Genomic DNA, 108,721 nt, shown 5'->3' on the forward strand with positions numbered 1-108,721 from the left:
TAGGAAGTAGAGTCAGGGAATTGGGGAGCATTTTGAGTGAAGATAAATAAAAACTGAAATAAATGATACTGTCATTTGAGAATAATACAGACCACTTAGACAGAAAGAAGAAAATAAATGAGTAGTTCAGAAAATAGATTATAAGTCTGGCATGAAGACACTAGTATAGTATAAATGGGAAACTTCAATTATCCAGACACCTGCTGTAGCTCTCTCAGCCAAAAGTAAAGAAGCTAATAATTTCTGATGTGCCTTAATGATGTCATTCTCTAAAAATTGGAAGAAGCGGCAAGAGAATATCGTATTCTGCAACTGAATCTCACTACCAAGGAATTTAAACCACTGGGCCTAGATAAATACCCTAGGATACAATAATAGATGGCAAATACAATTGCTAATCCACTGTCATTTACCTTTGAAAAAATTGTGTCAATGTGGTGGAAAAAAAGCTGGAAAAATATAAAGTAGATGATAAGATAGTTTGGTACATTTAGACCTTGGTCATTGTCCCAAACAGTAATGTTTCATGATACCATATTATCTTAAAAGGAAGTTCCAAGTTCAGAATCCCAGGGATCTATTGGTGATCTTGTGCTGTTTTTATTCCACTGTACTGTTCCCTGGTCAGACTATTTCTGGAGTTTTGTGTTAAGTTTTTGGGTCATGTTTTAGGCAAGAAGATAAACAAAGAGTATCCAAGGGAGAGCAATCAGGGTGGTGAAGGACCTCTAGATAATGTCAGATGAGGAACTATTGAAGGAACCAGGGATGCTTATCCTGAAGCAGAAAATGCATCGGTTGAGGCATTACAATTCTTTTCAGGTATTTGAAGGACTATGTGGTAAAAGATGAATTACATTTACTCTGCTTGATTCTGATTGGTAGCAATGGGCAGAAGATGCAAAGAGGCAAATTGAAAGTGACCCTAACTAAAACCTCCTAATAATTAGAGCTATCCAAAAGTGGAATGTATGCAGCTAGGTGGTGCAGTAGGTAGAGTACCTGACCTGGAGTCGGGAAGACCTGAGTTCAAATCCACCCTCAGACTCTTACTAGCTGTGTGATCCTGTATAAGTCACTTAATTCATGTTTGCCTCAGTTGCTCATCTGGAAAATGGGGACACACTGGAAAAGGAAAGAGCAAACCACAATAACATCTTTGCCAAGAAAACCCTTGGACAGGTCCATTGGGTTATGAAGAGTTGGACATGACTGAACAATACTTACTAGATGACCATTTGTTAGGTGGCATCAAGGTGGGGAAATGCCAATAGTGCTGGACTTGGAAACAGGAAGACCTACATTCAAATCTTACTGGAACTATTTCTCAGATTTAGGAGGAAGTCACTGGTATTTCTTTATAACTTGCAGCACCCCCCCCCCCAAGTCCTCCTCTGCCCTTGGAACCCTGGGATTCTTTTTATTAATTGTTTGGATATAGAGAAGTTACTAAGACCAGAGGGTGTAATTTGTAGAGATGCTTTGCCAGGGGAAAAATAGCCCCAAAACCAAAACAGAAACAAAAACAAGAGGCCAGAGAAAGCTTTTTCAACACTTGAAGATAAACATTTAGAATTAGGGGAGGAGGAAATTAATCAATTTTTCAAATGAACGCTTGAAATGAAATGCCAAAGAACTTTAAAAAAAGAGTTTGTTAGTTGAAAAATCACTTGTGAAGGCTTTGTATTTAATTGCTTTTTGAATTGCTGTCAGCAAGAAACTATTTTGACAATATTAAAATGGAGGCAAAGAAATCATGTCACATCTCTAACTCCAAGGATGGAAAAATTAGTGAGTGAGAAAGAACAATTACAGTTTATCTTCAGTTTTGCAATTTTTAATTATTAGACATATTTTATATAACATTTATGAATATCTCTTCGGATATGATTTCTTAATATGGATTTATTTCTAATGAAAGAAATGAATGGAAAATATATTTTAAAATATTTTCATTTTTATTGAAGAATTATATATACAGAAATCACATGATCATTGGATTAGAGCTGGGGGGATTTTATAGATAATATGGTTCAGGGATTTTTAATCTAGGGTTTGTGAACTTGCTAATATTTTTATCACTTTTTTGCTTTTAATATAATTGGTTTCCTATGTAATCCAATGTATTTTAATTTTTTGCATTTAGAAATAGTAGTTTACATTGTAGGGTTCTGGCTACACATTGTTGTTTTCTTAAATAACAAGCTCAACAATTCAAGTTCAATATTTAGAATTCTACTTTGTTGTAGCGGGTAAGAAGGACAGAAAGGGGGGGATGTCAAGGTTTGTTTAGTAACTGATGAGTATAGAAACAATCCATCTATAACTCTAAATGGTAGGGAGTTGTCTGAGACCCAGAGTGTTTAAGTGATTTACCCATGGTCATTTATACTGCCAGAGAGAGCATTCAAACCCAAGTCATCTTGACCTCAGATCCAACAATAAGTATTTTTCCCACTGTGACATGATGCAAAGGGTAGGAGCTTAGGAACTGTTTGTTGCATCTTGTTGGATCACTGCAAATAGAAAACCATTTCAACACACTAATTCTGAAAACGTTAGCATTTAAAATGGATCATCGTATTTCCAAATGGCAACCTGCACTGCTAGACACCAGTCTTTCAACATCTCCAGGGGTGTTGGGATGGTGGGGGCGGTTATGGTTTCCCCCATTGGGGGAGGGGGTATGTTGGCCCAAACACATACTCTAAGAAACTTTCAATAATAATGCAATTATTCTCTGTAAAGGCCAAATTTAGTATGGGGAGAGTTAATTGGGCAGCTCGCCATAATATTGGGGTAATAAAGGAGATTAACAGCCTCTTTTCAAAAAAACAAAACAGGTTTTATTAATGGGAACAAACTTAAAACCCAAGTGAGGTTAATAGAGCTAGGGACAATGAGAAAGGGAATAGGGGAAGGAAAAAAATATGACCTGCTTCCCAGATGATTAGAATCTAAATCTCTGGGGCAAAAAAGCCCCAGGCACCCCGAACCTGCCTCCAGCCCAGCTATCTCCAAAGAGCTAGCCTCACCTCAGCAACACAAACTCACCACCACCCAGAATCCATAGTTCCAAGGAGACCCAGCTGCACAGCATTCCCTGGCCAGGTCCAAAGGTCCACCACACCAGCATCTCTCTCCCTCTCTTGAGCATGCAAGAGTGAGAGTTTCCTCCTGAAAACCTCTGAGAAACCAGAAAACAGGGCTGACCACACACACACAGCTCCAAGCTAATTGGCTGGCAATTTTGATTGACAAAACTAACAGGCGGCTCTACAGCTGCAAGCCGGCCAGCTTCCAGATGCTAAAGTCACCTGGCTGCCCCCATTATAATTTGACCAGGCCCATGTAGGCGTGCGGGTGTCCGGCACGTGCTGGGGTTTCTCATTTTAGTGAAAGATGGGGTCATAGAAACCCCAAATCACAATTAATTCCTTACATCTCATACTCAATAGATGAGTTGGAAAACTTTCTTTACAAATGGAAGCTACCCCCACTTACCCACACCCACACAGACATGCAGGGAGAGATTTTGTGGTTTTAAGGCCAAATTATTTGGAATTTTCAGGATGTATTTGTTTTCCTTTCCTGGATGTACTACAGGCTAACATTAACTAGAGTAAATTATACTTCATTAGAAGATGGGCAAGAAACCTCATTTGTTGGATTGTTTGTTTCAGGTATATGTCTTTTACTGATAAGATTTTGTGTTCCCAAAGCAGGCTAATTGTTCATTATTCTTCCTTGGGGAAAGCATGGATATATACAGTTGGGTTGCTTGATAACTTCAATATTAGGTTCGAAAATCATGGACCACTTTGATGGATACATAATCTCATTGATGTGGGTAATCTGTCCCATGATACAGATTGAAACTTCTCTGAACCTTCCCATCCAGTGGAACTCTTGTCCACATATTCTTTATGGCCTCCAGTGGGGTCCACCCATTGTGACCTCAGTTGTCTCGATATTGTGTTCCTAGCAAGGTGCATCTGTTAGCCCTTGCTCTCTCTATATGAAGGGTTAATGTCCTTTTCCAATTATATGTCTATCTCTCAGATGACATCCTTGACACTGTTCTTCCTGAGCAGTTTGTTACTGGTAACACTGCTGCCCTTGGGCTGACCCACAATTTTGATTTTTCAATGAGTGTCTATTGTATGACTTGCAACCATAAGGTGCCACTGGACAGATACCTGTTAAAAAAAATGGGTTTTCATTACAGGCAGGAGCATGAAGACAGGTATAAGGAAATGGAGAATGGTCTCCTCTCAATAAGAATATTGTAGTCACCATTCAAATTACACTCCTCCAGACCTGTTTGAGGAAAAAGGTCTCCTTCTCCTCCCCCCTCCCCCAAACAAAATCACATGGTTCAGGGAAGCCCTGAGATAGTCTCAATTAAGTCCATTCCTGAGATACATCCATATAAGGGAGGACTGAAGAATTGTCCCGGAATTACTTCCCCCACTGGCTAAGAACCCAAAGAATAATTATGGAAATTAGGGTTAGGAATACAGCATCCTGGTCAGCTAGTTTTTGCATGTAGATTGTAACTCTTGAGTAATTGGACCAGTGATGAAAAAGGGGAGGATCCATTTGCATTAGGGACTAGGGTTTAAAACGGGGCCTGCAAGTCCCCATTCTTTGCATCCACCAGCTGCACACTGGGTTGCCCGTTCCTGTGAGAATGACAATGAATGAGCTTTTGACACATCACCACAGCTGAGTTCCAAGAGAATTATTGAGCAGGAGTCATTTTCCTCACAATTGGCAATCTAGCCTGCTCACCTCCAATTCAGATCTGATTCTGATTCATTATCCAACTGCAGAGTCAGTTCAATATATTTCCTTATAGACCAGCCTTTTGGGCTGTCCTTTCAACTAACTGCATGTTAGGATTGTGTAGACAAGAAACAGTGAGCTTGGTAAAGTGGATCAAATGACAGCCTTAGAGCTGAGAAGGCTTTAGGCAAACCCTGTCTCAGCCATTTACTACATTTGTAACCATGGGCAAGCAACTTAAAACCACCACCACCACCTTTTCCAGCCTCAGTTTCCTTATCTGTAAAATGGAGATAATAGCAACTATCTCACAGGTCTGTTATAAGGATCAAATGAATATTATATATGTGTGTGTATACATATATATATATATATATATAGTTTCTATACATTACAAGTATATATACACAATGTTATGTTACTACATATATTACAGTACATATATGTATATATTACAAGCCTTAAAGCTCTACATGTATCAGTTCTTATTATTACCCATTAGTAAAATTCATTTAACTACCCTTAGTTAACTCATTTAACTTCCGTAAATCCCAATATCCTTATGTGTGCAATGGATTCGCTATCTTCCAAGGTGACTTCTGGCTCTAAAGCCTATGAAATAATGAAGTTAATATAAAACTGGCTATATATCAGCGTTCTAGATTGGTATCTGTGACACTTGGTATCTTGACAGATGAACAGATATCATTTAAATGTCGCTTGTACTAATTTATTGTTGAAAACACAATTTAATTCATTCTCCTGTATTACTGATTTAAAAAGAGTGCAGTCTGCCAGACCCAAGGGCTTAAGTATCTCCCTTCCCACACTGGCCTTGTTACTTAAAAGTGTAAATAAACTTGAAGAATGCTAACTCCTATTTTAGTACCTTAGGGACTTAACACCCTTCCTCTGGCTACTAGGCTCCAGGCAAGTCATTTATCTTAGTTGCCCCCAGACACTGCTCTAAGACTGAATTTCCTATAACCATGGCATTGCAAGTCCAGTAAAAAAAATTAAAAGGGTGTGTGTGTGGTGGGGGAGCTTTCAGTTGAGCTCTTTCCATTTCACTAAACATTTCCAATAGTATTTATTTATTTTTGTTTGTTTGTTTGTTTGTTTGGCCAGGCAAGGGGGGGGTGTTTAAGTGACTTGCCCAGGGTCACACAGCTAGTAAGTATCAAGTGTCTGAGGTCGGATTTGAACTCAGGTTTTCCTGAATCCAGGGCCAGTGCTCTATCCACTGAGCTCCAATAGCATTTGAACAAAAATGTGACCAAAATATTTCAAAGTCCTGTGTCTCTATAACCAATAAGACCTACCCACAATTTACAATCTTTAGAGAGTTGCCTGAGGCTTAGAAACATTAAGAAACTTGCTTCTGGTAACATAGCTTGCATTTGAGATAGAATTGGAACCCAGATCTTCTGGACTTCAGGTCAAGCACCCTCCCTGAAGGGCGCTGGTAATGCAGCAGATAGAACTTTTGAGTTTGGAGTCAGGAAGACCTGAATTCAGACACAACCTCAGACACTTCTATGTGACCCTGGACAAGTCACTTAACTTGTTTGACTTAGTTTCCTCAACTGTAAAATGGGGATAATAATAGCTATTATGAGGATCAAATGAGAAAATATTTGTAAAAAGGGCTTAGTATAGTGCCTGGCACATTGTAGGTACTATATAAATGCTTCTCCCTCCCTCCCTTCCTTCCTTCTTTCCTCCTCTCTTCCTCTCTTACTTCCCTCCTTCCTCCCTTTCTTCCCTCCTCCCTCCCTTCCTTACTTCCTTACTCCCTTTCTTTCTTCCCTCTCTTCTTCTGTCCCTCCCTCCTTTCCTCCCTCCCTCCCTCCCTTCCTTCCCTCCTTCCTCCTCTCTCCTTCCTTTCCTCCTTTTTTTCCTTCCTTCTTTCCCCATATTCTGCCAAGCTGCCTCTCTAGCAATGGGCATGCACAGATTAAAACATTCCTAAAGGCATAAATGAGTCCTTTGACTAAGAAATTAATGCATATGACACAGGAATGGGGAAAATAACTTTCTAGAGAGCCAATGTACTTTGTTAGTAACTAAAGCTAAACTGGATTTGTAATTAATTATTACATTAAATGAAAAGTGTAAATGAAATAGGCTTCAAGGAGAAGATTTATGAGCCGTAAAATGGTATGTCCATTTTAAACGAGGGTTGGCATCTGTTAGGGGAAATGTAAAATATGTTTATTTCTAGAAGGACAAGAAATATTTTATGTGTTCCTCCCTTGGATACTATAACAACAGACATTTACATTTGGGGCTCCCCCCATTCCTAAATATATCAACTCAACTTTTAGTGTATCAAATTAGAGAGGCAGATGGGGTCTTCCTTTTCCTGTTGTTATCAGGGCTTCTGGTAGAATAAGTTCAATGATTTTGATCTTAAGAAAAGGCAAATGGCACCAATTGTTGTGAATAAGTTGATTTCCTCCTCTAACTGCCAACTGTCTTACCCCCAAATGTGTGGTTTCTATCTGACAATCCATACTATGAGAAAAAAGCACAGCATAGCCAAAAAGTACAACAAAGACCTGGAGAAAATCTCTGAAGATCATCAGGTTGGGGAAGAGCTGCTGACATCAAATAGATCAAGGGAACCCAGACATCAGAAGCAAAGAGCTCTCCATTTTTTTAAAGGGACAGAGGAAGCTCCCATAAGACTCAAAGGATCCAGCCAACACTCTTAATAGGAGCAATATTCCCGGAAGTGTTAGGTTTGTCCACATGTGAAAGCGTGTGTGGGTGTCTATTCCTTGCTGTTTTACCCCCAAGAAGCTGGGCTTTGGTCTATTAATGGCTCTAGTCTTAGCTCAAAGAACTACAGATTCAGGTCTGGTAGGGAACTAAGATGCAGCCGGGTACAATGGGAAATCATACTAGTACTGAAATGAGGTTCAAATCCTGCTTCTCACACTTAATTACCTGTGACCCAACTGACTAAACCATTTATTCCTCTACAAGGAGGAACCCAGTAGGGTAAGAGGAAAGGAGGGTAGAGAGAAGCCAGATCACCGAGGTCCTTTATTATCAGGCTAAGGAGGTTGGATTTTATTCATTTAGCAATGGGGAGTCATTGGAAATTTCTCAGTGGAGAAATGAATAATATGACCAGAGAAGTACTTTATTTAGCAATGGAAAGCAGAATGGGTAGAGGAAAGAGTAACTGGACCTGGGCTCCTGTATCCATTGTGAGTAGTTAAAAGGGCCTGATGTTATGATGTTAATGGTGGCAGCAGAAATGGAAAGGAGAGGATAGGCATGGGACAAAAGACAAGAGGGTTAGATGTAGGTAGGTGGTGAGGGAATGGGAAGAGTTAAAACTGACTTCAGAGTTTCAAGCCTACATGGTAGGTATGATTAACAGAGAAATAAAGAGGAGAGTTCATCTGGGAAGAAAAGATGATGAATTGAGGTTTGGCTACCTGGAGTGTAGAAGTGTTCTATGACATCTAAGTGGAAATGTCCAGGAGGCAGTTGAAAATAGGGTGCTGTAACATGTAACAGATGTTAGGACTAGAGGTGATAATTGAACTTGTGAGAGCAGAATCAATTGACAAGAGAGATATCATAGAGGTCTGAGTGTAGAGTTTGAGGAAATGAGCTTGTTTGGGAGTTAAGAGTAAGGAGAGGAGTGAGTCGTTGAAAGGTAAAGAAATAGAAAACCCAAAGGAGTATAGTTTTAAGAAGAAAAGAATTGTCTACACTAGAAAATGTCATAGGGCTGTCCAGGATGATAAGAACTGATAGGTTCATTAGATTCAGAATCTTAATGTGGAATTTTAAAAATCTTGGACATGAGATCAAAAGGCTCCTTCAGTAGGTGACATTTGAGACAAAAAATCTATCTAATCACTTGTTAGTTTCCAATCCAATATAACCCAATCCAAAAAGCACATATTAAGTACCTACTGTGAGCAAGCCATTGTGCTACAGTAAGTGCTAGACAATATAAAGATGAAGGGGGAAATGGTCCTTACCTTCAAGCAGCTTACATTCTACTGTAATATAATAGGTGTATAAAGATAAATAAATACACAATAATTTAAATAGTGTGAGCACTAAAAACTGTGGGGACAGGCTTTCTTTCCTAAAGTAACTGAGTCTTAAAGGAAAACAATGATGCATGACAGGAAAGGTATGGAAATGGAAATAATTGGAAAACCTGGTTCAGTGAACAGGAAATAGACCAGTTTGGTGGGTGAATGAACGTAAGTAATGTAAAATAAAACTGTAAAGGGAGGTTGCATTTATGTTGTGAATGTCTTTGAGTGCTAAACTGAGGAATTTGTCTTAGAGCTATCTTCGAGACAAAAGAGACCCACAGAAGGTTGTAGAATAGAGAGTGACATAGTTAGACTTGTGCTTTGGGAAGATGATTTTGGCAGCTTTATGGAACATAGATTGGAGAGTGGAGAGACTGGAAGTTGGAAGTCCACTTAAGAAGTTATTGTAAAATGAACAGGTAGATTTCAGAGAAACCTGGAAGGACTTACATGAACTGATGCTTAGTGAGATGAGCAGAACGAGGAGAACATTGTACACAGTATCAACAACATTGTGTGTTGATCAACTGTGATAGACTTGACTCTTCTCAGCAATACAGTGGTCCAAGATAGTTCCAAAGGACTCATGATGGAAAATGCTCTCCAAATCCAGAAAAAAAGAACTGTGGAAACTAGATACAGATTGAACCATACTATTTCTACTTTTTTGTTTTTCTTTTTTGAGGCTTTTCCATTTTGCTCTGATTCTTCTTTCATAGCATGACTAATGCAGAAATATGTTTAATGTGATTATATATATATATATATATATATATATATATATATAACCTATATCAGATTGCTTGCTGTCTTGGGGAGGGGGGAGGGAAAGGAGGGAGAAAAATTTGAAACTAGAAATCTTATAAAAACAAATGTTGAAAACTATCTCTACATGTAACTAGAAAATAATAAAATACTTTTGTGATTAAAAAAAGATAACTTCTTGTAAGAGTTTGGGGAAGGGGCAATGAGGACTTGAACTACTTCTGTTGGTTTGTAGCTGAGGGAAGGGTAAGAAGAGGATGAATGTAAGAAATATTGTAGAGATTAACTCTCTAAAACTTGATAACTGATTGGATAAAGGAGGAATAGGGTCAAAGTAGAGAGAAGAGTCAAGGATGATAGCTAGTATGCGAACCTCAGTGACTGAAAGGAGGATATCTCCCTTAAAATAAATAGGGAAGTTTGGATAAGGAGTAGGTTTGGGGATAAATAATGAGTTGTATTTTGAGCAAGTCCTTGGGATATCCATGTGAAGATACCTAATAGACATGGACCATCAGGTGGAGAATCGAGCTAGTTATACAGATCCAAGTGACATCTTCATAAAGATAATTGAATCTATGGGAACGGCTGAAATCACTAAGAGGGAAGGTATAGAGAAAGAAGAAGGCTCTGAACAGAATCTTGGAGGGACATCCATAGTTAGGTATTTGGTATGTGTATATATACACAGCAAAAAAGACTATAATGGAGAGGGCAGTAAGGTTAAAAAAAAAAGAAGGAAAAAAAGAAAGAAGGAAGGAAGGAAGGAAAAAACCAAACAAACAAAAGGATAGAATAATGTCATGAAAGCTGAGTGAGAAAAGAGTATCCAGGAGGAAAGGATGATCAATAGTGTGAAAAGTCAAGAAGGATGAGGGCTGGAAAAAGTCTATAGGATTAAGCAATTAAGAGATGTTTAATTGAGTGGTAAGGTTAGAAACCAGATTGCAAAAGGTTAAGGAGGGAGTAGGAGGAGAGGAGGGAGAGGAAACAACTTTTTTCTAGGCATTTTGCTGGGAAAAGGAGGAATGTGATAGAATGATTTTGATTCTTATTTAAACCATTTTTGCTAACTAGGAGGCACTTCAGCAGGGCCAGGATGACAACTGTTGAGGGTTGAGGTCCAAACACTTTTCTCTATACACACTTACCTTTGGCTTCCTCCAGGCCCACATGCAGCTCTGATCAGGACTCTCATCTTTCCTTTTTTTCCCATGGTAGTAGATGAGGCATGGTCATAGGAAGACTGTGGCAAAGGGTCAGAAACATCCACTGAGGATCAAAGGTGGTAGGAATGGGACTGTGTGGCCTATCCAAGCCAGGCTAAGCAGATGTATGCCTCCTGTCACCCCCTCTTGAGGCAGTGTCAGAAAGGGTCTCATTGAAATAGACTAAAGAGGTGAGAATTTATGGAATTGGCATTTCCATGCCAATTGCATAATCTCTCCTGTCCAACCCCCATCCACTGGGTATAGGATAGGTCCTGGCTGGGCAAGTGATGAAGCTGCTCTATTGAGCCTACCACTTAATGGTAGACAACCCCATTTTCTCCATGCCTAGAGGTTTAAAGACCAGGGAGCACAGAACATTACTCTCTTTGAATCTCAATTTGGGTGGGAGGCATGCAGAGTTTTGAAAGAATAGTTTAGGAGGGAGAGAGAAAAGAAAAAGGAATTGCCTGGATTTGATTTTTCCAGACCCTAGTGGAGGGGCAACAGTGGTTCAACTGAGTTTGCTGGAGGACCCCTGAGTGTTGGAATGTCTATTCCCTCCCCCTCATCCTTTACTGTGGGATCCATATCCCAGGATGCCAAGTTAACAGCTTCTGAATTCAGTTCACTTGGGGTAAAATTCCACTGTCCCCATACTGATTATAGCTCTGATTAGATTTGGCTATTGGAATGTCATTGGTGATGTTAAAGAGAACAGTTTCAGCAGATGGGAGAAACCATATTTCTAATGGTTAGGGGGTAAATGGATGAAGGGGGAGAGAGAGGGAGACAGAGAGGCTTAGTAGTAAGAAAAAGGAGAAAAATAAGATGAAAATTTGAAGGAGCAGAGGATTTCTAGAGTGAAAGCTGGAAGAGATTTCCAAACCTATATACCAACCCATTTTTTAAAAAATGGGGCAGAATTGATATTTGAACCCAGGTCTTCTAAAGTGTAGAACAGTTTTCTAGACCAGCAGTTCTTGCCTCTCTTCTTTTGGTCATGGGACCCTTTAGCAGTCTAGAGAAGCATTATGAACCCATTCTTAGGAATAATGTTTTGTTTTGTTTTTGCAGGGCAATGAGGGTTAAGTGACTTGCTCAGGGTCACACAGCTAGTAAGATTTGAACTCAGGTCCTCCTGAATCCAGGGCCGGTGCTTTATCCACTGCGCCACCTAGCTGCCCCCGGAATAATGTTTTTAAATGCATAAAATAAAATACATAATATCACAAAGGAAAATTATATTTAAATAGTTATCAAAATATATCTTAAAAATTTTATTTAAGTATTCAAAATGTAGTCACAAGGACAACAATAAGGAAGCAATAAAAGATTAAGATTCAATAGAGGAGATAATTGATGGAACAAGATCCTAGAGTTGGAGAGATAGGATGTGGTCAATAGCATAGGTGAAAGTGTTGCCCTGGAAAGCAGGAGGAACACATGCAGAGCTAATCTGTGATGAAAAAAAATGTTCTAATGGTTCTGACATTTAACGACCTGCATAGGTGACGTTGATGAAACAGCCAGATGGGACATGAATGAAGGAGACTAGCATCGTGTCCCATCTGGCTTGTCAGTCAGTGGTATGATCTCAAAACAAATGCATGCTCTCTTAGGTTGGTGCTTCAAGAATCCATACATAGGCATGAAGCCATTTCTCGATTTCTGTCACCCCTTTCAGATGCTTCTGAATTGTGTCACTGAAAAGGTTTCCCAGATATCTGCAAATGCATTTTGTATTCCCAGGTATTTATGGCTTCTAGGTGCTTTGTTAAATCCACAAAAATGGTTCATAAAAGAAACTGAATAATGCTGGGCCTATTATGAAAGAATGAGTCACTCCCTCTTACTCTTCAGGAGGAGTGGGTCAGGCAGAGCATTCTTTCTTCTCTTGACTTGACTGGCCATTGCATCATTGTGGAGAAGAGAAAGCCAGGGCATTTCTACACACAATCACGCTGCTAGTATCTGCTAGAATCTAAGTCTACTGATGGTGGCAAATATTTCTCTGAGGTCAGTGAATATAGTGTAGAACTTTATAAAATTAGCAAAACACGATCTCGAGAAGAAAGGAGCAGCTATAAAATACCTTTCTTATTGGATTGCCTAATTTGCTTTGTCATTTCCTAGAAGTGTTCAGAAATTAAAGTATAAATTTTGGTGAATGTGGCATATGTAGGGAGATTAAGTGATGTATTCCACCTAGTAAGAAAAATGTAGATAAACTACTGGTGAAATTTGTTAGATGTAAAAATGTATAAAAGTAAAATTCCCACCTAACTCCATTTCTCTATTAGAATCCAAACTCTTTGAAAGCAAAGGTCTGCATCATAGCTTTATATGTATCTAAAGCAATTAGCAAAGTAATTTCAATTTGGGAGGGTAGGGTGGGAGGAGGGATTGGTTCAGGGCTGTGATTTCATTTATTGAACTTGGAATCACAAGACCTGATTTTTGAATCTTGGCTCTTCCACTTACTTACTATAACATATGACTTTGGGGAAATCACTAAACCTTTCTGGGCCTTGCTTTCCTCATCTGTGCAAATAAAAGGCTGGACTAGATTACCTCTTAATGTCTTTTACACTATCTTTTTTTTTTTTTTTGGTAGGGCAATTGGGGTTAAGTGACTTGTTCAGGGTCACACATCTAGTAAGTGTCAAGTGTCTGAGGCTGGATTTGAACTCAGGTCCTCCTGAATCCAGGGCTAGTGCTCTATCCACTTCACCACCTAGCTGCCCCTTCTTAATGTCTTTTAGACTGCTGGGTCAATGATCCTGTTATCCCAGTGTGGAAACTCTTTCTGCTGATGAAGATCAGCAGACTTTCTGTAAGGTGTTTTCTTAGAAAGTTGTCTGGGAAGTTTAAGTCACATGCAGTTAGTACATATCCTAAACACAGCTTGAACCCTGTCAGATATAGGTAAGTCTTCGCAAAAAAACCAAATGGCACTCAAAACGAACCAATTCTGTTGTCTTCAGAAGACGGGACAAATATAATTATTGTATGCTTAATAAAGAACATTGAAATCAGAAAGAAATTTTAAAAAATAAATAACTGAAGGATAAAAATGCTTCAAATTGAAAAGAGGATCAGTAGGTCCTCAATAACTTTTAAGAGTGTGAAAGAATCACCAAAAAGATAAAAATGTTTGAGAATAGCTCTTCTAGCCATTTTTCATAAACCTTCCTGAATCTGGATTCTGTTCAACCTATTATCTCTACTTCCAAGCTTTGTCTTTATTCAAGTCATCAATAAATATGTTGAACTGCACGGAGCCAAGTATGGGTCCCCAGTGGTATTTGACTAGGGAATCTTCCTCCAATCTGACAATTCATTAGGTTAATAAGCATTAATTAAGCACCACTTTGTGCCGGGCATTATGATAGGCATTGAGGATAAAAGATGGAGGTTGAAGGAAACTAAGGATTCTAAGAAGCATAAATGAGGGGGAAGCAGACATGGGATAAAGCTTTCTCAAAGGCCCAAAGACAGAAGTTCCTCATTGGGGAGGAACTGTAAGAAGGGTGGTTTGGTTGTACTGTAGAAGAAGAGTAATGTATAATAAAGCTGGAAAGGTAGATTAAAGCCAGGTCATGAAGAATTTTAAATGTCAAACATAAGACTTTATATTTAATCCTAAAGATAGTTGGAAGCCACTGGACTTTATTGAGTAGGGGAGTGAAATGATCAGACCTACCCTTTAGGAAAATAGCTTTTGGGGCAGCTATGTAGAAGATGAATTGGGATGGGGGAGAGAATTGAGGCTGGTAATCCAATTAGGAGACCAATTAGACAAGTTTTATTCACAACTTATCCTTGGATCCAGTCAAGCAGTTACAAATCCACCTAATTTTACACTCATCTAGCCCATGTCACTCCATCTTATTTGGCAAGCATCCCAAGAAAGATGTTCTCAAATGTTTTTCTCAAATCTAAGTATACAATGTCTACAGCATGCTTCTGATCTACTTACCAATCAAGTTACTCTGTTAGAACACAATATTACCTTTGGAAAAAATATTTTCCTTTTTAGCATTCACCGTTGAATAATAATGTGTTCTGGACTATGCCCAAAGGGCTATAAAACTGTGCATACCCTTTGATCCAGCAACACCACTAATAGGTTTATATTCCAAAGACATCTCCAAAAAGAGAAAAAGACCTATTTGTACAAAAATTATAGCAGTTCTTTTTGTGGTGGCTGATAATTGGAAATCAAAGGGATGTCCATCAATTGGGGAATGGTTAAACAAGATGTGGTATATAATTGTAATGACATATCATTGTGCTATAAGGAATGATAAGCAAGATGATTTCAGAAAAGCCTGGAAAGACTTCTATGAACTGATGTATAGTGAAGTGAGCAGAACCAGGAGAACGTTGTATACAATGACAGCAATATCTTTTGTTGAAGAATTGTGAATGACTTAACTATTCTGAGCAATACAATGATCCAAGACAATCCCAAAGGAATACTGATAAAGCATACTATCCACTTCCAAGGAAAGAAATAATATTGATTGAAGCATGCTATTTTTCACTTTCATTTTTAAAAATTTTGAGTCATACAAAATGACTAATGTGGTAATATTTTACATAATTGCACATATATAACCTATATCTGATTGCTTACCCAACTCAGGGAGGGGTGAAGGGAAGAAGGGAAGGAGAGATAGAATTTGGAACTCGAAACTTTAAATAAAAATGTTTCTTAAAAAAAATTAATATGGGGCAGCTAGGTGGCACAATGGATAAAGCACTGGCCTTGGATTCAGGAAGACTGAATTCAAATTTGGCCTTAGACACTTGACACTTACTAGCTGTGTGACCTTGGTGGGCAAGTTACTTAGCCCTCATTGCCCTGCAAAATAAATAAATAAACAAACAAACGAACGAATGAATGAATAAATAAATAAAAACAAAATAATTAATGTGTTCTAGAATTTTACCTGGAATAAAAGTTAAGGTCATTTATTTCTAGTATGTAGACTCCAACCTCATTTCTATTGGCACATTTGTCTTTTTCTAGTCCTGAACATCTCTCAGAGATGACTGACAGTGGCTCAGCCAGTTCTTTAGGATATAAGTCCTCTGGTTCTGATGACTTAAGCTCATTAAGCAAATATAAATGTTTTTTTGATCATTTCTTCATTATCTTGGGTTTCTACTTCATGCTGGCCATTTTTTACTATTCTTTCCAGGGCAATGAGACTACCTTTCCTTTGGGCCTTTCCTTACTTTCAATATAGCAAAAAAAAAATTAAAAATAACCCTTTTTCTGTCTTTAGCATTCACTGGCAACCTGAGTTCTTCCTGGACATTAGTGTAGGTCAGCACTATTCTTCTGTATTCATTCTCAAATAACTTGGGTAATTTATTTCACCTACTTTGAGTAGCTCTCTTTTTTTTCTTGTTTTGGGAATAATTTTGTTTTTGCCTTCAGAAGTTTATTTTATGATTTGATTTATAAAAATTCAATACATGCATTTTTAAAAGTAATGCACCTATTACATAAAACAAAGTATTTTTGTAGTAAGCAGTAAAACACAAGAAAAAGTTTTAAATTTTTTCAGACCACTATGTTACTCATTGAAAACCTGTCTATTAACATGTATTTGTGTATGCTTAAAGTCTATGGTAAATGAGAAAAAAAAATTAGATAGCATTAAGATATGATCTCATATATATTATAATTGAAATCATATTCAGGCAGTTCCAGTTGTTCCCTGCTTCATATTTCACCATTTTGCTCACTCACATTATCATTTTGGCTTAATAAAAACTTATATTTCAATTTTCTTTGCTTCTGCTGGCTCACAGAATAGTTTCCACTGACGATGCTGAACATGTTTAAACAGACAAATGCAATAGCCCACGTTCAGTTCAGTTCTCTTTATGATTGTCTGCCAAACTGTATTTCCTGCAGAGGTAGCCCAACCCTGAAGGCATAATGACAAAGGCAGATACTCTTAAATGCCAGTGACTCAGTCCATATCCCCAGTCTATTCTAGCATGTGATTATATATCAGAAGGTTGTTTGGTAAGCACTGAATCAGAGCAAAAGGATTTGGGTCTTTGTGAGGGAATAGCTCTTCTATATTTACTTGCCCCTTGTACCCTTAAATGGTTGTTAATGATAGAATCATTACATGACATAATTTATAATAGAACACAATTATAGTATATTCATTATTACTTATATTTGTATATGCTCAGTAGCAGAAGCTATAGCGGCTGAAATAATTGCTGGGGAGTCCTAAGTAATTGAAAATGACTTCATTCATTGATTCATTTATTTACTCAATACAAATTTACTGAGGAGATACTGAGTGCAATCCACTGAGAAGAATAAATATCTGAATAAGACACAGGTAGTCTTGTAGAAGTTGTTTATGATTTAGTAAAGGCAATAAGATATGTTTACCCTTGGGGGGAGGTGGAAGGAGGGAGAGACAGAGAGAGATAGAGACAGAGAGACAGAGACACACACACAGAGAGACAGAGAGACAGAGACAGAGAGAAAGAGACAGAGACAGAGAGAAAGAGACAGAGCAAGACAAGAGAGAACGAGAGAGGAGGGGTGTTCTATAGGATGGCAGTATTTTGATGGCATTGCCCTCCTCTACACTATGGCTATTTCTGTATAGATGGTTGGTATGAATCATTAAAATCAGAGTACTCAATTATTTGTGAACTGATTCTGCCCAATACAGAGGAATTGGTTGCCAAAGCTGAAATGATAGGAACCTTGGAAAGAAGTGATCCCTATATCTTAAGAATTTGTGATAAGGGAAGAAATACAGGACAAACCCTAAACTTGGGAAGAATAGATTTCAGAGAGGTCAGCGGAGGAATAGGTAGGATTCCCATTCCTTAAAATTCTACAGGATAATTTGGCTCAGAAAGTGATGGGATACTATTAGGAATAAAAGTCTAATGACACAAACAATAGTGATTCTATAGTGATGAGGAATAAAAGGGAGAACAGTCTTAAAAAGACTGATGTAGATGCACAGGAAACTTCTGGATCACCTTGAACTCTAAGAAAGAGGTGCAAAGAAGATGAAAGCAAAGGAATTTTACTGAGGATGAATGCAAAAGTGTGGCATGGTCCTATAAGAATAGTGCTAGTTGTACTAAAGCTCAGAATAAGCTAAACCTTTCAATGTATGCTAAGCAAAACAAAAAGAATTTTTTATAGCTATATTGGGAGTAAGACTAAGATCAAAGGAGGGTTAGGATCATGACTCATGATAGAGGGAAAATAATAACAGATGATGGAGAGAAGACAGAACTACTCAACACATTTTTTCTTTTTTCTTTTTTTTAACTATGAAGAACAGTCTTCAGTCTGACATGGATAGAATAAAAATGATTAACAAGGAGTTGAAACCCAAGACAATTAAGGAGACAGTAAGAGAGTGCCTCCTTGCCCTGAATAACAGATAAACTACATTTCAGAATACCAGAAGAACTAGCAGGTGTCATTGACCACTGAGTTGTAATCACCCACTCATCTTTTAAAAATTATGGAAAACAAGATACTAGAGGATTGGACATAGAGTAATGTCCCATTTTTCCAAAAAAGAAATAGGATAGATTCATCAAATGATTGATTGGTGAGCTTTACTCTGATTTCTGGAAAATTCTAGATTAATAAAGGGATGATTTAGAAGCATTTAGAAAGGGAAATTGTGTTCCCTAAGAGTAGGCACAGTTTTATCAAGATTAACTTGTACCAGAGTAAATTTAATTCCTTTTTCTGATTGATTCAGTGGATAAGGGTAATGCCATAGATATTATACACCTAAGTCTTAGCAGGTATTTGAAAAATTATCACAATATCTTTGTGGATAAGATGGAGAAATAAATATGACATACTGTAATTTGGTAGAATAACCAAAGAAGAAGTCTCCAACAGAATTTGCCTAGCCCACTAAATATTTACAGCAGGCATAAAGGGAGATGTGGGTGATACATTAAATATCAATATTTTAAAATATTGACAAGCTGGAACAATGGGCCAGATCCAGTAAGACAAAACTGAGAATAAAAGATAAAAGTGAAAACGTTTTTTTAAAAAAACATACACTTGGGCAAGTTTTAAAAAACTGCACAAATATCACATTTCCCAATGATGAATAGTCAACAGTATGTGTGAAAAATTCTGAGTGTTTTATTGGTCTATATTCTCAATATGAGTCAACAAACTGTAAGATATGGATGTTTTTTTAAGAAGGGGCAATGTGACCTTAGGTAACATTTAGAGAAGCTAAGTGTAAAAAATATGGGAGATAATGATCATGTTGGCCTCTGTTCTGCTCAGATTGGAATATTGCAATAAGTTCTAGTGGAATATTGATAATTGCCTCATGGAGATTGCCTAGTATGGCAAAACTAGAAACTATGCCATAGAAAGATCAGTTGAAGGAACTAAGTATACTTAGTCTGGCAAAAAGAATTTGGAGGGACAGGGAATCTGTCTTCAAGTATTTGAAGGATGGTCATGTGTAAGAGGGATAAGAATTGTTCTTTGGTTCCTTGAGGGAATAAATAGGAGTGATGGGCAGACTGAAGAGCCAGATAACGTCTCAATATAAGAAAATCTAACAAATTTATCCGGTGGTAGAGGCTGCCTCTTGATCACTTAAGAGTATGGATAGGGCCTAGACTTGTGATTTCAAATTGGTTCAAGAACTCTTAGAAAAGGAAGCATTCTTTAGCACTACTAATAGGTACTTTCTTGACAATTTAAGTCCTTAGTTGCCTAGAGTGTGGAGAGATTAAATGACTTGCCCAGGGTCACATAGTTATGGGCCAGTATGGGTCAAAGACATGAATTTAAGCTTTCTTGGTTTTAAGATTACCTACCTCATTATGAAGTATGTCACCTAGAAGAATCACTTTAAGAGATCAAATAGATATTATAAAAACAATGCATTCTGAAGGCAATCCCCCAAATATATTTACCATAGTTTCTGTAAACCTCTTTGCACTCCCCTTAATTGTTCATTTTCAAGGGGAAACTATGGGCAAATTCATGTATTGGACTTTTTATACTTGCAGGTGTTTGGATACAATAGTAATGTGTTACTATTTAAGAAAGAAAGTACTGAATGTATTTAAGTTATTTTAAAATGAGGGTAGGCAATAGTTTTGCCTTTCTTTGTATCTTAAGTGCTTAATACAGTGCCTGGCACATAGTAGGTGCTTATCTACTTGTGACTTTTGAAGACAAGTGGACACGGCTAATCGAGATCTTGATCTGGAATGGGTATTTTGGTCCTTCTTTCCAGAGTTTTCATTTCAGCATCACTCTTCTAGATAAACTTCTGAGTTTCTCTTCTTTTTCCTTTCTTTCTACATTTTTTCATCACCAAATCAGTAGTATGGTTTGAAAGGTAAGAGAATCATTCCATTTCCTTCTCAAATCCCCACTTCCATTAGCCCTCTATTTAGTGACTGGTTTGACGCCCTAATCAGACACTTACTTTGCCTACTCCCAACACTGTCCATTCACAGAAGTCTCACCCCATTCAAATTGGAAGATCTTTTTGGAATGGAACTTGGTTCTTTTCACAGATCAGTTTTCTTCTTCTTACTCTATTCTGCCTTTATGGAAAATCTTGGGTTTGACAAAAACTGCAACATAGTTCTTGAGGGTGACGAACTTTTGTTCTTGTCTCGATCTATTATTTTAGTTAGAGCAAACTTCGGAGAATCACATTAAAATGTTAAACCTGTTTTTAATGCCTTCTCTTCCTTGCAAGTCCCTTGGCTTCAATAAAATTCACCATACTTTACATTTTATAAGGCATCTCGGGTTTTCTTTTTAAACTTCAATTACTTGCTTGCAATTTTCTTCACTTCTCTTCTTTACCAGTCTTTCTTCTTGTTTCTTTCACCCCCAGAATATGCATAGAAGCACTTATAAGAAGGGGGAAGAGAAGATGAGCACACATCATCTCTGCTCTTACTATTTCTGGCATGCCATACCATGCACATGACTTGGTCTACTCCTTTTTTATCGTCTGGGTATAAATTTGGCATCCTTTCTGTTTATACGACTCAGAGAGGCATATCTTTCATCTTGTCCAATTTTTCTTCTGTGCATAAGTTGCTCTTATTTTCTTCCTCTGTTCTTTCTGGTCTATTTTAGGCGTGCCAACTTCTTCTTTTTTGGGCTGCTGTCTGTATCCACGCGTCCCTTGAGCCTGACCTAATTCTGGAAGTCAATTATTGTTGTCCTATCGGTCTCCTTTTGCCAAAGCTCAATAGTTGGGCTCCAGAAAGAGGAAAAAACCTTCTCGTCTAGAGTTGATGGCGCGTGTTCACTTAGACCCTTTAGAAAACGCAGCCAAGAATTGTCTCTCATTCGCATCCCGAGCAAGGACCAGAAGTACGAATTGAGGAGGGAGTGGGAGAGCCTGGACAGCCCGCTCCGGGTGATTCACAGGATCTAACAGGTGCGTAGCTGCAGCTGCGCTCCTATCCCAAGCTTAGAGTGTAGGGAATAAGACTTTTCAAGGGGAGGAGGAAGGGGGTGGAGCGAATGGGGAGGCCCAATCAGGTCAATGTAGGCCGCCGTTATTCATCTCCTAGCAACCGAAAGAGCCAATGGGAAGGAGTCTAGGTAGTGGGAGGCGCGGGGGAGGGGTGGGAATAGTTCAAACCTGCGGCCCAAGGGAGGGGAGGCAGCGCAGGAGGGGGCGGAGCCTAAACTGGGGAGATAGTCGAGGAGGCGGGGCCTAGGGAAGGGAGGCTCAGCCTGAGGCGCCTCATTCTTGGGCCTGGCAGTTGGGGATTGTAGCTGCTGAGGGGAGTCTGGTGGTCCTTAGGCGAAGAGCCCCCAACCCCCCCCCCCCGCCCATGGGGGGGGCCATGACGGGTGAGTGCCCCCCCCTAGGGTGGGGTCACTGTGACGTGCCTAGCAGGGGCCCAGGAGCCTGGGTGGAGGGGGCGCCATTGGTTGGGGGAGGGGGTTGGGGTTGGAGGTGGGGGGTTGGGGTGGGGGTGGGGGGGTAGGAAGAAGAGTCTTCTCTGCGGCTGGGAATGCAGCGAGGAGGGGGCTGGGCCCGGAGGTGAGTGTGGCCGCCACCCTGGCACCTGGATCTCTCACCCCTCCCCCACTCGCGCCCCTCCCCCTCCTCTGGGAGGCGCCGTTGGAGCCGTTGGCCCCGGGGAGAGGGCAGAGGCCCGGATTAGCTCCCGCTCCCCTTCCCCCCTCAGCTCCAGCGCGAGAGGAGGGGGTTTCAGGTGGGGGACGCCCAGGCTGGGGGAGGGGCGGGAGAATGGGGGCGGGGGCGCCGGACCCTGCAGGACCGACAGGTGCCAGCCAGCAGACAGAGGAAGGGCCGGGCATCGACGCAGGGGAGGAGGCGTGGGGGTGCCGTTGACTGGCCGCCTCCTTCCCTCCTGGGTGAAGGTGAAAAAGGGCAGGCGAGGCGGAGGGCTCGCCCCGACCCTTCCGTAGGCGGGGGGGCGCCGGCCGGGACCCCCTCCCCACGCGGGAAGCCGCCCTCCGAGGCCCGGGCCCGGGGGAAGCCGGTCCTCGGGAAGGACCCTCGGCCGCCGGGATGCGGCTGTCGTAGCCCCAGCGGTCGAGGCTGGCGGGTCCGTGCCTTCCCAGCGGCCTGGACGAGGCGCGGCGGCGGGGCCGGGGCGCGGCGTGCGCGCACGCGTGGGGCTGGGGGCGCGGCGAGCCGCTCGGGGGGGCTTCCCCCGGCCGCCCCTCCCCGCAGCCGCGGCGAGGCCTGGCGGCGTCGGCAGGCTGGTGAGAGCGCTTCGGCGCGGCGCGGCTTGGTGCTGGGAGTGGTGAGATGCGATAGTGGACTGCCGGGAGTCGTCCTGCCAGGCCGTGTGCCGGCGAGGCGGCTCCGAGCGCGGCCGCAGAGCCCTGGTGTCGGGCTGCCCGGAGCAGTGCCGGCCCGAGGCTTTGCGGCCGGGGCGTGGGGCGGCCGCGGGACCGCGGGGCCGGCCGGGTTGGGCGCCCGGGGCGGGTGGCACTCTATGGAGTGGGCTCGGAGCCCGGGCAGGTGGCACTCCTTAGAGTGCTCCGGTGCCATTGCGTGCGCGGCGCGGCATGGCACGGCACTGCCTCGAGTGCTCAGAGTAGGGAGGATGCTGGGCTGTGGTGCATGCTGTGGAGTGGGCTCGGAGCCCCGGCGTGTGACAGGCTGGTGCCCTGCTCCTTAGGGGGCTCTGGTGCCACTGCGTGCACGGCACTGCCTCGAGTGTGGTGGTGTTAGGTGGTGAGGCATGGTGCTCGGAGTAGGGAGGATGCTGTGCTGGACTGCCTGAGGTATGGCATTCTATGGAGTGGGCTCGGAGCCCAGGGATGTGACAGGCTGGTGCTGTGCTCCTTAGTGCTCTGATGCTACTGCAGGCACTGCACTGCTTTTAGTGCTTTGGTGTTAGGTGGTGAGGCATGGTGCTCAGAGTAGGGAGGATGCTGTGCTGGACTGCCTGAGGTATGGCATTCTATGGAGTGGGCTCGGAGCCCAGGGATGTGACAGGCTGGTGCTGTGCTCCTTAGTGCTCTGATGCTACTGCAGGCACTGCACTGCTTTTAGTGCTTTGGTGTTAGGTGGTGAGGCATGGTGCTCAGAGTAGGGAGGATGCTGTGCTGGACTGCCTGAGGTATGGCATTCTATGGAGTGGGCTCGGAGCTCAGGGATGTGACAGGCTGGTGCTGTGCTCCTTAGTGCTCTGATAGTACTGCAGGCACTGCACTGCTTTTAGTGCTTTGGTGTTAGGTGGTGAGGCATGGTGCTCAGAGGGAGGATGCTGTGCTGGACTGCCTGAGGTATGGCATTCTATGGAGTGGGCTCGGAGCCCAGGGATGTGACAGGCTGGTGCTGTGCTCCTTAGTGCTCTGATGGTACTGCAGGCACTGCACTGCTTTTAGTGCTTTGGTGTTAGGTGGTGAGGCATGGTGCTCAGAGTAGGGAGGATGCTGTGCTGGACTGCCTGAGGTATGGCATTCTATGGAGTGGGCTCGGAGCTCAGGGATGTGACAGGCTGGTGCTGTGCTCCTTAGTGCTCTGATAGTACTGCAGGCACTGCACTGCTTTTAGTGCTTTGGTGTTAGGTGGTGAGGCATGGTGCTCAGAGGGAGGATGCTGTGCTGGACTGCCTGAGGTATGGCATTCTATGGAGTGGGCTCGGAGCTCAGGGATGTGACAGGCTGGTGCTGTGCTCCTTAGTGCTCTGATGGTACTGCAGGCACTGCACTGCTTTTAGTGCTTTGGTGTTAGGTGGTGAGGCATGGTGCTCAGAGTAGGGAGGATGCTGTGCTGGACTGCCTGGAAGTATGGCATTCTATGGAGTGGGCTCGGAGCTCAGGGATGTGACAGGCTGGTGCTGTGCTCCTTAGTGCTCTGATGGTACTGCAGGCACTGCACTGCTTTTAGTGCTTTGGTGTTAGGTGGTGAGGCATGGTGCTCAGAGTAGGGAGGATGCTGTGCTGGACTGCCTGGAAGTATGGCATTCTATGGAGTGGGCTTGGAGCTCAGGGATGTGACAGGCTGGTGCTGTGCTTCTTAGTGCTCTGATCCTACTGCAGGGCACTGCACTGTTTTTAGTGCTGTGGTGTTAGGTGGTGAGGCATGGTGCTTGGAGTAGGGAGGATGCTGTGCTAGACTGCCTGAGGTATGGCATTCTATGGAGTGGGCTTGGAGCTCAGGGATGTGACAGGGTGGTACCCTGCTCCATAGAGTTCTATGATGTTACTGAATGGAACTACACTGCCTCAAGTGCTGTGATATTAGGTGATGAGGCATGTTGCTCAAAGTAGGGAGGATGCTGTATTGGACTCTCTGTAGTAATTGCATTCTATGGAGTGGGCTCTGAGCCCTGGGATGATGGGGTGGTACTGTACTCCTCAGAGTACTTTGATGGTACTGCATAGCATATACTGCCTTGAGTACTGTGATATTCGGTAATAAGGCATGATGCTCAGAATACTGCAGATTACTCCACTTGGAGTGGAGAATATACAATAATGGATTTCCTAGAGTAATGTCATACTATGGAGCAGGAAGACAGTTGCTCAGAGTCCTGGGATAATAGTGTACTGTTATGCTAGAATGATATACTAGTTGGCATACTATAGTAGTATATAATGATATTATACTTAATAGTATGCTAATATTAGAGCACTGTGGTAGTATTATATGATGCTATTATTATACTACTCAGAGTATTGGCATGATATTGCACAATATTAAACCACTTGGAGTAATATATTATAGCATATGATGTTATATGTAGAGTCCTGAAATAATATAATAATGTTATATTATGCTATTTAGTATTAGCATGCTATTATATGATATTATATTACTTGGAGTACTATAATATTATAGAATGATATTCTTAGACTACAATAATATTATGATAGTCTACATAAATCAATGTGATATTATATAATACTACATTATTATACTACTCAAAGGACTGTAATGATAAACAATATATACTATATCTGTAATGTAATATTATATAATGATATTCATTATGCTCAGAGTTCTATAATATAGTAATATGCTACTTAAGAGTACCGGAATAGTAATATACTACTTGGAGTAGTGTAATGTTAAACATGACATACTTATAGTAATCATAGTATACTAATTAGAATACTGTAATATAAGATTTAAATTATAATAATATAGTATAATATGCTTAAGAATTATGTGATAACTTATATTACATACTAAGAGTTCTGTAAAATATATCTTAGACTTAAAGTACTATAATATATACTACTTAGAGTATTATAAAATTTATAACATGTTGTTGTTCAGTTGTGTCTGATTCTTTGTGACTCCAGTTGGGGTTTTCTTGGCAAAGATACTGGAGTGCTTTGCCATTTCCTTCACCAGCTCATTTTACAAGTAAGGAAACCTAGGTAAACAAGGTGAAGTGACTTGCCCAGGGTTGCACAGCTAGTGTCTGAGGCCAGATTTTTACTCAGGAAGATAAGTCTACATCCATTGTGCTACTTAGCTGCCCCAATATAACATTATAAAGTATTTTAATAATATAATATACTACTTAAATGTTGTATAGTATAACGTACTATACAAATACTGTAGTGTACAGAGTACTAGAAAGTATATTTTAACATTATACTCAGAGTAGTATAATAATGATATACTGCTCGGAGTCCAGCTTCTTGAACTGTGGGCCTTGACCCCATATAGGGTCATGTAACTGAATGTGGGGGTTGCAAAAAATTTGTTATTTATACCTATTTTATATACCTCTATACCCAGGGTTGTGTAAAAATTTCTCTGTCGAAAAGGGATTGGGAGTGGTAAAAGGTGAAGGCTTAGAGTACTATATAACACAATGTACTTAGAATACCATGATAATATTATATAATATACTACTGTGGTAAAAATTATTGGAGTTTAGCTGTCTCATTTGGGAGGGGCCACACCTGGCCCACATTGAAGTTATGTATGCTACTGAGGTCAGAAGGAGAAACCTCCATAGGCAGCTTTTTGAAGGACCTCCCTTTTGCGGGGAAGAAGATTGAACGCTCCCTGAGGGGAGACTGGAGTCACTTCGGGAATGCTAGCTCTCTCCTCCATTTTCCCAGGTGATGCAAGAAACTAGCAGATATCCCAGGTGTGGTGAGTGAATACAAAAGCCCTGCATTCCTTTGAATTAGCTTAATTGGAAATGAGCTGGGGATTGTATAGATTTAGGTTAGAGCTAGGAGAATTTATCTGTATTTCTTTTTCCCTATTTCCTTATCTTTGATTTTTATTAATTTCACCTTTGTTGTTTAATTAATTCCCAAGTAATAAAATCTGATCCTTTTGTGGAAAAGAAGCTGTAAGGCTCCTTTCTTATTGGCCTGGGAGAAATATCTGAAAAGGCAATTCGGAGGGGAGGGAGCTTTGAACCTAGAGGTCCCTCATTATTTCTGGGACCCCAATATTTGATGAGTCACCCAGTTAACGCTCCATATATTAAATTTGGGTCCTACACTATTTAATGTTGTACAATATAATACTACATGAAGATTACTGTATGGTATATTATAACATCCTGATAATACTTTAATATTATATAATATTACAGAGTAATGTAATAATACAATATACTACTTAAGAGTACTCTATTATGAGTAGTGTGATACTAGATATACTGCATAGAGTGACTTATGTTTATAGAATTGTAGTATAATAATATACCTAAAGTACTATAATATATAACATATACTTACAGTATTGTCATATATATATATATATACACACACATATACTATGTTGAAAACTGTAATCCATTTAGAGTACTATAATCATAATATATAGCATTATAATTGTGTGATAACATTATCATAGTATATAATTATCATTCACATAAGGTAAAGTTTGCAGAGCTCTTTACCTACTTACCTGATTTGATCATATAAGCTACTGCAGATAAGTGCTCCCATTCACTTATTGTTATCCCTATTTTATGGAGGAAAATGGTTAAATGACTGGCTTGCCCTAGGGTAACTAACACTCATAGATTTCGAGATTTTTAAAATGATAATACATTTTTTCTTGATCCTCACAACAATTCTGTTGTTATTTCCATTTTACAATTTCAGGAGCTCTGTCCAGGGTCACATGGCTAATCGGTATCTTAGGCAGAATTTGGTTTCAGGTCTTCTGACCCCCAAGCCCATCATTCTATCCAGTACGCCACATTGTAGCAATAGTTGTAACTTCCTAGTTAATGTCACTTTATTTCTTCTCAGCTTTGCATTAGACACTAAAGATTAAAAGCAACTTCTGTTAAAAAAATACCTTATATTTCTATGTTTACTTTGTGTTAAGAATGCATGCTCTCTTCCCCACTCTCCCAGCTCCTGAATAGAATATAAGCTCTTTGAGGGCAGAGATTTCCATTGTTACCTTTGTATTCTCAAGACCCTGTAGGGTACCTGTCACATTCTAGGCATTTAGTGAAGGCTTGATAGTTGATTACTGATTCTGGGATAACTGTGATGTCTCTACAAGTATGCACATAGTGAGTCATTAAAGATATGGAGGAACTAATAATCTTTGGGGATTTTTTAGACTTGAGTGACCCATAGAATTTAATTCCTAGTAATTTCACATTATAAGGAAAATATTTTGGGATTGGACCTGAATGATGCAGGGGACATGCTTTAGAAAGGTCATTTTGGTATAGTGAGGTGTAGTGCAGTGCACTAGACTGAGAATTGAAAAACTTGGATGAGATAATCATAACAAAGGCTATGTGGCGTAGGGCAAATAACTCCAAAGTTTTCAGGGTCTGCCTTCTGTATTTGGTTTGTTGTGAAGATTAGGTGATATTATGTAAAATTAATTTGAATAATGAAATGTTAACACATCTCCCAGCCTTAGATTTGATTTTGAAATAGAATGGATCCAACACTTGTAAAAAGACATGATTGGTAAATACTATCTTCAAAATTTACAACTTGGGCAAGAAAAAAATGGCTTAAAAGGCTTAACCATGGGAATTAAAAAACGCTGATGATTTGAAAGAAACAAGAAGTAGATTTATGGATTTAGATCTATTAGGCAAAACTTAATGGAAGTAGTGGAGGTATCTATCGAGTTATATAACTAGCAAGCTTAGACTTTTCATCTGAACTGAACCAACAATAGATTAATGATCATGAAATAATTTGACATTTGTTACTTCATGTCATTAGCACACTTGAAATGCCGTCAGGAACTGAGAGTTAAAAATTAAGACTTTTTGAGTGATAAGATGATTTAAAACTCTCCTCCCCATTTTCACTAGATAATACAAGTACACATTTAGTAACCTTATATAGCACCTGAAAGAGGACTCTGCAAAGGCTTAGTTATTTAACTTGGATGATTTCAAAGTGCTGAAGTGCTCTTCATAAACATATTAGCACCATCAAAGCACCTAATGTTCTAAACATGCCTGTGAAGCAGATCACAAAGATTGAAACATTAACGGTTTTAAAGTACCTGTCCAAGGCTGGCACAAGACCAAGATTATATTTTCCAAACACATTTATGCAATTAGGCCCTAATGACTTTTCAGAACGTTGATTTAAATGGCTTTTCACTTGCCCAAATTTGATCAATTCATGTGTTTCTTTGACAATTACAAAATCTTTTAAAAAGTATTTCATCATTACCTTGCACTGTATAGAGGATATTTGAATATGATGAGGATATTTGGTTTAAACAACAAAATAAAATGACACTCAGGTGACTTCCCATGAGTTTTCTAATTCCAGCTAGTCATTTTGTAAATGTTTTGGTTTTGGGGAGCAAAGAGTAATAGAATGTTGAAGACCTTGCAGGAAAACTTGGATATCAGCTCACTATATAGATTAGAAAATAGGCATAGAGAGCTTTATTGACTTGTCAAGGTCACATGAATAATAAAGAACAGAACTGCATTTCAAACCAAGGTGTTTTGATTTTAAATCCTACTGCTATTGCTGCTGTTTTCTCAATAAACTATGCACGCAAGAAAATGAGTGAATCAATATACATCCTTTTGATGGTTCTTTTCATTTGAGAAGAATAGCATTGTTATGACTGAGTAATTTTATATGTGTGATTTCTTTTCTTTTGAAGTAATTCACAAGAATCCTGAATTTTTTCTAAAACTGTGTCTAAGAATCATATAGGTTCTTGAACAAAAGCCACACACTTAACATTTAAGGTCCTGAAAAGAAAAATATGCCAAAATCACTTGGGGATTTAAAAAGGCAGGATGAATTGATGGATCTTCTAAAAATAGTTTTGTTATTTAAACATACATGTCTTAAATGCTGCTGTAAACTCTTGATTCTTCAGTAGTGACTTTCTGTTAAGTGGCTTCTCTGTGGCTGCTAACTTACAAGCTGAGTCCCAGGCACCTGAAAGTAAAGCTCAATTATAGGGAGTTAAGAGTCAGCATGGATGAGATGGGTGTCTGAAGCTCAATTAGTAGGGAGTCACAGCATGGAGTAGATGGGATGGCAGAGGATGTGTGTCTGCCTGGATTTCAACACTAAATATAAATTCTTTTTAAATGATCTTTTGGGCCTCTTCATTAGTGTGGATAATTGAGTTGGATGTTGTCAAGTAGGAGATATGGCAAATACGTAGTTATAATGCATGATAAATGTATAGTGATATAGAGTGTTCTAACAAGGATGGTTGGATAGTTCATTAATAATTGGAGATGACCAGGGAAGACTTTTGGAGGAGGTGGTGTGTAAGTTGAACTTTAAAGGTTGGGTGAGAATTAGTTTATAAAGCAGCTTATAGGTAACACTTGCAAGTCCAGAAGGCTTTTTTTTAGTGAGGGGAGAGAAAGAGAACATTCCAGGTATGGGGAACAGCAAAAACAAAGGCATTGAGGCATAAAAATGCAGGGTACATAAGTTCCATTTGGTGACGGGAACATAGACTATATGGAAGAAACTAATATGAGATTAGGCTGGAAAACTGTCCAGAAGTAGAATGGATTGCCTTGGGAACTAGTAGGTTTTTGATCATGGGAGCTTCATGAGATACTATGGTATGACAGAACTGACAAAACTTGTTGAATTGTTGGATATGGGAAGGAAAGGGAAAAGTCAAAGATAACACCAAAGTTTTGAATGTAGGATGCCCTATGAATAGTGTTGCCACAAATAGAAATATCCAGAAGCCAGGAGAGGGAGAATAAGCTTGATTTTGGACCACTGTTGAATTTGAGGTATCAGTGGGGACTAGATACAGATGATTGATCCATGTATTGTTAGAGGTGTGGCTTTTGGAGGCAAAAGAGAGAGCAAAACTAGAGACCACAAAGTTGAGGATTCATCTGTGAAAAGGTGGATGATAGTTGAGACAGTTAAAAGAGCATAGACATAGAGTAAGAGAAGACAACTGAACAGGTACCCTTTGGAACACCCACATTATAGGGTTGGGGAAATGATGTGGGGCGTATGAAGGAAACAAAATGGAAAGGTGGAAAAATCAGGAAAGAGTTGCTATTTTTGTAGCTAGGGCATGAGAGTGAAATTTTTTTGGGAGGCCAAGGAGAGTAAAGATTGAAAAAGAGGTATTAGATTTATTAATTTAGAAAGTCAACAGAATCATCAAGAGGGTAGTGGTGAAGGGAAGCCAGATTGTGAAAGGTTGGGTCAGTGGGTGATAATAAAGGGATAGCTAACTCTTTTGGAAAGTAGCAATGAAGATAGAGAGCTGGCCTGAGACAAGTCAACATGGTATAGTGAAAAGAGCATTAGTTTTTGTATACAGATGAACTGAGTGAATCACAGCCGTGCAATACTTAACTGTGACTTTGGACAAATAATTTAACATTTTTACATTTCCATTTCCTCATCTGTAAAATAAGGGGTTGATCTAGGTGATCCCAAAGTTCCATTCAGTTCTGAAATTTTATGATGCTGTGCATCTTTGGACAAATCATTTTATCTCATTGAGTGTCCCTTTCCTTATATCTAAAATGAAGAAAATACTTATCTTCCTCAAAGGGTGGTTGTGAGTAAAATGCTTAATAAATTACTGGTAAATTATTAGTGGTTAATGAAAAGCTGCTTCAGGAATCATATTTATAATGATGCTACCTAACATATGTAGTGCTTTAAGGTTTGTCAAAGGACTTTACACATAATAATAATATCATTATTTAAATTTTACAAATGAAGAAATTGAGACTGAAAAAGTTTGGGACTTACCCAGGGTCACACTGATAAGTAAGTATGTTAGGTCAACTCATTATTTTAGTTAGTTAAGTTTGTCCGAGATAGGATTTGAATTCAGTTCTCTCTGAATTCAAGTTAGAAATTATTATCTACTCACTACTGCACATGCAAAAAGACCAATGGAGAGAACTTAAAGGTATGCAAAAAAAAGAGGGAGTGATTGTTGAAATAAATCTGATGGAGGTAGAAGAACATAGGATTTGTTGGAATCAGGTTGCTTTTGCCTCTGAGACAGACTTTAACTGAGTTTGTTCTTCAGAGAATGGTGTTGCAGTTTCCACACTTTTTGTTACTGTAATAATTGAAAACTGTGGGCTGGAGCAAGATAGAGCTTAATGAATTATATCTATGACTTCTATTCTTTGGGGCTGTACAGGCTTGTTTTGCTTGCTACATTAGTAAATGTCCTTAGTTAAAAGTGTGAGAGTTGTTTTCCTTTGTGTGAGACTGAGAACTTGTACACATTAAAGAAAAAAAAATGATTTTCTAGTTTCTGTAATTGAGCCAGAAGATAAACCCAGTACCTTTTGAAATGGAAATATAAACACAAGTACAACTTGCTAATTGCTTTATGAGACTTAAAAATCTTGATGTTTTGGGGAAATTAATGCTTATTGCTATCCCTGCTTTTTATTGGCAGTTTTGAGATTATTTTACTTTATATAAAATGCCATACTTTTGCTTTATCTATAAAATTAGTTCATCTTTATGAGCTGGCTTTTAAATGAAACTAACCAATATTGAATTAAAATAAAATCTCTTGCAAGTGTCATGGTGAAAAGTTGGAAGGGCTTGTCTGCCCTTCTGAGACCAGAGGGCCAGGGGTCTGGCTACTTTGGGACAGTGTCCTTTGTTAGGCAGCTTTTCCTTATGGCCTCCTGAAATTTTTTTCCTTTGCCCGAGTTACTCCTGGGGCCAAGCAGAATATACCTGCTCCTCTTTTGACAATGTAATTCATGTATCACTAAACTGAGTTATGTGGACAGTTGTCTTTCTGTATCCATCCACTAAATTCCTAAGGACTACTTTGTCATCAGTTGTAGTTGTTGCTAAAAAGATGACTGTAAAAACTGTCTATTTTCCTATTGAATACCACTTTAAAAATAGAGAATGGGTTTCTATAGATGTTTGGTCCTAGGTAATAGCTATGTGCCTGTACCATGTTAAGTGAGAAGAAAATATGAGAGAAAGATAAAACTCAATATTTGAGCATATGAGAGAGAGAGAGAGATTGAGATTGTGTGTGTGTGTGTGTGTGTGTGTGTGTGTGTGTGTGTGTGAAGGGAACAAAAACTAACAGGTTAAAAATAAGCTGGAAGAAACAACATATTCAAATGTTGAGGATTCTTATATAATTCTTAGGTTACTTCAGTGTTCATAGAAGAGACAAGAAAAGCACAGAATTAAAAAAATAGATTAATTTAGAAATTCAGTTTTTCATTAGAAACAACTTTGATTATCATCAGTACCAATATTCTATGAGGATAGTAATTGAGAATGGACATTTATAGAATGCTGAGGAGGATTTGGAAGCACTGATACTGTTATGATATTAATTTAATATTAATTTAAATGTAAATAATAACTTAAAATGTAAAGTAAAATTCATTATTTTAAAAAACATCATTGCACAGAAGTCTCACTGACTCGAGTCTTACTTTGGGTTATTCCCTGTGAACTGATTTATCAGCTTAGATGAATTCAGCATCCTCCCTTTTCTCCCCAAGTGATACTTAAGGACAGCAAGGAACAAAGGTGAGACAGCATGGCATAGAAGATGGAAGAATGAACTTGAGTTTAATCCTGTGTCTTAGAACATGGGCAAGTCACTTAATTTTTTGATGCTCCCTAAGCAACTCTGAAATCATAAAATACTGGAGTAAATTATTGATGGTGGTGGTGGTCCAGGTCCTCAGACTAATGAAATTAGAGGTTCAGCCTGAAAAAAAAGAATCCATGCTATTTTTGCTTGACCATTATAGTCTAGTATGGATGACCATTCCTTAGAAGTCATCTAATCCATCGTCCCCATTTTACAGATGAAGAAACTGAAGCCTGTATAGAGAGTAAGTGATTTGTCTAGGGTCACAAGTAACAAGGTAGCTGAGTTTTGAGGGTTCTTAATTTGTGGTTCCTGCATAGATTTCAGGGAGTCTGTGAACTTCAATAGAAAAAAAAAACCCTTTATTTTGATATAATTGGTTTCCTTTGTAATCCTGTTTTATTTTATCATTTAAAACCATTCTGAAAAGAGGTCATAGACTTCATCATACTTTCAAAGGGTGTCCCATGGCATTACGAATTCCTTGTCTTATATGAATATTATTGTTAAATTATGCCTTTAAAAACCTTCCATTGAGTTAATAATAGCTGACATTTATACAACTCTTAAGGTTTTTTTCCGAGTATTTTATATTCTAATTTGATCCTCCCAACAAAACAACCTTGTGAGGTACATCGAGCTGGTATTATATATCCTCTTTTCACAGATAAGGAAACTAAAGTTCAGAGAAGAGGAGATTTGAGCCCAGGTTTCTACTGATGTCGAGTCCAGCATTCTGGTAGTTGTGATTCTTGAAGTTCAAATATCTTTAATTCCATTCACAGTGATTCTTTAAAAAAACCCAAAAACCCAACCAAACAAATCATAACAAACCCCTGTATTTTTCAATTTAAGAATCTTTGTTTTATTTTAGTTTTTATTTGTTCCCTGTTGATATCTTAATCACTCATTACATCAGTTTATTCCCTGTTTAAGTTTATTACAAAGCCTGATCCTATGTGCTTTCCTGGGGAGTTTGCATTGTAAGGATTTTCTAAATATCAGGGACATCAATAATAAAATCTATTCCCTAAGTTTTTCTTTTTCCATTTGGATTTTTGCATAGTGGGATTCTGTTACACGGGGCACATAATGTAGAAAAAAATGATTAAATTGCCTGTAGAGTTCTTCTCTTTAGTCATTACATACAACAATTTCCACACAGGGTTGCTGCTTGCTTTGAACTAAGCAGTCATCACTTCTACTCAAAATATATTTTAGTCTAAAACACTTGAGGTTTTGGTATATGTTTAAGAATTATTTGTAATAATATAGGAACTCATCCTTGCTTAACTTTGGGAATATGTTTACTGATTTTTTTGGAGGGGCATTGTTTTTTATTGTTTGTATAAAATTTGAAGATTAATATTCTAAACTCACAATCCACCATAATTTGGTTGTATTCATTGGTATTCTTTTAAGAAGTTAAAAACTATAAGTGTAGTGCTTCTCATATTTTAATTTTTACCCCGATAACATGTAAAATTTATTTTGGTTCTGTTAGTGTTTGTTGAAGCAACAGATGCATTAAGTGAATTGCTTAAAATTGATAAGAATCTAGACTAAAATCCAAATATGTTAACCTCCCTCCCAACATGTTATTTTCACTACTAATTGTTTATATAAATAGATGATTATACATAGCAGTATTAAAATCCCATATCAGTTTATTTTTCCAACAAAATAGAGAATGGATTTATATAAAAGTTTGATCCTAGGTAATAATGTGCCCAGCACCGTGTTAAGGTAGGAAAAAAATAGGAGAGAAAGACAAAACTCAGTATTTGACCACAAGGGAGACTAACATTAAAAAATGATCAGGAAGAAAAAATACATTTAAATGCTGAGGATTCTTATATAATCCATAGGTTACTTAGGTGTTCATAGAAAGGGGACAGGAAAAACACAGAATTTTTAAAAAAATTAGATTAATTTAGAAATTCAGTTTTTCATTAGAAACAACTTTGAATATCATCAACACCAACATTCTGTGAGGAAAGTGATTGAGAATGCACATTTATAGAATGCTGAGAGGGATTTGGAAGCACTCATATTGTTTTGATACTTCATTAATTAATATTACCTTAAATGTAAATAATACCTTTAAATGTAAAATCCATTATTTTAAAAAATAGCATTGCACAGAGGTGCAATGTGCTTCTGTTATCAGACATGCAAATAAACATATTCACAATATTCAGAGAGAACTAAATCTCCTAAAATATTAAATACACATTAACACACATTAGGGGTGTTTGTGTATGTGTATAATTTTCCCAACACAAAATAATTAAATATGGATTATTCAGAATTTGGGGTTAATTGTGCCATTGCCTCTGTTCATTAGACTGGATGTCAGACAGCTGTATTCTTTGCCTGTATTTTTCACTATAGGAATCATCTTAGTTATTCAAGAATATGAGGTATTGGCTAAACTGGACAGAATTCTTATCCCAGGAGTTGACCATTTTTTATTATGCATAAGGCATCTATAATAGTTAATAATTTCTAGCTTTATAAGAATGTAGCTTTCAACCAAATAGTGAAAAATGCCACTTATTTATATCTTTCACCACAGGGGCAGATTGAAATTGTTTTACCTATATTTAAATCTTTTGAGTTGATTTCTTTCTCATTTAGAACCTAAATATAAAATGCTATCTAGAAAGATGGGCATTTCCTAATTATATATCTTCCTAACTTTTGACTAGGAAAAAACAAATCCTTAGCTTAAATTTTTAAAAAAATGTGCTCACTAGACCTTTTAAAACCATTCAAACTTCAATGCCACTTGATAGAAAATTTAATTTTTATTGTAAACAATTCTAAGATAAAATTTGTTACACTTTAAAAAGAGAAAAATTAAATTTCTTATTACACTGAAATATTTAGAATTGAAGAGTGTTTCTGTGCTTTGACTTGAATAGATAATTTTTGTTTTATTTTGTTCAGTACGATTGAGAGGTATCTTTTTTTGAGGACACTAAAAGCTGCAAGATTTTTACTATTCTAGCAGTCAGTTGGAATAATGTTATAAGTTAACATACATTTTTTGTGCAGTAATATTTTAACATATCCTAGTGTTGCAATTCACAATTTCATTTTATATTAAATTTTGCATATTGTAAGTCAGTTGTACTCTTTGAAATTTAGTTTTTATAGTTTAATGAACTTTTTCTTTTCCCCAAATATTCTAACACTTTGCTTTAAAGATTTGAGTAAAGAGATTAGTGTTTTGCTGTTTGTGAAATAGCCTGTGATGTGTTTGGAAGGCCAGATGGTATAAAGTCACTGCATTGCAGTACTATGAAGTATAATCATTTGGTGCTTGATTTTTGAAGTCCATTTTAGAATTAAAATTATGTAGGCAGTAACTCCTACTCAACTTTAAATTTGTTGTTTATTCACAACAATGTGAACTTTAAATAAACTCTTAAAGCAGTATATTGTATCCATTTAAACTAATAATCAGGATACTACTTACTGTTCTGCTGATGTTTTAGTTGTTAGATGTGGGGAAAGTTTGGGCATAAAGAATACAAGAAAATTGTATTTTCCCAAGAAAGTTTTAACCCAGTTTTTAAAAAATTGTATTATTTGGTGTTTATTTGATTTTGTTTATTGGAATAGATAACAAATGCCAATCAGTGTGACATTACTGTTAAATGTTTTGGGGAATACAGAAAATGTAGAAGGGATGGGGTTGTCCACCTTCAAGGAACTTACAATCTAGTTGGTAAGATAAAAAACCTAGCAACTGTGAAACAATTAGTGAAAAGGAGTGCATTCAACTGATTCTGGCTATACAGTAATACAGATAATGCATAGAACATATACTATGGGGCTGGAGTACCTTGGAAAGCTTTGTGGGAATATCGTTAGGTAGGACTGCATTGTGGATACAAGCAAAAGCCTAGAGGCTGACTGGAAAAAATATATGACATAAGTGGAATTAAGTGAGGAGGTCACCAGAGTTTGGGGCATATGTTGGGATTCTGGTCATGTGAGGTGAAACTTTTTTAAGGAGGCTCTTGACAGCCAGGTAGTAGAAATAGGACATGATTTAAGGGGTACAATATAAATTGACAGGGAGTTTTACAACAGTGACAAATGGTGTATTTGGTCTACAAGAGAGAACTAGGTTTGAGGTGGGAGGGGGTAGTAGTAACATGAAGAGAAATTAGTTTTGGAAATTTTCAGTTTGAAGTGAAGGGACATCCAAGCAGATACACCCTTTAGGCACTAGAAATTAAATTAGAGTACAAATAAAAGGATATAATAAGAGTTGGGAGTCATGGAGAAGGACAGACTTGAAGGACACCTGTGGGACAGGAAGTGAAGAAACCTCACCAGTAATGTCAAAAACCTGTTATGGTGGTTCAGCAATCATTTTTTGTTTTTACCTTTTAAATTAAAAAAAAAAAAGGAAAAACCCCTCAGAATCATCCAAAATCCATTTTCTCTCTTTCTCACCTCCCCCTTAGTAAAAAAGAAACACAAAACCCTTGTAACAAATATATATAGGCAAGCAAAACAGCCTGAAGCGGTCAGGTCCAAAGACTATATTTCTCATTTTTGGTACAGCAATAATTAACCCGAGTTTCACAACTGAATTGTATTTTGCTAGTAAGTTTATGAAGACATTTTATCTTCAATAGTAACTATGTCCTTGCCAGATAGACAAAAAATAAAACCAATGCTTTAATCCAACCTCTGTTAAATTTTTATGAAATGGACTTATTTTTTAATAATGCACTTTAAAAAATGCATTGGGAAATGAGAAGCATTATAGTAACATTGTGAAGATTGTTGTTTGTGGAATAGCATAGAAATAAATACTTTTTGCTCTCTTTAAGCAGTGAGTGGCTCACTGGCTACAATAACTCACATATTTTCTAATTTGTCTGTTTTAATTCAAATATATAAATTCACCTTTTTCTCATACATTTTAAGCCAGCGATTACTCTAATTCAAGCATTAAGTACTTAGGATTTTTTTTTTTGCTAGGAATAGAGAAAAATGAAACAGCCCTCACCCTCAAGGAGCATACATTCTGTGGGGAGGAGGGCATCCTGGTCATATAAATAATGGGGGAGGGGTGCAGAGAGGAGATCATTAACAACTGGGAAGCTCTAGAAAGGTCTCTTGAACTTAGAAGGGAGCAAGGGAATCTGGGAGAAGCAGAGGTGATAAGGAGAAAATACTCCAGATTTTGGGAGATGAAGGAAGGGAAGGGAAATAGCAGTACCAGGAGAAAGGAGAAACGGAATGCCTTGTGTCTTAACATTCATTCAACAAATATTTCCTGAGTCTTAGTAGACCCTCCTGTATGTTCTTTTTTGTTGTTGTTGTTGTTGTTGTTGTTGTTGTTTTAATGAGGCTATTGGGGTTAAGTGACTTGCCCAGGGTCACACAACTAGTAAGTGTTAAGTGAGGCCGGATTTGAACTCAGGTACTCCTGACTCCAAGGCCAGTGCTCTATCCACTGCGCCACCTAGCTGCCCCTCTTTATATTCTTTTGGAGAGACTGAGATAAGGGCTTTGACTTTGGGGAACTCAGTCCAGTAGGAAAGGAGAATAATTTTTATTCATGTGTTCATTTGTACTCATACAGCATGTGACTAATGTCTTATAAATTAATTAAAATACACTTCTTAAGCACTTAACATATTTAAAGCATTGTGCTTTGGTAAGCCCTGGATGTACACATTGAAAAACAAGACAGTCCCTGTCTCAAAGGGCTCCCATTTCCTTTAAAGGGAGGAGGGTGGTCAGGTTCAAAGAACACATAAGTTTCAGCTGCAAGAAAAATAGAAGGGCCCCTCAAAGTTGGAAAGGGACATCAGATATCATATTGTAGTTTACTCTTATTCCCAGTGCAGGCAGGGTTCTCTTCCTACTATGACTTCCCGCAGGGATGTGGAGGGAATGGGGAAGGAGAGAATCCCATTATCCCTTGGACAATTTCACAATCTTGGGGAGCCCTACACTCCCCTCTACAGCAGAGTTGGCTGGCCCTTTATATCACTGCTTAGTTTTGATTGTTAATAAGTTTTTCCCTTTGTGGAATAATAATCTCTTTACTTGTAATATTTTCCCATTCCTGCTAAAATTCATGTACCTAGGGCCAAGCTGAACAAATCTTGGGAGTACATTGTGGCTACCCTTGTATATTTTCAGAAAGAAATGCTGTATAGTTTCCCACTTTATTTTGCCCAGTATCTACCTATTGGAAGCTATCTTGTCCATTTTTTTCACCTAAGAATGGTGCTAAAATTTTTTTAATCCAATATTTTTTAGAAGAAATGGCCCATATATGCTTTTTTTAATTAAACATGAAGCTTGTGACTTTACCAACTATAATTCATTTCATACTCTTTACTCTGAAATAAATGTTAAAGGAATATAAAAAGGTAGGGAGAAGTGTACTCTGAAACTATAAAAGGTGGCAATACAGAAATTGACTCAGTGAGATTTTTCTGGACCTTATAGTTCAATGATATGAATCTCTGTGGAAAAGTGCTTCGGAGCTTAGAAGGTTATGAGAACACTGTATGGCTGTCTGCAACAAAACCTTCCCTATGCCTTTGGGAATAGAAGAGAAAGAGGATACCTGTCTTCTTTATTTTATGATTTCTTTGTAGTTCTGTTTTCCTTCCCTTATTGTCATTTCAAGGATAGAAAAAAGTTATCTTGGGCTCCCCACCTCTGTTTGAGTTGGATAAGAGAAATGATTTATTTTTTATAAAGGAGAATTTTGGATTCTTAAGGACTTTTTTCATTTTTGGTTGTCATTTTCAAATTTACCTTTTTTTAAAAAAATTGACTGCTACCTTAATTTTGACCAAATGCTTACTATTATATGACTAGTTTTACAATTTCTTCTGAAGCTTTTAGGACAGAATGAATTTGTGGCAGTGTTAAAACTTTTGAAGGCAGAGAATTTTTGTTGTTGTTAAATTATGTTTAAAAAAGAATCTCAAGGTTTTAAGGATAATATAATAAAGAGTCCTTTTATAAGAAGAATTTTTATTAAATGAATTACTATACAAGTATATATAATATCATGCCCTTGCAAATAAAATTCTATATAACAAATGCCTAATATATGATTAATATTACAGTATTTCTTCTGAAGCTTTTAGAGAAAAATGATCTTGTGGTTCTGCTAACTTTTTAAAGGAAATATTTTTGTTTGTTTATGTTATAATGAATCTTGAGCTTCTAAGTAGAATATAATATAGAATCCTATTATAGCAAAATTTGTTACATGAATTAGTATATATGTATATATACACGTGTATTATGTGTATGTGTTATATACAAACAGCACCATGCACTTGCAAATAAAATTTTATATAACAAATGCTTAATCTAATGAGACTATCTTTTTTACACTATTTTGGAAGGTTTTTTATGTTTGAATTACAATGAATCAAGCTTTTAAGTGGAATATAAAGATTAACATGAATTAATGTGTGAACATATGTTTATTTATATGCACATACATATACCATCATGTCTTTGCAAATAAAATTATATATAAAACAAATGCCTAATGTAATGTGATTAGGGTGTTGCTGTCTTTTTTTTTTTTTGCATTTCTTCTGAAGATTTTAGAACAAATTAATTTTGTGGCAGTATCAATTTTTTAGAGTATTTTTGTTTGAATCATTTTATAATATAATATGAATCTTGAGTTCCTGAGAATATAATAGTAGAACTCTATTATAACATTTGTTAATACATGAATTAGTATGTGTATATAATACATATGTGTGTATTGTATATACACATACATACACCATCATGTCCTTGCAAATAAAATTATAATAAATGCTTAATATAATGTGATTGGTTTTGCAGTATTTCTTCTGAAGCTTTTAGGGCAAAATGATTTTGAGGCTTTGGTAACTTTTTAAAGGGGACAGTTTTTGCTTTTTTGAATTATTATAGTGAATCTTGAGCTTCTAAGTAGACAAAAATAATAGAACCCTATTAGAACAAAATTTGTTGTTGCATGAATTAGTGTATATGTGTATGTATGCATATTTGTATAAATGCATATATTTGTTTATATGTGTGTACACATACTGCATCATTCCCTTGCAAATAAAATTTTAGATAACAGATGCCTAATACAATGTGACTAGCTTTGTTTACATTATTTCTTCTGGAACAGGTTTTTTTTTGGTTTGAATTGTTATAATGAATCTTGAGCTTTTAAGTAGAATATAATAAAACTATTGTAACATGATTTGTTATAACCTGAATTAGTATATTGTATATAAATATATATTCATACACATATACCATCATTCCCTTCAAAATAGCATTTTATAAATAACAAATAACAAATATGTGACTAGTCTTAAAAAAACTTTGCATTATTTCTTCTGAAGCTTTTAGGACAAAATTATATTGTGACAGTATTAACTTTTTAAAGCAAACATTGTTTTGGGGGGAGTTTGGATTATTTTATAATGAATCTTTACCTTGTTAGTAGGATATATTAGAACTCTATTATAACCAGATTTATTATTAACTTGAATTAGTATATAAAATCATGCATGTGTATATATATATATAATATATATTTTATATATATATATATATACACACATACACACACACACCATCATGCCTTTGCAAATAAAATTATGTATAACAAATGTCTAATATATTGATTAGGGTTTTTTTTAAACATTATTTTGAAGCTTTTAGGATAAATACTTTTGTGGCAACATTAACTTTGTAAAACAGATTTTTTTGTTTGAACTATAATGCTATAATGAATCAAGCTTTTATATAGATTATAATAAAACTATTGTAACAATGTATTAATGTGAATTCATATATAATTATATACACAATATCATACTTTTGCAAATAAAATCATAGATAGCAAATGCCTAATAATGTGATAATTTGTTTTTGCATTATTTCTTTGGAAGCTTTTTAACTTTTTAAAGCAGAGATTTTGTTGTTTTGAATTGTTATAATACAATGAATCCTGACTTTTAAAGTCCTAGAATGTAACTATTATAACAATTTATTCTTAACAAGTATTAGTATGTATGTGTGTAAATATATATTATACATAAATACCATCATGCCTTTGCAAATTACATACATATATAAAATATATAAAACAAATGCCTACCATAATGTATAATGTAGTTTTGCAGTCATTGTTTTAGGACAAAATAAATTTGCATCAGTGAAAAGTTTTAAAAGCAGATGTTTTTTCTTTTGTTTAAATTTATATTTTAATGAATCCTGCTTCAAGACTTGTTGTTACATGAATTAGTTTGTATTATATGTGTATGTATATTGCATACACCATTCCTTTGCAAATTAAAATGTACAAATGCCTAATATTAATATGATTACTTTAATAATATTTTTCTGAAAATTTTAGGACAAAATGATTTTGTAGCAGTGTGAATTTTATAAAACCATTTTGTTTGAATTATGGTAATGAATTTTGAGCTTTTAAGTAGAATGTAATAAAACTCTTAACAAGATTTATTATTAACATGAATTAGCATGCATGTGTATGAATTCGAATATATACACATATATATTTATACATACATGTACACAGATATCATCATGCCCTTGCAAATAAAATTATATAAAACAAATGCCTATTATAAGGTGATTAATTTTATAGTTTTTCTTCTGAAGCTTTCAGGACAAAATGTTTTTCTGACAATGAAGTTTTTGAAGCAGATATTTTTTTCTTTTGTTTGAATTATAGTGAATTTTTAGCTTCTAAAGAGAATATAATAATAGAACCCTATTATAACAAAATTTGTTTTTATAGGAATGAATGTATAAATATATGTGTATGTTTTATATTTATATATGCCATCAAATTCTTTCAAATAAAATTATGACAAATACCTAATATTAATGATTAGTTTGATAGTATTCTGAACATTTTAGGACAAAATAATTTTGTAGCAGTGTTCAACTTTTTAAAGCAGAGATGTTTGTTATTATGAATTGAACTAAGGAGATATAATAGTAGAACCCTATTATAACAAGATTTGTTATATAAATTAGCACATATATGTGTGTGTGTTTATATATTCCAACCATTATTTCCTTGTAAATAATATATAACAAATGTCTAATATAATGAGATTACTTTTATAATATTTCTTAAGCTTTTGTTGCAGTATGAACTTTTTTAAGGAGAGGGTTTAAAAAAATTATATTGTAATATAATGAATCTTGATCTTCTAAGGAGAATATAATAATAGCACCTTATAACAAGATTTGTTAACTTGAATTAGTACATATGTGTGTATAAATACATGTATATTTTATGTACACACCATAATTCCCTTGCAGGTAAACTTATATAAGACAAATGTCTAATATAATGATTTTTGCAGTATTTCTTCTGAAACTTAGGACAAAATGATTTTGTGTCAATGTGAACTTGTAAAAACTTTTTTTGTTTAAATTGTTATATTGAATATTGAATGAAAGAGAATGTAATAAAACTTTATAACAAGATTTGTTATTGCACAGTATATATCTATTGTGTATATATATGTATTTGTGTTGTACACCTATATCTATATATATGTATACAACCATCATGCTCTTGAAAGTTGAAATTATAATAAATGTCTAATACAATGTGATAGTTTTTTAGTATTCTGAAAGATAAAATGATTGTGAACTTTTTAAAGAAGTTTTTCTGGTTTGAATTCTGTTGTAGTATAATGAATCTTGAGCATCTAAGGAGAGAAAATAACAGAACCCTACAACAAGATTTGTTGCATAATTAGTATATATATGCATGCATATATATTTATAAAAAACCATTATGCTCCTGCAAATAAAATTATATATAACAAATATGTAATGAGATTAATTTTGGAGTATTTTTTCCTGAAACTTTTAGGATAAAATGGTTTTGTGGCAGTATGAACATTTAAAGGAATGATTTTTTTTTTTGGTTTGAATTATGAAATGACTTTGACCTAAGGAAACTATAATAATAAAACACTATTATAGCAAGATTTGTTATTGCATTAATTAGGATTTATATGTGTGTGTGTGTGTGTATATATATATATATACACATACACATATATATATGTATACAACCAACATATTATTGCAAAAATGATATGTAACAATTGTCTGACATAATGTGAAAAATTTTACAATATTTCTTCTGAAGCTTTTAGGAAAAATTGTGGTAGTGTGAATTTTTTAAAGAGAAGAATTATTTTTTCCTTTGGTTTGCATTATGATTTTTAGCTAAGGAGAATATAATGGAAGCCTATTTTGGGGAGATTTGTTATTGCATGCATTTATATATGTATATGTATAAACTTGTGTGTGTGTATATATATATGTATATATGTGTGTGTGTATATATATATGTGTATATATATATATGTATGTATACAACCTTCATGCCCTTGCAAATAGATATATGTATGATATTGCCTATTGTGATGTGATTAGCTTTGCAGTATTCTGAAGCTTTTAGGATAAAATTATTTTGCAGTAGTTTGAACTTTCTAAAGGAGAGTTTTGTTTTAATTATGTTATAATGAATTTGATCTAAGGAGAATATAATTATAGAAACTTACAGCAAGATTTGTTATTGCATGAAATAGTATTTATAATTGTATAGTTATATATGAATACAACTATCAGTCCTTACACATAAAATTATGTAAAACAAATGTCTAATATGATGTGATTAGTCTTAACAGTATTTCTTTTGAAGCTTTTAGAATAAAAATATTTTGTGGCACTGTGAACTTTTTAAAGGAGAGAATTTTTTGGTTTGAATTCTATTGTAGTTAAATGAATCTTGAGCTAAACAGAGAAAATAATAATAGACCTCTCCATCCTGACAAGAATTTTTTTATTTAATGAATTAGCATATGTGTATATGTGTGTATATATATTTATATGTATAAAGTTATCCTGTCCTTGAAAATAAAATTATATATAACAAATGTCTGTAACAGTGATTACTTTTACAGTATTTCTTCTGAAGCTTTTAGAATAAAATGATTTTGTGACAAAACTTTTTAAAAGAGTTTTTTTTTTTGCTTAAATTCTGTTTTAATTAAATGAATTGAGCTTCTAAGGAGGGAAAATAATAGAACACTATTGTGACAAGATTTGTTATTTCATGTACTAGCATATATTTGTTTTTATATATTAATGTATATAATAATGTCCTTGCAAATAGAATTATATATAAGAAATGTCTAATACAGTGTGATTACTTTTACAGTATTTCTTCTCAAGCTTTTAGGGTAAAATTTTGTGGCAGTGTGAACTTTTAAAGGAGAGTTTTTTTGTGAAGTGTGTTGTATTATGTTGAATCTTGAGTATATAAGAATATAATAACATAACCCTATAATAAGATTTTTATTGCATTAATTGATATATCTGTACATATGTATACAATGATCATGCCCTTGCAATAAAATTATATGTAATAAATGTCTAATGTGATTAGTTTTACAGTATTTCTTTTGAAGCATTTAGGATGAAAAGATTTTGTCTCAATGTGAACTTTTTAAAGGAGAAGGGTTTTTTTTGTTTGAATTCTATTATAATTAAATGAATCTTGAGCTAAGCAGAGAAAATAATAATAGAACTATATCCTGACAAGATTTTTTTATTTCATGAATTAGCATATATGTGTGTACATATGTATATGTATCTTTTTATATGTATACAACCATCATGTTCTTCAAAATAAAATTAAATATAACATGTCTGTAACAGTGATAACTTTTACAATATTTATTTTAAAGCTTTTAGAATAAAATGATTTTGTGACTGAACTTTGTAAAAGAGGGTTTTTTGCTTAAATTTTGTTGTAATTAAATGAATTGAGCTTCTAAATAATATAACTTTATGACAAAATTTATTTCATGCATTAACATATATGTATGTTTATTATATATATGCATACAACCATCATTTCCTTGCAAATAAAAATATATATAAGAAATTTCTAATAGAATGTGATTATTTTTACAGGATTTCTTTTCAAGCTTCTAGGGCAAAATTATTTTGTGGCAGTGTGAACTTTTAAAGGAGAGGGTTTTTTTGGTGAAGTGTGTTATAATGAACATCTAAGAATGTAATAATACAACCCTATAATAATAACAAGATTTTTATTGTTATTAACTAGCATATATGTGCACATAGGTATACCATACCCTTGCAAATAAAACTATATATAACTAATGTCTAATATAATATGATTAGTTGTACTGAAGCTGAAGCTTTTAGGATAAAATGATTTTGTACCAATATGAACTTTTTAAAGGAAAGATTTTTTTTTAGTTTGAATTCTGTTGTTGAATCTTGAGCTAAAGAGAATAAGTTTTATTATTACATGAATATACACATACATACACACATACACAAAGATTCCATCATGCTCTTGAAAAGAAAACTATATTAGCAAATGTGTGCCTAATTAAATGTGATTGGTTTTATTTTATTTTATTTTTGAAGCTTTTAGGGCAAAATGGTTTTGTGGCTGTTTTGGACTTTTTAAAGCTGAGATTTTTTTGTTGTTGAATTATGTTATAAAGAATCTTGAGCTTCTAAGGAGAATATAATAGTAAAACCATTATAACAGAGATTTGTCATTACATGAATTAATATATGCATGCATACCATCATGTCCTCAAAAAAATTACATATGACAAATGCTTAAATAATGTGATTAGTTTTACAGGTTTTTTTTTTTTTCTTGAAGCTTTTAGGACAGATGGATTTGTGGCAGTATTAACTTTTTACAGCAATTTTTTTTTCTTTTGTTCAGTTTTTATTGAAGTTGACTAAGGAGTTATCCAAAATGACTATCTTGGAAGTTAAAATTTGCCTTTTTGAATGAAATTTTAGCTGAATTAATAAGCACATCATTTTGTTTCCTTGTTCTCTAATCCCTTTTTAGAGGGACTCAACTATAATTTTCATTTAATAGAAAGCTTGGTATAATAGAGTTTGCACCTTTTAACAAAAGAAGATTTTTTGTACTGTTAGTACGTGAAACAAGTGAGAGGCCAAAATAGATTTTTAGCCCTCAAAGGGCAATTTAGACAAGAATATAGTGTAGGAAAGCATTTCAAATACTAGTGCTCAGAATGCTCTGCAATTTGATATTTTTTTTTCCTCTTTAACAGGACTACAGTGGAGACATCATTTCTGAATTTATAGATATAACAAAAACCAAGTTCACAGGTAAGAATGAACTGGTTTAAAAGGAAGGAATTTCATTAATAATTGAAATATAAAATAAACTGATATGAATTTATTGGCTTGCTCTTTCCTAGATATGGAAATGTCTAGTTCTCTTTATTTTATAGCAGTGGTCTTTAAGTGTGTTTTTGCCACCCCTGTCATTGAGATATTTTGAGCATACATCCCTAGTATATGTTCATTTATTACATATACTAATATTATGTATAATACACATACAAAATATGAATTCAAAAGAAAATGAAATAAAACAATATTTTAAGAACTTATTAATGGAGTAAAACCTTTTTTGTTCTTACTAAACACGTAATTTTTAGTGAGTTCTGATATGATTGAATGTGTTTTTGAAAATATTGGTTTAACACTTTAAGTTAAGTTTATTTTGATACTTAGTTTTAGTGGTTATAGCTGGAAAAAGACAGCTTCAATATATATTTAAGTGCAGTACATCATTGACTTACTAATCATGATGCTTATTTACTAAATATACAAAGATGTTGAAATTTGACTAGTAAATTTCAATTTTTCCTAATGTTGTACTTGTAAACTAATTGCAAGGTGTTGGATTTTTATATTTTTAACAAATATGTTCAAAACCCCCCTTTCCCTCCCTCAAAATGCCTCATTTGGAAGATTTTTAATCAGATTAGAAAATTCTGTTTCCAAGTTTGTCTGTAGCTTATGAGTTGTTTTTTTTTTTAAATAGATGACACATTTACATAGTTTTCAGGAACAAAGGCTTTCTAAATGTCTTGCTAATTGAAATGTCTCTATACAGTGATTAGCTAATATCTCAGGATACCACATACTTAAGGTGAATTTTATAGTTAATGATAGGTTTAAATTTATATTTTATATCTTGATGATTTTGAATTTTGGGAGCTACTTTGTCAGATCTGATTAGATTATAATTTTTACATCTTAATGTGTTTGATAGGGCTTATAGAAAGAGGTAAAAGTGTTAAGCACTTCCATTTTTTGACTTGCTTGTGTTTGCATACTGTCTTCGGTTTGTGGTTTCTTCTTAAGTTTTCCATATTAAGAGATTTTGCTTAGTTTGAATAGATAATATCAATATAGCCATGTAACCAGCAACATAAGTTGTGATATTTCTCATTATACTGTGAATTAAGGGGCCACCGACAGTCCGTTAGTTATGGAACTCCCATTCATTCCTCAGGATACCTTATTTAGAATACATACTGACACCATTTGACATTTGATCTCACAGAGGGTGCCAGTGTCAACATGTAGAGTAATATTAGTAAACTTAATTTCTTTTTTAAAAGTGTTAAAAATAAAAACCATATAGAAGTTCCAGTAGTTTCTTTGTGACTCCCAGTAGGGCATCTTACTTATTCCCTGGGGTGTATGTACTACACTTTGGAGACCATTGGTCTGGTGTGGGGATATGGGGTTCATTGTGGGTTGTTGTTAAGAAAATGATCAAGGACCTGAAGATGTAAGCATATATTTCTTCTTATCTCATGATTACATTTTGTTCTTACTTGTCACCTGAAGACTAGGAAGAATATATCAACCCTTTGGTGTGCTAAACATTCTTGTTTGGAGTATCCTCCTTTGAGTACTGTTGTTTTGTTCTTGAAAGCCACGGGCAACAATTGCCTGGACAGCTCTGCTGTTCTAACACCTGGATTCCAACTGTTTATTCTTCTGAGTAGTCCCTGCTCTCTCTTCTGCCTTGGCTCCCATAGTCTCTAGTGTTCTCAGAAAGACTGATGCTTATCATACATATCGTGTAGGACAAAGAATTGGTTTTAGATTTGGATGACAAGTTATAGAAATGCTATAATGGGATTCTCACATCCTAACCTAGAGATATTTTCTTTATTTCTTAAAGATAGTTCTACTTTTAGTACTGATTCTATAAAGTAGATTTCAAGTTAAAGCTGAGTTTCTTTTAATCTTAAGAATTATTAGTTTCACTTGCCATGAAGTTGATATTAAAAGGTAAAACGGTAAACGTGTTCTCATTTTAACATATATTTTGCTGACTGGGAGCAGAGTAGCACAGTTATTTTGACATAATGTTTGCAGAGTGAATACTGTGTTTTCCTTTTCCTGAACTCCAAGCAGGCTTATGACTTGCCTTGCCCATTTGCCTAAAAACAGTACCTTGACCTAGAGGTAATAAACATGATGAGGGTGGGTGGCTCATAGTAGAGGGATGATCAGCTTGGATTCAGGGATCCTCTCAAGAAATAGAACTTCTCAAGGAAAAAAAAAACCCTCTCAAGAATCAGACTAAACATGAAAACCTCTGCTTTTTAACTTGTTTAAGAATTTGGATGCTATAGCACTTGGCTCATATGTTTACTATTGGTATTCATTATCTATTGTACTTTTTAGCAAGATAAAGTTTCCTTCCTTATCTCTTTTAATTAGATCTATTTTTTCTTTTGCTTTGTTTGAGACAAGCATTGCTACCCCTGCATTTTTGACTTCAGATGAAGCATAATATTTTCTGCTCCAACCTTTTACCTTTACTCTGTATCTCTCTGCTTCAAATGTGTTTCTTGTAAACAACATATTGTAGGATTCTGATTTTTAATCCACTCTGCAGTTAGCTTCTGTTTTATGGGAGAGTTTATCCCATTCAGTTAAGATTACTGTTTATTTCTCTCCATCCTCTTTTCCCCTTTGTTTGTACTCTTGTTTTCCTTTTCACCAGTGTTTTGCTTCTGACTACTGCCTCCCTCGATATGCCCTTTTAATAGCTGCCCTTCCTTTTCTTTCCCCTTTTCTTCCCCTGCTTCTGCCCTCCCTTCTATCAGTACCACCCTGTTCCCTTTACCCATTTGCTTCCTTAAAGAGTAAGCTAAGTTTCTTAGCAAATGGATGTAAAACATCTCTGCTTTTAAAGGGCTACTGTCTTTTATTGGGAGAATCTTCTCTTTATCTTCACCTGTCATTGTTCCAAAGAGTTGTGTGCAGAAAATAAAAAAATACAACAACAGAAGCTGGCTTCCCCTTCTTAGATCTTCATGGCATTTGGAAGCCAATCCAGGAAGAATTTCTAGGCATTTGGTTAACTTGCTTTTTTGTTGCTGTCCTTCTCCCCATACATGTTCTTTTGTTTCATGTAGAGAAGTGGGTCTTTCTACTTCTTAAATATCCCTAACTGAAAAATTAAAATTTTTATTATATTTTATACATGTCTCTTTCCATTTTATAAAGTAAATATGTGGGAAAGTAGCATTTTGATATTACAGGATTTTGTTTTATACTGTTTTTTTTTTCAGGGGTGGCAGTAGAGGTTAACTGACTTGCCCAGGGTCACACAGCTAGTGTCAAATGTCTGAGGCCACACTTGAACTCAGGTCCTCCTGAATCCAGGGCTGGTGCCCTATCCACTGCACCACCTAGCTGCCCCCTATACTGTATTAAAGAATACTTTTTTTTATTGGATGCTAATATGCCTATGTATACTCTTAGGCTATTACAAGTAGGATCATTATTAGGTTCACTTTTTAAAAAATATTGTTGTAAGTAAAATCATGGTTTGAATACTTAGAAAATTTGAAATTATGTAACAAAAAGGGAAGATTATTTTTGATTTAGCATGCAGCATTAAAAAAAAGAAACCACTTCAGGTGCTGTGGGTTCTATACTCATTGGCTATTGCTACAGAACAAAAAATGGACCTCATTTGTCTAAAGAATAGACTTTCTGGTCATTGTTCTTTTTTAATCTCTGGTGGAAACATGTTTGAATCTAAGAAGAAATCAATGTAAAGTAAAATTCTATTACAAAGTACCTTCCCATGCCATAGAAGTTCATTTTGCAGGTTGTACCATAGCCTTCGTAGTAGATCCATTTTACCATAATGAATTAATGAATGAATGAAGGCAAATGCCATGTGCTATCACATGCAAAACCTTTAATGCCACTGGGAGCAGGGAAGAAACATTTAAAGAGCCCCTGTTATGTGACAGGGACTGTTTTAAGTGTGTTTAAAAATAATAATGATAATCATAGCTAACATATACATGGTGCTTACTATGTGCCAGGCATTGTGCTAAGAGTTTTACAGTTATCTCATTTGTTCCTCACAACAATTCTGCAAGGTAGGTATTATTCTTCCCATTTTACAGATGAGGAAACTGAGGCAGATGGCAGTTAAGTGACTTGCCCAGAGTCATGCATCTAATAAATGTCCATCATCAAACATGAGCTCGATTCTCCCTGACTTCAGGTTCAGTGATCTTTCTACTCTACCACTTAGCTACCTCTTGTCTTGAGATAGTTACCCCACTATAGTAGGGTTCTACCTGTTCTTGTTCTAAATGTTTGATATTTCCCTGATTTTTTTTGAGGCCATAAGTATAATCATGTGGTATTGGGTTTAAATATATCTGCATCTTATGACTTCATTAATTACTGTTGTTGATCCCAAATGCCCTTTCTGTTTTTAGATGATGCCTACTTAGAAGATTTTCACAGCAGTTGGACTGAATGCATTATTGCTGAGCCACTCACTCAGGTATCCTAGCTGTCTCTTGGTTGCTATGGGAGATTGGAAGACTATTACAGTGCCAATTCCATCATCAGGTAATCATAGTTTTTAAAAAAAGTAAAGTGTATTTTGAATGAACTTAAATTCGTACCTGGATTAAATAGTTTGTTGAAAACATGGCTAAAGAGATACTTACAGAAGAGGTGAATGTGACATACATTTTTGGACAGCACCAGTGCTGGAATCTGCTTTGCTTAACTCTGCATATTTGTTACAGGGTTATTTCTTCTTCTCCTGATCCCCCCCCCCAGTGCTTTTTCTTCTTCTTTCTTTTTGGTGTCATTTAGTAAAGGGTATGGAGGAGATGGGAAGGAAAAATACTTGTTAATTAAGTATATAATAAAATTACATTAAAAAATCATGTTATTCAGCTTCAACGAGGCCCTCATTGTAGCAAGGCAGGCTTTTTATTCCTCCATAATTGATTGCCTCGCTCACTCCCCATAGAAACTATTCCAGAACTTCTCTTCCTCCTATAAGCTTCTTTTACCTACCTTTCTCCTCTGTTCTCTCTCTTGGCTGAGGACTTTGTCCTTTACTGGGATAATTGAAGCAATTTCATATCAGCATCTTCTTTTCCAATTCTCTTCATCTCAAAATCCTTTGCATCATCTTCTGCCCTCTCCTTTACCCATTTTCTGACAAAGAGGTGGTCTTTTGCCAAGGCCAAAATATCTACATATACACTTGATTATGAGCTTTTTGAGGGCAAGGACTGTCCTCTCTTCCTTTGTATCTCCAGCACTCTATATAATGCTTCTCACATAGTAGGCACTTAATAAATGCTTATTGACTGACTGCTTTATTGGAGCTATAATTCCACTGAGGGTAGTACTCTCCCTTACACATTTGCCCATCTCGTATAGCTCTTGTCCATCACTTCCTGTAAATCTCCTGCCAGGAATCTACCGTCTCCTTGAGGCTTTCCTCTAGATTTCTTAATAGTGCATCATTACCAGGGGATTACATGACTGTCAGTTTTCTCTCACTATATGACTAGTCCTCTTTTTTGTCCCAACCCTACATTATAATAGCTAACATTCATATGTTTTTATATCCATATGTGTATACATACATATACACACGTGTGTGTGTCTGTGTATGGGGTAGGTACTATAAACATTATCTCCACTTTACAGATGAGGAAACCAAGGTTTAGAAGGTTAAATGACTTGGTGATGGTCACACAGTATGTTAGGTGGGGTGTGAACTTATTTCTTGTTTGAGTCTGGTAAGTTCAGACTCTCAGTTTTACAATAATGTATACAATAATCTATCCAGTTGTCATTTCAAGTGAAATTCAGAGAGTGTAATATGTCGTGATGAACAGTTTGAGGTGAATGGCTAATTTTGGACACTTAGACTATATGACAATTATATCTGCATTTATTCCCTCTTCAGCCTTCTGTGAACAGTTGCTTGAACACAGCAGTCCATTGTCTGGAATGCTCTGTTCCATCCCTTTTGCCCTTTAATTTTCATGGCTTTCTTTAAGGCTCAGCTCAAACCCTACCTTTTACAGGTTTTTCCCAGTCCCCCCTGCTGCTGGTGCCTTGCTTCTTGAGATTATCTTCCTTCTGCTCTGTATGTATCTTGTATATATTTAGTTATTTACATGTTATCTCACCCATTAGGTTATGAGCTCCTTGAGGGCAGGGACTCACACATATTAATTGCTTAATAAATGCTTGTTGACTATCTGGCAATTTTTTATAAATTGTGTGTAGTATGGATTGAGTAGATTTTTCTTTGTTAGGCCCAAATTGACAGGAAAGAAATATTAAGGTGTAAACTGAAAGCTTTTTACCCTAATTTAATGGTGGTTGTGATAGGAGAATGATTTAAAAACTATTTTACACATTGGCCCCTCATGAGAAAGAACATAATTGTATTTTTTAAATTAAAAATCCTTATTATTATTTGAAAATACTCTTAAAATTCACATAACTTAGAGTGCTTTTTGGAGTGAATATTCTAAATAATTTATATTAAGTATTTTTTTCTTGACTTTCAGAAAGCAAAAATATTTCTCAGTTTACCTCAGAAACCAATATGTCTCCTTCAAGTTTATACTCACAGCAAGTTCTGTGTCCTTCACTACCTTTGGCAAAGAGTGTGCACAATTTTTTCAGGGCTTTCTGCACAGAAGAGAATGTTGACCAGAGTATATCCTATCTTGATCAGGTAATTTTAAAAATAAAGTAATGGCAGAAATCAGTTGATTCAACCATAGTGTCTCATAGCTCTGAGAGCAAATTCTATAATAAGGCCAAGTATATTATGGTGTTTAAGTGTTTCGGGAATAGTTTTGAAAGTCATTATCTACCTCTTAAGTTTGTTCAATAAATGCTTTTAGAAAAAAAAATATTTTTCTCCTACCAGGAGCTGACTACTTTAGGTTTTCCTTCATTATATGAAGAGTCCAAAGGTAAAGAGGTTAAAAGAGACTTAAATATAGTTGCAGTTTTAAATTGTATCCATGAACTACTTGTACTTCATCGAAAGAACCTCCTAGCTCAGGAAAATGTGGAAACACAGAATTTGAAACTGGGAAGTGATATGGACCATCTGCAGAACTGCTATTCCAAGCTGAAGGTAGAAATTATATTCAATTTGCATTTGAATTATGTTATGTAAATTAATGTTAGACATTTTCAATTGTTTTATTTGCCAAACATGTTAAATAAACTTTAGTGATAATTATCTTACTATTGTTGTTTGTGTGTTAATGCAAGTACTTAATGCAAGAAGGCAATAATTTCTACATCTTAATAATTATAATGAAGATGTTTACTTTATGAACTGTTTTTGTGACCATCTGGATATAGCAGATACAGTTAAGGAATAATAATGATGAAATTTATGATTTTAAAGAACTTGTTTCCTAACAAAGCTGATGACACTAATGAAAACACTCCTATTAAGAAGAAGCTAGAGGAGAAAACCCTGAGAAAAATATTCTTATTCAAAGAACACTTGTACCAAAGGAAGCAGTACTCAGTGTAATAATGGGCCAAGAGTTAAAGTAATCATAGATGATGAACTCTTCCTTTCAGACGTCTCCTGGGCCTTCAGATGACAAGACTATGGCAAAATGTTACAGTAGCTTTATTTGTTTCTTTTTTTAATAGAAGAAATTTTTTTCCCCTGGGTCATTGATCTGCTATATCACAATAGCAATTTTCCAAAAAATTGCTGGTCAGTCTATGTCATTAAGAAAAAAAGGTCTTTTGAATTAGTTGTGCAGTGGACATCATGTATTTTCTTTTATTAGTTATGTTATATAATAAGAATAACAGTATTCAATCTGAATCTTTTCTACTATAGTCTTATGGTCAAATCATCTTCCTTGTTTAAAAAGTCCCCCGAACATAATGATTCTCAGTCTCTCTCTCTCTTTTTCTCACCCAAGAACTCCCTCATATCTATCTCAATCTGTTCCCTGCTTCTCTTGAACAACACAAAAAAATTAATTTTATATTTTTAAAAAACCCATTTTTTTATATTCCTTGGCAGGACATGGTATATTATGTATGTTGGGATGGTGGCTAGTTTGTCCCTTATGTGAACTTTTGGATTCCTTTTGGATTTTAGAGAGGCTGCTTCTTGCTCAGCTCCTAACATCTGCTGTTTGCCTGGCCCCTTGATAGCCTAATATTGGGGAATGGTATCAGTTGTTTTTTTAAACCACTTTCTTTTGAGCTCAACTCATATCACAATAACAGTTTTCTTTTTGTTGTTGTTGTTTATTTTTGTTTTAAGAGTGTTTCCCTGTTCTTTAACATCCTGGTGACCAGTTGAGATTAGCTCAATGTATAAAGCTCATTGGACTGAAAAGTTAATAGATTAGAATAGAAAGCACCACAAAGCCATGGTCACTGCTCTAATTAGCACACAATCCATCCCCCACAGGACTGCCAAAGTTGCAAGACTAAGGTCACTCTTTAGAGGCTTTCTAAAAGGTCCATTATGGATCTGGACTAGTTCTGTAGTTCTAGAGGATCCATGATTGTGAATTACGAGTCATTTCACAGGATTAAAGTTTATTGGGAAGACCTCAGAACTACAAAATGGATCCCTGAGTTCTATTCCTTCTCCATTTTTCAGAATTGTATTGAGACAGTAACTGCTATGATCTAGAGCTAATCTACTTTCCTTAAAGAACATAAAGGGGAAACAATAGTCTAATAGTTATTTCTCTACAGGAGTGGAAAACATGAGCATTTCAAAGGGATCTCATCAAGTGGGCATGCACATAAGATGTGACTATAAAGTATTTTTTTTTAAAAATTCATAAACTTGTGCCCTGATGCATGTTGTTCCATTCAAACGTAGGCACTTTGGGCTGCTATATATTTTATTCTAATCATGTTCTTGTGTAACACATTTTTGCAATTCCTCTTTGGGAAATTGCCTTTAGAGTTAATAAGCCATGTAAGAAAATCAGTTAAATTACTTTATAGTCTCACCTTATTTTGATTCAAAAACATGTTATTGACTATCTTCAAGTCAAATTTGACTCATTCACTTTTGCCTGTTTCCAAAACCAAATTGAACCTTGAAAGAGTAAAGATTTGTCTCTTCTGAGGATGTTCAAAAGACTATGGCATAATCTTTGAAGCCTATTCCAGGAGTTGCAAAAACATTTTGAGTAATGGTAGTGGTATTGGAGTGTGTCACCTTTGGAAGTGCTTAATTTGCAAGGAATGACACTCCTTTGTATAAATTATGTTGTTTAAATCTAGTTGTCTTCCTCATTTTATAGCTAGTCTTCATTTAAAGAGAAACAGTTTGTATGAAAAGAGACTATATCTTTTATTTTAGATGGCAAAATTTTCAATGTATTTATAAATTATTTAGATTATTAAGAATAAATTAGATTTGAATTCTATGTAACTTTACTTAAGGCTGAATATGGATGTTTTAGGAACAACTAGAAACATCTAGGAGGGAAATGATTGGGCTTCAGGAGAGAGACAGACAGCTACAAGGAAAGAACAGAAACTTGCACCAGTTACTTAAAAATGAGAAGGATGAGGTGAGTCATAGCTGTTATTGATCAAGTCCTAGTGAATTTTTTTTCTGGTAGTTTAAGGTATATGGATTTTGTGTCCTTTCTTTCCTTAAAGTTGGAAAGAGCAAAATCTGATGTCCTATATTGCCAATTGGTGTGTCATAATTCAGCTTATTCAATAAAGATTCAAGTGCAGATTTACCTTCTGGTTTACTTGTAATAGCTAACTGACTACCCTCTCCTGGCTAATTGCTTGTCTGACTTATTTTTGCTGCTTAGGCTTAGCTTCTAATGTCCACCAGATGTTTCCAACTCTTGCCCCACACTCCTTTTCACCTGATGATAACCTCAACTTTGCCACATATTAGTAATTTTTCAGATAATAAGGATTGCTACAAAAATATTGAATATTGTATCCCAAATATCATTTTTGTCACCAGGCATAATGTCTTAGTTCTAGCTTTGTATCTAGACTTGCTGACTTGAAACTTAAGTTTGTAGAATTGGTTATTAGAGTTCAAATTTTTTATTTATGTATAAGAAATCTATTGGCTTAATTGTCCTGCAACATAACCCCTGACATGTGATAATTCAGAAATTTAGAATGCCTGTTTATTTTCAATGTATAAAATGTATTAGGTATAGTTAATTGCTAGTTTGAGAGAATGGTTTTAACACATTTTGTGAAATGATTTTACCTCTGGTAAATAGGTAGTAACTAACTGAAAACCATGTAATACTTTGAATTAGACAGTTTTGTATAGAACTCTGGACAACACTTTGGCTTAAGGATAGTAGGGCCCAAATGATGTTCTCATTTTGAGAGTGATTCTATATAGAATATCATCTGTTGTCATAGGAATCATCCTCTTGACATATAAACACTAATACTGAACAAGAGTTCTGGATTTTTTTTTTCTCGAATAGGCACTGGACTTATATTTATAATTTGTTAACTGTGCTTTAGAATTGGGGGCAAAGGTTAGGCTATTCATTGTGGAAGGGTCTTACAAACAGGAAAACTGTGGTCTTTTATGTATGTGGGGAAGGGATTATATAGCTAGAAGCACTTTATTCTGAATTGATAATTAAAAGTCTACCATTTTTCAACATTATTGAAAAAATTAAAAAACCTCAAGGATTTGCGCAGATTACATTCCCTCCACAGCTTATTAGTGGTTTGGTAAGTTGATTTGGACAAAAAACATCTCATTACCTAGTGGGGGTGGCTCACCGTACCAGTTGAAGAGTTTTTTCAGCTACTGCTAGGCTATTCCTTGGACAACAGACACAGAGTCTTTAGAGCACCTTTGTTTGAAGCCTTCAGTATAATCATACGATTCACTTTGAGATTCAGGCAATCACCTCTTTGCCATAATGAGGCACTATTTCAGTTGATAGAAGAAAGTATGGCTTAAGGCTAGTAAAGTATTTTGCACACAGTAGGTATCTGAATGACTGCTTGAAATGACATTAGATTAATTTTTTAATTCTTTAGATTTGTCTTCTTTCCAGTTAACATAGACTGATGGTATGAATGAGAAAACCCCCATCCAAAATACCCAGGGGAGAAAGACTTTTTACTTATTCACTTTTGAAGTTATTAATGCAAATGCATACATTGTTTAAAGGAACACATATTTAAAAGCAAATGCCTTTTTTTAAGGTACAAAAATTACAGAATATCATTGCGAGTCGGGCAACTCAGTATAATCATGATATGAAGAGAAAAGAGCGTGAATATAACAAGCTAAAGGAACGTCTTCATCAACTTGTTATGAATAAAAAGGATAAAAAAACAGGTAAACATCTGACAAATAAGTAGTAAAGCGGTAAAGAAGTAATTATTTGGGGGGATGTTTTGATTTGAGAAATCAAATATAAGTGACTATGTACATTAATTTGGAGTATTGTGTTTTCATGCTTTATATATTCATGGATTTAGATGAAGAAAGTCCTTACAGCAACCAGAGTTGCTTTATGGAAAAGAATTGTCTGTTTTGCTTGTGACCAGCTAAATAGTTGTTTGTTTTTCTACCCTAACAGTTACTTATTTTTCTAACTTTGAAAAGGAGATATATAGAAACATTAAGCATTAAAGATAATATAAAACAGTCTGCTCTGAATTAATTTTGGTCCAAGACCATTACAAAACTGATAAGGCAAAGAACAGTTGTGCCATGGCCTTCAGAGTAAAGTAAAACAGGGTGTAAATTATAGAGTAAATTATAGAGTAAAAGAGTATATATAGTATTTTAGGGTTAACTCCATAAACACTGTGGGCCTTTCATTGGGATAGGCCCTGGAGGAAATAGATAAATGAACTGTTTGCCACTTCCCTCAAGAACCTTGTAGTTTAGTAGAGGAAAAAATATAATTTAAATGACTACATTAAAAGGAGTGTTAAGTCCTATGAAATCAGATCACTTCTAGCTTTGAGGAATGGGAAGAAATCAAATCAGATCAAGTGTTGTCTAAACTAGCTCTGGCTTTTTTTTTTCAATAAAATCTGTTTAGAAAGATTCTAAAAGCTTTTTTGTCAGGCCGTAGGCAGCCTTTTATAGTATTAAAACAATTTTTTCAAGTAAACATTTATTTTTATTTCCTCTTCTCCCTTTATCCCAGTTAAACAACAAAAAAAGAAAAGAAAAACAGAACCTTCATAATTAATATGCTTAGTTAGGCTAAGCAAATTTCTTATTGACCATGTTCAAAAATATGTCTCCTTTGTTATGGGTCTTTCATCTGGTCATGTGATTCATCTGTAGTCATCATGCATAATTGTTATTATATAGATCAGACTTCTAAATTCTTTCAAAGTTTTTCTAATGTTGCTGTCAATTGTATAAATTATTTCCCTGCTGCTATTCACATCACTATGCATCAGTTTATATACATCTTCCCATTTTACTCTGAAACTGCCCAGTATTTCACCATTTCTTATGATACAATAAATAGTATTAATTTGTTTAGCCATCCCCAATAAGTGGATAACCCCTTAGTTTCCAGTTTTTTGCCACTACAAAAAGAGATTCTATAAATATTTTTGTATATATGAGTCTCCCCCTTATATCTTTGATCTCTTTGGAGTGTCTAACTAGTTGTGGTATTGAGTCAGATAGTATGCACAATTTAATAACTTTTTGTACATCTTTACAAATTGTTTTCCAGACTAGCTAGACTAATATAGTCTACTATATTTTCTCATAGTCCCTCTGACATTTGTCTTTGTCAACCTGATAGGTGTGAGGTAGAAATTCAAGCTTGCCTTAATTTGCATTTATCTAATTATTAGTGATTTTGAGCATTTTTAATGTTGATAGCTTGTATTTGTTTCTTTGAAATCTTCATATTTTTGTGTAGCTAGTTGATGAATGCCATAAATTTGAATTAGCCTTCCTATTTTAAAAGCTATGTCATAGAAACTTGCTACAAAGATTTTTTCCTCAATTACCTGTTTTCCTTCTAATTTTAACTTCCTTGGTTTTGTTTATGCAAAAAAACTTAGTAATAATAACAATAGCTAGTATTTATATAGCACTTGAAGGTTTGCAAAGTGTTTACAAAAATCTCATTTTATTGCCTTAACACCCTTTGTGGGTAAATGCTATTATTATCTTTGTTTTAGAGATAAGAAATTTTTTATAATCACAGTTATCCTTTCATATTCTTGGATCTTGTCCCTTGTTAGTCCATGAACTCTTCCCCTATCTACAGATCAGGGAGGTAATTTCTTCCTTGCTCTTCTGCTTTGCTTTCAAGGTCATTTTTTATGTCTTAAATCGTGTCTCCATTTGGAATTGATCTTCATCTATACCTATTGTCTGCCAGACTGCTTTCCAGATTTCCTAGCATTTATTGTCAGATAGTGAGTTTCGAGGTTTATTGAACACTATGCTCCTGTGTTCATTTGCTCTATCATATATAACTAATATGTTCCACATACTGACTGCTCCTTTTTTAAAAAAACTAGTAGCCAATTGTTTTAATGACTTATTTTATAGTATCATTTATAATGTCGATCTGGTCCTGGTGGGTGCTGCTACACCCTGTCTATTCCCACTGTTTTTGTAATTCCCTTTGATATTCTTAAGTTTGTTCCTCCTGATGACTGTTATTTTTCTTAGCTCTATAAAATAAGCCTTTGGTAGTTTGATTGGTATGACACTGAATAAGTCAATTAGCTTAAGTAGTATTGTCATGTTTATTATATTGGCTCATCCTACCCATTAGTAATTACTGTTTCTCCAGTTATTTAGATCTATCTTCATTTCTTCTTCTTCATCGTCATCTTCTTTTTTTTTTAGTGAGGCAATTGGGGTTAAGTGACTTGCCCAGGGTCACACAGCTAGTAAGTGTTAAGTGTCTGAGGCTGGATTTGAACTCAGGTACTCCTGAATCCAGGGCCGGTGCTCTATCCACTGCAACACCTAGCTGCCCCATCTTTATTTCTGTTGGATATATAGTCCCTTATTATGTCTTGGTAGATGCAGTCCCAAATGTTTTAGATATCATTTTAATTCAGATTTCTTTCTCAGTTTCTGAATGATTTTGTTGGTAATATATAGTAATACTGATAATTTATATGGGTTTATCATACCCCACAACTTTTACTTTTAACTTTGAGTGTTATATCCTGCAACTTTGGATTTATTATTTCCCTTAATTTTTAGTTGACTCCAGGGTTGTTAGAGAAATTATATCATCTCCAAAAAGCTGTGTTATTTACTCTTTGCCTATGTTTTATTCTCTCAATTTCTTTTTCTTATCTTATCATCATAAGTAGTATTTCTAGCAATATGTTGTTAAACAGTAGTCATAATAATGGACATTCTTGCTTTTCCTTTGATCTAATCAGAAACTTTTCTCATTTACATTTAATATTTATTTTTGGTTTAAATAGATACCACTATTTGCTATGTTTAAGAAAATTTATTTCTAACTTTTAAAATGTTTTTTAAAGTCTTTTCAACATCTTTTGAGATAATCATGTGGTTTTCATTATTAATGTTATTAATGTGGCTTATCGTATTTATGTATTCCTTACATTGAAAGGAACAACTCTATATTCCTGGCATGATATAGTGTATACTCTTGATTGATAACTACATATGTTATTGTAGCCCATTTGCTAATATTTCATATTAAGATTTTGGCATCAATGTTCATTAAGCATATTGGTCTGCAGTTTTATTTCTGTTTTAACTCTCCTTTGTTTGGGTATAAAGACTATATTTGTATCGTGTAAAGAAATTATGAGTATCTTTTCCCCCTGTTTTTGCAAATAGTTTATGTAATATTAGAATTACTTGTTTATTGAATGTTTGATAGAATTTATTTACATATCCATATAGTCTGGAAACTTATCTTTGGAAGATCATTTATGAGTTAATTTCCTTTTCTCATAATGAGTTTTAAATGGTTTACTTTCTTTTGTTAACCTGCCATTTTATATTTTTCTAAGTATTCTTTAATTTATTCTAAGTTAAAAGTTATGTTGGCATATAATTGGATATAGTTTCTGATTTTTTTTTATTCTTCAGTTGTGCATTTTCCATGTCCATTTTTTATTTTTTATTTTCCCTTTTTTTAATCATTAACTTTTTTTTTAAGTGAGGCAATTGGGGTTAAGTGACTTGCCCAGGGTCACACAGCTAGTAAGTGTTAAATGTCTGAGACCAGATTTGAACTCAGGTCTTCCTGACTCCAAGGCTGGTGCTCTATCCACTGCGCCACCTAGCTGCCCCTCATTAACTTTTTATCAATTTTATTAGTTCCTTTTCTAACCAGCTTGTAATGCTTATCAATTCTTTTTTTTTTTTTCAGATCTCTGGTTTTCAGAAATTGTTTACTTTTGAGGGGTTTTGGTTTCTTGCTCTAGTTCTCTTAATTGCATGTCCAACTCAGTGATTTACTTTTTCCCCCTTTTGTTGATGAAAGAGTTTAGAGATATATTTTCCTCTAAGGACTACTTAGAGGACTACTTGCATTCTAAGCATTGGTATGCTGTCTCATTATTGTCATTTTATTTTAAATTTTCTATTGTTTTTGTAATTTGTTCTTTTACGCCAGTTTTTTTTCTTTTAGTATTATTTGGTATACAATTAACTTTGAAATCTTTAATCACATAATTTTTATTGCATTGAGGTCAGTAAACAATAGGCCGAGTATTTCTACTTTTTTGCATTTGGGTGAGGTTTTTATGCTTTGTCCAGTTTTTGGTAAGGTGCCGTGTGTGTGTGTGTGTGTGTGTGTGTGTGTGTGTGTGTGTGTGTGTGTATGATTGAGAAGTATATAAAATCTTTTCTGTTCTCATTCAATAGTCATCAGAAATCTAAAAGTTCTATTTTTCTAAAGTTCTATTCAGATACCTAATTTCTTATTTATTGTTTTGTTAGATTGTCTAGGTCTAAAGGAGTCTTTTTGAGGGTCTACCACTATTATAGTTTTTTACTCCTATAATTCAATTACCTCTTTCCTTAAGTATTTAGATTCTCTGCTCTTTGGTACATATGTGTGTGTGTGTGTATATGTGTTTATATACACACGTTGTATCATCTATGGTGCCTGTAAAACTAATGTAGTTTCCTTGCTTTTCTCTCCAATCATATCTCTTATGTCAGAAAAGCCTTGTCAGAAATGATTTTTACAACCCCTATTTTGAGTTCTACTAAAGCATAATAGATTTTGCTACTGTTGCTCATTTTAACTCTATGTGAATCTTTTATAGTGTTGTTTTTAAATAAGTATTAGTTGGTATTACTTTGAATTTTTGTGTTATTTCAGATAACTAAAGCAGATTAAAAGGTAGTAATGGAAAGTCCTCTATCTCAGGAATACCATAAAGGTTTGCTAGATTGACAAGAAGGAGCACAGATTGAGATAAACATCCAAATCTACCTTCAGTTATTTCAATGGGCATGGTTTGGAGATTGGTGACCATTGTTGGAGCTTGGGATAGTGAGTATTTTGCTCACTTTTGATTGTAATACCATTGGGGAAAACTTCTTTGTTTGTTTTTGTTGTTGTTGTTGTTGGTTTTTGTGAGGCAATTGGGGTTAAGTGACTTGCCCAGGGTCGGGTATCCAGTAAGTGTTAAGTGTCTGAGGTCAGATTTGAACTCGAGTCCTCCTGGCTCCAGCTAGTAAGTGTTAAATGTCTGAGACCGGATTTGAACTCAGGTCCTCCTGACTCCAAGGCTGGTGCTCTATCCTCTGCGCCACCTAGATGCCCCAAAAACTTACATTTAATGTAGCTAAGACAGAACATTTGGATAGAAGATTGTTAGGGAGATTTAAGTTTGGTCGATTGCCCACTTCTGAAATGACCTATGAGCTAATGAAATAAAGTATAGTTTAATTTATTAAATGTCTACTGTATGCACAGTATTGTGGTAGATGCTGTGGATATAAAAATAAAACATTAATGGTTATTAAAAACCAAATCCTTAAAATCTTGTTATGAGCATGGCAGTTCCCTTCCTTCCTTCCGGCATTTGGGGTTAAGTGACTTGTTCAGGGTCACACAGCTAGTAAGTGTCAAGTGTCTGAGGTTGGATTTTAACTCAGGTTCTCCTGACTCCAGGGCCAGTACTTTATTCATTGCTCTACTTAGCTGTCCCCTAGCATAGCAGTTTTGATGTTTCTCAAGTATCTTTTTAGGACTATTGTTTATGTATCATATTAACTTGGATTGTGATTGGGCTGGGAGAGTTTGAATTCTTTGGGGATTACAGCTGTCAAAAGTATTTAGGGGAAAAACACTTAAAATTTGCAAAGTATGTCTTTACTTGCTTCATGAAGAGTTTGAGCTGTGCTTTAGAAACATTTTTTTGGCAACATAACCACCTTTATAATAAGTAAACTGAAACCCTATAAATATTGTTTTAACTTATAGTTCTAAATGTTAATTATATAAAGTAGTTTAGAATATGTGTCTTTGGGAAAAGAGGGAAGATAAAGGGATCTAGAAAAAGAAATGTGTAGTCTGAAATACTTTTCATGGTTTTATGCCCTAAGATCTTAAAATGTATAATAGCAATATTAATAATATTATCAGTACCATTAATAATATTATTTAATAATTAATTATTAATAACAGTAGCAGCTAGCATTTCTATAGAGCCTACAATTTTCTAGGCCCTGTGCTAAGCACTTTACAATATTATTTCATTTGATCCCCACAACATCCTGAGATAAGATCCTCACAATATCCTGAGAGATATATGCTATTATTATCTCCTTTTTAGAGTTGAAGAAAGCGAAGCAGATAGAGGTTAAAAATGACTTGCCCAGGTTCACATAGCTAGTAAGTATCTGAGACCAGGCCCATCACACTCTATCTCTGTGCCACCCAGCTGCCTAAATAAATGTATAGTCATAGGATGTAGAACTAGAATTCACCTTGAAGATCATCTTTTAAATTTTTTAAGGTTATATTAGCTGATGACTTAGCAGTTTGAGATTTTGTATTCTTTCTACCTAAGTAAGTATTCAGTAGTATATAGTTTATAGTTTGTGTAAATCTTGAAAGACTTGGAAATTTTTTTCATTTATTCATGACTTTGCATTCACATGTACTACATAAAGAAATGAATATTAATGAGGCAGCATTGTATAAGGAAAGGGCATTGAAGAGGTAAGAGTTCAAATCTGTTTCCTAACTTATTAATTGTCAAATCAACCTCTTTGAGACTTAGTTTTCATCTGCAAGGCTATGGACTTTTACACACTTATTATCTTGATCAATCCTGGAACATTGCCACGCTTCTTATGGGATACCTATAGTCAAAACCTTTTACCCTAACCCTCCACACTAGGACAAAAAGAGGATGGAGAATGTCTGTTTGGCCTTAATATGCTGTGTAGAGTTGGTTGGTTTCTCTCTGAGAATTGATCTGTCAGCACGCGCACGCACGCACACACACACACACACACACACACACACACACACGCTGACAGATCAATTCTCAGGGAGAAATACATATCTTGGATGAATGCTGAGCTGGGACTAGAATTGAACAAGAAGATCAGAATAGCCTAGAGTGGCTGACACATGAATCATGTAGTGTGAAACCTGATAAAGATTCAGATTGACTTATAATCCTTTCTTCCTCCCTACCATTATATGGTATAGATTTGGGTTTCCAAAAGTTTAAAATATGTAACATGTCTTTTTTTTTTCCTTATTGGTAGCTATGGATATTTTAAATTACGTAGGGAGAGCAGATGGAAAGAGAGGTGCCTGGAGAACTGGCAAAACCGAAGCTAGGTAACATTGATTGAAAATTTACAAATTTTTGTATTTCAAGTCAAATTCCTGTTTATAACATACTTCATGCTGACTGTGCCCACCCCACAGGAATGAAGATGAAATGTATAAAGTTCTGTTGAGTGACTATGAACAGCGCCAGAAGCAAATTCTCTTAGAAAATGCTGAGCTCAAGAAAGTCCTTCAGCAGATGAAAAAGGAAATGATTTCTCTTCTGACACCACAAAAGCAAAAACCTAAAGCTGAAGACAGTCCTGGGACTGTAAGTATCTGTTTAATTTTTCTTATGCCATACCAAGCATCATCCTCCTATATCTCAAAGCTCTTCTAGGTCTAACTTAGGCCTGTGTTTTCAGCCGTATTTCACACTGTTGCCTTTTATACTTTCTACACTATGGATAAACTGGGGCTGCTTTCTCAACCCCATGCATTTGTCCACATTGTTTCCTGTTGCTAGAATGGATTATTTACACACTGACCTGTTGAAATTTTTTTATTTTAGGTGGTAAAGTGGTTAGAGCACTGGGCCTAGAGTCAGGAACAACCTGGGTTCAGATCTAGCCTCAGACATTTACTAGTTATGAACTCTGGTGAAATCACTTAATCTCTATCTATTTCAGTTTTCTCAACTCTAAAATGGGAATAATAATAGAACCTCCTGGGGTTGATCGTGAATCAAATGAGATAATATTTTTAAAGCATTTAGCACAATGCCTGGCACAAAAATAGGTATTTAATAAATGCTTATTTCCTTTCCTTCCTTCTGTCCCATTGATCTCTTCTGTGAAAGATTTGTGCTGATTTTTTTTCTTTATCTCATCTACAAATAATCTTGTCCACCGTCAAGCCTCATGCCTGTGTTTGATATATAATAAGCAATTGTGCCATTCTAATCTATATCTTATATTTTAAAAAATTATCTCTTCTAAATGTATTAGCTTCCAGTGGGTAGAGACTGTTGCTCATATCCTCAGTGCCTCCTATATCTCTTTGTGATATGTTATGGAATAAAATACTCTCTTAATCAGCAAGCATTTATTAAGTGCCTGCTGTGTGCCAGGTACTATGGTAGGTACTGGGGATCTAAAGACAAAAAGTTAAACAGGCCTTTTCTCAAGGAACTTGGATTCTGTTGGGAGAGACAACGTGTACATGTGTGTTGCAGAATATATGGAGAGTAAATTTAAAGTAAATACAAGGTCTTTAGGAAAAGGTACTGGGAATTAGGGGATAGAGATTAGGACAAGTTTTGTGTCAGTGGTTCTTGGCCTGCATTCTTCAAATTGAAGGACTTTATAGGCCGGAGGTGAGGAAATACATTCTAGACATGTGGGGCAGGCAGTCAGAACAAAGGCACAAAGAGGAGAAAGACAAAGGATCATTTATGTACAACAGTGAAATCAGTTTGGGGAGATGTCTTAGTTCATGGAAAGGTAGGAACGGACCACTTTTGTGAAGAGATAAGATGCCAAATAGTGGTGTATGTTTGATCCTAGAGGCAGTAGAGGGCCACTGGAGCTTGCTGGGGAGGGAAGCGTGATGCGGAACGTCATTAGAACTTAAGGAAAATGTTTTTGGTGACTCTGTAGAGGGGGAGTTGGAGTGGGGGGAGAGAGGCTTGAGACAAAATAGTTTGTTTTATAATATTCCAGGCTAGAGGTGATGATGGCTCATTGAGACATATTTGATTGATGTTGTGGAGAAAGAAATGAGATTTGGCAACTGATCGGATATGTAGGATGAGGGATGCTGAAGAATTGGTGGCATCAAGGTAATGAACCTGGGTAACTGGAAGGTTGGTTGATGCCCTTGAACAGTATGAAAACAGTTTAGAAGAGGGGTGAGTTTGGTTTTGAAATAGGAGTTCTGTTTCAGACATGTTGAGTTTGATGACTGTAGGACATCCAGTGAGGCAATTGTTAATTCAGAATTAGAGCTCCACAGAGAAAGAATGGGGCCGGATATATAGATTTGGGAGTTATCTCCATAGAAATATTAATTTGTTGGAACTGATGAGGTCATTAGGTGAGAAAGACCCATCTCCAAGGTGGTTGTTAAAAACTAGAGTAAAACAAACAAAAAAACAAATTACTTGGTTTGAGTGGACTTGGAAGAGAAATGTATTTGTCAAAGATTTAAACAATTTGGAGCTCATTGGCTTTGTTATTTTAATCTACTTGTACTTGAAATGATTTTTAGTGTTGTTGGTTTCAAGGTGAGCTGCATACAGAGACATACTATATATATATACATCATACTATTAACACTCTTCATCTAAGACTCTCAGTTTTGTAACTATTCCTTAAAAAATCTTTGAGGGGGGTTAGGGGGAGGGGGGCAGCTAGGTGGCACAGTGGATAAAGCACTGGCCCTGGATTCAGAAGAACCTGAGTTCAAATCCAACCTCAGACACTTGACACTAGCTGTGTGACCCTGGGCAAGTCACTTAACCCTCATTGCCCCACGCCCCCCCCCCAACAAAAAAAAAATCTTTGGGTTGGGCTTTATACTTCTAAGCATTTTTATAGACACATTATCTTATTTTGGTCTGATGACAGTCTTGTGAGTTAAGTACTGCCTCATTTTAGCATTATCTTCATTTTATAGGAGAGGGAATAGAAATACAGGTACAAGCTAGTTAGTGATAGAACCAGCACTAAAATTTACTGTTTGACTTGACTCCTAATTCAGTGTTCTCTCCATGAAATCAATTTCTTTCAGTAGCTTATGGTCTTTACCCAATAAGGATTCTTCTTCATTTAAAAGAATAAATTTTAGAAACCTCATATTGCACATTAATACAACCAAATTTGCTTAAATAACTTTTTGTTCAGATTAATAAGTGCAAGGCTCCTTGTAAGCACTGACTTCTTTGGTATAAATGAAAACTAAAAAGGCTTTTAGAAAGAAATTTTAAGTTTCTTTTTGCTTTGAATACTGGTTATTTTCCCTTAACTGCTATCATCCCCACTGAATCCTTTCTAACAAACATTTAAGTGAAGCCAAATGATATAGCAGTGAATCCTAACAATAGATGTTTTATGCGTAGTTGTCCCTGTGTTGTATCCCACTATGTCCTGAGTGGAGAAAGTAATAATTTCATTCCATTAGCAGGACCATAGACCCAGAGCTTTCGGAAAAGAGTTACTGAGTCTGACTCTTTCATTTTACACAAGAGGGGTTAAATGACTTGCCCACAGTAGTATAGGCAGTAAGAGCCTGAGTTGGGAGTCGAGTTCATGTCCTATGATCTCCAAGTTTAGTGATTGCTTTTTTTTCACCATATAGCATTCCTGCTTGCCTCCTTCTTCGTTAACATGATAGATCTGTTCCCCAATTGTAGAGCACCTATTTTGTTTCAAGATTTTGCTTTCACAATAAATGCTTTTATTAACAAGGGTTCTCTTCCCCCTCTCCCTACTTTCTATCTCCAGTCTTTTGAGGACATATATAGGTTAGGTCAAAAGTCATGGAGCCTGATGTTGTAATAACTTCTTGAAAATTATTTTTTCCTCAAAAAATAAAGGAGTTATTATATAATGAAACCCCTTTATAACTTTATGACTTTTGGGCCCCTGTACTTTTTGGGTTAAAAGGTTTGAACAGTTAAGTGACTTAGACAATTTCATATTGTTTTCTAGAATGGTTGGACTAATTCATGGGTCTCCCAACAGAATGTTATTGTTGTTGTCTTCTCACAACTGTTTTAACATTGCTTCTTTTCATTTTTAATACCTTTGCCAGTTTTAATTGTACTTCTCTAACCAGTGAGATGAAGCAAACTTTCATATGATTGTTGGTCATTTGCATGTTTGTCAGTTCCCTATCTGTCTTAGATATTAAGCTTTTATTATAGCTTTAATGAAAGATTTTTTTCATATTCACTTGTTTCTCATCTGCATTAAGTCTATTTATGTAAAAACTCTTTAACATGACCAAAATTATTTTTCTTTTTGTGATCTTTGTACCTCATTTGGTTATAAATTCAACTCCTGCCTTTTTTAAGGCACTTCATTCTATTCTTTCCTAATTTTTAAAAATGTGGTTTTTTATATTTGGGATGTGTGTAATTTTGGAACTTCTTGTAGGGACGTGGAATAAGATGTTAGTCAATTCAAATTTCTGGTATTTCCACTTAGGAAATGAGAGTCTCCTTCCCTTTCTTTAGTTGGTGTTCTTAGATTTATCAAACCCTGGACTGTCATATTCACTTATGTCTAGGCAATACTTTCCAGTTTGCCCCCACTGATTGTTTATGTTTTGTAATTACTATAAAATAATCTTGAATATTATATCCGGATGATGCATGCCATTGACTCCTCCACTCTTCCTTTTTGTTGATTGTTGCCCTTGAGATACAAGACTTTTTTGCTTCTTTCAAATGAATTTTGTTAATTTATTTCTATAAAGTAATCTCCCTTGGCAATTTGGCATAGCACTAAATCTCTAAATTAACTTAGGTAGCATAGTCATTTTTACTATACTGGCATGATTTTATCATACAGAAATGCCTCTCCAATTATTTGTTTCTGAAAAGACCTTTCTTTTTATTTATGTTAAAGTCCTGAGTATGTGTGTCTTTAGCTAGCTATTAATTATGTGTGTCTTTGTGTGTGTATTTATCTATCTATATTAATATGTACACACATACATACATTTACAAAGCTCTTAAGCATTTCTATGACCCACTCATTGTTCAGGGTGTCCTCATCCTCTTCATTTAAGTCTGTGTTTTTTTCTTCCCCTTTCTGTAAGAACATTTGAGGATACCTCCAGCTTCCCCATTCCAAATCCATACTGACATTATTCTTACCTTACTCTCCCCAGTCGTGCATTTCTGAAGTTCATTTTGAATGGAATTTTTGTCATTTTTTTTACTATTTTTTTGTGTGTTTTTATATAGAAATGTTGATGATTTTTATTTTCTTTTCTATCCTTCCCTTTTACTGAAATTTTTGTCTCAATTATTTCATTTCTCTAGAGTTTTCTAAGAAAGTTATCTGAGACTTAGAGATCATTTTTCCTTTCTCCTTGACTGATGTTACATATTCATTTGTTAAAAAAGAATCTTTCCATGGTTGTGCTTTGTTAGTTTTAAAAAAAACAACAACATGAATTTATGCTGTATATTATAATTCTGTGGTTTTTGTTTGTGATTGTTAATTCTAATTTTGAACCATCCTTGATGTCCCTAGGATAAATACAGCTTGGTCTTAATAAAATATTTTTAGTTAATAGTTTTTTAAAAATATATTGCAGTTGTAGCTTTGCAAAGGTTTTATTTCATATTGTTAGTAATAGTATCCTAGTGAAATTGATCTGTGGTTCTCTTTTCTCTGTTTTATCATTTCCTTATTTGGGTATCAGAATTTAAGGAGCTGGGTAAAGTGCTTTTTCCTCCAGTTATTGAGAATAGTTTTTATAACAGATATTAATTTCTCTTTGCACATTTGGTAAAATTTACTTGTAAATCTATCCATATAAGAGATTTTCCCCTTGGCAATTCATTTATGGCTTACTCTTTCTGAAATCGGGATGTCTTTGACAATTTGGTTATTTTATATTTTTGAAAAAAAAAGGCAATCATCTAATAATCCCTTTAATTTCTCAGTTTTTCTGGCCCATAATAGAGTAATGTAATTTCTGATAATTTTTTTATAATTACATTTTATAATTCATTGTTAATTCACCTTATTTGTTTTTAATTCTTTAATTTTATTTTCCCCAACTATTTATTAGACTTTTCAGAAAACAATCCTGGTTTTATTTTCATTTCTGTAATTTTTTTATTTTCAATTTAACCTCATTATTGCCTGATTTTGATAATTTGCTTTGTGCTTTCTTAAGAGTTAAGTTTTTTGGTTTTCTTTTTAAATTATATGCTCAGTTTCTCTTTGTTTTATTATGCTTTTAAAGATAATTTTGCTTCTGAGAACTCTTTTAGTATCTACATTCCCCAAATTTGATAGTCATCTTTTTACATAGTTATTAACCACTTCTGTGATTTGTTTTTCCACCCAAGAATGCCATAACATTCTCTTACTTTAGATTTGTATCTTTTTTCTTCTTTCCTTTTCTGGAAGTATATTTAAGTATGTCTTTTGGCTTCTATCCCTCTCAGCACTCTTCTTAGCCCCTTTTCCCATTTTTACTTCCCTTTTTATAGTCAGGTTGCCAGAAACATATTTCCAAATTCTTTCTATCATTTATCTTTTTTTTATCTTATCCTGAATCTGTCCTCTGAATACCAACCCTTTTCCTCCTCCTAACCCCTCCCCTGTCAAAAAAAAAAATTCATGAGGTAACATATGTTGTAGTCCCTGAATTTGTCTGTTTGTGTCTTATTCCTTTCTCTTTTTCTTTCTTATCCCCCTCAGATCATCAGAATCTTTTAAAGTCTTTTTGGTAATAAATTTATATTCTTTTTGATCCTTGATCAATATAAACAAAATTTTCTTTTTAAACAGTAGTCTAGTATAGTTTTAGAAACACAAGAAAATTGGTTTCCTTATTTAGACTTTCCTTATTAATGTTGATTACTTAAATTTCTTGTGTTTCTCCCATTTGAATTATTTGCATATCAAATAGCCTCTGTTTTTTTATAGTCTTTTCAAGGAAGAATTCTAATATCTTTCCTGTTAAAATTGTTTTTGTCGATGAATAGTATTATAAACCTAGCTTTATAGGATGTTATTCTTAGATACATCCTGAATCCCCTTTACTTTTTGAAATCTTTCAATAACTTTTCCATTTCTTCATAGACAGTAGTCCTTGAGCTACTCAGATTTGCTTTCTTTGAGAGTATAAGTACTTTTGCTTGATCGTTTGTAATATTTGTTGTTTTGATGGGCAGAATTCTGCAGTTTAACCAATACGTTTCTTGGTGATTGAAAATGGGAATTTTTTTTGTTTTTTTTTGCAGGCAGTGAGGGTTAAGTGACTTGCCCAGGGTCACACAGCCAGTAAGTGTCAAGTATCTGAGGCTGAATTTGAACCCAGGTCCCCCTGAATCCAGGGCCAGTGCTTTATCCATTGTGCTACCTAGCTGCCCCAGAAAATGGAGATTTTTTTTATTGAGTATCCTATGCATTCTTTCAAGAGCTGTTCTATTTTAAAATGATTATTGTACTGTAGTTTTCAGGCTCTTTACTTAGTCTGACAGACCTTCGACCCTTAGATTATTTCTATTCATTCCATTCTCCAGGTCAACTACTTTGAGTTATGTAGGACTTAGGTGGTCTGACTCCTTTTTGACCAGTGTTTTCTCCAGATCTGTATTTTGAGTCATTCACCTGCCATTCTCCTTTTCAGAACCTCAGTTCCTTAGAGGGTGCCTTATTGTCTTGACTTGCTGAGTTATTGAGAGCTCTCTTCCACACTAATTTCAGTCCAGTGTTCTACCCTTGCTTCCTGTTTTAATTTTTCTAGTTCTTTTTTTTTAACCATTCTAGAGTCTATTTTTGGTGGTTGCTCCATTATCTCTAGGGGACCTACCAAATTTGTCACCTTGCTTTATTTTTCTTTGGAAGTTTTTAGTACATTTTACATTATATAATATTTCTTAGTTGTCTTTTGACCTGATCTGCCTACTCATTTTTCTTTTTTTGTGTGTTTCCCTGTAGTTTTTTTTCTCCTGAGAAGATTGACTTTTCTCCACACTTTCTCCAGCCATCTTACTCTTTGTCCCTCTGTTGTCTCTGTATTTTGTGGCTTCTCTGTTACATTTCTTCCCTGAATTTTTTCTTGTTCCAGATCCTTGAGTTAGTAATAGAATAGAGTATGTCTAGTTGCCTTCTGGGTGGAAATTCCAGGTTAGGTGCATGCTTCGGTTGGTGGGACAGGGAGAGGAAGGCGGTGGTTAGAAATTATCTACCCCAGCCATTGTTATAAAAGGAAGCTGGGGTGGTCATTGCCAGAATGTGTAGCCAGGTGTGTAGGGGTATAAGAATTCTTAACTCATTTATTTGTTCTTATTTCAGAACAGAAGGTTTTTATATTGTATAGAAGTATTTCTTGTCATTTTTTTGCTTCAATTTTAATACTATGTCTGGCAAATATTGATTTTTTCCTAAGCATATTTATATTCCTGTTAAAATTTAAAATATCCTTAGATAGAGATCATATTATTTATTTAGTTCCTTCCTTTTTGATTCTAATCTATATCCAAGTAGTTTTACATATCTGATCTAAATTGAGCTATACTCATTTTCATTTTTCTTTAGATACTTAGTTTTTTATTTTATAAGTATATTTCGGTATTGTATTTTGCTGCTTTCTAGACTTCTGTTGCTCTCAAACAGGAATTTGACCAACACTAGTAACCTTATGCCTCTAAGGTCACATGTAGTCTGTATTAGTAAAACTCTTTTCCGTTGATAGCTGGACAACGTAGCTACAAATCAATTAGGAAGTGGGTCGCATACTATATATTTTTAGGGCATTTAAATATTTAACTTTGGAGAAGCAGTAATATCCGACTTTTTTGGTAGAACCCTTTTCCTATCTTCTTTTCCTCCTTGAAACCTAGCTTGAAGCTTTTGTATTTTGTCCTTTGAAACATGCTTAAGTATTATTTCTAATTTCATGATGGATAATTGTATAGGCCTTTTTTCCTTGGTTTATATGCATGACTGAGTAAAATGTAGAAAATGCAACCTGAAACCAGTGATTTGTTTCAATTCAGCAAACATTAAATGCTGCTCACAGTGTTTGAGGTACTGTGTTAGGTAGGCTGTGAAGATACAGAGACACAAAAAACTCTTTTTGCTCTGAAACATGGCTGGTCAATTCGTATTGAGCTGAAATTTGGTAAATGTCAAAGAAAAACATATTCTCATTTTAAATTCCTCTAGCAAGATTGTAGAGGTTCTGTGGTTTAAAAAGTAGCATGAAAAAGCACTGTTTAATATGGATGAATTTTTTAGTTCTAAGTTTAACTGATGAGTAAACTGGGGGCGGGGGGAGAGGTAAGTACAAAGTTCCTATAAGCTTGATAGATGAAATTTTAATATATTAAGCTATTCAATAAAATGCAAATTGATTTTGCATCTCTAATTTATAGGAGGATAAAATTAAAATTTTGGTTGGCCACTTAAAAATATTTTATATTGCTCCCATTTATTTAGGCAGGCTTTATGTACAGTTTTTGGATTTTGATGTTTTTTGAGTTGCTCAGGTTTAGCTTGTGTGTTGATTCAATACTTATTAACGTTGAAGTGAATCTCATTAAATGTAATTTGGTTTGTTGACTGAGGAATTTTCCAAAGAAATGTATCTCTTGTTATAAAGTGGAAATCAGTGGGAAAGCAGGGCTAATTTGTGTCTTTTGCTTTATAAACAACTTCATGGATTTTTCCCCCTCCTGTTGTTAAGGAGAGCTGTATAGGGATAAGTACTGGTTTGGATAAATCTGATTTCTACTAGAGGAATAAAAAGAGCATCAAGAAATTCATTATCACTTTCTTTGTTGTGAGGTATACATGAGCTTTAGAGTTGAAAGGAATCTTGTGGCCACTTAGTCATTTTGTAGAGAAGGTATTTGGATCTAAGAGACATGAAGTGCTTTGCCCCCAGTTGTTATCTAGCTAACTAATTAATTAAATAGGAGGGCCAAAAAGCAGATCCCCATGTAGTACACCTCTTTTTATACAGCACTTCAGGGTTTGTCGTTTGGTTAGTCTTAGGACCTCCTGTGCCAGCCCACCCCCTAGCTCCCATCATCCCTTAGATTAAGATAACTTCAAATCTTGGAATATTCTTTTTTTTTTTTTAATTTGACTGTGATTCTTAGTTAGCATCTTCTCTTCAACTTGAAGTCTGAGAGAACTACCTGGAGCACTGATAGCTTCAGGAACTCTTCTGGAGTCTGTTAATGACTGTTAAGGGGTCCCTTGAACTTGTCTTTTTGAATCGCTATATTTTCCACAAACACTGAACCCAGAGAATGCAGGAGGCCCCGAATGTGTCAAGGATGAATCCCCCTCCCCACTGCAACCCCCCAGTTTATATAATTTTTTGTTTGCATCCCAAACTGGACTCCCCATGTGTCCTTGGGAGTCAAGACAGGTGTCAGTCTGTTTGCGCTAGGCAGAGAAACTTCTTATGCTGCTGGGATCCTGTAGATATGCAGACCCTCCTGTTTTCATAATCTAGCAGCTCCCAAGAGAAAAGAATGTGGCTTTTGCCAATGCCTTGCTCTCCTCCCTTTATGAAGAAGTTTTGTCCTTTTCCTACCTTTACTGCACCTTTCCCCCTCCCATCTCTTTAGGTGGAGATATCTGGTAGTTCCTTCCTTTGTCCTGCTGTTATAAAAATGAAAACTTTTATATGAGTTGTAAATTCTTTGGATTCCACATACATGTTCATTTCTCTTGTAATAAACCTAGTTTTCATCTAAGTTTCATGAAGTGATTACCTGTTGACAAGTCACACAGATAGTTTGTGTTAGGACTTGAAACCCCTGTCTTCTGCCTCAGGCCAGAGTACTATCTTTTCACTTTCCCTATGCTACACTGCCTTTTGCCTTAGGATGAGGAATCTACAGATTCCCCCCCCCCCCCACAGTCACCCTGGTGATGAGTGACTCTTCAATTTTGCTAGACTGATCCTCAGAAAACAGTCCGGGATCTCTTAGGATCGTAGACTTTGGTTTGGAAGGGATCCTTTTGGCCTCTCCACTTTGGTGTAGGACCTGCCAAGGTTCACATTCCTTCAGCACAGCTGCTTTTCAGTTGCCAGGGTCACCTCCATACTATATTGAGGTGTTAAGATAGAACTCACTATACTTGTCAGCAGGACTAAGTTAGGGAGAGAAATGGGACTTAGGAATTTGGGGCAAAAGTTTTATGTATAGAAAATATGCTTTGTTACAGCAGTTGTTAACAGGAGAAAATCAATTTACAAAAACTATGTAAAGATGACAGAAAAACTGATAACATTTCATCAATCTGAATTAATGACTTACAATGTTAGTATATCCTGTAGTTTTTTCCTTTATTGCCTATTTTTGTTTTTCAATAAATTCTACCATTTATTTATGTATAGGTCTTGTCGGATGTTGAAGAAGATACTTCAGAACTAAGTAAAGAAAATATGTGGGAACTCTCCTGTGAAACTGTGAGAGAGCAGCTTACTAATAGCATTAGAAAACAGTGGAGAATTCTGAAAAGTCACGTTGAAAAACTTGATAACCAAGGTGATTATGGTTTCTATCCATTTTTAGCTAAATTGTGACACCAAACATTCTAATGCTTCCCAAAGAAATGTTCAGATAAATGTGTCGATAAATTTTCCAGAAACATCATTGAATATAAATTTTTATTGCAAGTGTTATGGTGATATTATGCTCATATGTACATATTTTTAAAATTTTTGTTGAATAGATACCAAAAAAACTAGCTGTGGAGTCACATTCAAGTATATGTCCTGAAAAAAATATTTGAAGCATGATAACATTTTGTCTGCTTTTAGACATTATATTAGAGTTGTTTTTCCTGGAGAAAATCATTTTGCATATGCAGTAAGTCTTATTTGAGAAAAGCACGTTTGGGTGCCTTGTATTAAGTATAGTCTATCAATGGGAGTGAATCAGGTCATTTTGTTTTTATTCTAAACATTTTAAAATCAAGTACTGTTTATACAATATAAATTCATGTAGGGTTTCTATCTTTCCTTTTGCCTTAGACATTTCTTAGTGTAGATTTCTAGAATACATTCTTTAGTATTTTGTATGTTTACTTTGAACAGAAATTACATATAGTTTTAGTTATTAATAAATTGGTTATTGGACAAGCTTATTTATTTGAAGGAATTATTGTTCTACAGAAAAAAAGTCATCATAAATTGCCCAGCTATAAACTCAGTGCTGATAAATGTCTTCAGCAGGGAGGAGTGACTAGTAAAATAATGTTTATACTTATATTCCCAAAACTAAGTGTTTAAATATATTACTTTGATTTCATCCATTATCTGCAATAAATAAACTGTGCTTAGATTTTACAAGTAGGCTTAAAGTTTATAAATCTTGCATTTAATACCAGAGAACAAGTCTCGTCTCAAATAATATTTTCATGTGCTGATTCCTATAATAAAGGAGTAAGTCCCAAGTGAAATAATTTGCTTTGAAATAGAAGTGGCAACAAAACATAATTCATTAATTTTATTACATAATCTTGCTGTAATATCCACAGCAGTGAAAATTATCTTTCTTTAGCCAAGATAAGCACTTGGACAAAACGAATATAAAAGTAATATATTAGGTATACAATTTGTAGAAAACTATGATATAGAGAAGAAATTATTTAATTTCTAACATTGAAAGATAACACGCTAGCTATAGTTGCAGTAGAACCCACTTGTTTTTGTATGTGTACAATATTGAAGGAATTTAATCTTGAAGTTTGGATTTATAGTGGATTTTGACAATTAGAATAGCAAAGATCTCTTCCTTTAGAAATTGTTAAATTTTATAAGAATCTATGAAAATCTTGAATGGCAAGAATCCTAAGATGTTTATTATTTTAATGTATGCAAGAGAACTTTAGATACCCTTAAGGACTTTTATACCAATGCTAAATGTGGTTTTGGATCATAGTTTCAAAGGTACACTTAGGAGGCTTTAAAGATGAAGAAGTTATCTCAAGACAGGATCATGAACAAGAAACTGAAAAACTGGAGTTGGAAATTCAACAGTGCAAGGAAATGATCCAGACTCAGCAACAACTTTTACAGGTAGATATCAGTTTTCTATTTTAACTACTGTGCTTTGCAATACCTGAACATGGTATTCTTTTCTTTTAATAGGACTTAAAACATTGAATTTGCTTGCATTGGTCACCCTTTTCCAAATTAACTTGTAGGGGAGGGTTACTGCAAGTATCTCAACCTGTGAGGTGATCCATGTTAGAATTTAAACAGGCTTTCTTTTAACTTGTAGCAGCAGTTAACCGCTGCATGTGATGATGAAACCTCCTCGTTATTACAAGACTGTTATTTATTGGAAGAAAAAGAACGTCTTGAAGAAGAATGGGCCTTATTTAAAGAACAAAAAAAGAACTTTGAGAAAGAAAGACGGAGTTTTACAGAGGCTGCTATCCGACTAGGACTAGAGGTATTTATTTATTTATCTATCTGTCTGTCTGTCTATCTATCTATATCTATTTATTTATTTAATAGTATTTTATGTTATTTTTCTCCAATTACATGTAAAGATAGTTTTCAGCATTTATTTTTGTAAAATATTGAGTTCCAAACTTTTCCCAATCAGTGGGCATCCCCTCTATTTCCAATTCTTTGCCACCACAATAAGAGAAGCTATAAATATTTTTGTACATGTGGGTCCTTTCCCCTTTTTTATGTTCTCTTTGGAATATAGACCTAGTAGTGGTATTGCTGGTATTGGGTCAAAGGATCCAGAATGGTTGGATTAGTTTACAACTCCACCAACAATTCATTAGTGTTCCAGTTTTCCCACATCTTCTCAACCATATATCATTTTCTTTTTTTGACATATTAGCCAATTGGATAGGTGTGAGGTGGCACCTCAGAGTAGTTTTAATTTGCATTTCTCTAATCAGTAGTGATTGAGAACATTTTTTCATATGGCTGTAGATTGCTTTAATTTCTTCCTCTGAAAAACTGCTTATTCATATCCTTTGACTATTTCTCAATGGGTGAATGACTTGTACTCTTATAAATTTGATGTTTTAGAAATGGGGCCTTTATCAGGAACACTGACCATAAAAATTGTTTCCCAGCTTTCTACTTTCCTTCTCAATCTTGGTTTCATTGTTTTTGTATGTGCAAAACCTTTTTAATTTAATGTAATCAAAATGATCTGTTTTGCATTTCATAATGTTCTCTAACTCATCTTTGGTCGTAAATTCTTCCCCTCTCCATAGATCTGACAAGTAAACTATTCCTTCCTTTTCTAATTTGCCTACGGTATCACCCTCTATGTCTAGATCACATGCCTATTTTGAATTTATTTTGGTGTATGGTATAAGATGTTGTTCTATGCCAAATAGTGAGTTCTTATCCCAGAGGCTAGTCTTTGGGTTTATCAAACAGGAGATTGTTATATTCACTTACTACTGTTTTGTGTTTCTAATCTATTGCACTGATCGGTCACCACTCTTATTTTTTAGCCAGTACCAAATAGTTCTGATAGTTGCCTCTTTATAATATAGTGGCCTAGTACAGCTAGGCCACTTTTCTTTGCATTTTTTCATTAATTCCCTTGATATACTTGACCTTTCCTTCTTTCAGATGAATTTTGTTATTTTTTTCTAGCTCTATGAAATAATTTTTTGGTAGTTTGGTTGGTATGATACTGAATAAGTAAATTAATTTAGGTAGAGTTGTCGTTTTTATTATATTACAGCCTCCCCATGAGCAATTGACATCTTTATAGAGGTATTTAAATGGCTGAATTTCTAGAAATTTTCAGTCATAGCATACAGTAGAACTGGAATGGTCATATTTGAAAGAGTCAGTGTCAAGACATTGATATGATTATTAGTGTGCTTTAAAAATACAAAGCATTTCTCATATTTTCTGTTTTTTGTTTTTCACTTAGTTTGAATCAAACAAATGGTCTGTGCTCCAATTCTTTAGAAACAAATTAGAATTTTTTTGGATTAGCATGGGCTTTTGTTTTCATTGTTTAGTTCCTATTAATAAGCTTGTGCACTGGATCTTTTGAAAACTTTTCTTCAGACATTTTTTTAGATCAAGTTTGCCAGTCGTGTCACCCAGGCCAGATATATAGTGGCCACTTATGGGCCTGAGCCAAATACCATTTGGCATGGCAGCTTTAACCTGCTCCATATTTCTGACCTTTCAGTTTGCCCATCTTTAGGCAACCTGGTGTCTCACTACTCCTGGGGACTCCCCATATTGGTACCAGATTTGGTTACAGACCCTGGATCAGCTTTGGCCCTACTGCATTCCAGAATTCCAGTGCTCAAGAGATCCACCAGCTTCAGTTTCCCCCAGTGGCTGAAGTTATATGGATGCCCTACCATGCACTTAAAACGTTTCTAACTAACTAACTTGCCTTTTTTTTTTTTTTTTTTTTTTTGGTGAGGCAGTTGGGATTAAGTGACTTTAAGTGACTTGCCCAGGGTCACACAGCTAGTAAGTGTTAAGTGTCTGAGGCCAAATTTGAACTCAGGTCCTCCTGACTCCAGGGCCGGTGCTCTATCCACTGCACTACCCAACTGCCCCCTCCAACTTTTTAATGGTTGACACTCTGACTTGGAACTGGAACTCTGTATTCTTCAGTGGCAGTTATCTTGTCAGAAATGGATGTTGTTTTAAGAGGTGGTGTCCAGAAAGAGTAGCACAGGACAAACCTTTTTGCTTCACCTCCTTATTTGATAGCAGTTCTGTTATCTCCTGGAAGGAAAACAAGATTTTTTCCTATGTTTTTCTGTTGTCTTCTGCTCTGTGAGGTTATTTATATGGGAAGAATGCTTTGAGAACTCACTCACTCATATAACTGCTTAGAAGCTCTAGAAGCTACTTGTAACCACTTTTTTGGCCCTTGTCCTTCATAGGCTGGAATGGAAGTTTTCCAGTTTTTAGTTCTAGCTATGTTCTAATGATCTTAAAGGGATGATTTAATGTAATATTAATACTTAACATTTGTATAATGCTTTACATTTGCTTTTTCTAATTAATTTTTAACATTCGTTTTTAAAACCATTGAGTTCAAAATTCTTTCCCTTCCCTACCCCTCTCCTTCCCATTTAGGAGGCAAATGATACAGTATCCATTATACGTATGAAATCTTGGAAAACATTTCTGTATTAGCTATGTCTCTCAAATACACACATAAAAGGAAAGAAAAATAAAGTGAAAAATAATATAGTTAAATTTACACTCAGAGTTCATCAGTTCTTTCTCTGGAGACAGATAGTATTTTTCATCATTTGGTCTTTTGGAGTTATCTTGGGTCATTGTATTGATCAGAGTCATGCTTTACATTCAAAAAAGCATTTGCCCGTGTATTATTTATTGCTTGATCCTCACAGCACCTTGTAAAGGAGGAAAGGCAGCCATTTTACAGATGCGGAAACTAAATTTGGTCTTGGTATGATCATAATAGTCAAGATCACACAGCAAACGAGTGAATAAAGACTTAAACTTTTACCTTTGAACTAGTCTGATATTTCTCTCAATACAAGATACTACCTCCCACTGATAACTGACTGAATGTATAGAAACATAGATTCTATCAATGTATTTTGCTGTCACTTAAAACTTTAGATTCCTAACCTTTTATATTATTTACAATTTATACACTACTGCCTTGTGTTTTTAAACTGCTTAATTTAGAGGACATTCATAATTGAATATATTAGACAAAGGGTAAATTTTGCCTATGGTAAGTTTAAAGTGAACTAATAGATTTTCTTTAGATTTCAAAGAAACTCACTTTAGCTAATATTTCCAACAGTGACCTGGGAAATAAATAAAACAGTGATATATATGGAGACATTTATTTCATTTTTATGTGATTGTGTCTATCCTTTCATAGAGGAAAGCCTTTGAAGAAGACCGAGCTGGTTGGCTAAAGCAACAGTTCTTAAACATGACTTCATTTGACAACAAGAACTCAGAAAATGGGAAACCTCAAAGTGCCTTCTCAGGAAGTAAGTAGTTTTCAAATGAAGAAAACCAAACAAAATGGAGGATGTTTCATTTGGATGCATGTTTATTAATGCAAGCAATTACCGTGCAGACTTTTTTTTTGTTTTTCAAAATCAGTTTGGATTTTTGTGTTTCTTATAATCAAATTAACATGAGCGCATCTCTAATGATAACTAAACATTTCAAAGCCTTCAAGTCAGTTGTGGTATTCTGAAGAATCCTTCCACTGAGGTCTTCCTTTGATGCCTCCTTTTGGTGCGAAAGTGAGCAAGATTTAGGAGGCTTGCTGTAGTAGAGTACAAGATGTGGCAAATCCTAGTCAACTTACAGTCCCAGGGACAGGGATGATGACTGCTGTCTGAGGATCAGCTTGTCAAAATTCAGAGAGCTCATTGCCAGGTTGACTGTATCAGGTGATGACTTTTTCAGGCAAAACAATTCCTACTGATTTTACTAAATTCCAGAGGGGGTTAAAAGCTATCTCAGTGGAAGGAGTATCCACACAGACAAAATTATAAGTCCTTTGGAAATAAGTTCAGAGTAGTTCATTTTAAAGTCTTTTGCAATTTTTGGCATGTTCTGTGATTTTATCAGTTCAGGGAACAACTCCCTACATGGAAGTTCCCTTCACCATCACAGTTCAGTGACTGATCTGTAGATCAAATTAATTATAGGTTAAAATTAGCCGAGTCACTGAAAGGTTAGTTAAGTGACTTGCCCAGAGTCACACAGCCAAGTATGTGTCAGTGGCAGTATTTTGACCCAAGAGTTCCTCACTCCAAGGGCATTCTAAAATTTATATTTTAATAACAGAAGAGGGTTCCTGGGGAAGTTGGAATCCTAGGGATTAGGAGGATACTAAAAAATTCATCTCATTGGTCTTAGGTTCATCACTAGGCCATTTCACATTTTTATTCTATAGTTCAGAATCTCTGAAAAAATGAACATTTTTATTCTCTTTGTTTTTCAGATTCTGATCAGGACAATCTAATACTACACTCCAAGCCTGGACAAAAGTCTTATTCTCTGTCTAGCGAGTCTTCAGTGTGCACATCCAAATTCACTAAATCTCTGCCTGCTTCCCCTTCTACTTCAGAGCTTTTCCAAACAATTCATCACCTATCAGAAAATAGGTATTAGTCTATAGATGTCCTTATTTTCATATACTTGTGAAAAGTGCTAGACATTTACATTGCTGAAACAAGAGTTGCTATATCAAAGGTTTTTAACTTTCCATTGTCCATAGAAGGTAATTTAGTATATGACCAAATACAGATATATTACATACAGACATTATAATGTTAGTTCAGTTACTTAAATCCTTTTTTGTGGGGAGGGGCAATGAGAGTTAAGTGACTTGTCCAGGATCACACAGCTAGTGTCAATTGTCTAAGGCTGGATTTGAACTCAGGTCCTCCTGAATCCAGGGCCAGTGCTTTATCCACTGCGCCACCTAGCTGTCCCCTTAATTCCTTTAAAAATGCATTGATTGGAATGAATGACAGGAATTATTTAGTACTTCAAATACCAAATCAGTTTCTGATGATTAGAAAGTTGTTTAAAGGGAAAATTTTGTATGTTTAGTTTAAAATTTCTTTAAATTTATCCTTTTAATAGGAAGACAAGGAACATATATCAATCTTCTAAGTTTGAGTGGTGAAAAAGAGTTAGTCTGAAGATAATAATATGGGAAAATAACCTCATCACCACCTCAGACATCTATTGATATGTTTTAGATTTCCCAACCCTTTTCCTCTTGTCTCAGTCTTAAGATACCTCTTAAGATTTTCATTCTGTTTGTTCTCCTTTGAATTCATATACTGCACTTTGGGTTGTGCTTTTCCCCAATGGACTGTTAAGAAAATGGCTGATGTATGATAAAGGGAAAGAGTGAGCAAAGCAAAAGGGAAAGTTGGGAGTTGTAGCAGAGACAAGTACCGGTAGAAGCAAGGTCATTGTTTGGCAGTAGAGAGGGAGCTGATCATTGTGTCCTGAACCTCAGGGAAAAATGAATCAAGGGTAGAAGCAGCCATGAGCCGAAGCTAGGGGACTCTGTAGAGAATTCTGATTGACAGCAAAGGGGGAAGCTGAGGAGAGAGAGTGTGTAACAGATATGCTGAGAAAGCATCCATCTTCCTTCCTCCAAGTAGTCAAGTAGATTTGTTTAAAAGAAAAAATACCAATCTGGGGGGTGAAATAGCCCTCAGTATTAATTTGCAGATGATTTCAAAAGAAGGAACATGAGTGCAGTTACAGAAAAAAGTCAAAGGAAAAAAATGGCTTGCAGAATCATTGAAAATGTTTGCAAAGACATGAAGTTGTTAGTCATTCATCAGAATAGAAATAGATAAGTTAAAGTTAAGGAAGACAGTCTTAGTATAAGCAAGCTTAACAATATCTTCTAATTTTTGTTTGATCTTAACTAAATTCAAGACAAGATTTTAAAATAAGTGAAAATGGAACTAATTGTCAGTCAAAATGGTAATACTCTGAACCCAGAGAATGTACTTACGGAACTCTTTTAAAAGCTTTTTGCTGGGAATAACCAATAAGAATTGTGTAGCATGAGTTGTTGTTAAGTATGGTTTTAGTTAACCTATAAAAATCAAGGATTTTCTTTTGAGTGAAAATGTGAACTTTATTACAACAACAAAACAGCATGGTTGGCTTAATTATCTTTCAAAAGTTATCTTTGAATTTGATTAGTAATATAAATTTATATCACATAAAAAAGGACAATAACATTTCCTTTAATGGTATTCTGAAGGCCAGTATAATGAAAACATTCGAAGTGGATATTATCACTTCATTTCATAGTTAGAGACCTCTGAAATGAGAACAAAACCATAAAGTGGATTTAGAATAAGATTGTCAATATATTTATACAACAGAACTATGCTGCAATCTTCACTGTGAGGCAGAATTCAGTAAGAAGTATCTTAAATCTTGTGGCGTGGGGCATTCTGTTATTGAGTGATCTAAAAAACCTTAAGGTAATTTAAGTTACCATGTATCTTCAAGGCATGGAGTTTCAGAATATCTCAGGGAGGTCCAGTTGTGTATTTGTTGTAATATTGGTAGATTAAGAAGTTCTAGTCATCAATAGAGATGACCCTTTTTTTCAATTCAGGTTTACGTTACTCAAGACAAAGATTTTCATTTCAAGCCTTTCCATAATCTCTTTGAGGAGGCGATGATAGAAATTTGAACAGGAACAGGGACCTTAGGGAACATCCAACCTACATCGCTCATTTTACCATGATGATGTTGGATGCCAGAGAGACCCTGATGCTAGCAGAGCCAGGATTTAAATCGACCTCCTCTAGTTCCAAATACAATGCTCTTTCTCATATACCATGCACAGATAGTGTATAGGAAGCCAAAATTAAGTCTTAAGAGAAATGTTCTAGACTATTGCAGATAACTTTATAATAAAAGCAATTTCTATTGAAAAAGAATATTGTGGGGGCAGCTAGGTGGCACAGTGGATAAAGCACAGGCCCTGGATTCAGAAGGACCTGAGATAAAATCTGGCCTCAGACACACTAGCTGTGTGACCCTGGGCAAGTCACTTAACCCTCATTGCCCTGCCCCCCCAAAAAAGTTTTTTTAAAAAAAAGAATATTGTAGGATTGTTAGTTGATAAAGTATCAGACTTACAAAGTACTCCAGTTCAATTTAAACCTTTGCTTTAAAAAAAGAAATAACTTCCATCTATTTCTGAGTGACAATAGTAGATACCACTTTAATGACCACAGCACAACTTAGCCTATATTATTGAAATTGTGCTGGCCACTTTTTTTTTTTTTAAGTGAGGCATTTGGGGTTAAGTGACTTGCTCAGGGTCATACGGCTAGTAAGTGTTAAGTGTCTGAGGCCAAATTTGAACTCAGGTACTCCTGACTCCAGGGCTGGTGCTCTATCCACTGTGCCATCTAGCTGCCCCTTCTGGCCACTTTTAAGTGACGATCTGGAGAAATGTTGAAGTGGTTATATGGGGAAGACATGAAAAGGGTGGAACTGGTGCCCGACCCTGGTCGTGAGATGAACAGTTTGCTCCCAGACTGACTCCTATTTATTGTGGTGCTTTTCTGAGAGTCAGGAAATCAAGGAGTGATGCTGCAGTGAAATAATTTGAAGTACTTCTTCCTCTGCTCCAATTAGCCTATAATTTTGAAACTCTGCCTGTAAAATGATAAGGAATTGTTTTAAACCTTGGAAATTAAGTTCAAATGTAAATAAAACATAGTAATACTAACTTTTTTTTTTTCCTAAGCAGTGTACTGAATGTAGCTCCAGACGACATTAAACCAAATCAGGTGGGCAGGGAATGGAGAGCTCAGAGGTGGAGCACGGCATCAAGATCGGACTCGCAGGAAGGAGGCTGCTCTGGCTCACGCTCTTTGGCTTGTACAGATTCGTCCATAGAACACAGAGATGGCTTACCATAGGCACGTTGAGTGGGTGTGCTTGGTTACGCTATCTCTTGTCTAAGGTGCAAAGTGGGATAAACTTGATCATATTTAATGGTTTTAAGAAAGGTGGTCTGAGTTGTTTGTTCTGACTTCCCTTATCCTCTCTTCCCCAAAGAACTGAAATGTTACCTTTTGAAAGATAGAAAAGCTTTGCTGATTCTGTGAATAAAGGAATGTAGAGACATTTCAGGTGGAAACTGACGCACTAGGAGGAGTGTTTCCTTTATAGATATCAAAAGTAGCACTTTTAGGAAACCAGTTATTGTAAAGGTTTAATTTTGTTTCAAGTGTTACTGGCATTGGAAGTTTTGCCTTTACTTGAATGTACAATGTAGATTTTTAACAAAGCAAGCTCTATATTTATTACGTCTTGTGTGATTTGAAATGGCCTCTTTCATATGTTTTAAATTGAGATTTATGTATGTTTTGTACATAGTTATAACATGATTATGTTAAGATGCTTTAAAATTTAATAATTTCGTGCATCCATAATCATAGTATTTTACATGCCAATTTAAATCTTTTTTAGTAATATTCTGTTTACAAATGTATTAGGGTTATTGCCATATTACATGATTGGACTTTTTAAGTATAATCTGGGCAATAAATGTGAAAAAGCTATTCTTATGAAACTTGAGTTTTTATGATGTTTATTACTGATTACTGTAGAAATTATTTAATTGGGTTTGAAACCATGGATCAGTTATTTATATACATATATATATATATACACACATAGAAAGTTTTATATACACAACTATAATATATCATTTGGGGGAATGGAATCAGAAATGCTTTTGAAATAAGACCATTTCAGAATGATATTTCTAGGGGTTAGAGTATTGACTATGGTGTTATTTGTTTGACTGGCATGGCAGTAATTATATAGCATTAAATCGAGCATCTGTTCCAGCTGGAGATGTGAAGTGGCCACATAGCCTTTAGTAAGATTTACCATTGAAGCTTTTTGGTCTGCTTTTATGGGACAACATTTTGTTAATTCCTCGTTGTACATTCCAGTTATTAACACACTGACATGTTGAGTATAAAATTCTGCAGCCTTTCTCATGATTTCTGTAGAGTAGAAAGAGGGAGAAGGAGTAAAATCTGAGGCAGGTTGAAAAGAACACAGGTTCACATACTTCCCCAAAGGTATCATCCCATTGCCATCAGGTGCTAGCTTGTGCAAAGTCCCATAGAGACTCCTAGTATATGCGCTTCAAGGACTACACATGAGGCTGACCTGTCTACCATTGTTTCTGGGCAGTCTTGCTCACCAAGTTTCAATGAGTCATCCTGATTATCTACAGGATAATGTAAAAACTGTTTGGCATTTAAAGTCAAACAAGTATTATTATTATTATTTTATTATTATTAAAGCCTTCAGGTATTACAAGTGTCACCTACTCCACAAAGGCCTTTTCTTATTTCCCCCAATTTTTAGCATGCTAGCTGCCTAAAATTGTCAAATGGAAATGTAATTGGCAGCACTGGTTCTGCAGTCAGGAGATCTGGGTTCCAATCCTATGCCTCTGAAGCTAGCTCCTTGTGTAACTCTGGCCCTTAACCAGCCTGGACCTTGGTTTCCTTACCCATAAAGTGAAGGAGTTGGACTAGATGACCCCCCAAGATCTAGCTCTAGATCCATGAGCCTATGACAGCCCATTTCCCTCTGTGTTTGAAAGCTGGATGTCATGTTGGACTCTTCTTCTACTCTAACATCTTGTGTCCAGTAAGTCACTGAAGTTCTAGCCTCTCTCCTGCGTCACCTCCTCACACACTGTAGATACACAGATATAACTGCCTCTGCCCAAGGATCCTCAGGGACAGTACTTGACGGCCTACCAAAGAAGTGTCAACTCCTATGCTTGGCCCTCATGGTCCTCTACGTTGTGCTATCACGTTACATAGTTGTCCTTATAATAGGCTCCTTCATGATTTTGATCTTCCAGTCAAATAACTATTCTGTTTTCCAACTCAACCTGACCTTTCTTGTCTCTATGTTGATAATGAGTAATCATTTCACACACCAGGTGAGCTACAATGAATGGTGTTCTAGCCCGATGAACCTTTTACCTCTTTCAGACTCTTCATCCATGCATCTCACTCCCTCTTAGTCCCTTTCTTTTACTTTTTTACTTTCTATCTTCCTCTCCCCCTTTATTGTCCTGAATATGACTATTAATATGAAACCAGAGTATATTTAAAAATATTTCAACACATTTGTTGAAAAGTAGATGTATTTTTTAAAAAAGACTTCCTATTGATGGCAAGGTTTAACAAAAGCTATTTGTGGGGTCAACTGCTAATTATAGGCAGCACTGGAAATGTACAAAGTCGTCCTCTTTTGGGGGGGGGTGCCATGAGGATTAAATGACTTGCCCAGGGTCACACAGCTAGTAAGTGTCAAGTATCTGAGTTCATATTTGAACTCAGGTCCTCCTGAATCCAGGGCTGGTGCTTTATCCACTGCGCCACCTAGCTGCCCCTGTACAAAGTCTTCTTAGTGAAATCCACAGAAGAACTAAAAGATTGGTCTCACCACCCACAACAAAAAAACAAAATGGATAAAAAATGCCTATTGCCAAGACTATGACAGAAAAGGGGGGAAGGAAATAAGCTTATAGTACTTATTTTGTGCCAGGCTCCGTGCTAATCAATTTTACAAATATCTTATTTGATCTTCACAACAACTCTATTGTTATCCCCATTTTATGGTTAAGGAAACAGGCAAAGAGCATTTGAATGACTTGCCCAGGGAGGGTCATATAAATCATGTGTCTTAAGCAGAATTTGAACTCGGCTTCCTGTCTCCAGGCCCAGTACCCTATCCACTTCACTACCAACTGTTTCTATCTGAGGGGTAGTTGGACAGGCAGTCACATTTACCAAGATAGTGGACAAACAATTGCATTTGACAAGAGTTCTCTTAATGATATGTCTGACTTTTCTTACTGTAGAGCTGTACTCCTTGATTTAAAAAACAAGAGCATAAAGGTTCCAATCCCTAACTAGTGGAACTGATGTTCTCTGACCAAAGGAGCAGTTTTCTTCATTTTTCCCTAGTCCCCAGACTCTCCCTGACCCATAACAGTTCCCTCCACCAATACTGTTCTTTGCTCTCATTTTGTCAATATTATTGTGTTTAAAAGTGATCTTTTGCCTAGGGTCATAGTGACCAGAAATGTTTTCTGTTGTGTTCAACACCATAAGAGATCAATGTTTAAGTAATAGACAAGTGAATTTTTTTTAATTCTCCAGATTTTATCAAGAAAATTATAAATGCTTACAAGTCAGCTAAGACTTTCCAAGTTTTCTTAAAGGAAATAAACAGAACCTAATACAGTTCAAACTTGAGTTTTCAGTTTGTGAAATGTCAAGATCTTTTTATACTTTGAAAATAATTCTATTAAAGCAAGCTAAGCAATTTTCATAATAACCAACTGAAGGTTATACCACCAAGCAGGGAAAGCATGGGATTGGTCTATTCTCCAACACAGAGTCATATCCTGGAATTTTCCCTCAGCCATGATCCCCTATGAAATTTGACATCGACATTCTAGAGCAGTGTTTTAGAATCTCTGCTTTCAAATGGTAGGAATTCTAATGCTCAGTTCAATCTCTCTCCCCATGATAGGTACCAGAAACTACTCAGACATTTATTAAGCACCTATTATGTGCAAGATAATAATAGATAATTGGGTACTCAGACTTTAAAGACTAGTTATCAGGGCACATCTGCTAGAAGTACATGTACATCAGTATAATACAAGTTAAAATGTGCCCTGGGCAAAGGGAAGATCCAAAGTGGTAAAGTTTGAGGAGGGAGAGAATCCTTTTAGTTGGTGTCCTCAGGGAAGGTTTCATGTAAAAGGTGATGCTTGAGCAGAGTCCTGAAGTGAGTAAGGTAGTCTCTCCCAATTAGGGAAACTGTCCCAAGGAGCAATTTGCTCTCTTCATCGTTCCTGTCTCCAGCCTCTTCCCCACCCCCACCCCAGCAACCCTCCATCAGGAACAACACGGAGGATAGCCACTTGCTGGCATTAGGGGATAGAGTGTCATGTGAGGAGGAGCAAGGACAGTTTGGACCAGAGACGGGGAGACAGGAAGTGATATACAATCAGTCCAGAAAGCTAGGTTTCCGTCAGGTTGTGAAAGACTACAAGCAAAACAGGACTGTGCTTATCCTGGAGGCAATAAGGGATGACTGAGGTGGGTTGATTAGGGCAGTGACAGTCAAACCTGCATTAAAGAAAATCATTTTGCCAACTATATGAAAGATGAATTGGAGTGGGGAGAGAGAAGGCAGGGAGACCAATTTCTGGAATAGAGTATCATTATTCCTGTTTTTTTCTTCAAGAGGAAAAGAGTATATATGGGCTAGGGTGCTGGTGGTTTGAGTAGCAAGGAGATGATTGAAAGAGATGTGGAGGTAGAATAAGTTTGGAAACTTTACTGGGCATAATGATACATCGGGTGAGGGAGAACAAGAAGTCTGTCTGTAAATCTGAATACCTGGAAGGCTGATGGTGTCCTTAACAGAGGTAGACAAGATTGGGAAGGGGGAGGGGGTGGAGGTGTAGGGAGGGACAGAGATAATAAATTCTTTATTGGGCATGTTAGGCTGATGATATCTATGGAACGTTGGGTTTGAAATGTCTAATACGCAGTTGGTGACAGGGACTGAAGTTCAGGAGAGAGACTGGAGCTGAATATATAGATTTGGCTCATGATTCAATGGAAAGTCCTTGAGAGCAGGGATTGTGTCAGTTTGTCTTGTATCCCCAGTACCTCATGCAGTGGCTGACAATGGCTGGCAAAGAGATGGTGCTTAAAAATGTTGAAACAAAACAGTTGAAGATGAGTGTTGTGGAATTATAAAGAATAAGCTTGGTCCCAAAGAAGAAAGATGAGAACGTATCTCCCCCAATCCTTTGCGGAGATACATGGTGTACAAAGAGTAGTACATGGTGCGGGGTGGGGCAGAACATTGCATATATGTTTTTTTTTTTAATATATTGATCAGGTTTTTTTGTTTGTTTTTGTTTTTGTTTTTTTTAGTGAGGCAATTGGGGTTAAGTGACTTGCTCAGGGTCACACAGCTAGTAAGTGTTAAGTGTCTGAGATCAGATTTGAACTCAGGTACTCCTGACTCCAGGGCCGGTGCTCTACACTGCGCCATCTAGCTGCCCCTATATTGATCAGTTTTACTGATTATTTCCTCTTTTTTCTTTTGCTTTAAAAATTCTTTGTTATAAAAGATTGATCTTTGGAAGTGAGAGGGAAAGAGAAAAATCTAGGTGATATAAAAAAGATAGCAATAATGTATTTTTTAAAATGCTTGTTGATTGATCTGCATTAAAAATGCTACTTAAATCTATAGAGGCTGAAGAGGTCATCAAATGAGAAAATATATAGACCGAGATAGCCCAGGGCCTTGGAATCTATCCATATTTGGAGGGAAGGATAATGGATGATGAGCCAGCAAGAGTTTAGAAAAATAAGGAGAACTAGGAGAAAGTAGTGTCATAAATACATAGAAAAGACAGTGTCCAGGAGGAGAGGGTGGTCCTCATTGTCAAATACAGAGGTAAAGGAAGTTGAGAAGACAGATAGGTTAATAGATGGCCATTAGAGTTTAAGCTAAGAAATTTTGTTAATTTTAGAGAGAGCAATTTTAGTTTAGTGATGAGAAAAGGAAGCCTGATTACAAAGGGTTGAGAAGTGAGTTTAGAGGAAGTGGAAACAATGAGTATCGATGGATTTTTAGGAGTTGGCAGGTAAAAGGATAGGCCCTTATTGTGAGGAGATGGTGGGACCTAGTGAGGATTTTTTTTTTTGCAGGGCAATGGGGGTTAAGTGACTTGCCTAGGGTCACACAGCTAGGAAGTGTCAAGTGGCTGAGGGGGGATTTGAACTCAGGTACTCCTGAATCCAGGGCCAGTGCTTTATCCACTGCGCCACCTAGCCGCCCCCTCTAGTGAGGATTTTTTAAAGATGAGACAACTTGGGCATTTTTGTAGACAACCAGGCAATAACTAGGAGAAAGGAAGAGTTGATGACTGAAATGGTAATCAACTGGAAAAGATAAAGGATGGAATCTAGAACATATACATAGAGGGGTTGATCTAGGCAAAGAGAAAGCCTACCTCAACCGTGGGAGGAAGGGTAGAGGAGAGAGAAGAAAAACTTTGGACCATCCACGGTGGAGAGCAGAGTGAGGCTTGATTTGGGAGGAGTAAAAGGATTCCTTTGCAGTGACATGGGCCCAGGTGATATTAGGTGATATAAGTGTGTAATGTCACCCAGTCATTTCAGCTCAATGACTTCCTTCAGCTCTGCTTTGTAGCATATGAATGGGGGTGCAGGATGTCGTGTCATCCGTGGTTAGAGTTAACAAGGCATGAGTGAGGGTATGACAAGGGTTCAAGGTATTCCAGAATAGGAGGCCATGACAAAGAAATACTTATGTAAGGGAAGATGAGGACTGAGGAAAGACTACTGGGTTTAAAAATTACAAATTTTATCGTTGACCTTGGAGAGAAAGATTCTGTTAACCTGTGGAGTCAGAAGCCAAATTGTGAGGAAGGAAAAGATAGTACATGAAAGCAATTGGTATGGACTTATCTTTCCAGAAAACACATAAAATATCAGAAATACTATCTTTCAATTTAATCAATAAATATTAAGCGCCTACTATGTGTCACTATGCTAAGTGCTGGGGATATCAATAATCAAAAAACATTAAGCACCTACATGTCAGGCACTATGCTAAATAGTGGGTGTACAAAGAGTCAAAAGACAGTCCCAATCTAATAGGAAAAACGGTATGCTATCTATGTATCTATATGTATCTACATATCTTTGTCTATCCACACATATGTATGTTTGCATATACACATAGAAATACATAGAATACACATGCATGCACAACGCAAGCTATATACAGGAAAAATAGGAAATAATTAGCAGAGGGAGAGGTGAAAAGTCAATAGATGATTGGATAAGGAGATTTCAGAATTCTTGACCGTTAGAGATGGTACATTTGTGGGTGATGGCAAGATCAAAAGAGGGACCATTTTGTATGTGGCTGAGGTTGGGTGGAGGAGTTTCTCATGGGAGGTGAGTAGGTTGAAGAAACAAGTAGTTAGGGTATTTGAGGGAGAATCAATATGTTTGTTGAAGTTCCCTAGTATGAGGGCAGGAGTTGGGGAGTAGAGAAAAATTATCAAACTAATTGAAGAAGAAATGAGAAAAAGACAGTCCTTGATCTTAAGGAGCTTATAATCTAATGGGCAAAGACAACACTCAAAAGAAAATTTTTTTTTCCCAAAAGAAAAGCAGGTATTGGAAATAACCAGGGGTTCCCATTGTTAGGGCATGATGTTCTGTAGAGCTAAAACCAAGCAGAGCTACTGATGGAAAATGGAGAGTCAGATCCCAGTCCTCAATACAGAAAAGCTTTGGGAAGAATTTAATGCTTCACCCTCCAACCCTCTCCAATCAGAGGGGAGAAGCAATTGAGGGAATTGAAAAAAGTGTTGGGTATCAAAAATTGAGTCACTCAGCATGGTAATGAGATTTCAGGTGATCAACCTATCCTAAGCGAGGCTTGATGTTCTGTAGAATCTCCATTTCACAGCTTTCCCCTGGTGTTGATTCTTGATTAGAAATCTAACTCCTTGACAGTACATTTTTAATGATATTAGTTACCCTGAATACCTAGTAAAACTTCATACTTTACAAAGTATAAATTTCCTGCTCTGGGATCTGAGATGGTAACCTTTAGCTGTTAAAGAGAATTCACTTTTTAAAATTAGGTCTCATTGCTAGACAGACCCATGGTGAGAATGAGAACACTACAGCATTAAGCAGGAGAATCAAGGGAAAATATGTCATCAAAGAGACTGGAAGAAAAGATGGGTTGGTGATTGAATGAGAGCTGAGGGATAACTAATATTTTGTTGCCTACATATTCCATCCGTACCCATGCCATATCAAGAGAACTCCAGGACCAAAATTTTGGGTGGATCCTTCCGTGTTATGTTGTTTGTTTGTTTGTTTGTTTTTTGCAGGCAATGGGGGGGTTAAGTGACTTGCCCAGGGTCACACAGCTAGTAAGTGTCAAGTGTCTGAGGCCAGATTTGAACTCAGGTCCTCCCGAATCCAGGGCCGGTGCTTTAACCACTGCGCCATCTAGCTGCCCCCTCCACATTATATTTAAGGAGATGGATGAATGTCACACCCTTGGTCACGGATGGGTGATTGGAGAGAATATCCACATTATTAGAGTCTCTCAAAATGCTGAAAGCATTGGGCAGTGTGATGGATATTTGTCTTTACATTCCCGGTGCCTACCACAGTGCCTGCCTACCATATTGCAGATCTTTAATAAATGCTTGCTGATTGAACTTTAAAGTTCAGTTACCTACAGTACTGGAAGGAATGGGGGGTGTCAGCATGTGACCAGGGCAGACAGCAACTTGTCTGTAGCTTAGGAGACCAGTCCTGGAGCGTTTGCCTGAAGCTCAGAGAAGTGATGTCCATGGGCACCAACTCATACCTAAAAGAGGAGGGATTTAAGCCTCAGTCTTCCAGATTCCCACTTGCATCTGGGACACTATCCACCTTGCCACTCTGCAGGACAGAGGTAGCATAAATAAATGAAATATACAGCTAGATCAAAGCCTTCTTTTTGTCACCAAGTCTTTTTACTGCAGCAAGTGTCCAAATTGGTTTGCTTGAGTTTCATCTCATTTTATTTCTCCTAAAGACCTTAAGAGAGTGCACTAATGAGCAGTTTAACAGCCTCTCAAACACTGGAAATTCACCCAGCATCCCCAAGGGATAGTCTAATCCTATCCAACAAATGTAATTGAAACATATTTCTGGGTTTTATGCTCCTTAAAGGAGAGTTAAAGGACAGATGGAAACATTTAAAAAAACAAACTCTTCTTGCCAATGAGTTTCAGCTCCTGCCCTGGTTCTAAGAGAAATGAGATGGGTTCTGAAAGACATCATAGAGAGTTTTAATAAAATTTGAAAATGCAATTCAAAGTACTACTGTTTCTAGTATGCAGTATTTCTCCAGGCTACTAATGTTCCCTCTTTTTAGATGTGTCATCTCTGTGATAGGAAGCATTGGTGGAAATTCAGTGAGGAGAGTGGAGGAAATGTGAACAGAACATGGAACTCAAAGTCAAAAGATCTAGTTTTGAATCCTAAGTTCTGATACCTTGGAAAAATGTAACTGAGCAAATTATTTCACCTCTAGGGCCCAGTATCCTCACCTGGATGATGGAGATAATAATCACCCACCATTCAGGGTTGTTGTGAGAGCCAAATGAGAAAACAAACGTCAATTCCTTTGTAAACTTGAGTGTTATGTAAATATACATACACACATGAACATACATGTGCACATGTGTTGGGTTGGGTAACCAGTAGGTCTCAAACCTTTGGTGAGTTGGGATGTCTACCCCATCCATATGAAGACTTTCCACACTGGAAGGGGCAGATGAGAACAATTTGTTCCAATGGCCATGAAGACAGCCAAAGCAGGCTCTGCCAAACACTTAGAGCTTTGTCAGACATGGAAGACACCAGGGTTATCCAGTGCATCCTGGGCCATTGCTAGTCATCTTGACATCATTTTGTCTTGCCACTGGACTTCAGTGATTCTGTGTGACCCCAGGCAAGTCCCTTAATCCTGTTTGCTTCGGTTTCCTCTTTTGTAAAATGAGCTGGAGAAGGAAATGGCAAAGCACTCTAGTATCTTTGCCAATGAAAATCTTAGATGGGGTCATGAAGAGTTGGATGGGACTAATGAACTAAATAACAACCAAAAAAAGGAGACATAGATAAAATAATTAAACAAAGCAAGCCTTCCAGAGAAAAACCAGCTTTTGCTAAGCAGTTTGTTTTTGTTTTCTTTTGTTTTTCCCCCATGGTGAATGAATTAGCTCCATGCTTGGCATTTAAGTCTAGTAGATGGAGACCGTGCCTAATGTTGTCTTCTGTGGGGCTGAACATGAAATAGCACTAATGGTTTTAGATGTGTCCGGAATCATCCGCCCAACTTTAATTAGCCTGGTTAAATCTGTTCAAATGCTCTGTGCCGTGTCACTAAAAGCCCCTTATTATGAATGTGAAGTAATAATAGTAATAACAGAAAATGACACCGGACCTAGCTGTCTAACCTGTTCCTTGCAGCATAGCAACACTTTATCTTTAGACTGAACCTCCTTGAAGGTTTGTGCTTTCCTGGTCCTTGCATGCATGCATTCCTGGGACATATATCTTCCTGATACCTAAGCACAAACACAGCCATCAAAAGTCCATTTGGGAGCGAAAGTAGACCCGGTGACCCGCAACCTGATTCCTCCCCTACTCCCATAGTTGGTAGCACCCGTAGGATGAGCACAACCCAGAAAGTGACTTAGTCTGTATTCTTACATTGCCTTTGTAAGCACAGCTAGTGCTTAGCGCGGTTTCTGGCACATAGTAGGTGTTTAATTAATGCTTATTGATTTGACATTGTGGTTCCCAGCTTTAGCAGAACGTTTTCACCTAAACTAAGTATAATGCAGGACCAAATAGAGAATACAGGAAGGAGGCCAAAATATTATTTCCCCTCTTCCTCCCACTAGACCCTCACCTTCCTATTCTCTATAGTGCCTACTGTGGCACTCTTTGGAACTGGAAGAGAACATAAGTTTGTAGAATTGGAAAGGATCCCTCCTCTCTCCCAATGCAAGAATCCTGTCTAAAATAGCCTTGACAGAAAGTCACTCAGCCATTCCCTGCACATTTCCAGGGGTGGAAAGTTCATTATTTTGTGAAGAAGCCCATTTCTGCTGGTAATTGTTAGAAAGCTCTTCCTTCTGTTCAGCCAAATTGATCTTCCCCATACCTTCCACCCATCAGAACTAGTTATGCCTTCTGGAACAACAGAAATATGGCTACTTTAAAGAACAGCTGGGAGGTTTGACAGCAGGAGCCAGTGTCAAGAGTGACAGCAAGCTGAGAAGCTAAGTTTGATAAAGATCTGAGCGGTGGGAGGGGAGGAGGGATCATTCCAGTGACCTGTAAAGACAATGCTGTGTCTCTGTTTTTGCAGGTACCAAATAGCAGCTAGGTCTGTACAGAGACAGGTGAATCTCCCCACTAGGTGAAAAGGTGAGAGGGTTATAGAGGAGCACCCCTCTCCTCTCTGCCTGGTCAAGGAGAAGGATGCATTCCTTGAAAAAATGGGAATAAGAGCTTCAAGTGGAAAACAAAGGAATCTAAAGAGGTGAGGGGGAGGGCATGGGGATGGGATTTCCTAAGCCTTGTGAGGCTGAAGACAGCTCACTGAGAAGGAAGAGAAGGAGGCCTGACGGGTTTTTATTTGCATCCACAGAGGGTGGAGCTTGGCCTACTGAGGTAGAAACATCTATCCATGAAATGATGATGAAGATTTATGGGTGTTTGATAGCAAATAACAGCTGACATTTGTATAATGCCTTGTGAGTTGCAAGGTGTTTTAAATGAGATACCTTACTGTATTTGATCCTCAGAACCACTTTGAGAGGTAGATGCTATCAGCATCCCCATTTTATAGATAAGGAAACTGAGGTTCCTGGAGGTAAGTGACTTGCTCAGAGACAACACAGACAGCAAGTGCCTGAAAGAGGGTCAATATGATGGTCAGAAAACCTGTTGTCTTCCTGGGGTGTACATGCCGGGGCATATAGGAGAGCTTCCAGGGATTTGTCAGACCTGATGACCCTTATCCATTTTTGGTGATTCTTGTGAGGACATTTGATACTTCCGGGAAAAGCCCAAGAGGCCGGGAGTAAAATTCTAGCAAAAAAAGTCAAAGACTTAGTGGTATAGATGGTGCTTTCATCAAAGCTATGGATTGAAGGAATGGGAAGACAGATTTGACTAGTCAAAGACTGGTGAAGAAGACCACAATGTTGGAAAATGGGATTTGGGTTCCAGGACCAGGACTTAAGATTTAGAAATGGTGAAATATGCAGTAGAAATGGGGTTTATCTATTAAGGATTATTTAAAAATACATTTACCTGGGGGCAGCTAGGTGGCACAGTGAATAACGCACCAGCCCTGGATTTGGGAGTACCTGAGTTCAAATCTGGCCTCAGACACTTGTCACTTACTAGCTGTGTGACCCTGGGCAAGTCACTTAATGCCCATTGCCCCACAAAAAAAATACATTTACCTGGAAGCTTAGGGATCTAATCAAAGGGGATGTTTATTAAAAAAAAATGGAGGGGGGCACATAAGTCTGCTCACCTATGTCTACTATGACAGAGGAGATATGATACAGGGGGGAAATATTATGAAGAGGCCCAGTAATCAATTCATAAAAGACAATATCCAAGACAGAAATTAGACTTGTGACCTTAAATGTTTGTATACACACGTGTACAAAATATGAGCAATAAACAAGGTAAGCTAGATATCCGAATTCAAGCACCTCCTATTGGTGGAATGTGGCTCCTGACTAGAATATGGCTGTGAAAGATTTAACATTCAGGAAGAATGGTGGACCAGTATTAGAAATCCATGACCCCAGAGGGAGGGTGGGCAGCACTTAGATGGGATCTAATGGTGTAGAGAAGCAATGCTGTGGTGGAAATGCATGAAGAGCTAGAAAAACTTCAAGAAAATAGAATTTCAATCCTAAGGCTACCTGTTGGACTCTGAGGTGGCATTATGGATAGAATGCTGAGCCTAGAGTCAGGAATACCTGAGTCCAGATCTGATCTTAGTCACTTATCACTCTATGACCCTGGGGAAACCACTTAACCTCTATTTGCCTTAGTTTCCTCTACTGAAAATGAGGATAATAATAGCACCTATCCTCCCAGGATTGTTGGGAGGATCAAATGAGAGAATATCTGTAAAATCACTTTAGAACAGTGGATGGCACATAGTAGGCACTATATCAATGTTTATTCCCTCTGTCCCTTACTTATTGGAATGCTCACTCATGGCCAGTAAGTAGAAAGCAGAATAGCTGGTAAATTCTTGATGTGCTTTAATAACTCAGATTTCTATAGTGTTTTAAGGATTGCAAGGCTCTCTACATGTTATCTCATTTAGGTAGGTGCTATATTATCCCCATTTTACAGATGAAGAAACTGAGGCAGACGGAAGTTAAGTGACTTGCCCAGGGTCACACAGCTAGTAAGTGTCAAGTGTCTGAGGTCAAATTTGAACTCAGTTCCTCCTGAATCCAGGGCCGGTAGCTTTTTCCACTTTGCCATCTAGCTGCCCCTAGCAGATGTGTTTAAAAGGTAGGGTAAATGACCATGGGAAATAATAATCTATGCTTGATTCTAAAAAATAAGGAAGAGCTGATTTTTGAAGTAGAAATGATAGAAAATCAACATTTTGCTTTAGATTGCATCCAATCCAATAGCATTCTAAAAAGCCTACTGTGTATGAGGCACAGGCAAAAAAAATCACAATATTGTGATAAGGTGGGATGCAACAGCAGCTATTTTCAGGATATTCCATAGAATTTTCTTTTTGAGAGCTCCCCATCTCCTTGGAATGATTTTTCTTGTATAATTTTGGGCCATGGAATCCTGAGACCATTTAAAATCTATTATATGAACATTTAGGGTACAAATCAGAATATGCCCAGCTTCTCCCTCCTTATCTCTTATCCAGTTTCACAGCTGTGGAGTCACACTTGACTCTTCCTTCTATCTTATCTACCCCATCCCATATCCGCTAAGGGCCAACTAAGTTAAGTATTGTAAGCAAGAGGGACCCAGTGGAGTTTCTGAAGCAGAGCACTGACGTGGGCGGACCTGTACTTCAGGATTATCAATTTGGCATCTATATGAATACATTGGAGATGGGAAGGGCTGGAGGCATAAACTGCAAACTCCTCGTCCTGGCATTTAACACCAAACACAGTCTGGCTCTCATCTACCTTCATGGACTTATTTTATATGATTCCTCTTTCACACTCCCTCCATCTCCCATTTCTCTGCACCTATAATGTACTCCATCTAGATCTCTGCTTCTTAGACTCTCTCATTTATTTTAAAGCTCAGTTCAGCTGCCATCTCCCACACGAGATCTTTCCCAGTACCCTCAATTGTTACTGCTCTCTGGAATTTGCTTATCTGGATGCATGTTGCTTCCAACTTTGGATGAAATATTAGGAACAGACAGCAAAATATTGAGGTCTATCTGCAGAGAAGAGATATGGAGGATCTCATTTTTTATAAGGAACACCTCTTTCATTTGGAATCTTCACAGGCTAGCTCTACTCTCCGTGGCAATGATGAACTGCTGTAGCAAAAATATGCATCTTTGTCTAATGCATTTGTAAGCTCTAGTAATTAGTACAATGCCTGACACATAGTCGGTACTTTAGGCTCATAGGATCCTAGATTTAGAATTAGAAGGGACTTTATAGGTCAGCAAGTCTAACTGCCTCATTTTACAGGGTACAAATCAGAATATGCCCAGCTTCTGAGGAAACTGAGGCAGAAAGTAGTTAAATGACTTGTCCATGATCACAGAGGTAGTGAATGTCTGACAGCAATATTCAAACCCAGATCTTCCAAATACCAAGTTGCACAGTCGATCCACTATGTCACCTAGCTGCCTAAGTCCTCGCTTATGTGATTGATTCCTTCTTGACATCAATAATCAGAGGATAATTGAATAGAGCTGTCTCTGTGATTGCATTCATCAAGGAGTTCTGTATGATCTTAACTAATGCTTGAGAGAGTCTTTGATGAAGGACAGCCTTTAAAAGTGCATTTGCTCAAAAGCTTTTTCCTTCAATCAATAAACAATAAACAGAGAGAAGAATCTTGCATTCTCTGTGCTTTCCAGTCAATTATGTGACAATATCGAAGTGTCACTTATAGGACCTCTCCCCAAATACTTGACTTCCCTATTTTCATCTAGGATCCCTCTGTTATAGATGATTCTCATCCAAATTTTTACTAAGATGAGAAAGTAACCATATGGTTCAGTAGTTAGTGATTGACTTTCTTGAGGATTAATATTGTGCATGACTTTCAAAGATTCTCTTGGAATCTTGTCTTCCTTCTTTGCGATATCTTTTTTTTTTTTTAAACGAAGTCCTTAACAGTTTTCAAGAGTATCCTGCATTTGGTCCACGTTGTTCAGTATGTACTTGGTCTGGGTTCATTGACTTTTCACAACTTCATATTCTAAGTGTGATTTTTACTTCTTTTTTTATTGCATTCCATCACCTAGACATAACATCTAAAACATAAGAACCACACCTTAATAAATGCTCCCCTACCAGATAATCGCTAAGATCTTAAATAAAATACCTATAATAAAATGTTTTTGAAATATTATTTTATAACTATTATAAACTTATTAAAAGCATATTATTATTATTGTTTTGAAAAACAGGTATCAAATAAAAGACCTAAATAAAATTAAAACTGAAGTCCGAATGTCATGGTTCCACTGCTACTAATCATCAGAACATATTGTTATTGTGATATTTGCAATTAAAAAAATGTTAATTGATTCTTTTGGTCCTACCATTCTTTATAGTAGAAGCAGACAGGGCCACATAAAATTAAGATCTATTTCAAAATTTTCTTTGTTTCATAGCATCATTGATTTGAGACCTCAGAGATATTTTAGTCTAACCCTCCTCATTATGCATGAGGAAATGGAGGCCCAGAGAGGAAAGGTGACTTCGCCAAAGTCTCACAGTTGCAGAGAAAGGGTTTGAACCAGGTCCTTAAACTATAAAACCAGTCCTATTTTCACTGGAACATTTTTCCTCTTGTGGATGGTCATGACCAAAGAACTCATCACCGAGTAGCCAAATGATTCTGATGATCTGTTTTTGCTGCATTGAATATTGGGTTGTAGACTGATGGATGGAGGCTCTTGCTTGTATTGTATCCCCACCCCAACTTATCCACCATGATGGAAGTTGCTAGAACTTGTGTTCCATTGTCATAGCCTTCTGGCCCGACGCTATGTCATGATGAGACAGTGAACAAAGACTTTATTCTAGGAGATTTTAAATTTTTTGCCATTCAATTTCATTTTATTAGACTTGACCCAGAATTCTAGCCTCTCTCTTTTGATTCCTGACAATGGTGCAAGGTGTTACTTTTCCCTCTTAAGCTTCATGTTATTAGGAAATTAGATAAGCATATGATCCAAGCCTTCTTTTTTCAACTTATCAATAAAAATCTTAAATAGCACAGGGCCAAGGATAGATTCCTGGGGACCCTCTACTAAACATCTCCTTCTAAGCTGGTAACAACCATTAATGATTTCCTTTTGGGTCCCTTGATGCATTCAAACAATTTTGAATCCATTTCATTATGCCAGATTGCTTTAATCTCTTTAATGTCTTCTTTTAGAAGAGAGGTATCATATAATCACAGTCCTCTGAGTTAGAAGGACCTCTGTTTTAAATTTTAACCTATATCTGAAGACTGTCTTCTGTGCTCCACCTGACAAAGCTTTTGACTGAAGACCTCTGATACAGGGGAATCCAGTACCGCCTGAGACATAACTCATTCCACTTTCTATTAGCTAAGTGTTAGGAAATTATGCTATACTTTGAGACTAAGTTTACCATTCTGCAAGTTCTTAGTCTAACCTTCAGCAGGAAACTGAGCAAATCTAATCTGTTATGAACATAATGGCAGGTCTTGATCCTTAAAACATATGGATTCAAGACCCTTCATCATTTTGGCCGTTCTCACTTGGAAACTTTCTAGATGATTAATGTCTTTCCTAAAATATGAAACATAACACCATATTCCAGATGTGATATAAATAGAGAAGAGCACAAGAAGGCTTATATCCATCCTCTTCTTTCATCCTCTTCCTCCTATTCACGACCATTCTCCTCCTTATCTCATTCTCATCTATTCTTATGGAATTTAAACAGAAACAATTCTGGAGCAAGTCACTAGTCTGCTATTATCCTTTTATATTTACTATTCTGTGGACTGTTGCACAGGTAAATAAAAGAATTTCTTTTTATAGTTAAATAAAACTATTGGGAAGTTAGTACTTTCTGTGGAAGCATCTTTGGTACCACTCTACTAGCAGATAGGTCAGCAGGGATGAGATGCATCCCTTCAAGTCCCTACATGATTCTAATGTGCTCTGCTTTTCTGATGTACTAATCTTTTCTTTTCATGTTGGATGGAGATAATGATTATTTTGTATGGAAACATCTAATAAAATGTTTTTCTTAAGTTTTTGTGAATCATTGCTATATACATCATTGTGGGCACCAACAATCTGTGATGGACAGCTAGGTGGCACCATAGTGCATAGAGCTGTTGGGCATGGAGTCAGGAAGACCTGAGTTCAAATTTGGCCCCAAACATTTACTAGCTCTATGACCCTGGACAAGTCACTTAACTCTGTTTGCCTCAGTTTCCTCATTTATAAAATGATCTGGAGAATGGAATGGCAAATCAGTGCAGTATCTTTGCCAAGAAAACCCCAAAGGGGGTCATGAAGAGCTAAACATGATTGAAACAACTGGACAATAACAACAGTCTGTGGGAATGGTACAGTTTCAATACTGTTTATTGACTGAATTACTTGGGATATTCTGAAGTCTATATCTGTGGCATGGGGATTGGTCATCTGTAATGAAATATACTGAGTTCGTGAGGTATTAAGTAAGTGCTAAGTTGTTATAGCTTACAATATTCCCTTGAATATTGATATGTTGAATCACTAATCAATCACAGGCACTTTATGGATAACCAGTCTGTAGTTTCTGCTGGCATTGATCTGAAATGGGATTGTTATCATAAACCCCAGTGTTTCCACTAACATCCATGCGACTTAACCCATTTGTTTGATTATCCTGTGTCAACATGTTGGTTATGCTCATGCAGGTGTTGCCCATGAAAGACCTTTCAATTTAATCTTTGGACCTTAGTCATTTTGTAAGTTTTATTCAGAGATAAACTACTTTTGGTTATATTTGACTGATTCAAAATTGTGATGTCTGCCTTTTCTAAAACCATTTCTATAGCTGGTTTATGTGTTTATCCTGTGCTTTAAGACTATCCACTTATCCTTTTTCCCTTCTGGGGAGGAAATGTTAACCTTTTTATAGTTGTCTTAGGATGGTGGGCTCTACATTCTATTTATATTGTCTATGTTTTTTTAGGATATCATGGTTTATTTTAAAGATCCAAAAGTATATGTAAAGGTTAGTATTACTTTAAATATTTTTCCCACTTAGCTTTAATTTTTAGGATGATAATGAGTCTCATAAAGTCATCAATCACAACCTTCTTTGATAGCTGATATTTATATGTATCAAATGTCTTCTTGGAGAAAAAGAAGGTGTTTGTTAGAATCCCCTTCATCCATTGATTCAATGTGACCTCCATATTAAAGCCCAAAGCCTTCCTTTTCTATCTTTCCTTGGTGTACATTAAGAATTTATTTACATTTATGAAATCCAAAATGATATTTGATTACACTAGAGAAAATGGCATGTAGATGGACTTATTTAATGTATTTTTGTTGTTGTATGTTCTTGCTACCTGAGGTCATCCAAATACATCAAATGATTAACAAAATGTTTTGGTCAATTTCTTCTTTAATTTGGAATCCATATTTAATTCTTAAATAGTTAAGAAAGATAGATAGTAAGCTATTTAAGGTTGGCAAAGCCACAGGCCTGGAGTCAGTCTTCCCTCATCTTCCTGAGTTCAAATATGGACTTAGACCTCTACTAGCTGTGTGACCCTGAGCAAATCACTTAACCCTGTTTGCTTCAGTTTCCTCATTTATAAAATGAGCTGGAGAAGGAAATGGCAGACCATGCCAGTACCTTTGCCAAGAAAACCCCAAATTGGGCCATGCAGAGTTGGATGTGGCTGAAAATGACTGAGCAATAACAACAAAACCAAAATGTGTCTTAAATTTTCTCATTGAAAAATGTCATATTTTATGCTGATTATTCTTTACATCATTGGTTTTTTTTTGGTTGAATGTTTTAATTAGAGAACAGGTTTTTTTTTTGTATGGATATCAAATACTGTGCTGTTCTCATAATATATTTTATACATTTACAGTCATGAAAAGCCATGAGTGAAGAATTGAGTCAAAGGCTTTGCAGTAATTAACAAAGACAATATACATGTTATGGTGATTTGAGGCAGCTTGTTTAATAATTACCAAATTAACAAGAGGCTTATCTTTGGACCTTTTTGGTGCTTTCCTTTTGCTTTTCAGTCAATGCATTGTTTGATTGTGATTGTAGAATTTTTTTAGTGGTTCAAATACCTCAAATTACTTAATTCAAACGAGCTATATTCTTAGCTGCTGAAAGAATTAGAAAATGGCATTGCTGAGTTACTGTTATCGATCTTCAAATGATCATGAGCAATGGGAAAGGAATCATAGGACTGGAAAAGGGAAAAGGCCATTCTGATTTTCAAAAGTGTAAAGAGAATGGAGTCTGAAAGCAAGAAGACTGATTTTGATTCCTTGTATAATTCTAAAGCATAGTTTGCTTTTTAAAAAATGATAGTGAACATCTGGAAAAGTATACGGTGATCACAATAAACTAAAGTGGCAACATCAAGGGCAGGACATGCCAGACTGAGCTTATTTCCTTTTTTGACCAGTTTACTTGAAGTTCCAGATCATAAGAATGCTATAGGTACTGTTTACCTAGTGTTTGATAAAGTCATTCTCTTTCTTCCTGTGGAAAAGTTGAAGAGATATTGGCCAGAGGAGAGTATAGATAAATTGATTGAGAAGGGATTGAGTGGCCAAACCCAAAGAGTGGTGCTTACTGGTTCCATACCAGTTTAGAAGCAGATCTCCAATCTAATGTCTTAGGGATCTGTGCTGCTGGAGCAAGGATCTGATTTGGAAGAAGTCTTAGATGCTATACTGATCAAATTTTTATATGATCCCTAAAGAGGAGGGATAGATTACATAAATGACAAAGTCAGTATCTACCCAAATCTTGACCAGACAAGAATGTTGAAACAAATCTAATAGGATAAAATATTATAGGGACAAATGCAAAAATCCTATGCTTGAGTTCTCAAAAGAAACTATATAAATACCAGGAGTTCCTATCACTTACAATGTATTTGCCCACATTGTTTTTTATTATATATGTTCTCAGATAAAATGTAAATAACAGAAATATACATTTCCTAAGCAAGTTGTTGAGCTAAATGAGTCTTAATTACTTGCATTATTTTCATATCATAAATGACATCCTTAGAATGTGAGTTCTTCAAAAGAGACTGTCTCATTTTCTTTGGGTATCCCCTAGTGCTTTGCAAATAATAGATGCTTAAAAGACTTTTTATTAATTCACAAAATTGATTTGAGTACATGTGATATGCTTTGAACCATATGGTGTTTTCCTTTAAGTGTGGAAAATGTCAACTAATGTTCAACTTCTTCCAACCCACCTACTCTAATCTGAAAGGGGTTTCCTACTTGAAATGCTCAAGTTGTTAACCTGAGCTTCTTTGTAGCATTTTTACAAGATAACTTATTTATTTTATTTTTATTGACTTAAAATATATTAATAGCTTTGCTAATTTCCTGTGAATGAGGTGAGCTCTCAGGATTGTTTTGATTCGTATTTCTTTTTATTATTAGTGCTTTGGAGGAATCTTCATATAATAGTTTGCAAATCTTCTTTGGAAAATCGATTACTTATCTATATTTAAAGATCTTAAATTTATGTTATACATTTTTTATATATTATACTTATATACTTTATAGCTTTTATTAAGCAAACACATTGACATATAGCCTGTGATGTGCTGGAAACAGAAGAAATTTAACTGGTAAGATCTTACTCATCAAAAAAAAAACCCTGCAAACCCAGCAATCTAGTTGGTGTATTGCATATGTGATTTGGTTGGATGGAGGGAAATGAAAACTAGATCAGTAGAGTTAGAATAGAAATGTAACATTTGACAGCTGTTGCAGAATTGATATTCACTTTACCTGCCTTACTCTGGGAAAATATTCTGTTCACCCAAGGGTGACCTGTCAACCAAAATAGCCAGGTCACTGTGCTCTGC

General features: G+C 36.1%; 1 protein-coding gene across 6 annotated transcripts; it reads left to right on the top strand.

The window, feature by feature from the left end:
* Window positions 1-21,602: 21,602 nt before the first annotated feature.
* Window positions 21,603-87,835, top strand: LOC122756063 (SSX family member 2 interacting protein). 6 transcript variants are annotated; one of them, XM_044005148.1, is made up of 15 exons: window positions 21,603-21,731; window positions 47,610-47,667; window positions 52,122-52,257; window positions 54,237-54,406; window positions 54,605-54,817; window positions 57,150-57,260; window positions 58,903-59,038; window positions 66,431-66,506; window positions 66,597-66,768; window positions 77,550-77,700; window positions 79,099-79,235; window positions 79,444-79,614; window positions 83,047-83,161; window positions 84,130-84,292; window positions 87,436-87,835. In XM_044005148.1, exons 3-15 carry the CDS (start codon window positions 52,215-52,217, stop codon window positions 87,608-87,610), a joined length of 1,833 nt encoding a protein of 610 aa, XP_043861083.1. In that variant the 5' UTR covers window positions 21,603-21,731; window positions 47,610-47,667; window positions 52,122-52,214; the 3' UTR covers window positions 87,611-87,835. The 6 variants fall into 6 exon arrangements, with proteins under 6 accessions (XP_043861083.1, XP_043861085.1, XP_043861081.1 ...); XM_044005146.1 differs by having other exon boundaries at window positions 21,604-21,731; window positions 79,441-79,614; XM_044005149.1 differs by having other exon boundaries at window positions 21,604-21,731; window positions 79,441-79,614; window positions 87,439-87,835.
* Window positions 87,836-108,721: the final 20,886 nt, after the last annotated feature.

The sequence above is a fragment of the Dromiciops gliroides genome, chromosome 4 (assembly GCF_019393635.1).
Source record: "Dromiciops gliroides isolate mDroGli1 chromosome 4, mDroGli1.pri, whole genome shotgun sequence".
Taxonomy (NCBI): Eukaryota; Metazoa; Chordata; class Mammalia; order Microbiotheria; family Microbiotheriidae; genus Dromiciops; species Dromiciops gliroides.

Bases quoted from the DNA above. Each gene is read 5' to 3' on its own strand.
- LOC122756063 (XM_044005146.1), top strand. From the start codon at position 52,215: ATGGGAGATTGGAAGACTATTACAGTGCCAATTCCATCATCAG. The intron at 66,507-66,596 runs GTAACATTGATT...CCCACCCCACAG, and splicing joins ACTGGCAAAACCGAAGCTAG to GAATGAAGATGAAATGTATA. The intron at 79,236-79,440 runs GTAGATATCAGT...TTTAACTTGTAG, and splicing joins CTCAGCAACAACTTTTACAG to CAGCAGTTAACCGCTGCATG.